The sequence below is a fragment of the Entelurus aequoreus genome, linkage group LG06 (genome assembly GCF_033978785.1).
Source record: "Entelurus aequoreus isolate RoL-2023_Sb linkage group LG06, RoL_Eaeq_v1.1, whole genome shotgun sequence".
In the NCBI taxonomy this organism is placed as follows: domain Eukaryota; kingdom Metazoa; phylum Chordata; class Actinopteri; order Syngnathiformes; family Syngnathidae; genus Entelurus; species Entelurus aequoreus.
The window spans coordinates 66,082,571-66,226,749 of NC_084736.1; the positions used below are offsets into that span (position 1 = coordinate 66,082,571).

General features: G+C 40.0%; 4 protein-coding genes across 14 annotated transcripts; 3 read left to right on the plus strand and 1 right to left on the minus strand.

Moving 5' to 3' along the window:
• Nucleotides 1-3,854: 3,854 nt before the first annotated feature.
• LOC133652464 (apoptosis-inducing factor 3) lies at nucleotides 3,855-70,226 on the plus strand. Of its 3 annotated transcripts, XM_062051237.1 has the most exons (21): nucleotides 3,856-4,148; nucleotides 34,741-34,903; nucleotides 47,612-47,825; nucleotides 48,399-48,508; nucleotides 48,592-48,701; nucleotides 48,769-48,813; nucleotides 48,880-48,976; nucleotides 53,192-53,304; nucleotides 53,496-53,582; nucleotides 55,614-55,705; nucleotides 55,774-55,904; nucleotides 55,989-56,104; nucleotides 56,187-56,258; nucleotides 56,766-56,828; nucleotides 62,894-62,957; nucleotides 63,037-63,113; nucleotides 64,996-65,113; nucleotides 65,202-65,300; nucleotides 65,390-65,465; nucleotides 65,607-65,711; nucleotides 68,544-70,226. In XM_062051237.1, the coding sequence occupies exons 2-21, from the start codon at nucleotides 34,873-34,875 to the stop codon at nucleotides 68,584-68,586; spliced, it is 1,863 nt and encodes a 620-aa protein (XP_061907221.1). In that variant the 5' UTR covers nucleotides 3,856-4,148; nucleotides 34,741-34,872; the 3' UTR covers nucleotides 68,587-70,226. The 3 variants fall into 3 exon arrangements, with proteins under 3 accessions (XP_061907222.1, XP_061907221.1, XP_061907223.1); XM_062051238.1 differs by lacking the exon at nucleotides 34,741-34,903 and having other exon boundaries at nucleotides 3,855-4,148; XM_062051239.1 differs by lacking the exon at nucleotides 56,766-56,828 and having other exon boundaries at nucleotides 3,859-4,148.
• On the minus strand, nucleotides 46,681-98,518 carry si:dkey-98f17.5 (uncharacterized protein LOC569123 homolog). 7 transcript variants are annotated; one of them, XR_009826580.1, is made up of 17 exons: nucleotides 98,328-98,518; nucleotides 93,110-93,221; nucleotides 92,837-92,930; nucleotides 87,577-87,631; nucleotides 83,746-83,886; nucleotides 83,505-83,665; nucleotides 83,321-83,419; nucleotides 79,012-79,157; nucleotides 78,753-78,924; nucleotides 73,495-73,607; nucleotides 73,286-73,373; nucleotides 56,460-56,574; nucleotides 55,951-56,071; nucleotides 53,168-53,295; nucleotides 50,693-50,788; nucleotides 47,672-47,811; nucleotides 46,690-47,520 (listed from the first exon to the last, which is right to left on the minus strand). XR_009826580.1 is itself a non-coding variant. In XM_062051244.1 (12 exons), exons 1-12 carry the CDS (start codon nucleotides 98,437-98,439, stop codon nucleotides 72,095-72,097), a joined length of 1,347 nt encoding a protein of 448 aa, XP_061907228.1. In that variant the 5' UTR covers nucleotides 98,440-98,515; the 3' UTR covers nucleotides 71,035-72,094. The 7 variants fall into 7 exon arrangements, 2 of the variants coding, with proteins under 2 accessions (XP_061907228.1, XP_061907229.1); XR_009826583.1 differs by lacking the exons at nucleotides 50,693-50,788; nucleotides 98,328-98,518 and adding an exon at nucleotides 89,493-89,552 and having other exon boundaries at nucleotides 46,681-47,520; nucleotides 93,110-93,163; XR_009826581.1 differs by lacking the exon at nucleotides 50,693-50,788 and having other exon boundaries at nucleotides 46,693-47,514.
• Nucleotides 98,519-110,380: 11,862 nt separating this feature from the next.
• LOC133652463 (uncharacterized) lies at nucleotides 110,381-117,437 on the plus strand. The gene is made up of 10 exons (XM_062051236.1): nucleotides 110,381-110,807; nucleotides 113,070-113,180; nucleotides 113,301-113,415; nucleotides 113,592-114,442; nucleotides 114,611-114,797; nucleotides 114,913-115,161; nucleotides 115,327-115,451; nucleotides 115,820-115,866; nucleotides 115,951-116,099; nucleotides 116,227-117,437. The coding sequence occupies exons 1-10, from the start codon at nucleotides 110,409-110,411 to the stop codon at nucleotides 116,412-116,414; spliced, it is 2,421 nt and encodes an 806-aa protein (XP_061907220.1). The 5' UTR covers nucleotides 110,381-110,408; the 3' UTR covers nucleotides 116,415-117,437.
• Nucleotides 117,438-119,049: 1,612 nt separating this feature from the next.
• Nucleotides 119,050-139,280, plus strand: LOC133652465 (solute carrier family 2, facilitated glucose transporter member 11-like). Of its 3 annotated transcripts, none has more exons than XM_062051241.1 (12): nucleotides 119,050-119,140; nucleotides 123,306-123,404; nucleotides 123,479-123,639; nucleotides 126,052-126,176; nucleotides 126,250-126,379; nucleotides 126,468-126,616; nucleotides 126,817-127,004; nucleotides 129,304-129,414; nucleotides 134,289-134,390; nucleotides 134,475-134,550; nucleotides 134,629-134,756; nucleotides 138,856-139,280. In XM_062051241.1, exons 1-12 carry the CDS (start codon nucleotides 119,099-119,101, stop codon nucleotides 139,048-139,050), a joined length of 1,506 nt encoding a protein of 501 aa, XP_061907225.1. In that variant the 5' UTR covers nucleotides 119,050-119,098; the 3' UTR covers nucleotides 139,051-139,280. The 3 variants fall into 3 exon arrangements, with proteins under 3 accessions (XP_061907225.1, XP_061907226.1, XP_061907224.1); XM_062051242.1 differs by lacking the exon at nucleotides 119,050-119,140 and adding an exon at nucleotides 119,632-119,720; XM_062051240.1 differs by lacking the exon at nucleotides 119,050-119,140 and adding an exon at nucleotides 123,117-123,228.
• Nucleotides 139,281-144,179: the final 4,899 nt, after the last annotated feature.

Here is a 144,179-nt window from a genome sequence, read left to right on the forward strand (position 1 = left end):
TAAAATCCCTGAAGTGAAGATGCTGAAAGCCAGAGGCTAACTACATAGCTATAATGCTAGCTCAGTGGTTGTCCAGCAATCTGAAGCTATACAGCAAGGCTGTATAGAGTTTGGACACATTTAAAGCATTCCTGATCACACAAAGTGATCTCTAACTCTGAATTTCCACTGAATGCGGAACGGCCGCGGACTGATATACGCGCGTCGGTGGACTCTTTCCGATTTTATTCAAGTCAATGTGTCAGTTTCCACTGCCCGCGGAACGTTACCGACATGCCGTTGCCGTACCGCGTTACAGAGCTTCTATTTTTGCCGGATGCTACAACAATACCGTTCAATTCAACTTATGTACAAACACGAAATAAGGTATCCGGTTTACTTTCAAAATAAAATACTCCGTCTTCAAGGCGGATCCTATTTTACCTGTTGAAAGGTCGTAATGGGCGGCGACGGACATGAAGTCAACTTGTCAAAGGTTTCCAGACTTAATTTCATCTTGTTGACACAAAGGGATGAGGACATGCTGATTCTGCAGGTTCGAAATGAGAGAATAATGTACAGGCATAACCCGGGCAGCCAAATGGGGATATGGAATCATGTTTCAAATATCAGCTGATAAAGAGAAGTGTGCACAAAATAATTTATCAAGGCAGGACGGACTTTATTTGCTTCTGCTTCTCTGGAAGGACAAAATAAATGTTGGGGATTGCCAGACGGCGGCGCCCACTCGCGGTGAAGCCGGTCCAAGGCCGTTTCGCATTCAGTGGAAAAATTGGTGTGACAGAGCTCTGACCGGCGCAAGGTACGATAATTGTGGAAACAAACTCGTCAAAAGTGCCACTCGCCTCGAAGCTCTTCGAGATGGCGTGTAGAGGAAGTGATGTCATCAAAATTGCAGCCCCCCATACGGCTTCCAGCAGCACACAAAATGAATGAATGAAGCGTTGGTACGCCAAGGTGTGGCCCGCACACACAGAGGTATATTAGGTGCGATGTAAACCGAACACGACGCAAATAGAGGCGTTGGTGAATGGAGGTTCCACTGTACACACGTGATGGTGTCTTCAAAGTGTGCATTCTTCTACTAAAATAGGGACTTTTGTCAGGACTAGAACCATGTTTACATCGTTTCTTACGGGGAACTTTTCTTCACTATACAAACTTTCCCATTTATGAACCGTGTTCAAGAAGCAATTACGTTTGTATATTAAGGTTCCATTGCTGCTTTACACACATGATAGTGTCTTCAAAATGTGCATTCTTCTACTTATATAGAGATTTTTGTCAGGGGTAGAACCAATGTTCACATAATTTCTTACGGGGAACTCTGCTTCACTATACAAACTTTCCCATTCGTGAACCATGTTCAAGAATCGAGGTTCCACTGTACACACATTATAGTGTCTTCAATGTGTGCATTCTTCTACTAAAATAGGGATTTTTGGCTGAGTAAAACCAATGTTTACATTGTTTCTTATGAGGAACTCTGCTTCACTATACACACTTTTCCATTTATGAACCACGCTCCAGAACCAATTAAGTTTGTAAATTGAAGTTCCACTGTACACACATGATGGTGTCTTCAAAGTGTGTATTCTTCTACTAAAATAGGGACATTTGTCAGGAGTAGAACCAATGTTTACATTGTTTCTTATGGGGAACTTTTATTCACTATACAAACTTTTCCATTTATGAACCATGTTCAAGAACCAATTAAGTTTGTAAATCAAGGTTCCACTGCTGCTGTACACACATGATCGTGTCTTCAAAGTGTGCACTCTTCTACTTATATAGGGACTTTAGTCAGGGCTAGAACCAATGTTTACATGGTTTCTTACGGGGACCTCTGCTTCACTATACAAATTTTTCCATTTATGAACCATGTTCAAGAACCAAACTAAGTTTGTAAATCGAGGTTCCACTGTACGAACATGATAGCGTCTTCAAAGTGGGCATTCTTCTACTAAAATATGGACTCTTGTCAGGGCTAGAACTAATGTTTACATTGTTTCTTATGGGGAACTCTGCTTCACTATACACACTTTTCCATTTATGAACCATGTTCAAGAACCAATTACGTTTGTAAATCAAGGTTCCACTGTACACACATTATAGTGTCTTCAAAGTGTGCATTCTTCTACTAAAATAGGGACTTTTGTCAGGGTAGAACCAATGTTCACATAATTTCTAACGGGGAACTTTTCTTCACTGTACAAACTTTTCCATTTATGAACCATGTTCAAGAACCAATTAAGTTTGTACATCGAGGTTCCACTGTACATACATTATAGTGTCTTCAAAGTGTGCATTCTTACACTAAAATAGGGACTTTTGTCAGGGCTAGGACCAATGTTTACATTGTTTCTTACGGGGAACTCTGCTTCACTATAAAAACGTTTCCATGTATGAACCATGTTCAAGAACCAATTAAGTTTGTAAATCGAGGTTCCACCGCTGCTGTACACACATGATAGTGTCTCCAAAGTGTGCATTTTTCTACTAAAATAGGGACTTTTGTCAGGGCTAGAACCGATGTTTACATAATTTCTTACTGGGAACCTTGCTTCACTATACAAACTTTTGCATGTATGAACCATGTTCAAGAACCAATTAAGTTGGTAATCGAGGTTCCACTGTATGCACATGATAGTGTCTTCAAAGTATGCATACTTGTACTACAATTGGGACTTTTGTCAGGGCTAGAACTAATGTTTACATCGTTTCTTACGGGGAACTCTGCTTCACTGTACAAACTTTCCCATTTATGAACCGCCTTCAAGAAACAAATTACGTTTATAAATCAAGGTTCCACTGCTGCTGTACACACATTATAGTGTCTTCAAAGTGTGCATTCTTCTACTTATATAGGGACTGGCCTATATAAGTAATAATAAGAAGTATTATTACTTGACATGCTAGAACATTGGTTCTAGCATGTCAGGGCTAGAACCAATGTTTACATTGTTTCTTATGGGGAACTCTGCTTCACTATACAAACTTTCCCATTTATGAACCATGTTCAAGAACCAATTAAGTTCTTAAATAGAGGTTCCACTGTACAAACATGATAGTGTCTTCAAAGTGTGCATTATTATACTAAAATTGGGACTTTTGCCAGGGCTGGAACTAATGTTTACATCGTTTCTTACGGGGAACTCTGCTTCACTATACAAACTTTCCCATTTATGAACCGTGCTCAAGAACCAATTAAGTTTGTAAATCGAGGTTCCACTGTACGTATATTGGCATTAAGCTGCTGTATAGAATATTTTTTGTGTGTTTTTTTGTTTCATTGTGTAACCAAAGTAGCGCTACTGGGGGCAGGGTCAGGTCTAGGGCTGTAGTGAGCAAAGTTTAGACCAAAAATTCTAAACTTGGTGTAACTCATGTGTTTGATTTATTTTGCACACACTCCAAGTAGAAGTAACCACACCATCCAAGCCATGATGTAGACTTGAAGTTCCTATGCTCGCTGCTGGTAATATTACACATTGATACAAATCTGTCTGAAACCGTGAGTAACAATAACACTTGCCTGGAGAACATGCGGTCGGGCCAGGCAGTGCAGCAAGGAGATCTTTGATCAGGATTAACTGGCAACTCCAGTCGTTAACATCTGAGGGCGAGGCTGAAAAGACCTGCACTGAAAAGCGACTGTGTGTGTGTGTGTGTGTGTGTGTGTGTGTGCGTGTGTGTTTGGGAGCGGAGGGAGGTGCAGAGAGGAGGGAAGGGTGAGAATACATGCTGTGTTAGCATCCCCTCAGCAACTCCATCAATACTGCATACAGCTAAGAAACTGGCAAAGGTCCTTTGTGCTGCATTTGCAGGCTCAGCCAGCGAAGGAGAGCAACTCCCACGACCGGTGGGCTCAGTCTGCCACTGCTGCTGGAGTGGGGGGGCGGGGGGGCCCTCACACACACACACACACACACACACACACACACACACACACACACACACACACACACACACACACACACACACACACACACACACACACGCACACACACTCCACAGCCTGTGCTGCATCAGGACGGACACACGGACTAGGGATACTCTAGTGGAGAAGAAGATAGTTGTGCCATTATGTTAAAATGTTGTGCATTGGACTTCTCCCTGCATCTGCTTCATGACCACGGCTCTTTTTGGTAAGCTCTTATTATTCTGATTATTATTATATTCTCATTGCATGTTTAACTGTTAGAAATGCTGGGTGAGAGAGTGACGTAATCTTCGAAACTTTACCAACTTCTGACAGCTGCTTAAGTGTGTAGAAGATGTGACATTAGCACTTTAAAAAAAAAAAGTCTTGCATGGAAATCTGAGGTTGTTTATCCCTCAAAGGTCAATTTTGCCAACTTTACAAATTAGGAAAACATTGACTATTTGTTATGTACACTACTACTACTACTTTAACCATTCATAGTTCCAAATATTGTAGTCTTTTACAAAGATACATTCATTACTAATGACTTATTTTTCCTACATTGCTCCCCCTTTCACTTATGAAGTGTAATTAATTGGTTTTGTGCAATTGTCCCTCTCAAATACAGTGGGACATGGAGGGGCGCGGGGAACATGCTTTATCAGTATCATGCTTCAAACCCCGCTTCTAAGGCTGTGCAATGGAAAACATGCTCATTGTAGCCAATAAACTTGTCTTCTTCATTTTGATGAAAAAAATGTTTTATATATATTGGTCTCTTGTGTTAATGTTACATACTGACCAATTTGAATGTATTATCATTTATTGATATTATTTAATTTAATTGTTTTTAGTATCACATAGTTCAAAATCTATTTTTTTTAATTGTTTATATAAGGATTAATTTTTTTTTAAAATTTCAGGCAAAATGGTGCGATTTAAATATTTTCAGCTGCGGACTAAAAACAATGTTAATAAAGTTATTCGTTGTTGTAAGTTTATCTATATTTCTTTCTTTTTGGTTTTCTTTAATGTTAATAAGGATACAATGTTATGCAGAGGTGTACTTATAACAATTTTATTAACAAATTATAGAGTGGGGGAGGCGCGTGAATAATTGGGAAGCACTGATCTAAAGAAATGTGATACAAATGTATCTTATTGGCTCCAGCACCCTCACGACCCCAAACCGGACAAGCGGTAGAAAATGGATGGATCGACTATTTGAATTGCCAATTATTTTATGTTTTAATTACTTTATTGAACTAATTTACACATGACGATATGTTAAAATATAGTTATTATATATAACTGCTGTCAAATATTTTAAAAAATCTGATTATTCATACTTTTGAATTTGATTAAAATGTAATTGTTTTACTGGTACGCATAGTATTTACTCAAAATTGGTAACATTTTTATCCATAGTAAAATTTGCCAGTGAGCACACCTGTTGGAAATTCTACCTCACCTTTGCACTAACTGATCACGGAGCATATAACAACCCGCACCACCTTTCAGATAACCATCTGCATGTGCGGTTAAAGCTTGTGCAGACAAAATTAATTACGTGAATAATCTGCACGTAAACATGATTAATGTGATTTTTTTTGTTTAATAATTGCATGCCTTAACTTTGACAGCCCTAATATAAAGTTAATGCGCGTGCAAAATGCCAACAAACTTGATCTGTACAGGTGTGAATCTTTGGGTACGTACTGATTTGGTCCTATTTCTATTCCTGGGGTGATGATTCGATTCAGAATCGATTCTTGATTTAACATGATTCTTTATTCAAACCGATTCTCGCAATGTATTATAATTGGTAGAATAATTATAATAAAGCTTTTTTCAAAACAGGTTACATATTAGAAAAGCTCCTTTCGGTTGCATGAAAATGGCCTCAAATCGTCTTTTTAAAAATTAATTGTTATAAAGAAAAAAAAATTATTTTTTTTGGTTTGATATATTTTTGAAAATTATGAATTGATTTAAAAATTGGAAGGGATAAGAATCGGGATTAGGATGTGAGTGGACTTTTTGTGCACCCCTAATGATCGATGTCTTTAAATACACACTGATTCTGCCACTAACGACTCATTTTCTGATGACTAATATTTGGATGACTAATTAAAAAAAAAGATTATGTTATTTTGTTCGTTCTGCCTAACAATGAATGGCGCAGAAAGAAGGCACGCAGTATTGTGTTAATGTTACTTACAATATGTTCTATATATTGTATATTGGCGGGGTTAAAAAGTCTATGTAGCCTGTCTGACATGCAAAGTGGGGACGGGCGATATGGCCTAAAAACACTTTGTGATATTTGGGGAGGGGGCGTGGCCTGCGGACCTGCAGCGAAGCGGGGTGTGCCAGGACCGGCTTCGAGATCAGCGACAGGTGTGTACATGGCCCAACTGGGCCTGCTTATCTAATCACCTGTCGCTGATCTCGAAGCCGGTTCTGGCACACCCCGCTTCGCTGCAGGTCCGCAGGCCACGCCCCCATCCACATATATATTTTGCAAAAACGGTATGTATCACAATATATTTATTTTATTTTATAGGGTACAAAATCTCCTTCTTTGGCTGCTGACGTACACAATATCACACAGTATTGGGTCATTTGGACATGTGCATTCACAGTGTAGATGTTACGTTTAGTAGTTTATCCCATTGGGTTGAGTTTTTTCTTGCTCTGATGTGAGATTGTTGTGGCTTGTGCAGCCCTTTGAGACACTTGTGATTTAGGGCTATATAAAGAAACTTTGATTGATTGATTGATATTATTCTCTCTACAGTACAGACTCTTATTCATCTGTTTGCTCATTTTCTGTCCATAGCGGCTTATTCTCTGTAGTGCCGTTCCAGCTACACTTTCGTTAAAGTGTACAAAGCACTTATTCTGCCATTGTTCTATTAGATTACATTCAAGCTATCTTAGCTGTTAGCATCGCTTATTGTCTTCAGCTTTCTCATGCTCGGTGTGTCGCATGCTATGTTAGGAAAAATAGTGTTAAATAATAACACCGTACTAGTAACAAGTAATCTAATTAGTTAGTTTTACGTACGTTACAATGCCGTTACCGATGCCTTTAATGTAACGTGGCACGCTACTTTTGATGTGATTGTGTGTCAACAAGACAGCGTCAGAAGCACAGCAAGTTCAATACAGGAATCAACTATTTACTAATGAAAGTAACAACCAGCACCACACTAAAAGAAACTTGATATTTAGTAGGAAGAGGCAACATCACACAGCAAACAACATGTCGGCAAAGTACACACACTATCACACACACAGGGCTCAAATTTAACTGCGGCACTTGCCGTCGTGCCCTAAAAAATTTACCGACATCGACGGCAAGAACATGCCGTGACCGCCCTTGACTTTTTACTTGCTAATGGACTACGGCTGTAACGGTAAACGGTATAATGATCATTCGCCATAAAAATTCCCGACGGTTAGTAATACCGTCTAATTTTTTATTTACAGAAAAAAACGTAATTTATTAATGTATTTTCGGCAACACAAAGTCAGGCGCATGCGCACTAGTGTCGTTTGGCTTGATAATCATGGCGGACAAGCTACACGGACTTTGCTCCGGAGATTTCCCCTCGGAGTAAACGGAGCCAAGCGCTTGGTTTAACGTAATTTTCCCTCGCTTCCCGCCGTGCGTATAAGAGCGCACTGCTGTGTTCAGATGGAGACAGGTGTGGACAATATTGGACACAGACGCAGTTGTCCCCACACTAAAAGTATACAGCGAAGGAGAAAACTATTTGATGTTGCTTTCATGTTGTCAATACAGCATCCTTTAGCTGCTGTGAGGTGAGGAAACTGTGAGGCGATGTGTCGTGAACGTTGTCACAACTGGTTTATAAAGTCAGTTAGTTTGTTTACTGGGATGATCACTCCTCCTTTATTTAACTGCAAACTGTATCAGTGTTCAAATAACATCAATACTAACTAAAATGTTTTGTCATCTCATCGAATTGAACGAAGGCTGTGAAGATTGTGTATTCGATGCGAGAGGTGTGGCTCCTCTTTATTTTTGTTGGCCAAACTGTTGTACCGAACCACAAGAAAGGCGTTGTTGGAGAAGAACAAAGTTTGTTTATTAGACTTTATTAGACCTTAAGGCACACACACTCACACAAACGTACGCACTCACACACACTGCTCTCATGAAACGTCTATACTGCATACGCCTGATATTAGATTTTTTTCTTTTTAAGTAAGGCATAAATTATTTCCACAGTAATTAATTACATTTATTAAACAGTAATTATGTTAATAATTTAATAACTTTTTTGGTAAAGTGACGTGTAACTATAATGAATTACTATTTCAAAGTAATACTCCGAACACCACATAGTTTTTTTTGCTGCCATGGAGGCCGGGGTGAAACTTAGAAGCGCCTCCCCACTGTTGCTGGACATACTTTAGCTGTGCCAGCTAGCCACCTACAGGCAACAATAAAACCAAAGCAAAAAAATCGGACTAATTCTCAGTTGATTACGTCAAATATTGAACAGTTTGTACAAACCCTGTCCACAACTCTGGTGAGTAATATTATGCTAGTGCTAACAGAACATCGGCTGATGTCCAGGGTGGTCCACCAGCATGTATAACGAGCATATGACAAAAATAGGATGGGTACCGTTCACGTTTAAACCGATACTATTCAAATTCCTGGAATCGATACCGGTTCCTAAAAGGTATCAATTTTCGGTACTTTTGTGTGTTAGTAAATCTAAATTTTCATTGCAACATTTTCCAATGAGCTGATTATGATAACTGCTGTCCTGTTATATCTTGTTTCATTAGCACATGTTTAAGTCTCATTTGCAGAAATAACATTACGTTTCAATTACAGTTGCAAATCCAAGACGTTAGATAGCAGTATTGTGTTGGTCGATTTAGTCTTTGTTGTCTGTTGCGCCCCACAAAGTGTTAATAGTGTAAGTATTGTACTTATAATGCACCAGCTGTTTGATTGCAACGTGCATTTTAGTTGTAGTTTTCATGAACAAATTTGATGGTGTAAAAATCGCCATGTAAAATCGCTAGTAGCATGTCAATAGCAAAGCCAATGTATATTAGCATCAAACGAGCACATTTTTGAAAAAGTGGAGCCTTACTTAACTTGCGTTGGAGCGTTTTTTTTTAGTCAATTGCTTTGTTGCTAGAGATGTGCGGTAATATCGGACTGCCGATATTATCGGCCGATAAATGCTTTAAAATGTAATATAGGAAATTATCGGTATCGGTTTCATAATTATCGGTATCGGTTTCAAAAAGTAAAATTCATGACTTCTTAAAACACCGCTGTGTACACGGACGTAGGGACAAGTACAGAGCGCCAATTAACCTTAAAGGCACTGCCTTTGCGTGCCGGCTCAATCACATAATATCTACGGCTTTTCACACACACAAGTGAATGCAAGGCATACTTGATCAACAGCCATACAGGTCACACTGAGGGTTGCCGTATAAACAACTTTAACACTGTTACAAATATGCGCCACACTGTGAACCCACACCAAACAAGAATGACAAACACATTTCGGGAGAACATCCGCACCGTAACACAACATAAACACAACAGAAAAAATACCCAGAACCCTTTGCAGCACTAACTCTTCCGGGACGCTACAATATACACCCCCGCTAACAACCCCCCACCTCAACCCCGGACACCCAACCCCGCCCACCTCAACCTCCTCATGCTCTCTCAGGGAGAGCATGTCCCAAATTCTAAGCTGCTGTTTTGAGGCATGGTAGAAAAAATAATGCACTTTGTGACTTCAATAATAAATATGGCAGTGCCATGTTGGCATTTTTTTCCATAACTTGAGTTGATTTATTTTGGAAAACCTTGTTACATTGTTTAATGCATCCAGCGGGGCATCACAACAAAATTAGGCATGATAATGTGTTAATTCCACGACTGCATATATCGGTATCGGTTGATATCGGAATTAGTAATTAAGAGTTGGACAATATCGGAATATTGGATATTGGCAAAACAAGCCATTATCGGACATCTCTATTTGTTACCATTGAAAATTGCAACATTATCTAGCGGTAGTTTGGCTGAGTCTGCTCTCAGTGCTGCCTGAGTGAGGGCCAATTGCCAAAGTGCGAAGAGCTGAGTCAACAACCGGACGTGACGTCCCACACAACCCAGGTGGACCAACGGGATTTGTTTGGTGCCAAAAAAGTACCGGATTTGGTAACCTAAACAGAAACCATTTTCTCCCTTTTTTTAACTTTATGCAGGGGTGCAATTTCTTTAAATTGTCATTTATTTTCCATTGAAATCGTTGTAAGCTGCAGGTAAACAAAGCAGGTGACCTCTGACAGCTTTTGCTCAACAGGCGAAGACTTATCTTGAATTCTATAAGCCAAAAGGAGATGCAAAGCGAGGGAAAGGGGGCGTGGTCAGCTATCAAGTGTGTGGTTAGATTGCAATGAGCTGTTGTCTTTTATCAGGCGAAGATCAGAGGGGACTAATGGCTAACTTGAGGGCCAACATTCCAGACAAGTGTTTAATTAAAGTGTGTGTCATTTGAACAGCATCTACTTCCCTGCACAGAATTTAGTTTGAACAAAACTAATGTTTTTTGGCATGTAGATGTCTATAAGTTAAAGTATAAGATTGTGGACCTGTAGTGGATGTGGGTGTTGGTGCTCAACATTCCTGCTTTTCTTGGTCTCAGTCAGGTTATGGATCGGTCGGTCGGTCGGTGGACCAACGGAGCAAGCTGCATTTGCTAATTCTCCCCGGACATTCCTGTGAGCGTTCTTACATTAGAAGAGAAATGAGTGAAAGTGACAGCTTGTTTGCAGGCTGGATTATTAGCACTGCAGCAAGCGACTGGCATCTGCGTCATATGTTGTGGCGACCAAATCTGCTTAACCTACTTTAGTTTGGAGCAAAATAACTTCTTGGAACACCAGCGTGGCACCTTTTTTTTTTATTTTTATTTTTTAAGTCAATTTGTTGTTTCTATAAAAACGTGTAATTACTAAAATAAGTGAAGGAAGCTCATTCCTAAATGTGTTGTTTTGGTTAATTTCCAAAGCTTGTTTATTGTACACACTGCACACTCCTCTCAGCACTAAAACACTATTAACTAAATAAACAATGCACATACAGTTGTGGTCAAAAGTTGACATACACTTGTAAAGAACATAATGTCATGGCTGTCTTGAGTTTCCAATCTTTTCTACAACTCTTATTTTTTTTGTGATAGAGTGATTGGAACACATACTTGTTGGTCACAAAAAACATTCATGAAGTTTGGTTCTTGTATGAATTTATTATGGGTCTACTGAAAATGTGACCAAATCTGCTGGGTCAAAGGTATACATACAGCAATGTTAATATGTGGTTACATGTCCCTTGGCAAGTTTCACTGCAATAAGGCGCTGTTGGTAGCCATCCACAAGCTTCTGCTTGAATTTTTGACCACTCCTCTTGACAAAATTGGTGTAGTTTAGCTAAATTTGTTGGTTTTCTGACATGGACTTGTTTCTTCAGCATTGTCCACACGTTTAAGTCAGGACTTTGGGAAGGCCATTCTAAAACCTTAAATTAAGCCTGATTTAGCCATTCCTTTACCACTTTTGATGTGTGTTTGGGGTCATAGTCCTGTTGGAACACTCAACTGTGCCCAAGACCCAACCTCCGGGCTGATGATTTTAGGATGTCCTGAAGAAATTGGAGGTAATCCTCCTTTTTCATTGTCCCATTTACTCTCTGTAAAGCACCAGTTGCATTGGCAGCAAAACAGGCCTAGAGCATAATACTACCACCACCATGCTTGACGGTAGGGACAGTGTTCCTGGGATTAAACATATTGCTGGGTATTGTGGCCAAACAGCTCAATTTTTGTTTCATCTGACCACAGAACTTTCCTAGAGAAGGTCTTATCTTTGTCCATGTGATGTACTTTTGACCCAACAGATTTGGTCACATTTTCAGTAGACCCATAATAAATTCATAAAAGAACCAACAAGTATGTGCTCCAATCACTCTATCACAAAAAAATAAGAGTTTTAGAAATTATTGGAAACTCAAGACAGCCATGACATTATGTTCTTTACAAGTGTATGTAAACTTTTGACCACGACTGTATGCAAATAAAAATATGCACAATACGGGTCCTGTTTTTACACGTTCATGTCAATATTCATTTTTGTCATTTTTATCCAGTCGTTTCTAGTAATAGGGAACGTAACCTGGTTTCAAAAGACTTGCGCTATACAGTACAAATATCCTGATATAACTTTTTAACTTCTAGTATAATACTGATATTGGTGCCTTGTGTATTGGTCGATACCGATATTAATCTGATATGATATCAGCAGGAATCATACAGACTTGTGATTATTTTGTAGTGCGGATAGTTAGAAAAGGTGAAATTAGTCAAAAAGAGAACATTGACCTATTTATTATTACCATCTGGAATGGACCCATGCTGTCTTTAAATTGAAGTGGAGTGTTTTTTTTTTTGGGGGGGGGGGTACACACACACATAGTGTACACAATAATTAATTAGGTCAAGTTCATGGTGCAGTCAGTTGAATGATGCGGACAGGTTTGTTACTGGATACTTTCTATTATGCTTCTGCCTTGTAGACTTTGTATGTGTAAGTAATATGTAACTACAACTATTTGATATATGTTTATATTGACAAATGTGCTGTTTCAGACTGCAATGTTGTTCAATGAAGGACACTTATTATGTACAGTATGTCTAGCTATTGTGTGCTTAATTGTTGCGTAACTGCTAGCTCCTTGTAGCCTACAGCCATCTTTACCTTTTGTAAATGATTTGACTAAAATATAAGAAGAGATAAATCTTGTGTGCTTATTGAAGGACATGTATATGTTTACTGGCTGTCCAGCTATGCGCAAGTACAGTAAACTTGCTGCAAGACTGCTTGTACAGAGATTTAAGAAGTCAGTATCAGCCGATACTTGTTTTTTTTGCTGCTATCGGAGCAATAGCCAACATCAAAATGGATCGGGACACCCCTATAATACGTTAGTATTAATAAAACATAACATTTTAACATAATGTCATATAACACCTGAAATTAAGCGTTTTTGGAAGGTAAGCTGAATGATGGGTTTGTTGTTTGTTTAATAACAATTAACATTTTGCTCTTCATAACATCTCTTTCCCTATTCTACACTCACACGCATGAGCAGTAGCAGGTGATGTGCAAATCCTGGGCAATGTATGGCTCGACAGAACACTAATTATACAATGGTATCGGTAATGATGCCCCATTCCTAGTCGTCTCCAAACTCGGTGAATATACAGTTAATAGATTTACAGTATATGATTTGTTTTTTAAGGTGATTTAACTGACAAATGTCCGTGCCAATCTACATGGAGTCATACCTCACATAAAAGGTCAGAGAGAGAGATGCCCAGCTATGTAATCTATTATGCACACTAGGGTTGTCTCGATGCCAATATTTTGGTACCGATACTTTTGTAAATAAAGGGGACCACAAAAAAATGGCATTTTTGGCTTTAACAAAAAATCTTAGGGTACATTAATCTTATTGCAATCGAAGAACAATTTTGTCCTTATATAAAATAGTGAACATACTAGACAACTTGTCTTTTAGTAGTAAGTAAACAAACAAAGGCTCCTAATTAGTCTGCTGACATATGCAGTAACAAATTGTGTAATTTTCCATTTTTATTATTTTGTCAAAATTATAAAGGACAAGCTGTAAAAAAATATTATTAATCTACTTGTTCATTTACTGTTAATATCTGGTTATTTTCTGTTTTAACATGTTCTATCTACACTTCTGTTAAAATCTAATAAACACTTATTCTTCTGTTGTTTGGATACTTTACATTAGTTTTGGATGATACCACAAATTTAGGTATCGATCCGATACCAAGTAGTTACAGGATCATACATTGGTCATAATTTAAGTTCTCATGTGTCCAAGGACATATTTCCTGAGTATATGAACATAATATGAATTTTTTTTAAAAAGAAAAAAGATTTTGTCACGATAAAAAATATTGATGTGATCATAGTAGTATCGACTAGATACGCTCTTGTATTTGGTAACATTACAGTGGATGTCAGGTGTAGATCCACCCATGGAATTTGTTTACATTGTGACGCCGGTGAGCTATTGTATCCTCCTACGGTGTGTAGTGAAGCATGTTTAGCTATTCCTCGTCCTGCAGGGATGATACTTGTAAGAAACGTACTTTATTTGTCGCCAGGGAGGCGAGGATTAGTGATTTAGAAGTAGCTAAAACACTGTCGATTGCGGATGGACGTTAGCCGCTAACTAGCTAGCCATGTTTTAAAGCACGTCTTCCAGAGGGCGTTTCAGTGTTATAGCTTCACCTTTATCGTCAGTTTTTATGCCAAAATGCGTCCGTTCTCCCCTTTCTGTCTACACACTGTGTCTGCTTGTAAGTACTCCGTGATTGTGCGCTCCCGAACATGCGCCTCTGCTCGTAAAACCAGCCATGTCAAAACGTGATGACGACGCGCCGTCATGCCTGTAAAAAAAATATATGGCGAACCTATACTTTTCAAACAGAGCATTGTACTATTTTTGATTCATTAGTACCGCGATACTATACTAGTACCGGTATACCGTACAAGCCTAATGCACACAGTGGACAACACAAAGACCAAAAAACTTGTTTTGTATGACCCAAATAAGGACAAGCGGTATAGACAATGACTACATTAATTATATAACAGTGTCATATTATACAGTCTATATACTGTAAGATGTCAAATCTAAATTTGTATGCATTTTTTTCAAATCATCTCCACACGTGGATAACATGAATCCATATAGTCGCTCATCTTGACTTGACTTTAAGGTCAAAGTAGTAACAAGTCAAAATCAATTTGCAAAAAAAGACATATTGTACAAGTATTGTCTAGTAAATAATGTCGCGTCCTGACAGAAGCACAAAGTCTGATGCTCTTTTTAGACTTTATTGCTGACTTAACGCGCCAACAGCAGCCCTCATAACACTGTTAGCACCGCAGTGCTAGACTAGCCTGTAGCCACAACCATAGGCACCATATTCGTAGACACCGCATTTGCTGCTGCGGTGCAGGAAATTCGTCAGCCATCAACAACAACAAAAAACACGATGCCAAGTCATTGTTCTGCATATTCTTGCTCAAATTGGCGGACCGTGGAAAACAGATCAAGGCGGATTACTTTTCACAAGTAAGAGTAAACGTAGCTATTGGTTGTATTTTGTGAATTGAAGATTATTGTACTGTATTTATGGGCGCCAGTGAAATTGTTGCCAGGTAGCTATAAACTAAGCTGAAAATCAGTTTAGTATTTAGAAAGTTATGATGGATTAAATACGCTGACACTTTATTACGCCTGTCAGCAGATGAGATGTTGCCCCTTTCAAGATGGCGGTCCCATATCTCGTCAGCTCCAATAGGCAGTAGCGGTCTATGCGCCGTCTATGTACATGATGTCTATGGCCACAATAACACATCACTTCCACACTATGCACCAATGACAGTTCCAGCAAGCAAGGTTGCATTCAGGAACACCCAAAATTAGGAGCATCAAACATTACAACTCAAGTAAGTCGTATTTTATCAAATTTTAGTCAATGTATTACTTGGTAATCTTTAGGACCCGAGCAGCAAAAGCTGCGAAGGCTCTATTAGAATTGCTTATTTTATCATTACTCTCCTACTTTGATCACATTTTAGAGGCACTTAATATATAAGAAAACTCACTAATTTTTGCAAGCACTGGCGAAAAAAGTTATATTTTTGGGGTCCCAAACACAAAATGTCAAAATTGAGCCCCCTTGAAAAGTAAAAAAAAAAAAGCTCCTGCCAACAGTTTCACATATCGTCACGAAAATCTCTAGACGTCTATCATGACAAGATGCATGTAAAATTCTCAAAAACCCATATTTGAAAACAAACAGGAAATTGGCCATCTTGGTATCCGTCGGTCATTTTTAGGCCAAAAACAGGGGTCATACTTTAACTTTGAACAAATGAACCATGGTAAAATGACAGATACAAGACAGATGGACGATAATAAATTGCGAAGGAATTTTGCCTACGCCATGAAATGTGGGCATGGCATGGCGCCAATATATGATTGTTCGCCACTAAATTTTAACATTTGTAACTCGGCTCCACAAATTCAGATATGGATAAGAATTGGTTCAAATGATGATGACGACATGTTCTAGATTTAGATGGGTCAGTACTAATCATACCCATTTGTGGTTAGGCGGAGCCTGGCAGAAAAAAATGCTCCTCAATTTTAACCGTCAAACTGTCATTGCTGGACTTTAAATGATCAGCTCTCCTTCCAGACTGATATGAGGCTTTATGTTCGGGAACTGATCATGACTAGACATCGATATTGACACCAATATCACCGCCTTGTGGAGGAAAATTATAACAGTCACAACTTCCTTACACATGCTTTGATGAGTCGTGGCATTGGGAAGCCGTGACTGCATTTGTCATGCTTTCCAGCTGACTCGTGTGAACTCCCCTCCTAATTAATTATTTTTTTAAATAAATAAAGTATCTTAATTACTAGTCCAGTCAGAATGTCACATAATTCCATAAAATCAAAAATACATTGTTTTGTTTATTCTTTTTTTTTTTTTTTTACAAATATATAATAAATGGGTTATACTTGTATAGCGCTTTTCTACCTTTAAGGTACTCAAAGCGCTTTGACAGTATTTCCACATTCACCCATTCACACACACATTCACACACTGATGGCGGGAGCTGCCATGCAAGGCGCTAACCAGCAGCCATCAGGAGCAAGGGTGAAGTGTCTTGCCCAAGGACACAACGGACGTGACTAGGATGGTAGAAGGTGGGGATTGAACCCCAGTAACCAGCAACCTTCCGATTGCTGGCACGGCCACTCTACCAACTTCGCCACGCCGTCCCACACATGTTCTTATCCATTCTTAAAGTAACGATCAGGGCACCGGCACCGTTTTTAAAGTACAGAATTGGTACTAGTATTGGTTAAAATGTAAACAATATCCATCCCTAAAACCAAGGCCCTTAATGAAGGCTTTCCAGATATACAGTCGTGGTCAAAAGTTGACATACACTTGTAAAGAACATAATGTCATGGCTGTCTTGAGTTTCCAATAATTTCTACAACTCTTATTTTTTAGTGACAGAGTGATTGGAGCACATACTTGTTGGTCACAAAAAACATTCATGAAGTTTGGTTCTTTTATGAATTTATTATGTGTCTACTGAAAATGTGACCAAATCTGCTGGGTCAAAAGTATACATACAGCAATGTTAATTTTTGGTTACATGTCCCTTGGCGAGTTTCATTGCAATTATGCACTTTTGGTAGCCGTCCACAAGCTTCTGGCAAGCTTCTGGTTGAATTTCTACTCCTCTTGACAAAATTGGTGCAGTTCAGCTAAATGTGTTGGTTTTCTGACATGTACTTGTTTCTTCAGCATTGTCCACACATTTAAGTCAGAACTTTGGGAAGGCCATTCTAAAACATAAATTTTAGCCTGATTTGGTGCCAATGGAACTGATGCTTTACAGAGAGTAAATGGGATAATGAAAAAGGAGGATTACCTCCAAATTCTTCAGTACAACCTAAAATCATTAGCCCCGGAGGTTGGGTCTTGGGCGCAGTTGGGTGTTCCAACAGGACAATGACCCCAAACACACGTCAAAAGTGGTAAAGGAATGGCTAAATCAGGCTAAAATTAAGGTTTTAGAATGGCCTTCTCGAAGTCCTGACTAAAATCAGTCAATCAATCAATGTTTATTTATATAGCCCTAAATCACGATAAATCATAAAGGGCTGCACAAGCCACAACGACATCAGATCCCACATCAGGGCAAGAAAAAACTCAACCCAATGGGATAACAATGAGAAACCTCGGAGGGGCAATGGACGTCGAGTGGATCTAGCATGATATTGTGAGAGTCTAGTTCATAGTGGATCTAACATAATAGTGAGAGTCCAGTCCATAGTGGGGCCAGCAGGAGACCATCCCGAGCGGAGACAGGTCAGCAGTGCAGAGATGTCCCCAACCGATGTACAGATGAGTGGTCCACCCTGGGTCCCGACCCTGGACAGCCAGCTCTTCATCCGTGGCCACTGAACCTGTGCCCCCACCCTCCATGAAGGAGATGGGGGCAGAGCAGAAAAGAAACGGCAGATCAACTGGTCTAAAAGGGGGGTCTATTTAAAGGCTGGAGTATGCAAATTAGTTTTAAGATAGGACTTAAATGCTTCTACTGAGGTAGCATCTCTAACTGTTACCGGAAGGGCATTCCAGAGTACTGGAGCCCGAATAGAAAACGCTCTATAGCCCGCAGACATTTTTTGGGCTCTGGGAATCACTAATAAGCCGGAGTTCATATGGTACAATACAATCGGCAAGATAGGCTGGAGCTAGACCGTGTATTATTTTATACGTAAGTAGTAAAACCTTAAAGTCACATCTTAAGTGCACAGGAAGCCAGTGCAGGTGAGCCAGTATAGGCGTAATATGATCAAACTTTCTTGTTTTTGTCAAAAGTCTAGCAGCCGCATTTTGTACCAACTGTAATCTTTTAATGCTAGACATAGAGAGGCCCAAAAATAATACGTCACAGTAATCGAGACGGGACGTAACGAACGCATGAATGATGATCTTAGCGTCGCTAGTGGACAAAATGGAATGAATTTTAGCGATATTACGGAGATGAAAGAATGCCGTTTTAGTAACACACTTAATGTGTGACTCAAACGAGAGAGTTGGGTCGAAGATAATAAATACCCAGATTATTTACCGAGTCGCCTTGTGTAATTGTTTGGTTGTCAAATGTTAAGGTGGTATTATTAAATAAATGTCGGTGTCTAGCAGGACCGATAATCAGCATTTCCGTTTTCTTAGCGTTGAGTTGCAAAAAGTTAGCGGACATCCGTTGTTTAATTTCATTAAGACATGTCTCCAGCTGACTAAAATCCGGCGTGTTGGTCAGCTTTAGGGGCATGTAGAGTTGAGTGTCATCAGCATAACAGTGAAAGCTAACACCGTATTTGCGTATGATGTCACCTAGCGGCAGCATGTAAATACTAAAGAGTGCAGGGCCAAGAACCGAACCCTGGGGAACTCCACACGTTACCTTAACATACTCAGAGGTCACATTGTTATGGGAGACGCACTGCATCCTGTCAGTAAAATAGGAATTAAACCAAGACAAGGCTAAGTCTGACATACCAATACGTGTTTTGATACGCTCCAATAAAATATTATGATTGACGGTATCGAAAGCAGTGCTAAGATCAAGAAGCAGCAACATAGATGACGCATCAGAATCCATCGTTAGCAATAGATCATTAGTCATTTTTGCGAGGGCTGTCTCCGTAGAGTGATTTGCCCTGAAACCGGATTGAAAAGGTTCACAGAGATTGTTAGACAGTAAGTGTTCATTTAGCTGCTGTGCAACAATTTTTTCGAGGATTTTCGAAATAAACGGAAGGTGGGACACTGGCCGGTAATTTACCATGAGCTCAGGATCGAGGTTAGGTCTTTTGAGCAGAGGATGAATAACCGCTTTTTTGAATGCTAGAGGAACAGTGCGAGAAGAAAGTGATAAGTTTATAATATTTAGCACTGATGGTCCTAATACTACAAACAGTTCCTTGATAAGTTTCCCCGGAAGTGGGTCAAGTATACATGTTGTTTGTTTTATCGCAAACAATCTTAGCCCAGCTAAGATTGTTTGCGGCTCGTTCACAAGAAATTGCATCCTTAAGGGTACTATCTACAAGAAAGGTCAATAATTATGCATTTAATTTTGATGTTTGAGTATAGCTATTAAGTAATTAGTAAGAACAAACAGCTCAGTTTAGTGCAACAAAACATAAAATGTTTGTTCACGGGACAGTTGTCATGTGGAAAAAGACTTTGCGAAGTTTATCTCCTGCTGCAAAGAGGCCAGTCACAGTGGGGATCTTTCCACTTCTCATTTGGAACTTTAAAAAGCACACATCTATTCAGCAAGGGACACTTTTTCCCTTCCTCCCTGAAGTTCAAGAACATTATATGTGCCCGGAATAGCAAGTAGCTCTTTCGTTTTTTTTACTTCACAAGGATAACTTGCTGGCTGATAGCTGCGTGTTGTGCGACACGACCTGCTCACATTCATAGCGGCCTGTGCTCTGTGGGGAGCAACTGTATGTATGTGAGGCTCAAATACCAGAGCTGCTAGAGATGTGAGCCTGATGTGGCAACAAAACAAGGGGGCCCTCGCTTCCCTTAAATGTGCTCTGTGACGAGGGAGTTAATAGGTATCGAAGTGCTGTTAATATTAAACTGTTCCCTTATGCAATATGCATTAACAAAGGTATCCATGCGTGACGAAATTTTCCCAATTAGCACGTTTGCTTCCTTATTACAAGCACAAGCATGGCACAAAGATAAAGCAAAACAATTGTCGAGGTAATATTGACAGATGACACAAAAGCACTAAATGATGACTGATTGTATGACGCAAGATTGGGGGAAAAAAACTATAGCATGCGAATGTTCTACTATATCATGGTTGTTAAATTAATTTTAAAGAAACTTACAAAATACTACTACGGCTACTTCTACTTCTATTACTTCTACTAACAAACAAGAAGAAAAAGAACAAGAAGAACAAGAAGTCGAAGTAAAATAAGAAGAAAAACAAGAAGTGGAAGTAGAAGAAGAACAATAGGAAGAACAAGAAGAAGAACAAAAAGAAGTAGAAGAACAACAAGTATAAGTAAAAGAAGAAGAACAAGAAGAACAAAAAGATATAGAAGAAAAACAAGAGGAACAAGAAGAAAAAAAGAAGAACAAGAAGTCGAAGAACAAGAAGTCGAAGAACAAGAAGCAAAACAAGAAGAACAACCAGAAGAAGAGGAACAAGAAGACAGAAAAGAACAAGAAGACAAAGAAGAAGAAAAAGACAAAGAAGAAGAAAAAGACAAAGAAGAACAAGAACAATAACAAGAAGAAGCACAATAAGATAAAGAAGAAAAAGAACAAGAAGACAAATAAGAACAAGAACAATAACAAGAAGAAGGGCAAGAAGATAAAGAAGACAAAGAAGAACAAGAACAAGAATAACAAGAAAAAGAAAAAGAAAAAGACAAAGAAGAAGAAGACAAAGAAGTAGAAGACGACGATGAAAAAGAAGACCAAAAGAAGAAAATGAAGGTGGAGAAGAAGAAGAAAAAAAAGATGAAGAATACAAAGAAGAATACGACGAAAGTGAATACGAAGGCAAAGAAGAAGAAGACGAAAAAAACAACAAAGAGAAAGAATAAAAAGAAGAAAAAAGAAGACGTAGATAAGACTAAGAAGAAGATGAAGAAGTATAAGTATATAGGTTCAAAAAAATGGACCTGCTCACATTTTTCCAGTATTACAGCAGATCCTTGCAATTGAGAGGATTACGTTCGGAGACCATAAAAATGCATACACACACACTAACTAAAGCATTTGACAGTTTTAATCACAATATTTTAATAAAAAAACTAGAACGATATGGCATCAGAGGGTTACTCTTAAACTGGATAAGAAGTTATCTAACGAACAGGAAACAATACGTGAAGCTATGAACACACGTCTACAACGCTAAGTATATCCTGTGGTGTACCTATCAAGATACAGGTGATGGAATTCCTGCTGGGCATTGCTGCCTGACGCACCTCCTCCAGTGCCTTTTGACAGGTGTGCTGTGACACCTCACCGAACACCTCTGTGGGCATAAACGGGTCATCAGCTGGTGACCACCATTCATCAACGTTTCGCTCCTTTAACCCCAGAACGTCTCATGGTGGCGGAGCGATGGCAGGGATGTCTCCCTGCCACCCCCTGCTGATGTCCTAGGTGTTTTCCCCCCAACTCTTATGCTTCCTCCTTAGCCACAGCCAGAAGCTGCCTTTGTCCGCCTCCTCGGCCAGCTCTTTCATGGCTTTCCGATGCCCCGCTCCTGTGCATCCAATGTCTCGGAGTAGGCGGGCAGTTGAGGAACCCACGAAGCCCCTACACCCCACTTCCACAGGGCAGATGACGGCTTTCCAGCCAGCCTCCCTGCACTCTGCTGCCAGGTCAGAGTACTTGGCTCGCTTCCGCTCATAAGCAGCCTCCAACCCCCCCTCCCATGGGACAGTGAGCTCGACCAGAAGAACCGTCCTGCAAGCCTCTGACCAGTAGACCAGGTCTGGCCGTAGCGATGTTTCGACGATCTCCCTGGGGAACTGGAGCTGCTTCCCCAGGTCGACCCTCATGCTCCACTCATTTCCTGGTGAGAGGAGTCTCACTGTAGCTCTCTGGTGGGGGTGTTTGGCACCATCCCCAGCCCTCGCGAATTGGATGAGATGTCTGGCTGGAGCGGAAGGTCTGCTATTTGCCTCCTTTCTGCAGGTCTCTGACATCTCTGCCAACTTTTTCAAGACTTGGTCGTGTCGCCATCTGTAGCGGCCTTGCGACAACGCTGTTGAGCAGCCCGACAGGATGTGCTGTAGGCTTGCGTTGATGGTGTTGCAGAGGGGACAGGTCTCCTCGGCACCAAACCATTGGTGGAGGTTTCGGGGACAAGGCAAGGTGTCGTACGTTGCTCTGATCAGGAAGCTGAGCCTGGCTTGGGGGATCTTCCACAGGTCAGACCATGACATCGTCCTGTCTGTGAGACCTTCCCACAATGTCCAACGACCTTGCTGGCCCTGGGACATCGCTTTGATGTTTAGGCGTTCCTGCTCATTTCTTGCCACTTCTGCCACCACCATGGCTCTCCGGTCTTCTTTGGAAGCCTTTGACCAGAACAAGGGAGCCTCGCCCCTCCCAAGGTCTGCTCGACCTTCCTGAACTCTGCCGACCACTTCACGGTGCTTCAGCCTGCAGATCGCCGTGTCGACCTCTTCTTGGGCTTTCCACTTTCTTCCTGTTCTTATCTGGGTGCCCGCTGCTCTCACCAACTGGTCAGTGGATTCCCTCAGCTCCAGCACCAGCCGAGCCTTCTCTTGCTTGTATCCCAGGCTGATGGATCGCAGTGGTAGTTGAAGAGCGTTCCTACCAAAGAGGCCTACGTCTGAGAGGCACCTTGGTAGTCCCAGCCACTTTCTGATGAACGAGTTTGCCCCCCCGTCCATCTTGCTTACCACTGAGGAGGGGATTTCGCTCATCTTCAGTGGCCACATCACCCTTTGGTACAGTATGAACTGGTAGCACCATACTTTGTACTTCCCAGGGAGTTGGCTTTGATTGGTGTACCTCAGGGATCAATACTAGGACCTAAATGATTCAATCTCTATATAAATGACATTTGTAAAGTTATAAAATATTTAAAGTTAGTATTATTTTCGGATGATACAACAGCATTTTGTTCAGGACAGAACACACAGAAGATAATACAAATAATAACAGAAGAAATGGTTTGACAAAAACAGACTTTCGTTGAATCTCAGTAAAACTAAAACACTGCTATTTGGTAACAGTAGAAGAGAAAGTCAAACACAAATATAAATAGACGGAATATAAATTGAAAGAGTAAATGAAACCAAATTTCTAGGTATAATGATTGATGATAAATTGAACTGGAAATCTCATGTAAAAAATATACAACATAAAGTAGCAAGAAACACATCAATAATGAATAAAGCAAAACATGTTCTTGACCAAAAATCACTTCATATTCTCTACTGCTCGCTAGTGTTACCATATCTGAGTTATTGTGTAGAAATATGGGGAAATAACTTCAAAAGTACACTTCATTCATTAACGGTGTTACAAAAAAGATCAGTTAGAATAATACATAATGTTGGATATAGAGAACATACAAGCCCTTTATTTATTGAATTAAAGATACTGAAATTACTAGCAAACAGCTAAAATTATACACAAAGCAAACTATAACCTGCTACCCAAGAATATACAACAATTCTTCTCAAAAAAAGAGGAGAAATATAATCTTAGAGAAAAATGTAATTTAAAACATTTGTATGCACGTACAACACTTAAGACCTTCAGTATATCTGTATGTGGAATTAAATTATGGAATGGATTAAGCAAAGCAATCAAACAATGTACTAATATGATCCACTTCAAGAAACTATTCAAACTTAAAGTGTTTACAAAGTACAAAGAAAAAGAACCATGATAAACATTCTGAATTTATTTCATCCATCCATTCATTCATTCTCAAAATAATCTTACTCGTCTCATCATATGACATGTAACTTACTTAACCGAGTATTATTTATTTATTTATTTATTTTTATTGAGATTACTTATGCAGTATATTGTGAATAAATTGAGAACAGGAAGTGAACAAAAGCTTTAGCAACTGTTATGTAAAAGAAAAGGGGTAGGATTAAATGAGCTCTGCTTCTTCCCACTCCTTTTCGAACATGTTGAAAAGAGAAACTGGAAATTGTGATGTATCATGTTGTATGCTTGCATGTTCAAAATAAACTCAAACTCAAACTCATTTATCCCTTTCCAAACCTTCCGAATAGCTTGATTTGGGAACAACATTTGCAATAAAACACAGGCAGAATTACCATTAGGCGAACACAGGCAGTTGCCTAGGGCCTCGAGAAAAATAAAAAGTTAAAGTTTTATTAAAGTTTTCTTCTATTTTAAAACAATTCTTTATTTTTTGTCTTCAAATGCTTAATCAATCATGATCGTTTTTGACAGCTCCCCTTCGCTTCTCACGCAATCGACTATTCTATGCTACTGACTTGATTCCGCAAGACAGATCAAAACAAACCAGTTACCCAAGTTGAGTGGAGAAAGCGAACAGTTTTTATTAAAACTACACAAGGTGTCACCTTTTTTCTCAGTGACAGAATGTATGTGATCAACACAGCAAGATCTGCTGTCAGTGCAGGATGCAAGTGGAGAGTGATGCTTTTCATCAAAGATGTGTGAGTATTAAAGTGCTCTAAATGGTAAAGTATTGTAACCGAGAGTCTGGCGAGATGAAGTACAAGTTTTGGAAGTACTGTAGGACATTCAAAACCAATTTTTAAAGCCAACAGTCTGGTCTCGATCAAACACGGCCACCGTCAAGAGCTCTCTTTTTCCCACCAGTCACATACTTCCAGCCTTCACAATAATCCTATCATCACACATCCGGTTCTAATGCGCTTACACTTTACTCTAAGTAAGTATCCTAACTTTCTATCAATTACAGTAAAATCGTTGGGATCAGTGATACTCATTGCGCGGCTCACCAAGTTTTAATAAGCAGCTCACATTGTAGTTTCACACAATAATTTACCTATGTTTTTTTTGTATGTGGTATGTGGAGGGCCTCGTTTGCTTTTGGCCCCCAAATGACTAAAAGTGAAGGTTATAGTCATTAGATTAGATTCAGCTCCAATATCCCCAGAGTCCATTCTACACTTTAGCCTGGTCATTAGGCTGGCGCTACAACCACGATCCCGTGTGGCTTCACACCATAATCCTCACTGCTTGCCTGATGCAATTCCAGTTATGATTTAAAACCATCTATTAACTTATTTTCACTGAGCTGCATGTTTTGAGGCCATATTGTAACAAAGTTGACTGGAGACCAGGGGTCTTCAACGTTTTCCATGCAGGGATCCCAAAAAGTTAGATTAAATCAAATGAAACTGTCCTAGAGTACCTTGTTAAACTGCAGTTTCTGAGGTGGAGGGTCGTGTTACAAAATTATAATATTTTCTGATCCAAACACTTAAACGAAAACTAAGAATAGGCTGTCGGCCAATCATAGGGATCCCGACAAAGCCTAGTAATTGGCATAGCAGTGTTAGGGGCAGGTCCTCCTTGTTGGACTGACAAGTGAATAAACCGGTGCCCTTCTTGAAAGAACTCCTGTGCGTCATTAAATGTGTGCATTGCTGACTAGTGTTACCATACCTGAGTTATTCTGCAGAAATATAGGGAAATACCTACAAATGTGCGCTACATTCGCTAACTGTGTTACAAAAAACATCAGTTAGAATAATACATAATGTTGGATATAGAGAACATACAAACCCTTTATTTATTAAGTCAAAAATATTAAAGTTCGGTGATTTGGTAAAATTGCAAACAGCTAAAATGATGTACAAAGCAATCTATAACCTGCTACCTGTCACGATTGGTAAAACTGGTGGACCCAAATGCAGAAAAGACAAACAGGATTAAAGTTCAAGGGTTATTATTAATAAAACCAGAGGGAAAGGAGGGAGCTTGTAGTCTTTGGCTTTGCAGTCCAGGAGAGCACACTGAGGCTAGCAGGCTGAGGCTAGCAGGCAGAGGCTAGCAGGTTGAGGCTAGCAGGTTGAGGCTAGCAGGTTGAGGCTAGCGGGCTGCGGCTGGCGGGCTGAGGCTAGCAGGCTGAGGCCAGCAGGCTGAGGCTAGCAGGTTGAGGCAGGCACACACGGCAGGTAGGGAACTGAAGGCAGAGGAAAAAACAGGGGTAGAATGAGGAGCCAAAAAATACAGAAATGGCAGATTCGCAAGATTATCAAAAGTGCTAGACTTCCAGAACAAACGGGCGTGAAGCGTTACCACATGTAGAAGGTGAAACGATCTGGCGATCACGCCGAGAGAAGTCCAAACATTTGAAGACTGCAGGTGATGAGTTGATGGCAGGCAGGTGAGTGATTAGAGTGCTGGGATCAGCTGTGCCAGGCTGAGAGCTGGAGCCAAGCCAACGCCCAAAACACGCCCACTCTCCCAAAGACACACACAGAGACAAACAGACAGAGACTGTGACAGTGCCCCCCCCTCAAGGAACGCCTCCAGGCGATCCACCAGGCTTGCCCGGGTGACTGCGGTGAAAGGCCAAGATAAGGGAAGGGTCCAGGATGAAGCTGCGAGGCACCCAGCAACGCTCCTCAGGTCCATACCCCTCCCAGTCCACCAGGTACTGCAGACCTCTACCCCGACGGCGCACATCCATCAGCCGCCGGACCGTGTAGGCTGGGTGGTCGTCGATGACACAGGGGGGTGGGGGGTGGGGGGTGGGGGGTGGGGGGGGTATCAGGGGGAGATAGTGGGCTGGTCGAAACAGGCTTCAGTTGGGAGACATGGAAAGTGGGATTGATCCTCCAGCGTGCAGGTAATTTGAGTTTAACTGCTGTTGGATTGATGATGGAAATGATTTCATAAGGGCCAACATACCGGGGTGCAAGTTTCTTTGAGTCCACTTTGAGGGGAAGGTCTCTAGAGGAAAGCCACACCTGCTGACCTGGCTGGTGCCGGCCTTCGGTGTAGGTCCGCATATCGACGATTTCGGTCCACAGAGCTGAGGAGGGCAGCACGAGCATCTTTCCACACCTTGCGGCAACGCCGCATCTGAGCCTGAACTGAAGGTACAGAGATATCATCCTCCTCAGCAGGAAACAACGGGGGTAGGTAACCTAAGGATACCTCAAATGGTGACACTCCCGTGGCTGCACAGGGTAATGAGTTGTGGGCATACTCAATCCATACCAGGTGGGTGCTCCAGGAGGAGGGGTTCTTGGCAACGACACATCGGAGGGCCGCTTCTAGGTCTTGATTTGCCCGTTCCGTTTGCCCATTAGACTGAGGGTGATAACCCGAAGTCAGACTCACAGTGGCTCCAATGGCCCGGAATTCCATGAAGACGGAACACATGCTGGACCATGAGGTTGGCTTTCCAGGAACGTGGGGAGTTTGGGTAGAGCCACGAAATGCACTGATTCGGAAAATCTGTCCACTATAGTGAGGATAACAGAATTTCCCTGAGAAGGCGGGAGGCCAGTGACAAAGTCCAGTGATATATGAGACCAGGGGCGGCTTGGGACTGGCAAGGGATGGAGTAGGCCAGCAGGTGGTCGATTGGAGGATTTTCCACGGGCACACACAGTACAGGCAGACACAAAGGCACGGGTATCAGCATCCATGGTAGGCCACCAAAAGTGTCGCTTGAGGAGAGTCATGGTGCGGCCAACTCCTGGGTGGCAGGCAAACAAGGAAGTGTGTGCCCACAGAAGAACCTGTGAACGTACAGAGTCAGGCACAAAAAGGCATTTATCAGGACCATTACCCGGGTCTGGTTGGTCTTGCTGAGCCCTTCGGACCACCGACTCAATCTCCCAAGTTACTGCGGCCACCACACAAGACGCCGGAAGGATAGGCTCAGGACTGGTGGGACCCTCCGAAATGAACTGACGTGACAGGGCATCCGGCTTGACATTGCGGGATCCTGGACGGTAGGTCAGTGTGAAGCGGAATCGACCAAAAAACAAAGCCCACTGGGCCTGGCGGGAATTGAGGCGCTTGGCAGACTGAATGTAGGTCAGGTTTTTATGGTCTGTCCAGATGATGAATGGGTGTTCTGCTCCCTCAAGCCAGTGCCTCCATTCCTCCAGAGCGAGTTTGACAGCCAGCAGCTCCCTGTTACCTACATCATAATTGCGCTCAGCAGGTTCTAGCCGATATGAGAAGAACGCGCAAGGATGGCGCTTCTGGTCCTTGGCAGAATGCTGGGATAGTACAGCCCCCACTCCAGACTCTGAGGCATCAACTTCCAAGATGAACTGGCGTGAGGAGTCAGGATGAATCAGGACAGGGGCTGTGGTAAAACGTCTCTTAAGCTCCTTGAAAGCAGCGTCAGCCTCTGCTGTCCAAGTGAATGGGACAGACGGAGATGTGAGTCTTGTGAGGGGTGCGACCACTTGACTGTAGTTCCGGATGAACCGGCGATAAAAGTTTGCAAAGCCAAGAAAGCCCTGGAGACGTTTAACTGAGGTTGGTTGAGGCCAGTCCACCACAGCTCGCACCTTTTCGGGGTCTGCCTTCACCTGACCACTCTCAATGATGAACCCGAGGAACCTTGTGGACTGAACATGGAACTCACATTTTTCTGCTTTAATGTAGAGCTTGTTCTCAAGAAGGCGCTGGAGCACTTGTCTGACATGAACCACATGTTCCTCTGGGTTGCGGGAGAAAATCAGGATATCATCCAGGTACACAAAGACGGAGCGGTTAATCAGGTCTCGGAGGACATCGTTCACAAGAGCTTGAAAAACTGCTGGGGCATTAGTCAAGCCAAAGGGCATAACCAAGTATTCGAAATGACCAAGGGGAGTCTTAAAGGCTGTTTTCCATTCGTCACCAGCTCGGATTCGAATCAAATGGTAGGCATTGCGAAGGTCTAACTTGGAAAACACAGTCGCTCCTTGGAGGGGTTCAAAGGCAGATGCCAGCAAAGGCAGTGGGTATTTGTTTTTAATGGTGATGTTATTCAACCCTCGAAAATCGATACAGGGACGTAGAGTGCCATCTTTCTTACCCACGAAGAAAAAACCTGCACCGAGTGGGGAAGATGAAGGTCGAATAATGCCTGCAGCCATAGAGTCATGGATGTACTTTTCCATCGCCTCTCTCTCAGGGCGGGACAGGTTGTATAACCGACTAGAAGGCAGGGGAGCTCCTGAAAGCAGGTCAATGGCACAGTCATAAGGGCGGTGCGGAGGGAGGGACAGTGCGTGTTGCTTGCTGAAGGCGTCTTCTAAGTTATGGTAGACAGAGGGAACCTTGGACAGATCTGGGGGCTCTATGACAACTGGAGAGACTGTGTCCTCAGCAGGGGAGCGGGCAGACCGCAGGCAGGTGGAGAGACAGTAGGAGCTCCAGCTCACCACTTTGGCTGCAGCCCAGTCAATGTGAGGATTGTGAAGTCTTAACCAGGGCTGACCAAGGACTACAGGAGCATGAGGAGAAGAGATTATATGGAATTGGATTTGTTCAAGATTATTACCGGAGACAAGGAGGTGCACAGGTTCTGATCGGTGAGTGACACGGGCAAGGAGTCGACCAGTCAGGGAATTGGCTTGCAAGGGTGAGGGAAGTGGCTCGATGGTAATGCCCACTTGGGAAGCAACGTCGGCGTCCAAAAAATTCTCATCCGCCCCCGAGTCCACCAGAGCAAGGAGAGACAAGGACTGGGATTGCCAACAGAGAGTAGCAGAAAACTGCATTCGGCATAGGGATTTAGGGGAGGAGACAGCTTGGCTCACCAGAACCCCCACTGTTACTGGTGAGCCTACTCTTTTGGCCGCATAGAACAGGTGGCAAGGAAATGGCCAGGTTGACCACAATAGAGACACACCCCTGCCCTCCTTCTGCGGAGGCGCTCTTCAGGTGTAAGGTGAGCCCGGCCCACCTGCATGGGCTCCTCAACAGGGGAACTGGAGGTTGAGGCTGTGCACATTGGCAAGTTGGGCCCGGCCGGCCTGGGTCTAAAGCTGGGGTGTTCCGATGACCTGCAAGGCACGGGTCAGCTTGCCACTGGGCCATCTGGTCAGAGATGTTGATAGCTGCAGTAATAGCTTCGTCTAGGGACAGCTGCTCATTCCTCAGAGCAATCTCCCTTCCAATGACCCGACTAAGCCCATTCTGGAAAGCAGTGAGAAGGGCCTTGTCATTCCAGCCAGACTCCACAGCTAGGGACCGGAATTCACAGGCAAATTCTCTTACTGAGCTTTTCCCTTGACGAAGTCGCAACAACTGCTGACCTGCTTGCTGCCCTCGTATGGGGTGGTCGTAGACCCGCTTCAGTTCTGCAGATAGTGCAGCAAAGGACTGGACTGCGGGGGATCCTTGCTCACGAAGGGCATTAAAATAACTCAAAGGGGGCCCCTGTAGCAGGTTGGCTACGTAAGCGATTTTGGCTGCCTCACGGCCAAAGCGAGAGGGCTGAGCATCAAAAGCAAGCTGGATCTGAGTTAAAAATTCACGACAAGTGCTCGGATTGCCAGAGTACTTATCAGGCGGGGGGATGTGTGGCTCTGCAGCAGGAACAGCAGGGGGTGCAGGTGGTGCAGGTGGTTCGGGTTGTGGTTGAGCTTGTTGATTGATGAGAGTGGTCAGCTGGGTGGAAACGCGTGACATCTGGTCAATAAGTGTCTGTAGTAGTTGGTCATGGTTTCCCAAACGCTGTCCTTGATTGGCAAGGGCCTCTCTCACACGGTCAAAATCTGCTGGGTCCATTGAAAAGGGCCAGATCGTTCTGTCACGATTGGTAAAACTGGTGGACCCAAATGCAGAAAAGACAAACAGGATTAAAGTTCAAGGGTTATTATTAATAAAACCAGAGGGAAAGGAGGGAGCTCGTAGTCTTTGGCTTTGCAGTCCAGGAGAGCACACTGAGGCTAGCAGGCTGAGGCTAGCAGGCCGAGGCTAGCAGGTTGAGGCTAGCAGGTTGAGGCTAGCAGGCTGAGGCTGGCGGGCTGAGGCTAGCAGGTTGAGGCTAGCAGGCTGAGGCTAGCAGGTTGAGGCAGGCACACACGGCAGGTAGGGAACTGAAGGCAGAGGAAAAAACAGGGGTAGAATGAGGAGCCAAAAAATACAGAAATGGCAGATTCGCAAGATTATCAAAAGTGCTAGACTTCTAGAACAAACGGGCGAGAAGCGTTACCACATGTAGAAGGTGAAACGATCTGGCGATCACGCCGAGAGAAGTCCAAACATTTGAAGACTGCAGGTGATGAGTTGATGGCAGGCAGGTGAGTGATTAGAGTGCTGGGATCAGCTGTGCCAGGCTGAGAGCTGGAGCCAAGCCAACGCCCAAAACACGCCCACTCTCCCAAAGACACACACAGAGACAAACAGACAGAGACTGTGACACTACCAAAGAATGTACAACAATTCTTCTCAACTAAAGAGGAGAAATATAACCTTAGAGGAAAAAATTATTTAAAACATTTATATGCACGTACAACACTTAAAACTGTGGAATCAAATTATGGAATGGATTAAGTAAAGAAGTTAAAAATTGTACTGATATGATCCAGTTTAAGAGGTTGTTTTAATAGTGCTTACAAAGTACAAAGAAGAAGAATTATGAGAAATACTTCCAACCTTATTGAAAATAAGATATTCTTCATCTCAGTATGTTAATAATGACTGAATTAATTAATTACATATTATGAAACTGTTGTATATACTAATTCATAGATGTTATTTTATTTTTTAAAAAGGTCAGTAAATGATTCTATATAATTGTAAACGCATTGAAGTGGGAAAGGGGTTGGATTAAATAAGCTTTGCTTCTTCCTACTCCTTTTCGGGCATGATGTAAAATGAAATTATATGAAATTGTGTGATGTATTATGATGTAAGTGTGTTCATATTCGAAATAAACTAAAGAAAGAAAAGAAAAAGAAAAAGACCATTTGTATCCATGTATGCTCCACGTATCTGTTCACTACATTGTGTTGGATCAATGTTGATGTGCATTTACATTTGTGGAAAATTTCAAGGTCAATATACATTTTTTTACGACCCCCTGCAGTACTTCCTAGAACAGGGTCCAAATCCTGCCTGGCAATGACGCCATACCGGTCCCGGAGTTCAGTTCAAAACTTGAGAGACAAACATTTTTGCAGTAAATGTCTAAAAACACCAGACTGCTCCTGTTGTATAGAGGAACTTGGACCAGTATAAACACATTGTCAGATCCTTGCACTGACATTTGAACCTTGCTAGCGAACATAGCACACTGGAGTCCAAACTTGTGATTTACATAACGAGGCGTTCCTCAAAGCATCCCTTTATGTCCTCTCCTTTTTGGCAGTTTGATTTGTTTATAATGTCATTTATGTAACTAAGGTGTTACTGTAGCTTGTTTGCCTCAGATGCAGTCAGTAGTCATTTGTTCAACTTCTTCAGTTGCACTAATGGGGTTTTCAAGGTTCCATTTTTTTGTCCTCTCTTTCTCATCATTTGGCCCACGATTTCAGTTAAAAAAACTTGTTAGAGACTCAAATTTTTTCTGCAGCTTCTCAAAACACTTTTGAGATGAGCACTAGAGATGATCTTTGACTAGCTTTTTTGCAGAAGGCCTTTAAAACAGCAGTGTAACTCAATTTTGTTGAATACCCATGCCTTAGGGCAGTGCTTCTCAAACATTTTCTGTTATGGCCGCCCTATTTCGCACCCCCCCCCCCCCCCCCCCCCCCAACATTAAAGGAAACAACACGCCAGACTTTCCTTGTCACCGTGGTTACAGTGAAGCTTCATTATACTTTTGTATGGCAAAATAAAGCATGTTTCCCGAGGTCACACGCGACCCCTCTGGCATTGCACTGTGCCCCCCCAGAGGGGCCTACTCCACTATTTGAGAACTGCCTTAGGGGGATGTGGACTTGCTGTTGAAAACCTCCACTATAGACGATAGCTGTATCAACACACTCAGGGCGCTGCCAGCTTAGACTGGTGTCACATAGTTACAATGCAATTTTTATTTTCATTAATATTGTCAAAGTTAACATGAGATTAATCACATAAAATATCTCATTATTCATGTACAAACGCAGATTATAAGCGCAGTTTATTTTGAGCTAAGGGTGCACAAAAAAATAGATTCACATTGGGATTGCGATTTTTATTCATCTCGATTCTAAATCGATTAAAAATGTTCAAAAATCCATTAAATATTTTCTTATTTTTTTTATTTAAGATTGTCAAAGTTAACACGTGTGATTAATCACAAAAAATATCTCATTATTCCTGTATAAACGCAGATTATTAGCGCAATTTATTTTGAGCAAGGGTGCACAAAAATATCGATTCACATTTGGATCGCGATTTGTATTCATCTCGATTAAAAATTTTCAAAAATCCATTACAAATTGTATTTTTTTTTTTCAATTAAGATTGTCAAAGCTAATATGTGATTAATCACAAAAAAATCTCATAAATCCTATCTGAACACAAATTATTAGTGCAGTTTATTTTTGAGCTAAGGGTGCACAAAAAATGTATTCACATTTGGATCGCCATTTTTATTCATCTCGATTCTATAACAATTAAAAATGTTAAAAAATTAACCTAAAACTTTTTTTTTATTCAAGATTGTCAAAGTTAACACCTGTGATTAATCACTCAAAATATCTCATTAATGTACACTGTACATTTCGTGATTTTTAATATTGCATATTTAGAAATGATTACCAGCTATGGGTAAGAGTTGTATTTTCTTTTGAAAAAAGTCTGCCTATTATTCTAGATATTTTAACAGCAATCTGTTAATTTGCTGGATCGCAAATGCTCACCCACAGATATGCAGATATTCACTATACAGTATAGCATAAATAATTCATTTTACAGTTAAAAGGACTATAAAAAACGACAGCAAATTAATTTAAACTATACGTAAACTGGCAGCAGATGACAGTGGCATTTACAAAAACACATGACTACAACAATATTCAATGAATAACCGTCTTAATAAATTAGATCTTTGAACCTCTGTTCATTTTCTTAATGGGTTAGTTAATCAACTTCAACCAGTTTTGATTTGAAAGACAATAAATAAAACATGCAAAAAAGACATTTGTCTGTCTATTATGACAGGCTGTCTCATTAGTTTAAAAACACACTGACACTAAATTGTTGTTGAACTTATTGTGGGAAATGTGGTACAATTTACAATGGTCTTCGAAACATTGTAAACAAAATAGTATTGTCTGTATGGTTGTACAGTAGACAACTACAATGTATATCACAGGACACTTGGATTTTCGCATGCAATAAAAGCATCAGGCCTGTGTTGATAATTGTGTAAAATGTTGGTCATTTATCTTTTGGAAAAAATGTATACATTTAAAATGGCACTCTCCGTGGAAAAGTGCATGTGCAGTAAAATGTAATGTATATTGATGGTAAACAATGTGCTTATTGTCTTTACTGTACAAGGTAGCATGTGAAAGGATGCAAAGATGTCGCGTGTTGTTGGTGTGATGCTCTCGTGTATCCATGCAGGCTATGAGGAAGTATTGATGTGTACGATGTCCAGCGTAGACCTGCAGGGTCACATACCTCCACTTCTGTGACATTACTACACCCGAGGAGTTAGAGTCCTCTTCCTCGTTGTCCTTCCATCCCAGGCCCACCATGGGAGGATGCTTCTCCAAACCCAAACCAGGTGACAAACTTTCCTTCGCAGAGCTGCACAATTAAAATGGATACAAAACACAAAGTGTCTTTACGAAGTAATAACTAAGTAAACATTATAACCATCAGAGAGGTTTTAACTTAAAACATGTTTTAATTGAGGTTGTAGTTTGCAGTGGTGAAGAATTGGACTGCATCATACCAACACTAACATTTTGATACATTGATGTAGAGTAGGTTGAAACTGTAAGACAGGGGTCGAAACTCAATTTACCCAGGGGCCACTGAAGATAGAATCATGGTAAGGCTGGGCCTCACAAAGTGTTTACTTCCAAATCCCGTTTTAACCTTGGGAATGTATTTGTTCACTACTTCTACCTCCAGCTATTGTGACGCTCAGCTATGGTAGGCATTATAAATGAAACATTTCATTTAAAATTGCTTATTTTGACAGCATTGAGTTCCCTGCTTGCTTACAGGAAGTTGCTCTTTGTGTTGCTCAATGTGTGTTTGTTGTGCAGCTGTCATTTTTGTGTCTGCATTGTTATTGTGTTTAGTATCTTGTAGGATTCAATACAATATATTTAACTATTAGCCACCTAAGGGTGCACGGGCCACAGTACACTAAACTCTAAAGTTAAGGAGAAGGTCAGAAAATATGGGCCAGCTAAGTTTGAGACCGCTGCTATAAGAGAATGGACAAACATTAATCATCACAATCGTTGCATTGGTTTAGCTTTTTGTTTTGTTTTTTGTTCTTTATATTAATTAAGCAGAACACTAAACACAAGCCGCATTAAATCCTGATCGTTCCCATGTGTGGACTAACATTTTAGCTGACAATGTTTTTTTTCTTTTATAACTTGTCCTTTGGTGCTGAGACAAGCGATAGTTTTTGACATTTTTAGATAAATAATGGATTTACTAATTTGGCGTGACACTGTGTACTGTCACATAACTCTTTTTCTACTTAGTCAAGTCAGGTAACAGCACAAAAATGGGTATGTGAACGTGTACATCTATCTTATAAATGAAGACTATATGTTCCAGGGGTAGTGAATCTATCTGCTGGTAGTCACTTCGGAAGCCATTTATTTCCATTTTGACTCATCTTCACACTGGGTTATGTGTTTGGGTTTATGTCCAGCCCACTCTTCTTGCTCTATATAGTGTTGTACGGGGGAGGAATTTTAATGCTATTGCGGCATCTTACGCAAGAGGATTACTACACGTATACTGAAACATGCATATTAAAATAGGACACTGGTGTTTAGCTATTGTTTATATTATAAATAATATATATAAATAATGTATACTGTATAAATAACATGTATATGTACAGTATATACAGTATATACATATATATATACACACACTATATATACATATGTGAGTATATATATGTATATATATATATGTATATACACACATATGTATATATACAGTATATATGCCTGTATGTATAGATACACACACATATATATATGTATATATATATATACATATGTAAATACACACACATATATGTCATATATATGTCATATACATATATCTATATATCCATCCATCCATCCATTTTCCTACCGCTTGTCCCTTTCGGGGTCGCGTGGGGTGCTGGAGCCTATCTCAGCCGCACACGGGCGGAAGGCGGGGAACAACCTGGACAAGTCGCCACCTCATCGCAGGGCCAACACAGACAGACAGACAGACAACATTCACACTCACATTCACACACTAGGGCATTATTTAGTGTTGCCAATCAACCTATCCCCAGGTGCATGTCTTTGGAGGTGGGAGGAAGCCGTAGTACCCGGAGGGAACCCACTCAGTCACGGGGAGAACATGCAAACTCCACACAGAAAGATCCAGAGCCTGGGATTGAACTCAGGACCTTCGTATTGGGAGGCACATGCACTAACCCCTGCTTATATATATATATATATATATATATATATATATATATATATATATATATATATATATATATATATATATATATATATATATATATATATATATATATATATATATATATATATATATATATATATTATAAGAGATAGGCTTTAATGCCTAACTATAATATGGAATTTCTGCAGAAATTGTATGTGAATGCTGAAACACTGAACCCAAACTGAAATGCTAACGGGCAGTGTGCCGTCTAAATAGCGTTGATTTACTAAATATAAAACTTCAAGGCGTGTAAACAAGCTAAAAAAATCTATTACGCTAATGTTAGCATGCTAACATTCAGCATGTTTCAATTACGAAGTTATATGACTATAAGGTGTACGGCTGCAAAATTAACCAATAAAGTCACATTACGAACATTAAAATGCTAGTATTAGCATGCTGGCACGTCACTGACATTATCTTTGATGGTGGAACGGTTTAAATTCGGCTGAAAAATGCGGGAAGTCGTCAAAAGAAAAAAGGGTGGACTTATTGCAATTTTAAATGCGGAAATTCCAAACAAACAGGGAATTTTTGGAACCGGTAACATTGTTGGTTTGTCCAGGATGAGTGGAGTGTGTTGATATTGGAATGGTGTGACTCGGTTAAGAAATGTGGGAATTGTGCAGGTTGCAAAATTGTCCAATCATTTTTATTGGAGAAAAAAACCCCGGAAAACGAGGAATTCTGGGAATTTTGTGTCATGAACTAGCTAAACATTTTGATAGTTGATGAAAACATGATAGTTGATGCTGCATTTTCATGAAACATGTGGCGAATGCATCACATGTTGGTGGTGAAGTGGAAAAAAGGGATTCATTATCTGTATAAACAAGACAACACAAAAGCACTCGATCTGTCTGACCTCCCAACTAACTGACACAAAAACTGATGTTTCTTTTAAGCAAACTGCCGCAGTGTCAGGAGAGTCTCTTCAACTCTAAAAATCGTTTACTTTCATTTCCCCGGCCATTGCCCACGCTGTTATGATTTTCCATTACTTTTAATTGAGACTTACTCAGTGGGACAACATTCCAGCCAGATTACTGTGTGTAAGACCTGGACAATCAGCACATTTTCAAATCCAAACAGATAGAGCCTGCTGGAGTTGCGCCCATAGTTTCATATGCAGTAATGAAAACTCAAACAACAGCGCAATATATGGCATCAAAGTGCAATAAATGTCAGCAAAACCACAAGTTACCAAGATCCAAAATATATTTTTAATGCTAACTGCCTATGTATATTTTCTATGTATATTGTTGTACCTGTACTATACTTTGTTAACACATCCATATTTTTAACAACTTTAATTCTATATTTATAGTATTTAGTATTTAAAGTATTTCTTTTAAAATCTCCTCATGCTGCTAGAAAGTGAAGTGGAACTCTAAACCAAGTTTCATTGTATTATGTGTGCAATGACAATAAAAGCATCTAATTTAATATAGGGCCTAAATTAAAATGTTTATGGCATTGTGCTGTTTCATTGTTAGAAAATGTGATCACATTTTTAATTGAAATATGTGTGGATATTGTCCTCAATCCTTGCATTAAGGAAAAAATCACATCGTTCATATTAGGCTTGTACGGTATACCGGTACTAGTACTAATGAATCAAAAACGGTACTATACTCTGTTTGAAGAGTACAGGTTTTTTTTTCCAGGCATAACGGCGCGTCGTCGTCACGTCATGACATTGCTGGTTTTACGAGCAGAGGAGCATGTTCGGCAGCGCACAATCACGAAGTACTTGCAAGCAGACACAGTGTGTAGACAGTAAAAGGGAGAACAGAGGCATTTTGGCTTAAAAACTAACGATAAAGGTGAAGCTATAATACTGAAACGCCCACAGGAAGAGGTGCTTTAAAACATGGCCAGCAAGTTAGCGGCTAATGTCCATCCGCATTCGGCAGTGTTGTAGTTACTTCTAAATCCCTAATCCTCGCCTATATGGCAACAAATAAAGTACGTTTCTTACAAGTATCATCCCTGCAGGACGAGGAATAGCTAAATATGCTTCACTACACACCGTAGGAGGATACAATAGCTCACCGGCGTCACAATGTAAACAAACGCCATGGGTGGATCTACACCTAACATCCACTGTAATGATACCAAGTACAAGAGCATATCTAGTCGATACTACTGTGATTACATTAGTATTTTTTATCGTCACAAAATATTTTTTCTTTTTAAATTCATATTATATTCATAAACTGTCCCTGGACACATGAGAACTTAAATTATGACCAATGTATGATCCTGTAACGACTTGGTATCGGATCGATACCTAAATTTATGGTATCATCCAAAACTAATGTAAAGTATCAAACAACAGAAGAATAAGTGATTATTACATTTTAACAGAAGCGTAGATAGAACATGTTGAAACGGAAAATAACTAGATATTAACAGTAAATGAACAAGTTGATTAATAATACATTTTTACAGCTTGTTCTTTATATCCATCCATTGTCTACCGCTTGTCCCGTTCGGGGTCGCAGGGGGTGCTGGAGCCTATCTTTATAATTTTGATAAAATAATAGAATGGTAAATGACACAATATGTTACGGCATATGTCAGCAGACAAATTAGGAGCCTTTGTTTGTTTACTTACTACTAAAAGACAAGTTGTCTTGTATGTTCAATATTTTATTTAAGGACAAAATTGTTCTTTGATTGCAATACGAAACAGATGATAAATGTACCCTAAGACTTTTTTTGTTAAAACAAAGCCGATAGTGCCATTTTTTTGTGGTCCCCTTTATTTAGAAAAGTATTGAAAAGTATCGAAATACATTTTGGTACCTGTACCAAAATATTGGTATCAAGACAACCCTAGTTAATATTTAGTTTACTAAATTGTACTATACTATCATTATAATGACATTTAGATAATACAATTTAAATTTAAATAGATTTAATTTAAATATATAAGTATTTTAGGGCTGTCAAAAATGAATGTAGCAATACGGATTAATCTGTTATTATTAACGTCATTAAAACATGTAATGCCATTAACGCATCTGCTGCGAATAATTCCTCAAAATCCCTAAACGTCTCTGGCAATGCACTTCAGGCAGTTTGTCCAAGCATACTTGCCAACCCTCCTGATTTTCCCGGGAGACTCCCGAATTAAACAATTAAACAAGGAGACTCGGTAAAGAATCTGGGTATTATCTTCGACCCAACTCTCTCGTTTGAGTCACACATTAAGAGTGTTACTAAAACGGCCTTCTTTCATCTCCGTAATATCGCTAAAATTCGTTCCATCTTGTCCACTAGCGACGCTGAGATCATTATTCATGCGTTCGTTACGTCTCGTCTCGATTACTGTAACGTATTATTTTCGGGCCTCCCTATGTCTAGCATTAAAAGATTACAGTTGGTACAAAATGCGGCTGCAAGGCTTTTGACAAAAACAAGAAAGTTTGATCATATTACGCCTATACTGGCTCACTTGCACTGGCTTCCTGTGCACTTAAGATGCGACTTTAAGGTTTTACTACTTACGTATAAAATATTACACGGTTTAGCTCCAGCCTATCTCGCCGATTGTATTGTACCATATGTCCCGACAATAAATCTGCGTTCAAAGAACTCCGGCTTATTAGTGATTCCCAGAGCCAAAAAAAAGTCTGCGGGCTATAGAGCGTTTTCTATTCGGGCTCCAGTACTCTGGAATGCCCTCCCGGTAACAGTTAGAGATGCTACCTCAGTAGAAGCATTTAAGTCCCATCTTAAAACTCATTTGTATAATCTAGCCTTTAAATAGACCCCCCCTTTTTTTAGACCAGTTGATCTGCCGTTTCTTTTCTTCTCTCCTCTTCTCCCCTGTCCCTTGCGAGGGGGAGTTGCATAGGTCCGGTGGCCATGGATGAAGTGCTGGCTGTCCAGAGCCGGGACCCCGGGTGGACCACTAGCCTGTGCATCGGTTGGGGACATCTCTGCGCTGCTGACCCGTCTCCGCTCGGGATGGTTTCCTGTTGGCCCCGCTGTGGACTGGACTCCCGCTGATGTGTTGGATCCACTGTGGACTGGACTTTCACAATGTTATGTCAGACCCACTCGACATCCGTTGCTTTCGGTCTCCCCTAGAGGGGGGGGGTTACCCACATATGCGGTCCTCTCCAAGGTTTCTCATAGTCATTCACCGACGTCCCACTGGGGTGAGTTTTTCCTTGCCCGTATGTGGGCTCTGTACCGAGGATGTCGTTGTGGCTTGTACAGCCCTTTGAGACACTTGTGATTTAGGGCTATATAAATAAACATTGATTGATTGATTGATTGAATTTCAGTGCCCCTCCCGAATATCTCCCGGGGCAACCATTCTCCCGAATTTCTCCCGATTTCCACCCAGACAGCAATATTGGGGGCGTGCCTTAAAGGCACTGCCTTTAGCGTCCTCTCTCACCTGAAAAGGAGACTATTATATAAGTCTCCGTTATCCATAGGTTTATCTATAACCCATAAAGTAGGCAGGCACGGAGCTATTTCTCAGCGTTTGTTTATTCCAGCCGGCACGTTAATACACTGACACACAACATCCGGATTCCCATCATGCATTGCTTCAAAACTACAGCAAGTAGCAATGTCCAAAAACATAACACAAACGAAGCAGAAGAACGAAGAAGAGACATGGCAACGACGACAAAGAAGAAGTACGTATGCAAGTTCCAAAATGATTGGAAAAAATAATTTCAGTTCATCCAGGACAGCTCGAAGGGGAAGGGGTATGCTGCCGGCACATTTTGTAAATCAGACTTTTATGTGTGTGTATATGCGTAAATAAATGAACACTGAAATTCAAGTATTTATTTTATTTATATATACACCAGTATATATATATATATATCCATCCATCCATCCATCTTCTTCCGCTTATCCGAGGTCGGGTCGCGGGGGCAGCAGCTTAAGCAGGGAAGCCCAGACTTCCCTCTCCCCAGCCACTTCGTCCAGCTCCTCCCGGGGGATCCCGAGGCGTTCCCAGGCCAGCCGGGAGACATAGTCTTCCCAAAGTGTCCTGGGTCTTCCCCGTGGCCTCCTACGGGTCGGACGTGCCCTAAACACCTCCCTAGGGAGGCGTTCGGGTGGCATCCTGACCAGATGCCCGAACCACCTCATCTGGCTCCTCTCGATGTGGAGGAGCAGCGGCTTTACTTTGAGCTCCCCCCGGATGGCAGAGCTTCTCACCCTATCTCTAAGGGAGAGCCCCGCCACCCGGCGGAGGAACCTCATTTCGGCCGCTTGTACCCGTGATCTTGTCCTTTCGGTCATAACCCAAAGCTCATGACCATAGGTGAGGATGGGAACGTAGATCGACCTGTAAATTGAGAGCTTTGCCTTCCGGCTCAGCTCCTTCTTCACCACAACGGATCGATACAGCGTCCGCATTACTGAAGACGCCGCACCGATCCGCCTGTCGATCTCACGATCCACTCTTCCCTCACTCGTGAACAAGACTCCGAGGTACTTGAACTCCTCCACTTGGGGCAGGGTCTCCTCCGCAACCCGGACATGGCACTCCACCCTTTTCCGGGCGAGAATCATGGATTCGGACTTGGAGGTGCTGATTTTCATCCCAGTCGCTTCCCACTCAGCTGCGAACCGACCAGCGAGAGCTGAAGATCCTGGCCAGATGAAGCCATCAGGACCACATCATCTGCAAAAAGCAGAGACCTAATCCTGCAGCCACCAAACCAGATCCCCTCAACGCCTTGACTGCGCCTAGAAATTCTGTCCATAAAAGTTATGAACAGAATCGGTGACAAAGGGCAGCCTTGGCAGAGTCCAACTCTCACTGGAAATGTGTCCGACTTACTGCCGGCAATGCGGATAAAACTCTGGCACTGATCATACAGGGAGCGGACCGCCACAATCAGACAGTCCGATACCCCATACTCTCTGAGCACTCCCCACAGGACTTCCCGAGGGACACCGTCGAATGCCTTCTCCAAGTCCAGAAAACACATGTAAACAGCGAGAGACGTTTGCACAGTGCCTGTGTTTTTAAAGATGTAAATCTCTGTTGTTTTACAGTTCTCTTATGTATTTTAAAATGTATGTCTTAATGTATTTATTTTGAAACTGCTCTGTGACATGTGCTGTTGACCTCTTGGCCAGGTCACCCTTGTGAAAGAGATCTTGATCTCAATGGGTTTTCTTATCTGGTTAAATAAAGGTTCTAGACTGGCTGGGCAAACTCCCATGCACCCTCAAGGACCCTACCGAGAGTATAGAGCTGGTCCACAGTTCCACAACCAGGACGAAAACCACACTGTTCTTCCTGAATCCGAGGTTCGACTATCCGGCGTAGCCTCCTCTCCAGCACACCTGAATAGACCTTACCGGGAAGTCTGAGGAGTGTGATCCCACGATAGTTAGAACACACCCTCCGGTTCCCCTTCTTAAAGAGAGGAACCACCACCCCGGTCTGCCAATCCAGAGGTACCGCCCCCGATGTCCACGCTATGCTGCAGAGTCTTGTCAACCAAGACAGCCCCACAGCATCCAGAGCCTTAAGGAACTCCGGGCGGATCTCACCGAGGAGCTTTTTAACTACCTCAGCAACCTCAGCCCCAGAAATAGGAGAGCCCACCACAGATTCCCCAGGCACTGCTTCCTCATAGGAAGACGTGTTGGTGGGATTGAGGAGGTCTTCGAAGTATTCCCTCCACCGATCCACAACATCCGCAGTCGAGGTCAGCAGAACACCATCCTCACCATACACGGTGTTGATAGTGCACTGCTTCCCCTTCCTGAGGCGGCGGATGGTGGTCCAGAATCGCTTCGAAGCCGTTCGGAAGTCGTTTTCCATGGCTTCCCCGAACTCCTCCCATGTCCGAGTTTTTGCCTCTGCGACCGCCGAAGCCGCACACCGCTTGGCCTGTCGGTACCTGTCCGCTGCCTCAGGAGTCCTATGAGCCAAAAGAACCCGATAGGACTCCTTCTTCAGCTTGACGGCATCCCTCACCGCCGGTGTCCACCAACGGGTTCTAGGATTACCACCACGACAGGCACCAACTACCTTGCGGCCACAGCTCCAATCAGCCGCCTCGACAATAGAGGTGCGGAACATGGTCCATTCAGACTCAATGTCCAGCACCTCCCTCGTGACATGTTCAAAGTTCTTCCGGAGGTGGGAATTGAAACTCTCTCTGACAGGAGACTCTGCCAGACGTTCCCAGCAAACTCTCACAATGCGTTTGGGCCTGCCAGGTCTGTCCGGCATCCTCCCCCACCATCGCAGCCAACTCACCACCAGGTGGTGATCGGTAGAAAGCTCAGCCCCTCTCTTCACCCGAGTGTCCAAAACATGAGGCCGCAAATCCGACGACACAACTACAAAGTCGATCATGGAACTGCGGCCTAGGGTGTCCTGGTGCCAAGTGCACATATGGACACCCTTATGTTTGAACATGGTGTTTGTTATGGACAATCTGTGACGGGCACAAAAGTCCAATAACAAAACACCGCTCGGGTTCAGATCCGGGCAGCCATTCTTCCCAATCACGCCTCTCCAGGTTTCACTCTCGCTGCCAACATGAGCGTTGAAGTCCCCCAGTAGAACGAGGGAATCACCCGGGGGAGCACTCTCAAGTACTCTCTCGAGTGAATCCAAAAAGGGTGGGTACTCTGAGCTGCGGTTTGGCGCGTAAGCGCAAACCACAGTCAGGACCCGTTCCCCCACCCAAAGGCGGAGGGAAGCTACCCTCTCGTCCACCGGGTTGAACTCCAACATGCAGGCTCTGAGCCAGGGGGCAACAAGAATTGCCACCCCAGCCCGTCGCCTCTCACTGCCGGCAACGCCAGAGTAGAAGAGAGTCCAGCCCCTCTCGAGAGAACTGGTTCCAGAGCCCTTGCTGTGCGTCGAAGTGAGTCCGAATATGTCTAGTCGGAACTTCTCCACCTTGCGCACTAGCTCAGGCTCCTTTCCCCCCAGCGAGGTGACGTTCCACGTCCCAAGAGCTAGCTTCTGTAGCCGAGGATCGGACCGCCAAGTGCCCTGCCTTCGGCTGCCGCCCAGCTCACATCGCACCTGACCTCTATGACCCCTGCTATGGGTGGTGAGCCCATTGGAGGGGGAACCCACGTTGCCTCTTCGGGCTGTGCCCGGCCGGGCCCCATGGGGACAGGCCCGGCCACCAGGCCATCGTGCCCCACCTCCGGGCCTGGCTCCAGAGGGGGGCCCCGGTGACCCGCGTCCGGGCGAGGGAAATCTGGGTCCATAGGTTTTATTTTTCATTGAGGTCTTCGAGCTGCTCTTTGTCTGATCCCTCACCTAGGACCAGTTTGTCTTGGGAGACCCTACCAGGGGGCATAAAGCCCCCGGACAACATAGCTCCTAGGATCATTGGGACACGCAAACTCCTCTACCACGGTAAGGTGGCAGCTCAGAGAGGAGATATATATATATATATATATATATATATAAAATAAAATAAATATATATATAGCTAGAATTCACTGAAAGTCAAGTATTTATTTTATGTATATATGTATATAAGAAATACTTGAATTTCAGTGAATTCTAGCTATAAATATACTCCTCCCCCCTTAACCCTGGCCCCGCCCACCTCAAAAGAAAACATGACTGACTAGTCATGAAAAGTACGATGTACATTCCGTAGAACAAGGGCCTCATGTCAGAGAGTTGCGTGGCTTTCCTACGAAATATGGACGTACGATCAAATCCAGGATATGGCGTACGTCAGTAAAACTTCAGATGTATGAAAGTGTACGCACGCAAAAATCCAAGCATATTCCTTTGTTACATCACAATCTACTTGGAATCGACCGCAGACGTCTGCTTGGCTTGGCACGCCCAGACCACGCTCCCTTATAAATATGCAAATCATATTGAAAGTAGCCATTTGACTGAGAACAGCTAGCGTTGCCAAATGAGGACTCAGTAGGAGGAGTTTCTTTCTCCAGCTACAGAAAACCGCAGATAGGCTAAAAATACATTTAAAAAAAAGGTCGGTCATCAGGAACAAAGTTAAGAAGAAAATGGATGTACATCGCCAAAAAAGACCAGCGTTTTAAAAGATAATTGCTACCACTGTCCCCTTCTTTCGCAGCAACGTCAGTTTTGATACATCTCACTTTTGCGTGAAAAAGGCCATTCGACAAATTTTTGTGCATACGCAAACTTTGTACACGAGGCCCCAGGGGTCTTAACCAGAAAATATAATGACCCTGAGCGATGGTAAGCCTTAAGTCATTATGAATTTGAAATTGTATGTAAAAACACTATATTTTGCAACACGCAAAGTGCATACACAGTAAAACCTTGATTTACAAATCCCTCTATTTGCGAACTTTTCGATTTACACATTTTTAAATCGAGCCAAATATGCCTCTTTGTACAACCAAGTCTCTGTGTACAAATGCTTCATTCATTCAATTTGTCCCGCTTGCAGCCATTTTGTGCAGCAAGGTGCAGCCTTTTTGGAAAGGCGCAGTACACACTCTGAAGCGCTGAGAAGTGACTAGTAGTAGTGCTACTAGTCACTTCTCAGCGCTTCAGAGTGTGTACCTTTTCTGTTTTTTTCGTTTTTTGACAAGTTTTGTCTATTTTCCTAACTAATAAGAGTCCCCAAAAGATAACAGACCAGCGTGGAAAGAAGGAAGAAATGACTGTGGAGTTTAAAAAGAAAGGCTATTTGCAAGGAGTTCATTAATGGCGCTCTTAAGTATGGAAAAATTGACGAAGCAGGCTTCGTAACACAGCGAGTTTTAATCATGATAAAACAGCCTTTTCTGGAAAATATGCCAAAGCAGACTTATTTCACAGTGTTAGAGAAGACTACCTCTCAATCAGCAGCGCCTCTTCCAAAAGCACACACACACCTGCCAACCCCTCCGTCCTCCCCCTCTGTCTGCTCTTTTCTCTTCAGCTTCTCCTTTGCCAACGTTAATGTAAGTGGATTTTAGTTTTGTAAATGTTCATTATTGTAGCTATATGGTTGTTGAAGTTAAGTATTTTTGTGATTTCTGATTGTTTGTGAGAGCACCCTGTGTGTGTGCGCGTGTTGGCAGTGCAGCGCATACAAAATACAGTAGCTTGTCATTGTTGTCGTTTTGGCCTGTTACTAAATCGAAAGTTGATCCATCACCCCCTTGTTATGTTTCTTTGATATACAGTCCTGTATAGCACTTTATGTGTTCAAAGTGTACAAACCACTTAAATATGGACTTCTGTTGAGGCTGGAACCCATTATTCATATTTGCATTGTTTCTTATGGAGCATTGTTGTTGAACTTTTCAATTTACGAACCCTGTTCAAGAACCAATTAAGTTTGTAAATCGTTCCACTGTATTTTACACTCTTTCTTGAGTCTCCTTGCGCATGCAAAATCACCATTAATATATATGAAAATTAATGATTTGTCTAATTGTGATTCATTGTAATTAATCTGATTACAAAGAAATTGTTTGACAGCACTAAAATATTCCCATGTTAAATGTTTTGCTGCTTAGAAGACAGTTTATGAGCTTTAAGACTGAGCATGAATGAATTCATGATGATAGCCAACAAAAAGAAAAAAAAGACAAGAAAGAAGGCAGGTTTGCCCTTTAAATTAGTCCAGACACCTTCTCCCTTCTTTCATTTGTTCCACTTGTGGAGTTGTCACACTTGATTTGTCCTCAATTTGAGTTAGGGTGGCCTCTTTTAGCTGAGATCTGTTCCTTTAAATGAGAGAAGACACAACAGATAGGACAATGCACAGTGACATGTCAAGAACAGATTTTCTAAGAGGATAATGTCTTTGTTGTACAGTTGAAGTCAAAGTGGAACTATCTCTGCTGGAAAAGGAAAAAGAGGTGGACGGCCTGTCACCTAATGGCAAGGCGAGTCCCTTTGCGGACTGCAGGCCAAACGGGGCCCTGGGGCACAGCTCGGACGACGACTCCACCCCTCTCCAAGCGTACCACAAATCACGGGACTACGTGGAGGCCTCCGTCTGCCATGTCAAAGATCTGGAAAATGGACAGTAAGCATATGAAACCTTGTTTTCAACACCAATGTGTTTATATGAGAATTTAGTATCGGAAATTAGGTATTAGGTTAATTAGGTTAATTTTGATCATTTTAAAAAATCTTTAATGAAACCAAATATGTTTCACAAAAATACTCAAGTAAAAGTAAAACGTATGTTGCATTAAAACTACTCAGACAAGTACAATTTATCCACAAAGTTACATATATAAATGTAACGGCGTAAATGTAGTGCATTACTACCCACCTCTTGTCTTAAATTGGGTGAATAAAAGGTACAAACAGGAAAAGATTTTGAATTAAAAGAAGAGGACACACTATTCTCTCTGATCCACTTCAGTTTAAAGGTCCCAGAGCCTCTTACGAACAGATCATTTGGCGTGTTCACTCATTTTCAATAAATTAATCACAGGGTTCATTTGCTGCAAGTTGTGAACACAAGCTAAAGACCCAACATATCAGTATACAACACCTTGAGCCTTGAACAGAACCAGACTATGTGAAAATACATCAGAAGTGATAACTGTAGTGCACTAAAATGGAACTGAATTAAATTAATATTTTCAAGGATGCGAGAAGTTGACTTGGGAAGCGGCAGAGCCTTGTTGATTAAACAACACGGCGAGTTCTCAGCATTGGGCCACAAGTGTCCACACTACGGCGCACCTCTGGTCAAAGGTAAGTATATAAAAACAAATTGTACATTCCTTTTTTTAAATAATTGTCATTGAAAATGTAAAGGAGGTGTTTTGTTGTGAAAGGTGTGCTGTCAAAGGGACACGTGCGTTGTCCCTGGCACGGCGCATGTTTTAACATCGCAACAGGCGATATAGAGGACTTCCCCGGTCTGGACTGCCTGCCCACCTTCCAGGTGATCTGTCTCTTAACACATTTAACTGAACAGTTGTGTACGCAAAGCTCATGTCTGTTTGCTCCAGGTCAGAGTTGAAAAGGACAAGGTCATCATCCGGGCAAACAAGCAGGTGACACTTTTTTTTAAGAGAAGAAATATTGCAGGTAAATAAACACAAGCTTTATATCTTTTACAGGCTCTTCAGTCACAGAAAAGGTCGAAGGCCATGGCCCGATGTTCAGCAGTCATTAACTCGAACACATGCTTCACTCATGTTCTAATTATTGGATCAGGTCAGTATCTTGTGGCTACACACATAAAAAAAACTCCTTGACTTTAACAGCCAGGTCACACAATTATTAAGAATAAAAAATAAATCCACTTTACCATTTCAGTTAATCTTGTTTGCATTCTGTTGAATGGAGGCAAGGCAGTGTAGACAACACTGTGGATACTTCCTAAATGTTTCAAACCACACATGGAGTGCACTCGGAATTTATTCACAGCACTTCACTTTAGGTAACAGCCTTATTCCAAAATGGAATAACCACACCCCATAATGACAATGTGAAAATTTAGTTTTTTTTATTTAGCAAATTTAATTAAAAAAAAATTTTTTTTAAATTAAAAAATCAAATGTACATAAGAATTCACAGCCTTTGCGCAATACTTTTTTTGATTCACCTTTGGCAGAAATTACAGCTTCAAATATTTTTGAATACAATGCCACAAGCTTTGCACACCTGTCTATATACTCTACCAATCAGCGTGGCTCGGTTGGTAGAGTGGCCGTTTCAACAACTTTTTAAATTTTTGTCTCATCACACCAGACAATTTAGTTTCTCATGGTCTGAGAGTCTTTCAGGTGCATTTTGGCAAACCTTTAACTAAGAAATGGCTTTTGTCTGGCCACTGTACCATACAGGCCTGATTGTTGGATTACTGCAGAGATGGTTGTCCTACTGTAAGGTTCTCCTCTCTCCACAAACGAATGCTGTAGCTCTGACAAAGTGACCATCTGGTTCTTGGTCACCTCCCTGACTAGACTGAGATGAATGCAGCAATGTACAGAGACATCCTGAATGAAAACCAAAGCTTCTTATCCAACCCGATGGAGCTTGAGAGGTGCTGCAAAGAGGAATGGGAGAAACTGCCCAAAGATAGGTGTGCCAAGCTTGTGGCATTGTATTCAAAAAGACTTGAAACTGTAATTGCTGCCAAAGGTGCATCAAAAAAGTATTGAGCAAAGGCTGTGAATACATGTGGACATGTGATTTTTATTTGTTTTAAATTTTATAATAAATTAGCAACTGTCATAATGGTGTATTGTGTGTAGAATTTTGAGGACAAAAATACATTTATTCAATTTGGGAATAAGACTGTAACATAACAAAATGTGGAAAAAGTGAAGCGCTGCGAATACTTTTCAAATGCACTGTAGTTTGTCCATTGCTTTCTTTGCTCTCATATTGAACTAACAAAACTAAAAAAATGGCTAAAAAGGCTAAAAAAAACATTTATAAGACACACAAATTAGCACAGTAGCTAACAGCAGCACTGACTGAATAGGAACCTGAGATGAATCAGCCCGCCCACAATGGCTGTGGATAGGTGGATAAAACTTTTGTACACACAGACAAGGTTCGTACACCAAAGCATATTTTTTATGGTTCGTAAATGGAGTCTCCAATGCATAGTCGTCCCTCGTCTATTGCTATTTCATGGTTCCAGAATTGACCGGGATAAATTAATTTCCACGAAGTAAGAATAATTCATCATAAATGTAATATTTTCATAACTAGAGCATAAAAAAATATTTTCAACCTTTATAAATATATTTTTCAACATTCTGAGATTCCCGTAGAAAAGAAATAACACATTTTAATCCAATATAGTAATGCTGCCTGCCAAAAGGTTCATTTGGTCTCTTCTAGTGGCTAATAGTACTGTAGTATAGATATTTTTTGTCCACTTAGCCACATGTACTCCTCTCTGAGCTGCCACCTTACCGTGGTAGAGGAGTTTGCGTGTCCCAATGATCCTAGGAGCTATGTTGTCCGGGGGCTTTCATGCCCCCTGGTAGGGTCTCCCAAGACAAACAGGTCCTAGGTGAGGGATCAGACAAAGAGCAGCTCAAAGAATTCTAAGGAAAGGAAACAACAAGGATTCAGATTTCCCTCGCCCGGACGCGGGTCACCGGGGCCCCCCTCCGGAGCCAGGCCCGGAGTTGGGGCACGATGGCGAGCGCCTGGTGGCCGGGCCTGTCCCCATGGGGGACAGGCCCGAAGAGGCATTGTGGGTCCCCCCTCCAATGGGCTCACCACTCATGGGAGGGGCCATAGAGGTCGGGTGCATTGTGAGCTGGGCGGCAGCCGAAGGCAGGGCACTTGGCGGTCCGATCCTCGGCTACATAAGATAGCTCTTGGGACGTGGAACGTCACCTCGCTGGGGGGGGGGAAGGAGCCTGAGCCTGTGCGCGAGGTAGAGAAGTTCCGGCTGGATATAGTCGGACTCACCTCGACGCACAGCAAGGGCTCTGGAACCAGTTCTCTCGAGAGGGGCTGGACTCTCTTCCACACTGGCGTTGCACGCAGTGAGAGGCGACGAGCTGGGGTGGAAATTCTTGTTGCCCCCAGTTCCATGATCTTGTTGCCCCCAGTTCCATGATCGACTTTGTAGTTGTGTCATCGGATTTGCGGCCTCATGTTTTGGACACTCGGGTGAAGAGAGGGGCGGAGCTTTCTACCGATCACCACCTGGTGGTGAGTTGGCTGCGATGGTGGGGGAGGATGCCGGACAGACCTGGCAGGCCCAAACGCATTGTGAGGGTCTGCTGGGAACGTCTGGCAGAGTCTCCTGTCAGAGAGAGTTTCAATTCCCACCTTCGGAAGAACTTTGAACATGTCACGAGGGAGGTGCTGGACATTGAGTCCGAGTGGACCATGTTCCGCACCTATATTGTCGAGGCGGCTGATTGGAGCTGTGGCCGCAAGGTAACTGGTGCCTGTCGTGGCGGTAATTCTAGAACCCGTTGGTGGACACCGGCGGTGAGGGATGCCGTCAAGCTGAAGAAGGAGTCCTATCGGGTTCTTTTGGCTCATGGGACTCCTGAGGCAGCGGACAGGTACCGACAGGCCAAGCGGTGTGCGGCTTCAGCGGTCGCGGAGGCAAAAACTCGGACATGGGAGGAGTTCGGCGAGGCCATGGAAAACGACTTCCGGACGGCTTCGAAGCGATTTTGGACCACCATCCGCCGCCTCAGGAAGGGGAAGCAGTGCACTGTCAACACCGTGTATGGTGCGGATGGTGTTCTGCTGACCTCGCAAGGCCCCGGGGGTGGATGAGATCCGCCCGGAGTTCCTTAAGGCTCTGGATGCTGTGGGGCTGTCTTGGTTGACAAGACTCTGCAGCATCGCGTGGACATCGGGGGCGGTACCTCTGGATTGGCAGACCGGGGTGGTGGTTCCTCTCTTTAAGAAGGGGAACCGGAGGATGTGTTCCAAGTATCGTGGGATCACACTCCTCAGCCTTCCCGGTAAGGTCTATTCGGGTGTACTGGAGAGGAGGCTACGCCGGATAGTCGAACCTCGGATTCAGGAGGAACAGTGTGGTTTTCGTTCTGGTCGTGGAACTGTGGACCAGCTCTATACTCTCGGCAGGGTCCTTGAGGGTGCATGGGAGTTTGCCCAACCAGTCTACATGTGCTTTGTGGACTTGGAGAAGGCATTCGACCGTGTCCCTCGGGAGGTCCTGTGGGGAGTGCTCAGAGAGTATGGGGTATCGGACTGTCTGATTGTGGCTGTCCGCTCCCTGTACGATCAGTGTCAGAACTTGGTCCGCATTTCCGGCAGTAAGTCGGACACGTTTCCAGTGAGGGTTGGACTCCGCCAAGGCTGCCCTTTGTCACCGATTCTGTTCATAACTTTTATGGACAGAATTTCTAGGCGCAGTCAAGGCGTTGAGGTCTCTGCTTTTTGCAGATGATGTGGTCCTGATGGCTTCATCTGGCCAGGATCTTCAGCTCTCACTGGATCGGTTTGCAGCCGAGTGTGAAGCGACTGGGATGAGAATCAGCACCTCCAAGTCCGAGTCCATGGTTCTTGCCCGGAAAAGGGTGGAGTGCCATCTCCGGGTTGGGGAGGAGACCCTGCCCCAAGTGGAGGAGTTCAAAACTAAATACACACACATCAGTTTTGAAATACAGTTTGGGGACACTATTATCAACCCTAATTTTTTTGTTTTTAAAAACAAAATTTCCCTTTAAAAATAATGGTAATATAAATCTTCTCTTCCGGGGTTTACTTCCAGATACAGAGTATACTCTTTACTTCTCTGGCCACAGAAAGCCAAAGAAAAAGAAAAAAAAAAGTCCCAAGTTAATCCTGAACTGAACTTTCATGAGATATGACGACAACTTGCTAGTTTTGTGCCGCTCACCCACTCGTTCATTCTGTCAAGAAGAATTATGGTTGAAAAGAATGTACCTGAGTGATGGTTGATGTGTGCAGGTCCAGCAGGTCTGGTGTGTGCGGAGACGCTGAGGCAAGAGGGCTTCACAGACCGCATCGTCATGTGCACCATGGACAGACATCCTCCTTATGACAGGCCTAAACTGAGTAAGGTTTGTACACAGAGCCCAATCAGAGTGGTATATGAGATGGTAAAAACTTACACCATCACACAATATACTCTAAACACGTAGGCCGTAATAACGTCCCAGGTGGTTTTTATGTTGGTCCTCAAACCTGTGGGAGTGATGACAATCTTGTTTCATTTTATGGATGCATTCAGCACTAATGTACTACCCCTCAGTCCCTAGATAGCACAGCGGAACAGCTGAGGTTACGTTCCATGGACTTTCTGCAGGACCATGACATTGAACTGCTCACAGAAAAGGAGGTAAGAGGTGGTGACCTCACAAAGAACCATATATGGTAGGAATGTCCAACATAAACGTCCCTGGGGAATTGGTATAAAATGGCGATACTGGATCATATTGGTATCGTTTTCTCTGTCAGTAGTGATATCGGATAAGGCAGAGGTGGCAAACTCGTTTTCATTGAGGGCCACATTGCAGTTACGGCTGCCCCTCAGAAGGCCGCTTGTAATCGTGAATATATATGAATATAAATGTATAATCGTCTTATGATATATTCATACAATTATTTAAATGAATTTAATCATTATACTTTTAATTACAAAATGATGGATAACTTGCTTTGAAATCAAAAGTCAAGGTGACGAGCAGATTTTTAGGTATTTTTGATAACACCGTGGGATAAGGCAGTGTTTTTTAACCATAGGGCCTATTGTTGGGCGGCGAGCGCCCCCTAGGGGACTACCAAAAAATATTGGTTTCTCAGCTGTGGCCTGTATTGAGTTGTAATACACCTTTTCACCACCTGTGGCAGTAATGACAATATCAAAAAGAAGTCTGGAGCTAAAGTCATTGGGAAGTTTCTGAAGCGCAAAAATTATGACTAAAGTGGTGAAGCTGTATTTTCAAATGCATCACTTCGAGTCACACGCAGCGTTTGTGCAGCAAAATAATAAGTGGTACTGAAACAAAAAATACAGAGCTAAACCCAGTTTATAGTTTCATTGATTGCATTAGTCCAGAGTTTCATACTTTGAGGTTTGTGCCACAGTTCTCCAAATTTTTTACTGTAGTTATACAGCCTTTTTTCATAGATTTTTATTTGTGAATTTACCCAAAAGACTAAGCTGTCTTACTTGTTGGTAGCAGGAATACATGTTAATTAAGTTGACAATTGGCAGGGATCTCTTTTAAAACCTTTTTTGTTTAGATACAATCAAATCAAATCAACTTTATTTATAAAGCACATTTAAAATTTACCACAGGGGTAGCCAAAGTGCTGTACAATGGGCAGGTTAAAAGATAATACGAGTACCGAGCAAACACAACACAACACAAACAGAACACGATAAAAAATAAATAAATAAAATAAATAAAAACATAAAAACAGGTTCACAGCAGGTGTATTATGGGGCACCATTGCAAGATGGATATCACTCAGTGTTAAAAGCCATGGAATAAAAGTATGTTTTTAAGAGAGATTTAAAAACAGGAAGAGAGGAGGCTTGTCTAACACTCAGAGGTAGGTCGTTACAGAGCTTGGGAGCAGCAGCGGCGAAAGCTCTGTCACCTCTAAGCTTCAGCCTTGTGTCAGGGACCGTCAGTAGCAGCTGATCGTTGAAAATAAATGTTACTTTTTTATTTTTGTATTTGATCTTGCAGTGTTCATTTGAGAAATGCGGTAAAGGAGGTATAATGTGCCCATTCATTAAATGACATGTGACCATTGCTCCATATATCGGTATCGTAAATGTAGTGCTACTGTAACCAGTATCGGCATATTTGATATCGGTAAGTAAAGAAAGCCAATATCATACATCTCTAGTATTTGGTACCTACTGTAGGTCTACATGTAGGTCTACATGGACAGCAAAAAGCTAATTATGAGGCAGTAGAACTATGTGATTTCTTCCAGCCAGCCAGTTAAGGAAAATGCCAATAACAAACTTAGTGGCATAAAATTAAATAATAACTATTACAATAAATGATCATGAATATGATGATGATGATAAAGAAATTACATCCATGCATTTTCTACCACTTGTCCCTTTCGGGATCGCGGGGGGGGGGGGGGGGGGGGGGTTGGGCTGGAACCTATCAATTACTTACTGAAATCCAAAATGTTTAATCTCCAATGGTATAATTTCCATCAATTTAAGTGCAAAATGAGTTATGTGCTTTACATCAATGGGGGGGGGGGGGGGGGGGCAACAACTCTGATTGTACAAGTCAAAAGTGCAAGTAACTTTATAGAAACTGCAAATAAACCAAAATGTTAGCGATTTGAAAAATTTGTTATCATTAAAACTGACTAATATATATTATCGTCATAGGTGGTGGCATTAGATGTGAAGATGCGCTGTGTGACCTTTGAGGACGGACTGAGGATGGAATACAGAAAACTCTTCATCGCCACAGGAAACAAGTCAGTTGAAATTACTACTTCAAACTTTGTTTCTGCTTGCAAAATAACTTCAAGTCTTTGTTTAAAAGGCCCAAAGCTCTGAACTACAATGGCAAAGATGTCAGGAATGTGTTTCATGTTCGGACACCTGAGGACGCTAACAGCATAGCCAGGCTGGCCAACAACAAAAACGCTGTGATTGTAGGAACTTCTTTCGTTGGTAAGAAAATAGATAAGTCAAAGCAACTTGTAATTTTCAAACTTACGTCTGAACATTTTAAGTGTTGATTGAGACTATTGGCAGGTATGGAGGTGGCTGCAGCTCTGACAGACAAGGCCCACTCCGTCTCCATCATTGGGGTCGAGACAGTCCCGTTTAAAAAAGCTCTAGGGGAGAAAGTAGGGAAAGCCATAATGAAGGTATGGATGCTGTAAATACCCTGCTTGTGGAAATGCAAACGAGGCAATCATATTCTTTGTGTTGTCTATATCAATTCTGCAGCTCTTTGAAGTTAACAGAGTGAAGTTCTACATGCTGAATGAGGTGTCAGAGATGATTGGCCATCATGGACAGGTATTCACAAAGTGAGAGACCCAGCATGACATGACGCTTAGTCAGCAACCAGACTCTCATACAGGTTTTTTTTAATCTCCATAATACATGACAGTTCGTTTGGTAGAAAGATCGCACAAAATATTTTCATTTCATGATTATTATTAGAACTACACTCAGCTGAAGGCAAATCTCTACCAAATCCTAAACATATCTGCTGACCTGTTCGATGGTTAAAAAAGTGACATAATGTAACGGGATATTCCACCAATGCAGGTGCAGTTCTATCTGCTGGATCTGGCCAAGTACTGCACCATTTGGCTCCAATGCAAGTGGACTGTAACAGAAGAATAATAAGAAAATATGTTAATCACATTACATGTGTACAAAAAAATCTGTTGCATATTTTTTGTACTATCTCGCAAACAAATTAACCCTTCAAGTAGTACAAGTACGGAAAGTAGGGTGAACGTATGTTTTGGTAATTGATATTTTTGTTGGGGAATTGAAAAACATGGTTTATTTCAGGGCTATTCAACTGCCGGCCCGGGGGCCAAATCCAGCCCAGAAACGACATCATTCCAGCCCCAGGTTCAGTTCAAAACTTGTGAAACAAACATTTTTGCAGCAAATTGCGAAAAATACGACAATGCTCTTGTTGTATAGAGGAACTTGGACCACTGTTAACACATTGGCAGATCCATGCATTGACATTTTAACCTTGCTAGCTAATATAGAACACTGGGGTCCAAACTTGTAACATACATAACTGATGTGTTCCTCAAGGCACCTCTGTAAAGGAGAACTGGACTTTTGGGGGAATTTTGCCTATAATTCACAATCTTTATGAGACACAAGAACACGGTTTTCTTTTTTTGATGCATTCAAACTCGTAAATAAACATAGCTAAAAATCCGCTTACAATGGAGTCAATAAGAAGTTCTGTATTCCGCTCATCCATCCATCCATCCATTTTCTACCGCTTTATTCCGCACATAACCCAATAAATAACCGTCCAAAAAATGCCAGGAATACTCCATTTACATTCCGTGACCTGAATATTAACCAATTATTAGCAATATTGTTATTATAAGCCCTATTGCCAACAAACTATTTTGCTGCTATATTGACATCACCAGCTGGTGAGCTGCTTCCTTGGCTCTGAGCTTGTGAACGTTTATTCTAGGTAAAAAAATAATGCTTCTCACCTGTTTAGTAGAAGGATAAGGTCATAATCCCAGAAGTTGGTCAAATTTGACATCCAATGTAAACCCTGGAATGGCAAAAAAGACCTAAAGAAACACTTGGTTCCAGCCCCCTTTTTTCTTCGCAAGGATTATATCCATCCATCCATCCATTTTCTACCGCTTATTCCCTTCGGGGTCACGGGGGGCGCTGGAGCCTATCTCAGCTACAATCGGGCGGAAGGCGGGGTACACCCTGGACAAGTCGCCACCTCATCGCGGGGCCAACACAGATAGACAGACAACATTCACACTCACATTCACACACTAGGGCCAATTTTTAGTGTTGCCAATCAACCTATCCCCAGGTGCATGTCTTTGGAGGTGGGAGGAAGCCGAAGTACCCTGAGGGAACCCACGCAGTCACGGGGAGAACATGCAAACTCCACACAGAAAGATCCCGAGGCCGGGATTGAACTCACGACTACTCAGGACCTTCGTTTTGTGAGGCAGACGCACTAACCCCTCTGCCACCGTGCTGCATTATTAATCTAAACGGGAATATATTAGTACAAATAATGTAATATTAGTAAGTGATGTTTTAATATGTTTGTTGGCTCCCATGAAATCTGCAGTGAGTAATATTCAGTGATGTTGTCCAAGGACAAGGCAAATGTCGTGATCCGTTTTTTTAAATTACCGTATTTTTCGGAATATAAATCGCACCGGATTATAAATCGCACCTGCCGAAAATGCATAATAAAGAAGGAAAAAAACATATATAAATCGCACTGGAGTATAAGTCGCATTTTTGGAGGAAATTTATTTGATAAAACCCAACACCAAGAATAGACATTTGCAAGGCAATTTAAAATAAATAAAGAGTAGTGAACAACAGGCTGAATAAGTGTACGTTATATGACGCATAAATAACCAACTGAGAACGTGCCTGGTATGTTAATGTAACATATTATGGTAAGAGTTATTCAAATAACTATAACATATAGAACATGCTATACGTTTACCAAACAATCTGTCACTCCTAATTGCTAAATCCGATGAAATCTTATACGTCTAGTCTCTTAAGTGAATGAGCTAAATAATATTATTTGATATTTTACGGTAATGTGTTAATAATTTCACACATAAGTCACTCCCAAGTATAAGTCGCACCCCCGGCCAAACTATGAAAAAAACTGCGACTTATAGTCCGAAAAATACGGTAATGCGCCGCCGTATGCTTAAAATGAGCAAAGTACGTAAATATTACACGTTATCATGAATATGCCTGTTAATACATACAGTATATATAAAACATTGATGGAGATGTTTGGATGTTTTTTTTAATTGCTTTAAAGGCAAAATAGAGCGACTACCATAGGCTCTATTGTAAGCAGACTTTTACTTGCATTTATTTACTATTTGAATGCAAAAAAAACAAAAAAAAAACCATACATGTTCTTTAAACCCTCTCGTTTTTGGCAGGTACACATTTTTTTCGTAATGTGTTTTATGTAACAGAGGTTTTGCTCTAGCTTTTTTACTTCAGATGCACTCAGTAGTCATTTGTTTAACTTCTTTACTAGTGGTGTTCCTCAAGGTTCCCTTTTAGGTCCTCTCTTTTTCATCATTTGGGATAGTCAACCGGTGGTCCTTAGCTTTCTGGAAATGTGGCCCCCAAAACAAATTAGTTGAATATCCCTGGTTTATTTGAATTCCATTTTAAAACACAAAAAATTAAGTGTTGAAGAGCAATAACTAGATCTAAAAAATCGGTTTTATTTTATTTTAATTTCATATAACTAAAATTCAAATCACTAGTCAGCCGAAACAAACAAACAAAAATTGGAAAAACAGATGTTTTCTCACACTGAAATCGGAAATATCTGCTTGTTACCTTGACTTGTGATTCCAAAACAGGTTTTCCATCAGTTTGTTTGTAAACGATAGTATGTGATAATAATCAAATTAAGTGACAATTGTATAATATTTCAACACAATTACATAACTAATAATTTATTATCGTTATATAATTTGCAGTTACAGATTTCAGATTTAAAAGTAATAATTAAAAGTAACTTACAACCTAACAGCTTTAAAAACAGAATGTAGACAATTTTACCTGTTGGCCAGCCTGACAAATATGACTTGCGACTATCCATCCATCCATCCATTTTCTACCGCTTGTTCCACTAGTGTTGTCCCAATACCAATATTTTGGTACCTGTACCAAAATGTATTTTGATTCTTTGATACATTTAAAAAAAATAATGGGGATCACAAAAAATGTCATGACTGGCTTTATTTTAACAGAACATCTTATTATACATTAAAAGTATGTTTCTTATTGTAATCAAATAACTATTTGGCATTAAATAACAGTGAACATAGTAGAAAACGTATCTTTTAGTATAAGTAGTAGTAGTATGCAAACAGGGTATATAAGGAAACTTTGATTGACTGATTGATTGATAACTTGACTGCTGAAGTATGCAGTATCATATTGTGTCATTTCCGATTATTATTAGTATTATTTCAGTATTATTTTGTCAAAATTATGAGGGTATAAAATGGACGGATGGAAGGATTACTACGGTAATCTACTTGTTCATTTACTGTTAATATCTGGTTACTTTTTGTTTTAACATGTTCCATTTACTGTTAAAATGTAATAAGCACTTATTCCCCTGTTGTTTGGATACTTTACATAGGTTTTTTAGGTGATACTACAAATTTGGGTGTCGATCCAATACCAAGTAGTTACAGGGTCATACATTGGTCATAATTAAAATTCTCCTGTGTCCAGGGATGTATTTCTTGAGTTTATAAACAATAAAAAAAGACAAAAGATTTTGTGATAGTAAAACACATCTACGTAACCATTGTAGTATCAACTATATACAGCTCTTGTACTTGGTAGCGTTACAGTCGATATTTGCATATATCAACCCGTTTGTTTACATTCAGGAGCGCTAGCTAGCTTGCTGTTAGCGGTTTACCATTGTACCATCCTATGGTGTGCAGTGAAGCATGTTTAGGTATTCCTTACCCTGCAGGGATGATACTTGTAAGAACAGTAGTTTATTTGTCACCACGGAGGCAAAGATGAATGTTTTAGAAGTTGCTAAAACACTGTTGACGGATGTTAGCCGCTAGCTAGCTATGTTTTAAAGCAGAGGCGCTTCAGTGTTTATAGCGCCACCTTTATTGTTCGTTTTTAAGCTAAAATACATCCCTCTTCTGTCTCCACACCGTTGACACTTGTAAGTGCCGTGTGCGTGTGATGACTTGCGACATGCGCCTCGGCTCATACAATGTCACGAAAAAAATAAATATCGGTATTTTTCAAAGGCAGTATAGTATATTTTTTAATTCATTCGTGGCACTATACAGCCATAGTACATTGTTGGACCTCTTTGCTGAATCCATTCCATCATTTTATTCCACAGACTAATATGATGATGGTTTTAGTCATACCAAAGACTATAAAAATGGGACCCATTGCCTCCCTGCTTGGCACTCAGCATCAAGGGTTGGAATTGGGGGTTACATCACCAAAATGATTCCGGAGCGCGGCCACCGCTGCTGCTCACTGCTCCCCTCACCTCCCAGGGGGTGAACATGGGGATGGGTCAAATGCAGAGGATAATTTCACCACACCTAGTGTGTGTGTGACTATTGTTGGGACTTTAACTTTAAGTCCTGTGCCATTGCTGTGCCTTAAGGCAAGACTAATATGATGAAGGTTTTAAGTGTTGTGCCATTGCTGTGACTTAAGGCAATTTTTAGGAAGGTTTTCTTTTTGTTAACAAATGGGGGCTGAATATTTTTTCATATTTTTCAATGAGAATCTAAACCTACAGTTGTGCTCATAAGTTTACATACACTGGGAGAATTTATGATTTCTTGGCCATTCTTCAGATAATATGAATGATAACACAAAAACCTTTCTTCCACTCATGCTTAATGGTTGTGTGAAGCTATTTATTGGCAAACAACTGAGTTTACTCTTTTTAAATCAAAATGACCAAAAAAAGTACCCAAATGACCTTGATCAAAAGTTGACATACCCCAGTGACTTTGATCTGATAACATGCACAAAAGTTGACACGAACAGGTTTGAATGGCTAATCAAGTTTCCAATCCTCACCTGTGACATGTTTGTTTGTAATTAATGTGTGTGTATAAAAGGTCAGTGAGTTTTTGGGCTTCTGACAGACCATTGCATCTTTCATCCAGTGCTGCACAGATGTTTCTGGATTCTGAGTCATGGGGAAGGCAAACGAATAGTCAAAGGATCTGCGAGAATAGGTAATTGAACTGCATAAAACAGGAAAGGGGTATAAAAAGATATCCAAGGAATTGAGAATGCCAATCAGCAGTGTTCAAACACTGATTAAGAAGTGGAAAATGAGGGATTCAGGTCGACCAGCAAAGATTTCAGCCACAGCTGCCAGGAAAATTGTTCGAGATGCAAAGAAAAATCCACAAATAACTTCGGCTGAAATACAGGACTCTCTGAAAAATTGTGGTGTGGCTGTTTCAAGATGCACAATAAGGAGGCACTTGAAGAAAAATGGGCTGCATGTTCGAGTCGCCAGAAGAAAGCCATCACTCCAAATTACTTTGTTCCAAAAGTTTTGAGGCTTGTCTCTGTGCTGTTTGCCGTAATGTAAGCGGGATACTTTGTAACATTTGTGCAGAAATGGCTTTCTTCTGGCGACTCGATCATGCAGCCCATTTTTCTTCAAGTGCCTCCTTATTGTGCATCTTGAAACAGCCACACCACGATTTTTCAGAGAGTCCTGTATTTCAGCTGAAGTTATTTGTGGATTTTTCTTTGCATCTCAAACAATTTTCTGGCAAATCTTTGCTGGTCTACCTGAATCCCTCATTTTCCACTTCTTAATCAGCGTTTGAACACTGGTGATTGGCATTCTCAATTCCTTGGATATCTTTTTATACCCTTTTCCTGTTTTAGGCAGTTCAATTACCTTTTCTCGCAGATCCTTTGACAATTCTTTTGCCTTCCCCATGACTCAGAATCCAGAAACATCTGTGCAGCACTGGACGAAAGATGCAATGGTCTGTCAGAAGCCCAGAAACTCAGACCTTTTATACACAAACATTAATTACAAACAAACCTGTCACAGGTGAGGATTGGAACCTTGATTAAGCATTCAAACTTGTTTGTGTCAACTTTTGTGCATGTTATCAGATCAAAGTCACTGGGGTATGTAAACTTTTGATCAGGGTCATTTGGGTACTTTTTTTTGTCATTTTGATTTAAAAAGAGTAAACACAGTTGTTTGCCAATAAATAGCTTTACACAACCATTAAGCATGAGTGGAAGAAAGGTTTTTGTGTTATCATTCATATTCTCTGAAGAATGGCCAAGAAATCATAAATTCTCCCAGGGTATGTAAACTTATGAGCACGACTGTAAATGTTGTGTATGTGGTGTTCCAACAGCTAAAGGAGGTGGTACTGAAGAGTGGCAAAGTCCTGCGAGCAGATGTGTGCGTAGTTGGAGCAGGTGATGTCCAACATTAAAACACAAAGCACATTCTTTCAAGTACGGTATTTGAAGAAAACGGCCGCAATCTGTCCTGCAGGATGTGTTCCTGCAACAAGTTTCTTGAAACAGAGCGGCGTTCACATGGACTCAAAGGGCTTCATCACTGTAAACAAGGTATTTTTCTACACAAGCCTGCTTTATGGGTTCCTGCTCGTCCTCTAGCTACAGGTGTACAATACAATATACTTTGAAGACAATACAAACCAACAGCAGTAAATTGCTGGCATGCTAAGTGATATATGTACAGCTATTTGACAAAAACAGTTCATTGTGACCTACTGGTTCAATCGCCACACTTCCTCAGTGACTAAGAGTTGAGCAGCGCTAATAAGTAGGCTGTCAAATCTACTGTTCACCGCAGTTCTTAAGGTGTCCGGTACTGAAGATTACTCAACGCGGCGTGGCGAAGTTGGTAGAGTGGCCGTGCCAGCAATCGGAGGGTTGCTGGTTACTGCGGTTCAATCCCCACCTTCTTCCATCCTAGTCACGTCCGTTGTGTCCTTGGGCAAGACACTTCACCCTTGCTCCTGATGGCTGCTGGTTAGCGCCTTGCATGGCAGCTCCCGCCATCAGTGTGTGAATGTGTGTGTGAATGGGTGAATGTGGAAATACTGTCAAAGCGCTTTGAGTACCTTTAAGGTAGAAAAGCGCTATACAAGTATAACCCATTTATCATTTATTATTATAACGTACTACAGCACAGTTAAGGTAGCTGGTATCAATTACATACTGTACAATCGTACCTCAACTTAAGAGTGCCCCAACTTGGGAGTGTTTTGAGATAAGAGCTAGCCCGCACTCGGCTAATTGTTATGCTTTGAGTTGCAAGCAAAAATTCAAATCGCAAGCATCCCCACAATTTCTTAAAGTCACAAATGTCACAGTGAACACTGTGAAGTCTGACCAAAACATCTGGTCTTACCCGCTAGCATTTTCTTATAGCTAGACATGGACATAAATGTGGAAGGCAATTTGAGCGTATCACTGCTAGTCTGCACTATACTGAAGCAGGATGAGTGTAACGCCGCACATATTTATCCATGAAAATATGGAGAAGCTGCGGATCCTCTCTGCTGTATTTACAATAAAAACTACTTTAGTTTTTAGTAGTACATTCTATTGTATTGTTTTTTTATATAACGTTTGTTATCTAAAAGTTTGTTTTTATTTCTAAAAGGCATGTTATAAGTTAAAATAAAATAAAAACCCAGTGATTTTCTTCTTCAGTATTGAAGAGCAATAACTATATTTGAAATAAAATTATTTTCATTTCATATAACACAAATTTAAATAACCAATAAAATGTTTCTGCTTTCATCTATAAAAAGATACATGACATACATTTAAATTAATTTCAATTGGAGACGATGATTTAAATACAAGTGTTTTGAGATAAGCGCTGTGTTGCAGAACCAATTAAGCTCGTAAATTGGGGTACCTGTGTATATACCTTATAGGGCATTTTATTGCGTAATCTGTTTAGTGTGTGCCTGTTTGCCTACCGGCTGTTCCTGTCCTTGGTTTCTCGTGTGGGGCAGTTGCCAAGTAAATAGCACTGACATTATGTAACAATTTTTCAAAACAGACGATGTTTATTATTTTTGTTTTTTTTCTTCATAAACTTTCAAATGGAATTTGAATTACAACCTATAAAAAACAATGACCAATTTTGCTGCATCTAGTGAGCAAAAAAATATCCCTTTGTGAAGTTTTATCATAGGTACGTTAGCATGTACCCTGCAGTGGTTAGCACCCCATCATGTTATCTGATAAAATGTTCCTGTTGAAGCTAAACACTAACAAAACATGTTTTTGTAATAGTAATAAACATTGTCAATTGTTTAGTATGTTAAATCTTCTAAAAGTACTGTACACAACTAGCAATGGTAACATTAGCATTGATGCTAGCTAGATGTGTCACCCATATTACCACCACTTTGAGAGGCTTATATTAAGGTCTTTATAATCCATATTGTTGCTTTCACCTGTCTCTGAGATGATGCAGACAAATGTGGACAGTGTCTTTGCTGGGGGAGATGTGGTGACCTTTCCTTTTCAACCACGCAACAACAAGAAGGTCAACATCCCTCACTGGCAAATGGCTCATGTGCACGGTGGGCGTGTTCAATATAACTCAATATTGTTGGGGCCAATGGTGATATTGATTTTTTTTTAATATATATACATTCACCTTATTGGCAGGAAGAGTAGCAGCTCTCAGCATGATGGGCAGAGTCACTGAGATGAAAACGGTGCCTTACTTCTGGTCAGCCATGTTTGGAAAGACCATACGATATGCTGGTATGGAGGAGGCACACTGCCCTCTAGCTGTAAAGTCATGTACTACTACAGTACGTTAAATAACTCACCGTTACATTACTTTTTTTAAGGTTATGGTGACGGATTTGATGATGTCATCATCCAAGGCGACCTGGATGAATTGAGATTTGTCGCATTTTACACCAGGTTGGTATAATTTCAGCCTATGCTGCCTCTCTGTTATGAATAATGCAATGTTCCCATGTATATATATCATTAATTATTTTTATGAATCGATGTCAGGCTATTTTCATGTGATTGCTGTTTCTTTGACCGGGTCTTCTACAGGGGAGAGGAGGTGGTTGCGGTCGCCAGCATGAACTATGATCCCATTGTGTCCCGAGTGGTTGAGGTCTTAGGATCCGGAAAGACGATTAAGAAACGAGATGTGGAGTAAGTCTCCATCCAAGACTTAAACCTGGTCAGATTACAATGGTCTTTAAGTCCTGTACTTTTTTGACAATTGGGGGGGGGGGGGGGGGGGGGGAATACTGCAGCATGTGACTTGAATCACATGACAAGTTAAATACCAGCTGAGGTAGTGACGTTGCCTTATTTGAGCCTTATTTTAACATTTTAGATCAGGGGTGTCCAAAGTGCGGCCCAGGGGCTATTGGTGGCCCAAAGCTAAATTTTGAATGGCCTGCGGCACAATCGTTAGCATTCCAATATTAGCATGTTAGATTTTTTGCTAATTTTACACTTCAGCATCTAATATTGTGTTACTTGACAAATGATAGTGTTTTAAAATTCAGTTCATATAAATGCAGTTACAATTACAATGTAATGCATCACATAGTTCCATTTGTTTCATTACGGCATGTCCAAAAAGGAGTAGGAAGAAGCAGAGTTTATTTAATCCTACCCTTTTTCGTATCATAGAAGTTTTATCCCATTTGTTTGTTCCCTATTTGTAACACAACGGTGAATAAATACATGACTAAACGAATGAATATATAATAAGAAAACAATTATTAAATGCATAATAAATTATAGACATATACACAGTAATTCAAGTTCTCATAAATAAATAGTTAGTAAATTATGGTTCACCTGGGAGAAAGAACTTTCTAAAAATGTTCAACATGTTTATCATAATTCCTCTTTGTATTTTGTGAACATTTGAAGTTTGAACAGTTTCTTGAACTGAATCATATTAGTACTTTGTATGACTTCCTTGATGAATCCATGCCATAATTTAATTGCACATACTGATATGCTAAATGTTTTTAAGTGTTGTACATGCATACAAATGTTTTAAATTAGACTTTCCTATATGGTTATATGTCTCCTCTTTTGTTGAGAATAATTGTTGTACATTCTTGGGTAGCAGGTTATAGTTTGCTTGGTGCGAAAAGAACTGTATGTAACTATATACTAATCATATTTGAATTGTGACTTGAAAACATTAAACATAACGGTTCATTTAGATAACCTAAAGTAGAAGAAATGACTGTAATAATCAAACAATACTTAACATTACATTTATGCTATGATGCACAATAGCAATTTTAGGTTCACTTTATAACCACTGTATTAATGTCGGTTATATAGAACATTCAAACCCTTCAATCAAAAATATAGAAATTTAATGATTTGATGCATTTGCAAACAACTAAAATTATATACCTGCTACACAAGAATGTACAGGAATTCTTCTTTAAAAATATTAGAAATATAAACTTAGGGGGCGGGGGGTATTTTAACAATGTACTGATATGATACAGTTTAAGAAACTGTTGAAACTATTTTTAAGTATTTACAAAGTACAAGGGAGAAGAATCCCGATGAACAGCTTTAACTACTTTAAAAAAATATATATAATAGCTAGATATGAATAAAATATAATAGAGATAACTTTATTTATCTCATTATGTGAATCAAAAAACAACTATTTATTTATGAGAACGTTATTAGCGGTACTTACTTGTTTGTTACAAATTGAGCACAGGAAGAAAACAAACTAATGTGTTAGAAATTGGTAGGATTAAATAAACTCTGCTTCTTACTACTCATTTTCAGACATGTAATGAGAAATTGGAATGATGTGATGTGCCATATTGTAACTGTATGCATGATGGAAAACAATTAAAACCACAACCATAAAGTATAAAATGACTTACCCTTTGGACATGCCAAGTGTATACGGAAGTAGAGAGGGAGGCTTGCTGGAGGCAGTCGACTTCATGTATTGTGATTTTTAGCATTCTTAACTGTCATACAAGTGTTGAAAGAAGTTAAAAAGCTGGATAGTAAAACTTAAACCAATGAGCTGTACAGTATATTTACCATAAAGTTGTGATCATGCCGAGCGAGGGTTACTTGACGTCTCTCTTCACATAAAGACGTCAGCTGGCTTTGCAGTACATTATGTGGGCTCTGTACCGAGGATGTCGTTGTGGCTTGTACAGCCCTTTGAGACACTTGTGATTTAGGGCTATATAAATAAACATTGATTGATTGATTGATACATTATACACTCTTTTTCTTTCATTATTAATGTAGCTTCAGCCATATTGTACTGAGCAGCCAAGACAGGTGTGTAAATTGATTTCTTAAGGTGCCATTATCACATTTCCTTTTTGCTATTACTGGTTATGGCTAAAAAATACAACATAGAACAAGCAATCCACAATTGTGGTGTTTATCTTTCAGCTTTTGAGTTGTTTTTTGTTCTGTTAATTGATATTTCCAAATTAACAGTAGTATCTACTCTATCATGTTTTGTATTTGTAATGATCGTCCCTCGACACAATGCGATTCAAATCGCAGTTTTTTTTAAAGCATATTCTACAAAATTTCGGTCCTAAATTAAGCATGTTCAAGCATGAACATGGCTAAATGAACTAAGAATATCAATACTACAGTAGTATTGGCCATTAGAGAAGACCAAACCAGTCAAAGCAGGCTGTTCAGTATCGTGGTCACCGATTGGCTCAGCTTGAGGCAGCATTACTATATTGCATGGAAAGTGCGTAAAGGTGACCTAAATGTGTTACTTAATGTCAAGAGGGCTCTCATAATGTTGAAAAAACATATGTAGAAGGTCCTAAAAAATTGTTTTACTCGATTTAAAAGTAGTGATTTCGACTCAGAATTTTGTTAATCCATGTGCAGAACCAACTCACAAAAATTGGTGGGCCTTCTTGGCAAGTAGGAACAATTAAAAGAGTTGTTCATAGTAATGTCTCACAACCTAAGGATTAATGTGTGTCTCTCTTGCAGGACTGGAGACATTTCCTGGTTGATTGACAAGGGCTCCCAATGACTTCACATGTGCAGAGACCAGACGTGCACTCGACGTTTGGACACTAAATGGTGCTGACACACAGGGCAGCTATCCCGGTCCGCGGACTTTGACTGTTCAAGACATTAAAACATGTCGCTGACTGACTCTCTGACGTGAGAGAGATTTTAGTCAGCAGGACGTCTTTGACCCAGGTTGTCATGTTTCATGACAATAGTGGATTCAGCTGCAAGATGCCATTTACATGTTGCCACGGATGGGCCTTGATTATTTTTTATTAATAATACTGTATATAGCTTTAATCCTGGATGCACTGTAACTTAATAGAAACATATTATTTGAGAAGATCCTTTTTTATATAGTAGAAAGATGGCGTTCTTGTATGGGGGTTAATTTGTCTCTTTATTACCAAAGCTTTTTTTTGACAATGAATTTATGTCACTGAATTTTTTGCGTTTGTGTGAACTGAATTTTTTTGTACATCAAATTATGCAGACAATTTCATTGAATAAAAGTGTGAGCAAAATGTGTATTTAAAAATTCAGTCTATATAAATTGAAAATTTAGTGCAAAAAGATTCAGTGCAGGAATATTTGTTGCTTCAAAATTCAAGACTCACTTCCGGTAAATTAAGACTGAAGCAATCGATGTTGTATCAGAACCAGCCAATGAGGTGCCCAGGTAGTTGTTCACATAGTGCGTAGAGCTGCATAAACTTCTTCTTTGCCTTCGCAAGACCCGTGTCACATGACTGCAAATTTGACACCCCATTGGCTGGTTCTAATACACGACCGATCGCTTCAATTTTAATTTATCGGAAGTGGGTTGTGAATTATGAATATTTCTGCACTGAAATTTTATAAACACTGTATTTCTACAAAATTGATTTTTAAACAATAATGCATTTTGCTCACATTTTTTCTTCAATTGAATACTCAGCAATATTTGAAGAGATGGATGTAAAAAAAAATCATTTCACAAAATTCGATCGCATAAAATTCAGTTACATACAGTACATTCAGTGTCAAAAAAAGCTTTGGTAATAAAGACACAAATTAACCTCCATATTTTTGTATGAAGGCCTTATATTTGCATGACACATCTTTGTTTTTGCCTAGAAATGCTCACAAGACACTTTATTAAGTACACATGCGTCCAATAAAAGATGTCAAAAATAGCAGTGAATCTCTATGCAGGTGTACCTAATGTTGTGGCTTATGAGTGTATGTCAAACACACACACACACACACACATGCAGCTTTAAAGTGTACTAAATAACCTTTAAAACATTTAAATATACCTCTTTTTATTGGCCGTCTTGCTAGTAGTTTGCACAAATCAAGTTTGATTCCTTTGATTCCATATTAATGCTTGCCTTCAACATCAACACAAAATGATGACATAATGAATGATGCCAATTGCTGGTAGCTGTCTCCTCCATGGGGATGTTTTTGTTACTAACTCAGGGAACTGAGGTTCGTAGCCTGCATGGTTACCCTGTACTTCTCAAAAAGAAAAGAATTTCTTGCTTTAATATATTTTTTATCAAATTACTACTTCTTGGGTTCTGTCTGTATAAACGAGAGGCATTGGTGATGTACGATAGTCAAGTGTTCTTTCTACAAAGTCGGAGGGCTTTTTTAACTACAACTTTGAAATAAAATTATTCTGCTTCACCAAACACTTCATTATTCTGTACTAATGATCACTGATAAGCAAAACACAGAAAAGAAAAGGTCGGTAGAAAATATTTAATGAATTTCACAGACGTAACAAAGTTCATGTTTGACATTTTTCATTTTGAGGCAGTAAAATATTCCTATACATATGAGTTTCATAAAATAAAAATATTGTTAAAAATATTTTCAAAACTCAGCCCAACCCAACTAAGACCACACACAATACAAATGATTATTATATTTTAATGTAAAAAAATATTGTTTAATGTATCATTTTTTAAAACCAGTGTTATCTGTGCCACTCAAATATTTTTACCTCTTTTATTTGTTTTTAGATTTTTTTTCCAAGTTTCCAAACACTGAAATAGCCACAGCTTTTGACTCGCATCTCATGTTCCAGTTAAAAAAATGGTGTCAGTTTGGAGCAAAAGTTTCTTTTTCCAGTAATAAATACCTTACCATAGAATAAGCTCATAAGATAAGATAATATTGCTGATTTTCACAACAAAACTGCATCGTTAACTTTGGGGCTGTTTCACTACTACATGATAAAAACTAACCACTGGGGACGAAATAAGATACACCCGCACAATGTAATGAGACCCAGCACATGAATCCACAGTCAATTAAAATTAGAAATATACATATACACACATTTTTTATATATATATATATATATATATATATATATATGTATATATATATATATATATATATATATATATATATATATATATATATATATATATATATATATATATATATATATATATATATATATATGTGTGTGTGTGTATATATACTGTGTATATATATATGCTGCTTCATCCCAAGTGCAGGACTAATAGACTAAAAAACTCCTTTGTCCCACACGCCATTAGACTGTACAACTCCTCTCTGGGTGGAGGGGGGGTACTAGGATTACAGGGGATGCAAACCAATAACAGTGCAATACTTTTTCATACCATGGTCACTACTGCTTAGTACATATACATATATATATATATATATATATATATATATATATATATATATATATATATATATATATATATATATATATATATATATATATATATATACACACACACACAGTACAGGCCAAAAGTTTGGACACACCTTCTCATTTCAATGCGTTTTCTTTATTTTCATGACCATTTACCTTGTATATATATATATATTTAAAATGATGTGTATTATTCTAGTTGTATATAACTGCAATGCAGCCTACTGAGAGATGTTTGTAATATTCTTCCCCAGTCCCACAATTTAATTAGATAACCAAAATACAGCCCTCAGCAGGTGCAATTTCAAGCTATAATCATTATCTTTGTAAAGGCATAATTTTTGTTGTAGGTTTAATTTTGGATCTCATTAAATTAAGCACGTGTACCTAATGCTGTGGCAAGGCAGTGTAAAAGGACAGAAGTGTTACTGGTATGACAATAAAAAACTAGAATGCCCAGTTACTATTGCAGCTTTGCCCATTAAAATATCACATTCTTGTGTCTCCAAAGACACAGAAAATCAGTGCAATGACGTTTCAGGGGATGGTATAATAAAGACATCATAGAAAAATGTGAATAAATTAAGTGTAAACAAATTTAGTAAAGCGGCCTACAAAATATTTTAACAACAAATTCACATTATAAATTCCACAATCAGTCTCTTGAGAATATTGAAAATCAAAGGCACTTTCTAATTAGTAAAACTGGTAATAGTGCCTTTGGCCGCCGCAATATTTGGTAGATGATTGTCAGTATAAGAACAAACTTCCCAGTGTTTCACCAAACACTACACAGCCACTTTTTCCAGCGCTGTTAACGTACATGCGTGACGCTTACCCGGGGTCAAAGGTCATATTCTGCAGCACATTGCTGGAGGTACCATTCATACAATTTACCCTGTGGAAAAAATGAATTATGAGAGGTACATTCACAAGAATTACACTTTGAGATAAATATGTACAGTGGTACCTAGTTTTTTTTTTTAAATTATTCCTTTTCAAAAGGGTCAGACGAAAACCGAATCATAGGAAAACAATCAATTGTTCCCATAAGAAATTATGTGAATTCACTTATCCATTTCATACACCCACAAATATTAAAACACATTTTATGAAAAACAAAGATGTATACGCAGGAAACAATGCAAAATGACAAATGACTAATGAAATGGATAAATAAATATGTTCTTTTATCGAAGACTCTTGATTTAAAAAATGTTTCTCACCTTCTTTATCAAAGTGGTGACACTTGCAACTCTCTTTAGCCCCATTACGGGTTATTTTGAAGTCATACTCAGTACGGTGGGCATGGTAGCAAACGGAGTCCCTCACAAGTTGTTTTTTTTAACTGAACGCTCAAGCTACCAGTTGAATAGCCCAACTGATGAAAAGTAGAGGACCTAAAATGGAACCTTAAAGAACACCACTAGTATAACTAAAGAAAATAAACAAATGACTACTGACTGCATCTTAAGTAAAAAAAGCTACAGCAACACCTTAGTTACATAAATCACATAACAAAAAAAGTGCCCCCAAAAAGGACTTAGAGGGGTGCTTTGAGGAATGCCTCAGTTAAGTAAATGACAAGTTTGGACCCCAGTGTTTTATGTTTGCTAGGCAATGTTAAATGTCAATGCAAGGATCTGCCAAAGTGTTACAGTGGTCCAAGTTCCTCTACACAACAGGAGCACTCTAATATTTTTAGGAATTTGCTGTAAAAATGTTTGTTTCACAAGTTTTGTACTGAGCCTGGGAGCCGGTATGGTGCCCTGCCCTAGACTTTCTACCGTGTCCCGGTTTTGATGCCATACATCCTGCATGCACTATTCCTTGTACAATCATGCATGCTAGAGCAGGACTACATTTGAACCCACAGACTACGGCCAGTTAAGTAGTTTTGGATGATGTCACTGTCGTAAATATTACAAAATGTCATCCATTGTAGCTAGCAAAAAAAAAAATCATATTTCTGTGGTTATCGAAGATGCTATGTTACGAAGCGGACATATACGAAATGTTAATGAGTCTGTCTAACCTTTTTGGCTTTGACGATATCCTGGATATAATCACTGTACTCTGTCATCACTCTCTTCTCCTTCTTTGTTAGAGTCTTGTTTCCTTGACTAGAAGTGGAACATCATGGCATTCACTTAGAATTAAGCATTGTACGTATAATCAAACCATTGTCCTTCAGTTTCTGATTACTAGATGAATGGTATTTATAAAATAGTTTGTGTTACTTACCCAGAGAAGTATTTAGAGAGGAAAAGTAGGAGGTAACAAAAGGCTCCAAAAAGGATCACAAAGACAACTTGCCCATCTTCCGGAATCCACTCCCATAAGTACATCACAATTCCCTATTAAGTGGATAAAGAAGAAAAAGGTGTTCCTAATGCAACTATACGCGCTCATACTGTAAGTCACAACATGGAATACATCAGCACAAGCCATTAATTAAAATGTGAGAGACATTCTTCATTAAAAAAACAAAAAAAACAATGCTCAGGTTTGACGCAAAAATAAATAAAAGCCCTGATCTAAGATCCAAATAACACATGCTTAATAGCGTGTGCAAACTATAAAATTGTGTGTACTCTTAGTGGGTGTGTTGCAGGTGATCTACTAAGACTGTGTGTACAATTGATAAGTGCAAAAGTGGTGCAGACTTCGCTATCTAAATGAGATGTTTGTGTGTATGGCGGCTGTCACCATGGAGACACTCATTTCCATTCACATTTATGGCATCATATGGTCCAACCTGAAGCTTTTTCGTTGTGTTGTTGAACATGCAGCACATAACTATAATGTACCAGCGATTCTAGACAACAGAACCTATTTTTCAATAAGCTGAAAGTGCGCTCTGGGTGTTGTAATGGTGCATCTGGAATGATCCAGACTTTATATTACATCTATTACATATTGCCAGGCTTATTTTAAATATAGGATATGTAATATATTTCCTATGTGAAAAAACCAACACCATTTAAAAAAAATTAGACAGCAGTAGGGATGATGTTTGAAACCTGTTCTCCCGGTTGTTCGATAAGAAAAGAACCGATTCCATTGACTCAAATCCCTTTTTGAGAACCGATACCCGTTATCGAGCCCACTATAGTAAAGAAAAAGAGTTGGTTCTTTATTCGAATCCCTGGGAACGAATCCCGTCCCACAATAAATGCCCTGTGGGACATCACAAGAAATGACGTCACGTAGCTCAGTCATTAGGCGCAGATAGGGAAAGCAGGAAAAACAATGGACCGGAAAAAGCGCTCCAAGGTGTAATAAAGTTAAAAACAAAAGGTATAATCCAATGAATACCTTTACTGAGAGATTTGAGCAGGGTACAAACACATGACGAACACTTTTACGACCAACCGGAAACATAGCAACCAGGCTAGCAACGCACCTCCTTTACGGCAGCTGTCGCAATGTTCTTAAAGCAACCGCAGCACATACATATATATACAACATATATGACATCTCCCTTTTTTAACTTTTGTTTTTCTTTCCTTGTAAACAAAACAAAATCACACTGTATATGCATTCACAGCTTTTCTTTTCAAGTCTTCGAAAACAAGATCCTGCCACCACATTGGATTATACCTTTTGTTCTGAACTTTATTACATGGTGTCAGAAAAGACGGAAAGTCACGTCGCGGCAAGAAAATGGCCAAGTTTAATCCTCCGGATAATTTTGCGTTCGACCGACCAAATGAATGGGGAGATTGGAAACAACGTTTCCAACGGTATCGCATAGCAACAAAACTAGCAAAGGAGGACGGCGAAGTACAGGTCAGTTGCCTGATATATGCTATGGGTCCAGAGGCTGAAAACATTTTCAAGACGTTCATGTTGTCAGAGGATGATCAGAAAAAGTTTGACGTTGTGTTAGGAAAATACGACGAGTACTTTTATCCCAAACGGAACGTGATCCACGAGCACGCATGTTTTTACCAGAGAGGACAGCGGCCCGGTGAGAAAGTTGAAATGTTTATCAGAGCTCTATATGATTTATCCGAACACTGTGACTTTGGAGCAGCGAGGGACGACCACATTCGTGACCGCATAGTTGTGGGTATCGTGGACAAAGACCTGTCGCGCAAACTGCAGCTGGAGGCTGGTTTGACGCTAACCCAAAGCATACAGACTGTTCGCCAGTCCGAAGAGGTGAATGCACAAGTGCACCAGCAACAAGGAGAGGCGCGCACGGCGGTGCAGGAGATCGCCCGCAGATGTGGGAAATTTGCATACAGAGGAAAACAAAAGTAATAAAAGTGAGCTTTTGTTAAACCAAATATTGTGTTTTTTTCCATATACAACAACCTATCTGGATTCGACAAGAGAATCGATAAGGAATCGGTTGGATAAGAGGATTCGATAATGGGCTCAAACTCAATAATTTCTTATCAAACATCATCCCTAGACAGCAGCCACCAAAACGAATCAACTTTGTTTTAATCAGCCCTTTAAAAGGGAATTGCACTTTAAAAATATTTTGCCTATCACTCACAATCTTTATGTAAAAGAATAACACATATTTGTACTATTCATTTTATGCATTCTAAATTGTAAATGTGATAAAGCCCTAAAAAAACATCCAAACACCTATTATAAAGTTTTATATACATGCTGTAAGTATATATGCAATGTAGTAACGGGTACATTTATAATAACATTTAATATTTACGTATTTTGATCATTTTTAGAATACCAGGCACATTAATTTAAAAAACACATCACGTTTGCTTTTTTTCCAACATCACTGATTACCACTCACTGCAGACTTCATGAGAGCCAACAAACATAATAAAACATCACTTACTGTACGAGGTCTGCTGTCATTAAGATGTCGATCGACAGAATCTTGTTATATTCCGGTTTAAGAATGGGGGAAACAAGCTTCTTTCCGTGTTGTTCTTGCCATTGCCCGGTCTAAATTGGCTGTCAAAGTGTACCAACTTGTCGGAATACGTCCTCATCCTTCTACTATCCAGGTGAGAGGAATGATTTATGTTCTAGAATAATCTTTCACGAGCAAGGAAGCAGCTTACCACTCGGAGCCGTTATGGTTTGTCTGCGTTAGCGCTTATATTAAAATCATAACTAGTTGGTTAATATTTAAGACACAAAATGTAAAGGGAGTATTGTTGGCAGTTTCTGGATGGTTATTTATTGGGTTCTATGGGCGGAGTGGAGGCCCTCCCATTGGTTCTGCTGTAAGTGGACTTTTATTTACGTTTATTTACACTGAACAAAAAAATAGATGCAACACTTTTGTTTTTGCTTCCATTTTTCATGACTTGAACTCAAAGATCTAAAATTTTAACTATATACACAAAATACATATTCCTCTCAAATATTGTTCACAAATCTGTCTAAATCTGTTTTAGTGAGCATTTCTTCTTTGCCAAGATACTCCATCCCACCTCACTGGTGTGGCATATAAAGATGCTGATTAAACAGCATGTTTATTGCACAGGCGTGCCTTAGGCTGCCCACAACAAAAGGCCACTGTGTTTTATCACACAGCACAATGCCACAGATGTCGCAAGTTTTGAGGGAGTGTTCAGTTGGCTGACTGCAGTAATGTCCACCAGAGCTGTTGACCGTGAATTGAATGTTCATTTCTCTACCATAAACCGTTTCCAAAAGCGTTTCAGACAATTTGGCAGTACATCCAACCGGCCTCACAACTGCAGACCACGTGTAACCACACCAGCCCAGGAGCTCCACATCCAGCATGTGCACCTCCATGATTGTCTGAGACCAGCCGCTCGGAAAGCTGCTACAACGATTGGTTTGCATAACCAAATAATTTCTGCACAAACTGTGAGGAACCGTCTCAGGGAAGCTCATCTGCATGCTCGTCGTCCTCATCGGGGTCTCGACCTATCTGTTTGACATCTTAACAGACTTGAGTGGGCAAATGCTCATGAAGTCTGGCGCGTTGGAGAGGTGTTCTCTTCACAGATGAATCCCTGCTTTCACTGTTCAGAGCAAATGACAGAACGCGTGTGTGGCGACGAGTGGGAGAGCGGTTGTCTGATGTCAATGTTGGGATTCGAGTGGCCCATGGTGGGGGTAGGGTTACGGTATGGTCAGGCGTATGTCATGGACAACGAACGCAAGTGCATTTTATTTATGGCATTTTGGATGCACAGAGATACTGTGATGAAATCCTCAGGCCTATTGTTGTGCCATTCACCCGAGACATCACCTCATTTTGCAGCATGACAATGCACGGCCCCATGTTGCAATGATCTGTACACAATTCCTGGAAGCTGAAAACATCCCAGTTCTTGCATGGTCAGCATACAACAGTGTGTTCCAGTTCCTGCCAATATCCAACAACTTCACACAGCCATTGAAGAGGAGTGGACCAACATTCCACAGGCCACAATCAACAACTATATGCAAAGGAGATGTGTTGCACTGCGTGACGCAAAAAGTGGTCACACCAGATACTGACTGCTTTTCTGACCCCCAGGAAAGCAAAACTGCACATTTCAGAGGGGCCTTTTATTGTGGGCAGCCTAAAGCACACCTGTGCAATAACCATGCTGTTTAATCAGCATCTTGATATGCCACACCTGTGAGGTGGGATGGATTATCTTGGCAAAGAAGAAATGCTCACCAACACACATTTAGACAGATTTGTGAACAATATTTGAGAGGAATAGGTCTTTTGTGTATGTAGTAAAAGTTCAACTCATGAAAAATGGGAGCAAAAACAAGTTTTGCGTTTATATTTTTGTTCAGTATAGTTAGTTTGACGGATGTATTTTTTTAATACATTCTGTCTTCCATGATTGTGAACGATAGACAACATTTAAAAAAAGTGCAGTTCACTTTTAAGTTATCCAGCAGCTATGAAATTATAAAATGATATTGCTGAATAGATGATATGTCTAATATTTTTATTTTTGACAGTCCAAATATGTAGACACCCACAAAGATGGGATTTTCTCTCTATCTCTCGTGTCTAGTATTTTTATTTCTGACAGTCCAAATATGTAGACACCCACAAAGATGGGATTTTCTCTCTATATCTCAATCATCTGTCTTCATAGCCTGATTTCCTACTTCTCACAGCCATGTGTGTGTAATTGTTTGCAGAAGCGTACTAAATATAGATGCAAAACAGCAACAGCAGAACAGTTTTAGTCTTGATAAATCACATTGAGAGGGCTAAATGATAATATTTGCATCTTCTCCTAGTATTGTGGGCGTTCTGATAATCAGCATATATTCTGCATATACATGAAGGCAGACACGGTAAATGGATTGCGTTTGCTATTTTGCTCATTTAAGAAACACAACCCTCTGTACACAAGCTTAGTAGATTAGCTTTGCGGCAATTAAGTTTTCACGTGTTTTATACATGCAAACCTTTAGTAGATTGGGCCCAAAATGTTTAAGACTGCATCATATTGGGAGATACAAATGATTGCAGCCCCTTTTAATTATAAGAGACCCTAATGAGTATGAGCTAAGAGACTCACTGTACAGACAGAGAGGGTGTGTGCCAACCCCTCTCCCATCAGATCACTCAGCTGCTCCTTCGGGAAGGTGCTCAGAATGAAACTGAGAACGAAGAGCAAAGGAAGGACAACTCCCATAGCACCACACACGAACGAGTGCAGTCGAACGCTTTTGTTGTATGAGGCATCAGTCCTGCAGGTTACACAAGAGGGGATAAATACAATATCATACTCTCACAAATAACCTGCTTTGTGTTATGTTGTAGTTGAGGCGCCTCACCTGTCCTGTTGTAGTCTGCTGCTGATGGTAAAGCAAATTAGATCACAGTCTTTTTCTAACTGGTCCAAAGTTCTCTGCACAGTCTGGTTGATGGTCTTTTCGATGGTCTGACAAACTCCGTCGATTTGGTTCACACAGCGGCTTGGCTGAGCGAGACAAATAAGTTTCAGTTTCGGTGTGGGTGGCACATGCACTTTAGTGTGGCAGAAGCTGAACTTAGTTCAGGTGGTCTGGACACAAGATGGAACCACAAATAGAGGATGCTGATTGGGTCTTTGCAGCTTTAAATCAGCATGGTATGATTCAGGGCCACTGTCAAAGGTGGATGATCAACGACCTGGTTTACTACCGCCTGTGCTCTCATCTTATTGCATTAAAATGAATGTTCTTCTTCTGGCCATCAGCAGCACACAGGAAATAGATTGCATTCTTAATCAATAGATGTTGGACCTCAAGGACATCTAATGCTTAAATTCCGACCTCTAGCTAGAACAGGATATGGTATTTAATAAAAAACAACAACAGTACTGGAAAAAACATGGTGCACACAGTCCTAAAAAATGAACTAATGTGATTTTCAAGACGGCTGTATTATTGTTTAATTATTTGATTTTATACACACAGATGACCATTACAAGAGCTGTATCAAACATTTTGCCTTTTACCCTCTGGGGCATACATACTTGAATAGCAGTTAAAGAGGCTTTTGGCAACTTTTACACTGATGCCTAAAGGCCGCTAACTTTCCAATGTTTTTTCAGCGTTACACTACCGTTCAAAAGTTTGGGGTCACATTGAAATGTCCTTATTTTTGAAGGAAAAGCACTGTACTTTTCAATGAAGATAACTTTCAACCAGTCTTAACTTTAAAGAAATACACTCTATACATTGCTAATGTGGTAAATGACTATTTTAGCTGCAAATGTCTGGTTTTTGGTGCAATATCTACATAGGTGTATAGAGTCCCATTTCCAGCAACTATCACTCCACTGTTCTAATGGTACAATGTGTTTGCTCATTGGCTCAGAAGGCTAATTGATGATTAGAAAACCCTTGTGCAATCATGTTCACACATCTGAAAACAGTTTAGCTCGTTACAGAAGCTACAAAACTGACCTTCCTTTGAGCAGATTGAGTTTCTGGAGCATCACATTTGTGGGGTCAATTAAACGCTCAAAATGGCCAGAAAAAGAGAACGTTCATCTGAAACTCCACAGTCTATTCTTGTTCTTAGAAATGAAGGCTATTCCACAAAATTGTTTGGGTGACCCCAAACTTTTGAACGGTAGTGTATATTCAGCCGTCTTACAGCTTCTATGACAAAACTACATACGTGCGTAACACATGCACGCACATTAGCTTTGGGTGTTGTTAGCTAATAGTAGCAATTTGGACGATAAGCATTAGCTTTCATTGAATGTATATTCTATCATAACAACAACATGACTGCAAATTGTTCATTACTTCTCTCAGAATGCTTTTGTATGTGTGCACGGCTTTGATGCGCGGTTGGCTTTGCTGCCCTCAGATGTTTGCCATTTGTATTTAGGACTAAAGTTTATTAAAATAATTGAGCAGAAAAATAAAACAAATATGAATCAAAAAAGTTTTTTATACACGTTTAACTCCTTGGGGACTTTTTCGTCCTGGCAGGACTTAACTGGACAAAAATTATTTCCCAGTGTATCGTTGATATTTTAAAGAATTGTAAATAAATATATTAAACTTGAGCATGAAAAACCTTATGAAGCAAAAAATTATTCTAAACAGACTAACACAACTAAACTTATGGCCAAAAATAGAGCAAAAATGTACCTAAAAGAACAAAACATTTCCCTAAGGGTTAAAAATATATTCATGCTCAATTTTGATTGAATCACAGTATTATTGAATAACATCTTCCGTGTAGTGGTTGTTGTGACCGTTCCTAATATTTTGGTTTCACATTTCGCCATACTAAGCTTGAAATATTGCGGCTTCACCAAATCGCATATTTTTTATTTTTTTTAAGGATATCCTACAACATTTTTGCCCTAAATTAAGCATTTTCAAGCAAAAACTAGCAAAAAAGTGGCTAAATGGACTAAAAATATCAATATTAAAGTAGTATGGGTCACTTGATGAGACCAAACCAGATCAAGCCTCAGGCAGCATTACAATATTGGATTAAAAGAGAGTAAGGGTGACTAAAGGGTGTAATTCAGGACTATTCAACTGGCGGCCCATGGGCCAAATCCTGCCCAGGAATGATACCATACCGGCCCCCGAGTTCAATTCAAAACTTGGGAACAAACATTTTTGCAGCAAATTTCTAAAAACACTAGAGTGCTCCTGTTGTATAGAAGAACTTTGACGACTAAACACGTCAACTGGTTGGGAAAACTCCCATGCACCTTCACGGATCCTGCCGAGAGTATAGAGTTGGTCCACAGTTCCATGACCAAAACAAAAACCACACTGCTCCTCCTGAATCTGAGGTCGACTATCCGACATAGCCTCCTCTCCAGTACACCTGAATAGACCTTACCAGGAAGTCTGAGGAGTGTGATCTCACGATAATTGGACCACACAACTCCGGTTCCCCTTTAAATAGAGGAATCACCACCTCATTCTGTCAATCCAGAGGCAGCGCCCCCACGATGTCCACACAATGCTGCAGAGTCTTGTCAATCATGACAGCCCCACAGCATCCAGACCCTTAAGGAACCCCGGGCGGATCTCATCCACCGAGGAGCTTCTTAACTATCTCGGCAACCTCAGCTCCAGAAATAGGAAATAGGCCCACCGCGGAGTCCCCAGGCACTGCTTCCTCATTGGAAGATGTGCAGGTGGGATTGAGGAGGTCTTCAAAGTATTCCTTCCACCGATCCACAACATCCACAGTCGACGTCAGCAGCACATCGTCTACACCAGTGGTCCCCAACCACCGGGCCGCGGCCCGGTACCGGTCCGTGGATCGATTGGTACCGGACCGCACAAGAATTTAAAAAATATATATATATTTTTTTTTTATTAAATCAACATAAAAAACACAAGATACACTTACAATTAGTGCACCAACCCAAAAAACCTCCCTCCCCCATTCACACTCATTCGCACAAAAGGGTTGTTTCTTTCTGTTATTAATATTTCTGGTTCCTACATTATGTATCAATATAGATCAATACAGTCTGCAGGGATACAGTCCGTAAGCCCACATGATTGTATTTTTTTATGACAAAAAAACCAAAACAAAAAAAACAAAAAACAAGCTCAGCTCACAATGCACCCGACTTCTATGCCCTCTCCTATGGGTGGTGAGCCCATTGGAGGGAGGACCCATGTTGCCTCTTCGGACTGTGCCCGGCCGGGACCCATGGCGGCAGGCCAGGCCACCAGGCGCTCGCCATCGAGTCTCACCTCCAGGCCTGGCTCCAGAGGGGAGCCCCAGTCACCTTGGTCCTCGATTGGCCCCAGGCAAACCTTGGTCCTCGATTTTTTTGTATTCAAAGAAGTCTTTGAGCTGCTTTTTGTCTGGTTCCTCACCTAGGACCTGTTTGTCATGGAACACCCTCCCAGGGGCATAGAATCCCCGGAAACATAGGATCAGTGGGACACGCAAACTCCTCCACTACGGTAAGGTAGCACTCAGGGAGGAGTATTTATTTAGAAGGTTGCAAACAGGGTTTTTTTGTTGCTAGAGCTATGAAAATATTTTGTTTATAATTGATGATTCCTACTATGCTGCAAATTCATTTATCGCGGTCATGTGTGTAACCAATTAACAGCGATAAAGGAGCGATTACTGTACATTAAAAAAAGACCAAATATTAGAAAAAGCGCCCATTGTGATACAGTGCAATTGTACACAATTGCAAGTTACATTTTATTAAATTAAAATATGTTTAAATGAGCAACATATTTGTCAAAGTAACATTTACGATAGAGTTCTTGTATTTCAGGACTGTACGATATTTTTTTTTACCAAGGGCCACATACTGAAAAATAAAAGAACTTGGGGGGCCACTTAGATACATTTTGTAAATTTTATCTAAAAAAAAATCTACATTATTTATGTACGCTTTTGTGTTATACAGTATGTGACCAAGCAAATAGTTGGTAGTGTTATATATAAAGTATGCCTTTAATTAATTATTAGATTTTGCAGAACATGTCGAGGGCCAATAAAAAACTAGCTGCGAAGCGAAAATGGCCTCTGGGCCGCATTTTGAACACCAATGTTGTATTTGATGATTAGATTGTAAAGGTAGTCAAAATGTTGTAGCTGGTTTGGGTACATGCATTGTAAAGAATGTGAGCGAACATTTACCTTCTGCGGGTTAGGGATATATATTGTTGGCATTTCAAAACCACATTTGTTGAGACCTGGGCGGCGGCACAATTCCTGGACAATCTGCATCATCACTCTCTGCACATAAAAATTGTTTTGGGATCAATTAGTTAACTTTTTTTTTTAAATGACCAAAGTTAAAACACGCTGTCAGCTTACGCACTTGTCGATCGGTTTCCTTTCCAGCATCGTCAGCTTTGCTGAGGTAGAACAAGAGCTTGTCCCCACACTTCTCACTCAGCTTTTCCACAATGTTCAGCGTGCGCTTGCACAGCGCCTGACCCATTGGGTCAAAGAACACAAATATCAGGTCTGACTGCTCTCCTGCACAACAAAGAAACAGTGTAACCTTACAAAATATATACAGTATATAGTGCCTGTGTGGCGCTATACAGAGGACTTACCTAACCATGTGATGGCGCTGTTAACATTAAAAGGGTAGATCATGTCCCCATCCACTAAGCCCGGTGTGTCCACGAAGGTCACAAGGCTGAACTTCTTCTGCTTGGAGGTGGATATCTCAGCAGATAGATAGTCCATAACACCTGTAATATAAAATACACAATTTGTGAGGCATGCAGAAGTAGGAAAATATCACATAAATTACATGCAACAGAAGTATTCTTCAGAGTTAATCAACAAGAAACAGGTGTGTGCCAAATTCTGAATTAAATTGAGAATGTCACTCGAATTCCAATCTATTCTATGAATTTGAATTGAGGTGGCAAACAGAAAGTATAACTGCAATTTGAATTGAAAGAAGCAAAATCAAAATTCAAGGAAGTCCCAATTAATATTGTCGGTGTATTCCAGAATAGTATATTCCATACATGACTGGTTCATATATTTTATAGAAATATTATTAATACTTGTACACATTACATTTTAATTACAGCAAATGGAAAAAAAACTTCTATGAATCAGATCATTTACTTTTATGTATTATAACTTTCAAATTGTGGAAAATAGTAGAAAAATACTTAATTTGCTATAATGTTTTACTTCATCCAAGAACTCAAAATGGTTGCCAAACCCTTTCAGGGCATTTGTTTGAAAGCCTCTCAATTGACAAATTTGATTGAATAAATTATTGCATTGACCAACATTTTGTGTCATTTCTTGTTCATTTTGAAGTGAAAAGAATATTGCAAATGGGTACTCAAAATGGAGGGAACATGAGGTTAACTTTAGTGTTTGTAAACTAATTTAAGTAATTAAACCAAAATATTCCTGACACATGACAAATTATTGCTAGTACTTGGATAAAGGGAATTTCTCTAAATGGCAATGACATTCATTCCACTTCCTCCAATTACAGTTGAAAATCCTCTGGAATGGAGAGAATTCCATTCAATTCAAATGATTGAAATACATTTTTCACAAGTCAGATAGGAAAAACTAAAGTAGTGTACATAAAAAAATAAGACAACTTCTTTGTATTTTTAAATGCATGCCATCTAGTTAAAAACAAGTATGGACAAAATCGGACAAAGCAAAACAAAACAACTACTCTAGTAATGAATTCATAGAGGAACATGGGTGACAATTTTAACACATACTGTACTCGAATTTGCCAAGTCACAGTTCCCCCCTGCCCCATCCCCTGGTGTGGAGAGGTCTGTTGTCATGGTTACACACAACAGCTCTTCAACTGGCAGCTTTAGCTTAGGACATAAAGCTAGCCAGTGAAGAACGACTGTGAGGCAACGCACTTTGAGATTTCAACACTTCCACTAGAACAGGACAACTATTGAGACCTACCCGCCGCATTCCCGCACGCCACTACTGACAAACCCACTCTCTTTCTTCAAACACAGACACACACACACGCACACACATACACACATGATGACACTGAGGGGTATTTCACAGAGCGTAGCAGGTGTCAGAAGGCAACACAAATCACATCCTTGTGCTGCACACAGTGGAGATGCTCAATGTGGAACATTAGCATTCCCTTATGTTGCTCTCACATCAACATGGCCAACATCAATGCAGCTATCAGACAGCACATAGCAAAGAGGTGTATTCTGCTAGGGATGCAACAATTATAGATTTTTGACTGTACGATTATAGTCGGAGTAATAACCACAGTTACACAATTATTAGGTATAGATTAATTTCACAACACAAAAATTATAAAATCCCAGACACTAGCGATTTTGATGTTATTTATTACTGTCAGAAATAACAGTAATCCATTAATAACATTATAATAACAGTACAAAATAATAAATATAAACAAGTATTATTATTGTATTATCTATTTATTATTGTATTATCTATAAAACTAAGATGAACTTTATTGATCCCGTGGAAAAATGTTTACTCATAAACTCAAGTGTTATTGTCATCAACTGTCATTCATGCCTTTTTGTAAATTTTAATAATCTATGTAATACTGTGTTAATAATAACTGGAATGCACATAATTCAATGCAATGGCATAGTGTGGTTATCCTACAAGCTATTGATGTTGTGTTAGTGTTTTACACTTGCTATATAAATTTACAATGCCTATAGTTTATTCAACACAGAGGGGAAAAATTCATCTAACGTTAAATGTCACTGGATGAAGCCACTGACAGGAGAACCTGTTGCTGTTTGTTTACACTGAACTGACTCAACACTGAGGTACTGGTTGTAAGTGACACTTCTATATTTAACTCTTTACCAACTAAATTCTTCAATAAGTAACTTGCCACTAACATAATTTAACTCAGTTATTATTTCTTACCTTTGCTTTGCCGGGTAAAGCTGGGTGGTGATGCCACAAATGCTGCACCATATTGGATGTATTAGACACTTTAGCCGGTAATTTATTTCGGCATGTTTTGCAAATGAGCGAGCCACTGTCCTTTATTGTAATTTTGTAAGTACCCGAAATGTTATCACACTGCTGACTTTAGCTAATGTAGCATACTTGCGTCTCTCTCGATAAGTGCAAATAAGCGTGTGCACCGCTGGTGTAACTTTGTCTAGTTTAGTACATGTTGTGTTGAAAATAACATATCAACATAATTTCCGCTTATAGTGAAGAGGACTGAAACACACGGTGTAGTGGGGCTTTTGCGATTAAATAACTGACTTTTATACTCACTGTTAATAGCAAAACCGGTTAATCGTTGCATCCCTATATTCTGCACGAAGCTGTTCCTTTGACATATAAGACACTCGTGTCAAGGTAAGTCCAGAAGCCTAAAATATGGTTGACACTAATATAAAATATTAAAGTGATTCCCACAGCAACACCTTAGAGAGCTGAAGCTCGCCAATTGGTGCTAAGTTTCCATGAAGTAGATCCTGCGTACGATCCTGTAATGACGAAGGGAAGATCACTTCTTAGAACAAGACGCATTTAGAGAAAACCTTAAAAATCTGCTATTAAAACTCCTGAGATGACGACTAGTGATAAGACTTTAAAGGATATCCCACAACTGAATAATCAGCTGCCTTTTATGTAAGGATCTATACAGCATTTCTGATGAGTCATCTTCAGTTTTTCTGCAAGGCGAACAAATGCCTCTTATAGAGCGTTTCCAAGCGGCGGCACCATGTTTAAAGTAAAAAAAAAAAACACAAAAAAAAGCATTCTTGTATTCCAGAGCCGATCCGGCGAGGTTCCGGGTCCACAGAAGCAGAGCTGTGCTGTCTCTAATGGCTCGGACATTTCTCGGCAGCTCCTCCTGCCTCCACCGCCCTGCTGTGACTCACACCATACTGCCAGCACCCAGTGAACCTTCATTCCCCCTGCACAGGCATACATCAATGCACAGACTCCCCCTACCGCACCCCACCCCCCGGACATCTCTGCATCCCTGCCACTGCCTCCCCACAGCAGACACACCCAGACACGAGCAGCTTGTCATCCCCAGCCTCAAGACCACTGCCGATGCAGGAATAACAATTGTCTTAGAAGACTGATGCTAATCAGAGCGATTCCGTCATAATCATGTCAGGGACAAATAGTACTGATGTGCATTTGATGTCATTGGATGACTCAGGCATGATTGCGGTTTATACACGATTTACGAGGAAGCGTTGTGTGACAAAAGACATACGCACTGATGAACTAATGTGATAAAAGTCTTTACTTTGCACAGTAAAATCAATTGTCTTTTTGTGTCTGTGACAATAAGTAATCACATATATTATCTTTAACAATGGACAATGTCAGAGCATGGTGCTAATGTGGGGATCCAAAATGAGCGGTTATCTTTATGGAAAAACGCTTACCTTTGAACTCAAGGAGTGGTCGAAAATGGGGGTAGAGATGTAGTGTTGCATTCCCCTGTGAAAAAAGGAAGAGGAGGAGAGAATTAATACTTAGTAGTTTCCTCAGCAGCAAGTCTGCTCTCTTTAGAGTGCTTGCAATATAATTTTCCCATCTTTCTCTCTGAAATCAGAGCAGGAGAATATCTGCAGAGAATGTAGGTTCCTGCTGAGTCTGTTTATTCTAGGGATTCGTTCAGCCGCCGTCAGTATCGGGAGATTTTTCTGAAAAACTATGTGATCGCCGTTGCCGATTAATGCATTTTATTGCCCAGCACAACTGCCGATCTCCTCTGGCTGACACTGTATTTATTTTTGGTCCGCCGGCTGACAAAGTAGCTAGCAATTAGGTATCTCCGCACACAGTGTGAAGCTGCTCCTCTAAGCTATTAATAATCACCTGTGTTACTGCATTTCTTTGTATCTTAAGTATCATTATCAAGTACCATTAACACTGGAGGACGAGGATGAACATGTTACGTACAGAGGAAGAGAATAAGGAACTAGTTTAAACATTGTGTTGATAGTTTAACTGTCAATACTTCTCAACAAAAAATACATTGAAACATTTACAGTTAATACATGTTATTGGTATTGGTATCGGCCATCTCACTCATTGATTATCAGTTTCGGAATCGGCAGCATAAAACCCTAATCAGAACGTCCCTATTCCATGTAAAGAGACTGTTTGTGTGAATTAGGTATTTCTCAATGGGGATAGCAAACTGTTTAAACTAGCAACATTGTGGCGTCTGTCTCCTTTTATGGCCAAAATTTCCTATGATGTAGAACATCACGCAGAGAAGCACTAAGTAAATTTAAAGAAGTCTCACTTAAAATGAAAAGTAGACTGGACAATCGTGTCTCTCGGATACCCATGGCAATGGCAGATTGATACATGGATTTATATTGAAGACGTAAAAGTCTGGTCAAATGTAAAAATTTAAAAATAAATGTGTGAGGAGCATGTCATTAAATGCAGCAGTTAACATCATGTTAAGGCTTGTCGTTGCTGGAATGACCTCAGGATGCATAGACGGCAGGCTAAGAGCTGGTAAAAGGTCCTCTTATTAGTGATAACTGAAGTAGCACCAGCTTGAACCACAGGTGATTAATAAAACTTCCAGCTCGGAATGAGATAAATCCAAAAACGTAAGTGACGTACGGAAGATAATGAACCAGTGTATGGGTGCTATAAACCAAACTCAATCTGGAGCCTGATTGCCTAAGAGACAGGTGTGGAGAGTAGTGCCCGAAGCCAGGGGTGTTCAAAGAGAGGCCTGGGGCCTTTTTTGGCCAGCAACTATTTTTATGGGCCCTTGACATGTTCTGAAATTTAAATGAATTCATTATGAATGAGGTGTATTATATATAACTATGGTTGGGCATCGAACATCGATGGGAACCAGCACTAACATTCCAATTCTCATGGAACTGTTAACATTTTTTTCATTTAAATTCCTAGTTTCGATGCCCGACTTAAACAAATAGCCACCACCAACGAAGAAGAAATAGTCTCAATAAACAAAGAAAAAATAGCCGCCACCAACAAAGAAGAAATAGCTACTGCCAACAAACAAGAAATAGCCGTCACTAACGAAGAAGATATAGCCGCCACCAACAAAGAAGAAATAGCCGCTGCGAACAAAAAAAATAGCCGACGCCAACAAAGAACAAAAAGCGCCACCAACGAAGAAAAAAATAGCCACCAACTACAAAGAAGAAATAGCTGTGACCAATGAAGAAGAAATAGCTGCCACCTACAAAAAAATAGCTGCCGCCAACAAATCAGAAAAAGCACCACCAACAAATATTAAATAGCCATCACCAACAAAGAAGAAATAGCCCGCACCAACAAAGAAGAAGTAGTCGGCACTTACGAAAAAGAAGTAGCAGCCACCTTCAAAGAAGTAGCCGCCAACTATAGGCATTTAAGCACCCTTTGAGGAAAAAAAAAAAAGAGGAAAAATTACAAAAAAAAGAACATCATTTCTATCGGCACAAAGCGCTGCCACGCATGTCCCGAAAGAACATTTTGAAAATCAAGACAACATTTCCTGCAACTGGGTGCATTCATACACTATATTTGACTTTTAGATTCATTCTCATCTACCAACCCCTTTTGGCTCTTTTTGACACTTGGTTGTCCCATGTAATTTAGTACAGAATTTTAATTTTTTAAATAAATAATTTCCTAACATTACTATAATTGAAAATGTCATGTAAAATTCTATAACATGCATGCAAAGACTCTATTCTGTAGCCGCTTTCGGTGTTGTGATCTCTGTTTACACCCGTCACGTCAAAAGTATACCTTCTCGCTGGCAACTAATAAATAACCTAGAACTACAACTGGTTCGGAACTAACAGTGTTCGGATTGTAATCATCCAAATATGATTAAGAGCAAAGTAGAAAGCCGTCACCGTTGTGGCTCGGAGAGTGAACACCGGCGGCGACAAGTAAGCTAGCTCAATGATGCAACAAGCAAGCTTGTTTCGGTGCCCCTGATCATCTCCCTGTTCTGCAACTTAGTTCGGCGTTTAGGCAAGAGGAACAGCGAGTACCTGCACCTAGTGCCCCGTTCGTCTTTGACGCACGGCACCGACCTTGCTCTTGTCCAACCAGTCAGAATCAGGTTAAGTAAAACAACATTCTATCAAATATGCCAACATTGAGGAATTTGAGGCAGCAAACAAATGATAAAAAATAAACACTTAACACAATATTGCAATAACATAAACACCAAAACGCCCCAAGAAAAGAAAAAGTAAGTAAGTATATGAATAAATGAGATAATATTGTTCTACAGTCTCTTTTTAATTATAGTTTGAGCTATTTCCATCAATCAGACCAGTCTATGTGAATATTTTTCCTACCTAGGTTAGCAGGTAATTAATTTTTATATTATTATTTAATTTATTATTTTACAAAGGGACATTTTTATCTACAGTAGTTAATAAAGCGGCCATTTCATCCAAAAAGAACAGTGGTTAGCACTGTATTTTAAAGGAGAAATGCACAATATGTTATGATCCGCTGCCGGGATCATAGTCTGTTTACGTTGTCTAGTCACTTGTGTTTTCAACACCTTTTGATTTTGTTTGTTTCAGTTGCCTTGACGGCAGATTGCACTCACCTGCCTCTGGTTAGTGTTCGAGACGCTCACCTGTTGTCCGGGCACTAATCAGAGGGCTATTTAGTCTATGCCCTGGCCTCACTCGGTCTGGCTTCCTAATTTGCTTTTTGCAACAGATAACGACTTTTGTTTCCTGCTCTGTACCTGCTAGCTTCCACGCTAGGCTTTTTTACTTGCTAGCTCCCACGCTAGCCCCTTTAGTTTTTGCCTTAAGTGCTATGAGCACGTTTTTCTTTGTTCCCGTCTGATTTGTTTCTATAATAAATCATTTTTCTACCTGCAAGCTGTGTCCGAAGTCCGTTGCATCCTGGGAGAACAAAACCCCGCATCACCATGCGACCCAGTCGTCACACAATAGTTGGAATTTTGCCTATCATTCACAATCCTTATGTAAGACAAGAACACAGGTTTTTGGGAGGGGTTTTTTGCATTCTAAGTCGTAAATAAACGTTGGCAAAGGTCAGCTAACAATGGAGCCAATGGGAGTCGCTCTATTACGCCTATAAAGCGCTTTAAAAAACATCCAAACACCTCCATCAAGACTTTATATACACGCTCTAAGTATATATGTAATGTAGTAACAGGCACATTCATAATAACGCAATATTTACGTATTTTATTCCATTTAAGCAAACGGCGGCGCATTCATTTCATAGACTCATAACGTTTGCTTTTTCCTTCAACAACAACACTGACTACTAGTCATGCAGACTTCATGAGAAAACAACTATAATCAAACAATCACTTACTGTACAATATCTGTTCTCACTGGGATGCTGACTGATGGGATGTTTATATCTTCCCGTTTAGATGAAGAATAAATTCTAGTCCCCGTGAAGGGTTTAAAAAAAAAGGTGGTTGTAAATTGATCGTCTTTTCGTGTCTTTTTCGCCAACTCCGATACTGTGTTGGCTGTCAAAGTTTACCAACTTCTCCGTTTATGGCTACAGCCTTCTGCTATCCAAGCGAGAGGCATTATTTACAATCTAAAATTAACTTTAACCAGCTAACAGGTGATGCATCAGCACACCGGCTGATGATGTCAATAGAGCAGCATAAGCTAGTAATCGATCTGTGATCAATGTACCGCTAAAAATAGATCCTTAATGTTAGCTCTTATAAAAACAATATTGCTAATACTTGGTTAATATTCAGGTCTATGGGTCAATAGTGGAGCTTCCTTTAACTCCATTGTTAGAGGACATTTATTCATAAGTTAGAATGCATTAAAAAAGACGTGTTCTTGTCTCTCATAAGGACTGTGATTGATAGGCAAAATTCCCAAAAAAGTACAGTTCCCATCAGAATCGATAATGGTTAAGAACCCGAACGAGAAATCGGTATTGGAATTGTTTAAATAAAAACGATGCCAAACCCTACCAACAACGCCAACAACTATATTATACGTAGTTACTTACCTATAACACAAAAGCTAAGATAACAATTTTTTTTAAGAGACCGTATTCTTTCATGTTTCTGTATGTAGACCATGATAGAAAAAGTTTAGAGTTCCTGCTCTAGAGTAATTGAGGAAAGTTGCAACAACAGAGAACTAGGAAAAACAGAAGGGAATCTAGTAAAATAAAAGCTCTTAATCGGAAATCAACACAAAATACAAGGAAAATGCAGGAAACAATGATATAATGTAGAAACTACAGAAAAGGTCATGATAGGGTGAAACCAATTACAGGTTATGTACTATTACACATGTACAGGTAAGAATGTTAAAAATTTACTTTAACCAGTCAGTTAATCAACATCTTATGGTGGCAATGGTTTGACAGTGGAACAAATTTGAGCTATTGTTATTATTTACTATGGGAAAAAAACAATTTCAAATTGAAATGTAGATTGTTTCGACAAATGTTCACTGTGTTTTTGTTGTATATACTCCTTGTATTTTGAGTGCGTGTATGTCTGTCTGTAGGTGGCCACTGTTCGGCCCTAACGTGCCAAAGGAGATGTGCTTGCAAACAAGCCAATAATGAATTGATCAACCTTCACAAGGGACATCCGAATTTCACACAAACACCAAACTGCATGGTAGCATTCCTTCCTACTTGAAAGTAGCATGCACTTCTTCTTACCGTCAATGATTCTCTTTTACGCCCACTTGTGATGAATGTGAAGCCCTGCGTTTCAATGGCAACACCAGTTTTTTGGATATGCTCCTCAACATACCTAAAATGAGAGTGAATGCATCCGATATTCTCAATGCTAGTGTAGCATTTTTTGAAGATACACAATGTTTTATACAGTCTATTGAATGTTATTCATGAAAAACAGAAGAAAACTAATTATTGTATTGGAGAAATCAGACTAATATAGGGCATGTAAACATTTTGACTGGATTATCGTACCAGTTGATGAAAGAGCTTTTTCCTGCAGAATGGTTTCCCATGATCATCACAATAATCTTCTTTCTGGGGGGAAGAAGGCGTACTCCTAGGCTGCTGGCAATCTTTACCAGGCCTAGATAATACACATCATACACATGTAGTAAACAGGTCATGTACAACTTAGGGGTTTTGAATGCAAGCTGATTGATAAAACAGGTAATGAGAGAACATCTTGAAAATGTTATTAACATATACAAAAACTTTCACAGTCGTGAGCTGGGACATTATTAAGCCCTGTACTGTATATGCAATGATTCACCCTAAACTTGAATGATGACATGAATCCATTTCTTGCTGCTTCTGATAATGTAACAACCTTGGGGGGGGAATGATCGATTCTCTGATGCATCACGATTAGACCATGGACAATGCTGAATTGATGGACAAGTGTCCAAATATCGATTTACAAATGTTAAGTAATACAGACAGTTCTAAAATGCAGATTCAGCGCGGACACACGGGAGAGGCAGGAGAAGAGGAGAACATGCTAACCAAGGCGCGCTAAGCTATTTTGAATGTGAAGTAGCGAAACAAGAAAAGAAGAAATGCTTTGTACACTTCAACAGAAAGCTAACATGAACCGCGTTTCAGCACAGAGTAACCAGCGAAGAAGAGGAAACATGTAAATACTATAGATTAACAAGCCAGGAAGGACAATAATATTCACACAGTGCGGCCGCGGGCCAGCAACACGTTCAGCCATAGATATAAATGGGTAAATAGATGACACGCTTCTTTCAGCCGCAGGTTTATGGCAACTATGGCTAGGTGTGTGAATATTCTGTGGTTTTAGAAGGCAAATAAAATTAAATCAAGGATGCCTGCTTGCCAAGAAGGAACGTTTTGTTTATTCTATCACTTAGCAGACGTCCACAGTTCTCAGAAGTTTAGTCTTCCATATATATCTATGCTGTTTGCACTAACATCCAAAAACTGGGAATGATTTTGTAGCCAAAGGAGTCCTTTATACATATGATTACAACACATTTATAACATATAATAATAATATACAATATAATATCAATATGCAATATATTAAACATTTATAAATATTGGATTTATAATAAAATCGTAGCCACTGAATCATAATCGTAATTAAATTGTGAGATGCCCAAAGTAAAACAGTGTTTTGATGCAGAATTAACACTGATTAGGTCACTGTTTCATTTGAATTGTTTAAACTTTACAACAAATGTAAGAAATGATTTAATTTTTTCAACTTGAGTCCAAATAAAAACATAACATTTTCATTGTTTTACCATTTAAATACCCACGTAATAAAACAAATACAAATATATATTTAGAGAAAACACACAAAAACAATTTTTTTTTTATATGATAAATGTTAGTTGGCTGTTTTAAAAGATCAGGCATAAATATCCATCCATTTTCTACCGCTTGTCCCTTAAAGGGTTGCGGGGGGTGCTGTAGCCTACCTCAGCTGGACACGGGCGGAAGGCAGTTATGGCTGCCATCAGAGGGCCGCTTGTAACAGCGAATAATGTATTAATTTGCCTCTGGATTTCATTATTAATTATATAAATTGTTTTAAGTAGACTGTCGATTTTAGAGTACCGTAAAAACTTTACATTTACAAAATTTTACTGTAAAATATAGTGTTTTTTTTTTGTTTGTTTTACAATATTTTACAGTAAATGGAAAAACAGTACCACTGTTTTTTGAGGGGGGGTTTTACGGACAAAGCTGGCAGCTTAGTTGCCAGAATTGTTGTGTTAAATTTACATTTACAATGGAAAAACAGTACAAGTTATTTTTTTATTCTGGCACCTTAACTGCCAGTTTTTCTACAGTGAAAACAAATGTATCGTTTTTCCATTTACAGTATTACACCGTTAAAAACAAGATTTTACAGTAAAAATATGGCAGCTCAGTCAACAGAATTTTAACGCCAAAAACTGGTAGTTTTTTCAATTTACAGTAATATGCTGTGAAGAACACGGTAAAATATATTGTCATTTTTATTAATTTGATGGGTAGTTTGCTGTAAAATCATAAGTCAAGCAGATATTTAAGTATTTATTTTTATTTAGACAAAAAATGTTTGGAAAGTATTATGATATACTGTAATATTTGTTGCAACAATGGATACTATTAAAGTTTAAAAGGCATGCTATTTCAAGCAGTACATATCTTTTTTCTATCAAAATTTTAAAAAATCAATTACATTTAGAGAAAAAATATTAAGTACTTTGTTGACACATCATTTCCAGGTGTTTGCGGGACGGATAAAATTATGTCGCGGGCCAGATCTTGAGTTTGACACCTGTGGGCTAACAGGTCAGAAACTGAACTAAAAGCACTAATTATTAGTCACAGCAGCGCGTACAGTAAGAAAACCAGCTATCATTTAGCACATGACACCTTCAATATTGAGCACTCTTAATGCACAGCATAAGAATGGTAAATGGTAAATGGGTTATACTTGTATAGCGCTTTTCTACCTTCAAGGTACTCAAAGCGCTTTGACACTATTTCCACATACACCCATTCACACACCCATTCACACACTGATGGCGGGAGCTGCCATGCAAGGCCCTAACCACAACCCATCAGGAGCAAGGGTGAAGTGTCTTGCTCAAGGACACAACGGACGTGACGAGGTTGGTAGAAGGTGGGGATCGAACCAGGAACCCTCAGGTTGCTGGAACGGCCACTCTCCCAACTGCGCCACGCCATCCCTAGCTAAGCACCACCTGAACATCTGAACGATGCACAGCAGTAATTTATTGCAGTGATGTCATCTTGGGGGAAAATTGTCTTTTCTTGTCAGGAGAACAACTTGCCATGGCTTGGAACCTGATATTTCCATAATGTACCTTTTTCTTTCTCCATTTATGCTCGCTATTACCCCCGCTTGGGTCTTTCACTAAGCAGTGAACTGCAGCCAAGTTTCCCCCGTTACGGCACGGCCCCAGGGTCAAAAATGACGTGTGTGCGTTAATCGCCCTTTAAAAAAAATGTGTGTCTTTATTGAAATGTATAGTTAACGCATTATTTGACACCCCTATAAATAATACATGAGCGTGGACTGGGAATTGAGTTGTCAAACAAGTTGGTGACCTAAGCTGTTCCACCGTAAACATTTTTCTGGACAGAGATGAGATAGCTTGTTACTTCCTTAATTACTTACTTAATCAAACATATTATTTTGTTTATACAGTATAGTACACAACAATGAACAGCTTTGTGTATAGCTCTTTTCTTCCTGTCTGCACTGCAGTGTGCATCACCGCGCTGTGTGTGATCTGCGCCACTGTTCACAAGATGAGGCGTTTAAGTGCACTGCGTACTATTAGTGTTCAAATTCACGTACCCCCTGTGTCAATTGTACACGATCCCCACGTTGGAAACCAAGACCTACAAAGACGTTATCAAATTGAAATTTTATCGTGGAAAAAATATAATTATCTAAAAATTATTCCATAAGGAGTAACACAGGGGTGTCAAACTCATTTTAGATCGCGGGCCACGTGGAGAAAAATCTACTCCCAAGTGGGCTGAACTAGTAAAATCACGGCACGATAACTTAAAAATAAAGACAACTTCAGGAAGAAAAGAAAGAAAAATAGTGCAAAAGGAGGTAAGGTGCACAGTCCAGTCCAGAGAACAAATGTTCAGAATGTGTTGTTTACAGGAATAAATATTATACTATATACATATTTACAGCATTCAGATTGTGGGTTTCCCTAAAGCCATAACCACAGTGAACTCTCATAGGCACTGATTTTATAGTTTAGCACCTCCCTGTGTGCAATTTTTACTTTCCACCCACAATCTGAATGCTTCTGTATATATGTACATAGTATAATATGTATTCTTGTAAACAACACATTCTGAACATTTGTTCTCAGGACTGAACTGTGCACCTTACCTCATTTTGCACTATTTTTCTTTCTTTTCTTCCTATGTATGCATATTTGCAGAATGTCGCACTGATACTGGAGTTGCTTTTAATCTCATTGTACCTGTGTATAGTGACAATAAAAGGCATTATATTCTATGTGTTTAAAAATAGAACAAGCACATTCTGAAAATGTACAAATCATAATGTTGTTGGGTTTTTTTACACCTACATTTTGCGGTTAATAGTATTGTATCTTTATTTGTCGTTATTTATATTTTCATCAGTCAACTCATTGGTGTTAATTTTCAATCTATTAAGATATAAAAAATTATCTCAAAATCAAATTACAGTATGTGGTTTATGTAGTTTGATCATTTTCCTCGACTGATGTACTAATATCATGGTTTATTTTGTACATATGTAGCATCATCTACAAAGAATTGCTATTGCGACATCCAGTGGACACATTTAGAACAGCTGTTTCTTTCATTCAACAATTTCAGCTTGAATTTTTATACTTAGCAAACTCATCCCGCGGGCCGGAAAACCTGTTCGCGGGCCTAATCTGGCCCTTGGGCCGTACGTTTGACACCCCTGGAGTAACAGAACCAGAATGATGGCCAAAACAAAAAAGGACAGAAAAGTCCAGAATGCAGTCGAAGAGCAGTTGCTGGAGGGAAGAACACATGTCCGCCCTGAGATCGGTAGGTTGTGAGTTCAAACCCCAGCCGAGTCATACCAAAGACTATAAAAATGGGACCCATTACCTCCCTGCTTGACACTCAGCATCAAGGGTTGGAATTGGGGGTTAAGTCACCAAAATGATTCCCGGGCACGGCCACCGCTGCTGCTGCTCACTGCTCTCCTCACCTCCCAGGGGGTGATCAAGGGTGATGGGTCAAATGCAGAGGATCATTTTACCACACTTACTATGTGTGTGACAATCATTGGTACTTAAAAAGGTAATGTTTCATTGCTTAATGCAGAAAAGTGACACGTTTTCCATCCTGACTAACACAAGTGTGTGATACAATTTAGGATTCCCACCAAAGTGCAACTTGTGACAGCCACTGAAGAGGACCAGTGAGTGTCCAATGTCAAATGCCATATATACTGACAGACAGCTGCAGTGACATAACACTACAGATTTTCACGAACATTTAGGAGACATTTTGATTATACACAGCACATTTAAGCACCCGCGGGGCATATTTGTAACCGAGCCTAAAGTTATTATGGTCCTCCCTACCACCGTTAGTTCCTTGTATGGCAAAACTCACACTAGGCGACTTAGTTTTTGTCGTTATTATTTACCGTTTTCGCTGTCGACATACAAACTGTGACATTCTTTTAGTATCCTCTCACTCGGTGAAGTGATGGCAGACTCCAAAGGGTTCGCCACCGAGCGAGGCTTTCTGGCAGACATGACGAACCCGCTCACCGGAAACACCTGTTGTGTGTTACTGTTTCCAGTTTATCCGGGGAAGACTTTCAGTGTTACACAGGGACGTTTTCAGGCGGGATAGTTCGCCCTCTTCCGTCGCTTATACTTATTACATCCTGGCTTCGACACCAAGTTGTTTCTTTGTTTTTTCAAATGATTGCTGGTAAAGTTTAAACATTTTTTTAAACTTTATTTCAATGAAGTGCATGTTTACAGAAGTGGGGAGGATCCTAAAATACAAAGCACACAGACAAGAAACAATCATGCGCAAGAGTAGGATTGTGCATTGTCAGATGTACCACTAAATCAAAAGTTGGGCGTAGACTGAACAACAAAATACATTAAAAAAAGAAGAAAATATACAGATTAGTGATTAGTTGTAATATTCATAATGATTTTTTTCAGGGATGTCCGATAATATCGGCCGATAAATGCTTTAAAAATGTAATATCGGAAATTATCTGTATTGGTTTCTTATGATCAGTATCGTTTTTTTATTTTCTTATTTTATTTTTTATTAAATCAACATAAAAAACCCAAGATACACTTTCAATTAGGTGCACCAACCCAAAAAAAAACTTCCCTCCCCCATTTACACTCATTCACACAAAAGGGTTGTTTCTTTCTGTTATTAATATTCTGGTTCCTACATTATATATCAATATATATCAATACAGTCTGCAAGGGATATTCAAATGCACATGATTGTGCATGCTGCTGGTCCACTAATAGTACTAACCTTTACTAGTTTCTATGTAAATGTTTTTATATTGTTTTACTTTCTTTTTTATTCAAGAAAATGTATTATTATTTATCTTATTTTATTTAATTTATTTTTTTTAAAAGGACCTTATCTTCACCATACCTGGTTGTCCAAATTAGGCATAATAATGTGTTAATTCCACGACTGTATATATCGGTATCGATATCGGTATCGGTAATTAAGAGTTGGACAATATCGGAATATCGGATATCGGCAAAAAAGCCATTATCGGACATCCCTAATTTTTTTTGTAGTTTTTCTATAGTACAGACAAATGGAGAAAGGGCACATTCACATACATACATACACACACACACACACACATATACAGTGTATACAGTCGTCCCTTGTTTATCGCTGTTAATTGGTTCTGGGCATGACCGCGATAGATGATTTATTGCAAAGTAGAAACTATTCCTTATAAATCAAATATTTTGTCTCCAGCTAATTTAATACATACAGTCGTGGTCAAAAGTTTACATACACTTGTAAAGAACATAATGTCATGGCTGTCTTGAGTTTCCAATAATTTCTACAACTCTTATTTTTTTGTGATAGAGTGATTGGAGCACGTACTTGTTGGTCACAAAAAACATTCATGAAGTTTGGTTCTTTTATGAATTTATTATGGGTCTACTGAAAATGTGACCAAATCTGCTGGGTCAAAAGTATACATACAGCAATGTTAATATTTGGTTAAATGTCCCTTGGCAAGTTTCACTGCAATAAGGCGCTTTTGGTAGCCATCCACAAGCTTCTGATTGAATTTTTGACCACTCCTCTTGACAAAATTGGTGCAGATCAGCTAAATTTGTTGGTTTTCTGACATGGACTTGTTTCTTTAGCATTGTCCACACGTTTAAGTCAGGACTTTGGGAAGGCCATTCTAAAACCTTAATTCTAGCCTGATTTAGCCATTCCTTTACCACTTTTGACGTGTGTTTGGGGTCATTGTCCTGTTGGAACACCCAACTGCGCCCAAGACCCAACCTCTGGGCTGATAATTTTAGGTTGTCCTGAAGAATTTGGAGGTAATCATCCTTTTTCATTGTCCCATTTACTCTCTGTAAAGCACCAGTTCCATTGGGAGCAAAACAGGCCCAGAGCATAATACTATCACCACCATTCTTGACGGTAGGGATGGTGTTCCTGGGATTAAAGGTCTCATCTTTTCTCCTCCAAACATATTGCTGGGTATTGTGGCCAAACAGCTACATTTTTGTTTCATCTGACCACAGAACTTTCCTCCAGAAGGTCTTATCTTTGTCCATGTGATGTCAGATGAAACAAAAATTTAGCTGTTTGGCCACAATACCCAGTAATATGTTTGGAGGAGAAAAAGTGAGGCCTTTAATCCCAGGAACACCAAAATAAGAGTTGTAGAAATGATTGGAAACTCAAGACAACCATAACATTATGTTCTTTATAGGTGTATGTAAACTTTTGACCACGACTGTATGTTTAGGCTCTGCCCGTCCCTGAACAGCTATTGGACGGAAATTATTAACACTTTGTCTGTGGTCAGAGGTGACATGATTGAAACGAATCCTTTAAGTGGACCATGTAGCACTATTATTTATTTTTTTGTTCTACTCAGTTATACTTAGATCTTTCCTGTATTGTCTTTTTTTCCCTCTTTTTTTCTGTATGTAAGTATGTACAGAGTATATATATATATATATATATATATATATATATATATATATATATATATATATATATATATATATATATATATATATATATATATATATATATATATATATATATATACGGTATATATACGGTATATATACGGTATGTGTATATGTGTGCACACACAGATGTTTTTTGGATATTTAGAAAATGTTTTTAAAGCATATTCTACAATTTTTTTCTCCTAAATTGAGCATTTTCTAGCGTAAAAATGGCTAAATAAACCAAAACATATTGATACTACTGTAGTGTTGGCCACAAGATGAGACCAAACCAATTTAGAGCGCACTGTTCAGTATCGTGACCACTGATTGGCCCAGCCTCATTTAGCATTACTTTATCAATTAAGAGTGTAAAGTTGACTAAATTGTGTTATTTCATTTCGAGAGGGCTTTCATATAGTGGAAAAACATATTTAAAAGGCAGTAAACTGTTTTTTTATGCTCTGGCTATGAAAATATTTTATTTATTTGTTTTTATTGGGTTTTTACAAACATATAGTTGACAAAAGTAAACACAAATGCATCAAATGCTGTTTCCCCCACCACAAGTAAAATGAAATAAGAAAAGCACACACACACACACACACATACACACACACACACGCACACACACACACACACACACACACACACACACACACACACACACACACACTATATATATGTATATATATATATATATATATATATATATATATATATATATATATATATATATATATATTTTTTTTTTTTAAATTGGGTTTTTACAGACATATAGTTGACAAAAGTAAACACAAATGGTGTGGTGGGGGAAAACAGCATTTGATGCATTTGTGTTTACTTTTGTCAACTATATGTCTGTAAAAACCCAATAAAAAATGTTTAAAAAAACCTAAATAAATAAAATATTTTCATATCCAGAGCATAAAAAAACAGTTTACTGCCTTTTAAATGTTTTTCAACTATATGAAAGCCCTCTCGAAATGAAATAACACAATTTAGTCAACTTTACAATGTTAATTGATATAGTAATGCTAAATGAGGCTGGACCAATCAATGGCCACGATACTGAACAGCGCGCTCGAAATTAGTTTGGTCTCATCTCGAGGCCAACACTACAGTAGTATGGATATATTTTGGTTTATTTAGCCATTTTTATGCTAGAAAATGCTCAATTTAGGACAAAAAAATTGTAGAATATGCTTTAAAAACATTTTCTAAATATCCAAAAAACATCTGTGTGTGCACACATATACACATACCGTATATATACCGTATATATATATATACTTACATACAGAAAAAAGGAGTTAAAAAAAGACAATACAGGAAAGATCTAAGTATAACTGAGTCGAACAAAAAAATAAAAATAATAATAGTGCCAGAACTTTATTATCCCAGTAAAAATACTATTAATACCATATTTGCTGCATTTCTTGTATTGTATTGAATGTGGGGAGTCACAATCCTAATTTTATCATGGTTTGTTTTAAACGTAATTGTATTTATGAATCCTAATAATCCAGCAATATCCTTGTATAACTGATTAGGAATAAAATAAATTGTAACCAAAATGAACTGAATTGTGTTGAACAAAACAAAATAAGCAACATCACAGCCTGAGGAGAAAACAAACACACACAAAGGAACACACATTCCTTTTGAGCCACCAGTGTCTTCTGATACTTTATTCTCTGAGTTATAAAGTTCAACGTGAGACATTTGCAGATATCATTCTTACATTTGTTAACAATTACAGGCCTTCTTTCTTTGTTTTGCTTCCCCATGAGCGTTTCTTTCATTTGCTTATAGTCTGCTGACTGGCTGCAGGCAGGTTCTGTCTGCAGACAAAATCCTCATTCATCACATTTCTAACCGTGTGACCTACTCAGTGGCTTAGTGGTTAGAGTGTCCGCCCTGAGATCGGTAGGTTGTGAGTTCAAAACCAGGCAGAGTCATACCAAAGACTATAAAAATGGGACCCATTATCTCCCTGCTTGGCACTCAGCATCAAGGGTTGGAATTGGGGGTTAAATCACCAAAAATGATTCCCAGGCACGGCACCGCTGCTGCCCACTGCTCCCCTCACCTCCCAGGGGGTGAACAAGGGGATGGGTCAAATGCAGAGGACAAATTTCACCACATCTAGTGTGTGACAATCATTGGTACTTTAACTTAACTTTAAGTAAATCTAAAACAAACAAAATGCTTTGCAAACTACACTGAAAATAACAACATGGGTAATGATGATTTTAGTTTGGATTTGAATGAAAACGATCAAACTTCATACACTGTAAAAAAAAAAAAAAAAAAATGTAAACAGATTTCATGGTAAAATACTGGCCGCTCAGTCGCCAGAATTTTACTGTAAAAAATAACAGTGGTATGTACGCGCCTCTTTTTAGTTTACAGTAATGCACTGTGAAAACAACAAGATACGGTTAAAAAAAGGAAACTCTTTCGCCATAATTTTAACGTAAAAGTATCAGTAGTTTTTTAACATGTAGAATAATGGACTTTGAAAACAACAACCACAGATTTTAAGGCAGAAAACTGGCAGCTCTTTTGCCAGAATTTTACTGTAAAAATAACAGTGGTACTGTTTTTCCATTGACAGTAACGCACTGTAAAAACGACCGTAAATTTTACAGTAAAAAAAACTGCCAGCTCAGTCACCAGAATTTACCTTAAAAATAGAAGTGGTACTGTTTTTCCATTTACAGTGACACTGTAAAAATGACCGTATGTAGGTTTTACGGTAAAAAAAAAAACCAGCAACTGGCAGCTCAGTCACCAGAATTTTAAATGGTAAACAAACATACTTGCAGAGCCCTTTTCTACCTTCATGGAACTCAAAGCGCTTTGACACTATTTCCACATTCACACACGCATTCACACACTGATTGTGGGAGCTGCCATGCAATTCCCTAACCACAGCTAATCAGGAGCAAGGGTGAAGTGTCTTGCTCAAGGACACAACAGACGTGACTATGATGGCAGAAGGTGGGTATCAAACCAGGAACCCTCAAGTTGCTGAGACGACCGCTCTACCAACTATGCCAAGCTGGATGGTAACAATGAAACTGGTACCATTTTTCTATTTACTGTACCATGTTTCTATTTAATCTAAGACACTGTAAAAAAGACAATAGATTTTCCTGTAAAAACTGTCAGCTCATTCGCCAATATTTTTCAGAAAAAATAAGAGTCGTACCGTTTTTTCATATACGGTAACGCACCGTAAAAACGAGTGTAGATTTTTCCTTTAAAAAATGCCAGCTCAGTCACCAGAATTTTACCATCAAAATGTTAGTGGTACCATTTTTATATTTGCGATAACGCACTGTAAAAACGACTGTAGATTTTATGGTAAAAAAAAATAAAAATACTGGCAGCTCAATCACCAGAATTTTACTGTAAAAATAACAGTGGTGTCGGTTTTACAGTCACAGTAACACACTGTAAAAAACGACCGCAGATTTCACGGTCAAAAAAAATGTCAGCACAGTCGCCAGAATTTTGCATTAAAAATAACAGTGGTACTGTTTCTTTTTACAGGACCACACAACTGTTAAAATAACTGTATATTTTATGGTAAAAAAAACCAACAACTGGCAGCTCAGTCGCCAGAATTTTACTGTAAAATAATATTTTTTTTCTAGTCACAGTAATGCAGTATGAAAACAACAATTGCATATTTTACAGTAAAAAAACTGGTAGCTGAGTCGCCAGAATTTTACCGTAAAAACAACAGCGGTACCGTTTTCCCATTTACAGTAACACAATGTAAAAACGACAGTAGGTGTTTTAATTTCAGTTTTTTTAAATCCTATTTCCTTTTCGGATGGTGTTCTATTATTCCATATGATCGTAGATTGGATGGATTATTACTATGGAAATCCCCAAAGAATGTCTGGCAATTAAAAGCCGTCCAACAAAGTCTCACAGAGTTTTTGGGCCGGGCAGTGTATGTAACATATTAAACATAGCAAAGCATCTATTCCTCCACAACAGACATACAGTATATTGTATTGTTCTTCTTGTTGATTACTCTCTAAAGGATTCATGTATGAAACTCCCAGGTGAGAGGTGACCAACATTTTTCCGTCGAAAGCTGCATACTGAAAAATCTAAAGATGTGTTTACAGTTTGTTACACAGTAGTACTCCAACTTACGAGCTTAATTGTTTCTTTGACGGAGCTCTTAACTCAAAACACTTGTATCTCAAATCAGTCACTGGTGCTTGCCCCCTCCCTAAACAGCACCATCTTAACACTTAACATGCATTTTAAAAAGAAAAACAAACTCTTAGATAATAAATATTGTATAAAAACAATACAAAGGAATGTACTACTAACAACTATAGCAGTTTTATGAAGTAATGTAATAATAATGTACAGCATTTACCTTGTTGAATTGACTCTCCTTCCAGCTGCTTCACCCTCAAACACACCATCAGCATCTTATCCATATTTTATGGCTAAATATCTGCCGTTTATATATTATTTTAACTTTCTTAGCTGTTGAGAGACTCATTCTGCTTCAGTATGGTGCAGATGAGCAGTGATACGTTCAAATTGCATCACCAAGTTGACGACACTCAGTCATGTTTTTGATGATTTCTTTCTCCAATTCAATGAATATCGTCCACTTCTTCTTCTCAGCACTGTCCTTCAGACTCACTTAAAAGGTACAAAACAAAGTTATGTCCATCTCTAGCTATAAGCTGATGATAGTGAGTAAGACCAGATGTTTTGGTCGGATATAATGAGGTGACATTTGCTACGCCAATCAAAGGCGGGGATGCTTGTAATTCAAATTTTTGCTTCCTGCTTAAAGCATGACTATTAGCAAAGAAACAGCTATTTTCTCAAAACACTCTTAAGGGGCACTCTTACTACTCATACTAAGGCATGCCGATTTTCCCTGGTCAGTAATAACATTCTGATAATGGAACGCTGCTTTGCTCAGCCCTTTCCTGTACTTGATATCTTCCAGATGACTGTCATTCATAAGATAATAAGGAGATCATCGTTGACTTCAGGAAGCACCAGTCCAGCCACGCTCCACTCTTCATCAACGGCACAGCGGTGGAGATGGTAAGCAGCACCAAGTTTCTGGGGGTGTAGATAACTGACAATATAACCTGGTCCCTACACACCGAAGCTCTTGTAAAAAGAGCTCAGCAGCGCATGCACTTTTTGCGTCTGATGAAAAGAGCACAGCTCCCTCCCCCCATTCTCACCAAATTCTACAGAGGCACTATAGAGAGCCTACTGACCAATTGCATCTCTGTCTGGACTGGAGCCTGCAGTGCCTCAGGCTGGAAGTCTCTCCAGAGAGTGGTGAGGAAGGCGGAAAATATAATCAGGACTCCTCTTCCTCCTATCCAGGAGATCGCTAAAAGCCGCTGCCTGACCAGGGCTCAGAAAATCTGCAGAGACTCCTCCCACCCCCACCAAGGACTGTTTTCACTGCTGGACTCTAGAAAGAGGTTCCGCAGCCTCCGAAGCAGAACCTCCAGGTTCTGTAACAGCTTCTTCCCTCAGGCCGTAAGACTCTTGAACGCATCATAATAATCCCCTCAATTCCCCCCAAAAATGGATGAACTTGCTGGAATATAAAGACAATATAACATACATCCATAAACGTGGATGCATATGCAAAAGTGCAATATATTTATCTGAACAGTAATCTATTTATTTATATCGGCACCTTATTGCTTTTTTATCCTGCACTACCATGAGCTAATGCAACAAAATTTTGTTCTTATCTGTACTGTAAAGTTCAAATTTGAATGACAATAAAAAGGAAGTCTAAGTCTAAGTCTAAATCTAATTTCATGAATTTATTTCCTGTGTGCATTCAATGGCGCGTCCAGGTTCAGTAAAACAAAAAAAAAACACACGCAGAATTGGGTGTAAACTCCCAAAAGGATTATGAGGATTGTGGATTGCCTTGCTGGAGTTTTGCTAATGACATTCAGATGATTTTTTTATTCGTAGGACTGTTTAAATGCCTTTTCCTGCAGTTGTTGCTACATGTGCCCGTTTAACTGAGTACAATTTCGTACCATATGTATTTTTATTCCATTAGAATAAATGCATGTGTTGCACTGTTCTTTCGGATTTTTTATTACTTTGTTGTTTGAGAAACGAAAAATCCAGTTTTCCATTGACCTTCCTTGCACTTTTTTTTTTACTCTGGCTTCCTCCCACCTCCAAAAACATTCACCTGGGGATAGGTTAATTGGCAAACTAAATTGGCCCTTGTGTGTGAATGTGAGTGTGAATGTTGTCTGTCTATCTGCGTCATGCTTGCCAACCCTCCCGATTTTTCCGGAAGACTCCCGAATTACAGTGCCCCTCCCGAAAATCTCCCGGGGCAACCATTCTCCCGAATTTCTCTCGAGTTTCACCCGGACAACAATGTTAAGGGCGTGCCGTAATGGCACTGCCTTTAGCGTCCTCTACAACCTGTCGACGCGTACGCTTTTTCACCATACAAACAGCGTGCCGTTCCAGTCACATGTTGTATGCGGCTTCTGCATACACACGAAAGTGACTGCAAGACATACTTGATCAACAGCCATACAGGTCACACTGAGAGTGGACGTATAAACAACTTTAACACTGTTACAAATATGCGCCACACTGTGAACCCACACCAAAGAAAACACATTTCGGGAGAACATCAGCACCGTAACACAACATAAACACAACAGAACAAATACCCAGAATCCCTTGCATCCCTAACTCTTCCGGGCTACAATATACCCCCCCCACCACACACACACACACACACACCTCAACACCCCCCCCCCTCCCATCTCCCGAATTTGAATGTCTCAAGGTTGGCAAGTATGCCCCAAACCCCGCGCACCTCAACCCCTCCCCCCCACACCTCAAACCCCACCCCCCAACCCCCAATCTCCCGAATTCGAAGGTCTCAAGGTTGGCAAGTATGATCTGCGTTGGCCTTGCGATGAGGTGGCGATTTATCCAGGGTGTACCCCGCCTTCCGCCCACCTCAACCCCGCCCCCCCACACCTCAAACCCCATCCCCCATTCCCCAATCTCCCGAATTCGAAGGTCTCAAGGTTGGCAAGTATGATCTGCGTTGGCCTTGCGATGAGGTGGCGATTTATCCAGGGTGTACCCCGCCTTCCGCCCGAGTGCAGCTGGAATATGCTCCAGCACCTCCCTAGACTCCGAAAGTGGATGGATGGATGGATGGATGGATGGACGGATGTATTACATTATGCAACAGACTGATCAATGTATCCTGGCATAAAACAATAGATGCAGTTATAATTTTACGCATTTTATATTTTGCACACAAAATGGTAAAAAGCCGCACAAAGTTGAGAAAACAATACTGTTACAATATGATTGTTACGTTGATACTCCTGCATATTAATACATGTTGCAGGGGGGAACGTTTAGAGTGAGACACACTGTACAGGAAGTAAGTGGTCTAGTGTGAGTGAGTCACCTGGAATTGTACCTGCACTGTAATTCAGTCAATCTCCCACCTAGTATACTTGTTGATGGTGTCAGAGTAAGTGACAGAAGAGAAATGGGTAGTCATTTTAATAATCATTTTATTTCCTCTGGTTTTCTCTACAATTCTGACAACTCTACTGAAGTTCCGCTAACTCCGGAAAGAACCGTTGAAAATACCCAGGTTTTTAACTTTATGCTCTTTACCACAACAGAGGTCATGAGGGCTCTAAAGCAACTTAAACCTAGAAAGCCAGCTGGCTCAGATAAGTTGGAGCCGATCTTTTTAAAGTTGGCAGCTGAAATTATAGCTGAACCACTGACTCACATTTTTAACCTTACTCTAATTTCAAATGAAATCCCTTTGGATTGGAAATCTGCCCTTGTAATCCCCCTATTAAAAGGAGGTGACCCTAGTAATCTATATAATTACAGACCGATCTCTAAACTCTCTGTTCTGGCAAAAGTGCTTGAATCCCTTATCAGTGAACAGATAAAAGACTTTTTGGACACCAACTTTATCCTGTCACCATTTCAGTCAGGTTTTCGCAGAAATCACAGTACTGTTACTGCTGCTATGAAGTTTATAAATGATGTAACTGAAGCTCTTGACAAGAAGCAGTGCTGTCTGTCCCTCTTTATTGACTTTTCAAAGGCATTTGATACTGTTGTTCATGTCATTTTAATCAAACGTCTTTCAGCTATTGGTTTTTCTCAGCAAGCAGTTGGATGGTTTGCAATTTACCTCACAAGTAGAACTCAGGCTGTTCAGATAGAAGGTTCCTCCTCGGACGTACTGCAAGTGAAAAAGGGTGTCCCTCAAGGTTCTGTGTTGGGCCCATTATTATTCACTATTTACATAAATAATCTTGGACAGAATATTCCGAACTCAACTTTCCATTTCTATGCTGATGATACTGTCATATACTGTACAGCACCCACTCCTGCTGAGGCCTTTAAATATCTACAACATGCATTTGACAGAGTACAAGAACAACTTTGTTATCTTCAACTGGTTTTAAATGCAGAGAAAACAAAGTGTATGTTCTTTACCACATCAAAAACTGTAAGATCAGCACTGTGTGAGAACATTTTAACAAGAAATGGGCAACAAATTATGTTAGTATGTGCTTTTAAATATTTACGATTTTTAATTGATGACCACTTGAGTTTTAAGGAGCACATTCAGTATGTTGTAAAAAAACTGAAACTTTTACTGGGATTTTATTATAGAAACAAGTCTTGCTTTTCTTTTACTGTGAAACAGAAATTGGTGGAAACAACCTTCTTACCTGTTATTGACTATGGAGATGTGTTGTACATGAATGCTACTGCTGGTTGTCTCCACAAGCTGGATAGTGTGTACCACGGTGCACTGAGATTTATCACCAACTGCGCTCCCCTTACTCACCATTGCGTATTATACTCAATGGTTAACTGGACATCTTTATGTGCTGGACGCCTCAATCATTGGTATGTTTTCATCTACAAAACCATTCTGGGTATCACTCCATGTCTTGTCTTTTAACAAAGAAACAAGGAAGTCACAATCTTCGTTCAATGAATGTTCTGCAATTTGTCGTCCCCAAAGTAAGAACTGAACTGGGCAAGAAAGCATTTAGGTTTTCAGCAGCGAAGGCTTGGAATAACCTACAATCGAATATTAAACTTCAAACCCTTGTTACGTTGAATGAGTTTAAAGGCCTACTGAAACCCACTACTACCGACCACGCAGTCTGATAATTTATATATCAATGATGAAATCTTAACATTGCAACACATGCCAATACGGCCGGGTTAACTTATAAAGTGACATTTAAAATTTCCCGGGAAATATCCGGCTGAAACGTCGCGGTATGATGACGTATGCGCGTGACGAAGGCAGTTGAACGCGTCATCTTGGAATAGGTCCCTCCCAATTTAAACAGCTCTGTTTTAATCGCTAATTTCCACAGTATTCAGGACATCTGTGTTGGTGAATCTTTTGGAAATGTGTTCAATTAACAATGGAGACTGCAAAAAAGAGAGTTGTAGGGAAGCGGTGTGTTGCTGCTGGATGTAGCAACACAAACCAAAACACAACCGGTGTTTCATTGTTTCTTTTCCCAAAAGATGGCGGCCAAGCTTTACTATGGAACAAAGAAGTCAAGCGAACACGGTTGGATTGGACGACACATACAAAGTACAGTGTATTATGCAGCGAACATTTCGAAAGATCATGTTTCGAAGAGGGTCCCTTGCGAATGGCAGAAATGGGAATCAGCACTCGTCGACTCGTGCTGAAGAAAGGTGCGAAGCCAACTATTTTCGATAGACCACGGACAAGTCCGGAGCACCCGACCCCCTCCACAAGCGGACAGACTGTGCACATGAGGTCTGCATTTGCCAAAAGGGAAAGGAAGAGGGTAAGAATCTTGATTTCCAGTTTTCATAGTCAGACTACACTGTTCCAATATCCATTTCTTTGTTCTCAATTGTTGAAACCCCCCCCCACCTCCACACCCCGGATTGTAAATAATGTAAATAATTCAATGTGATTATCTTGTGTGATGACTGTATTATGATGATAGTATATATATGATAGTATATATCTGTATCATGAATCAATTTAAGTGGACCCCGACTTAAACAAGTTGAAAAACTTATTGGGGTGTTACCATTTAGTGGTCAATTGTACGGAATATGTACTTCACTATGCAACCTACTAATAAAAGTCTCAATCAATCAACCAAAACTAACACACACAGTCATAGACTACTCCAGTGGTTCTCAACCTTTTTTCAGTGATTTTCCCCTGTGAACATTTTTTTAATTCAAGTACCCCCTAATCCAGACCTGGGCATTCTGCGGCCCGCGGGCCGCATCCGGCCCTTTGTGCGTCCCTGTCCGGCCCGCGTGAGGCCAATTATAAATTACAAAATAAATTTTAAAAAGTATCTATGTCGAGTGTGCAATACAATGGTGCTGCTTTTGTTTTGAAAATCGTTATTTGTATTACTTCCGTGTGGACGTGTGCGTGATTGTGAGTGAATGTGAACAACTGCAATTACAAAATAAAGTTGAAAAAACATCTATGTCCTGCGCGCAATACAACTGTGCTGCTTTTATTTTGAAAAGTATTATTTATGGGCGTGTGTCGGTGTGTAACCTGCGAGTGAAGGTGCACATGCAGCGACAAGTGATGCACGGTTTACACCCGAGACGCCAAAAAGAGAAAAGTTGATGAGGAATGCCGTGTTTTCAACAACACATGAACTGCAAAGCAACGTCCCCTCACCTAAGGTGCGTGCCTGCGCAATTGCGCACTGCTCAAGCGTCCGATGCGCGCAGCAAGTATATGCCGCGCACCAAATCAAATCCCATCTGAATTATAAACAAAATAAACATATTTATTCTATGGAATTTTGCAATGCAACTTTGAGTGACAGTGACAACAAGCGGCCCTAACGGTGTTCGTCAACACCGTTCAATTGAACACCGTTCAATTATTGTAACGTCTATCGAGATGCTTCGAGGACAGGAATTATATCGATCACTTTATTGAACAAAACTGTTTATATTCGGACATAACCACACCAAAAACATGAGTAAAACAATTCTATCTGGAAAAACTAGTCATTTTCTGCCGTACAAACCAGGCCAAAACCAACTTGTCATCTGTCACCAACACGCATAGCACTAAACCACTGGTGCGTTTAAGGCCACACAAAAAGTCGGACAACTCAAACACCACACAAAGTTACACTATGACTCCTCAGTCATACGTGTGCTTATTTTACTGTCATTTATTATTAATGTTAATTTATATATATTAGTCATGGAATGCTGTTACACACACTATGTTGAAGTATTACTATTATTATTATTATTATTATTATTATTATTATTATTATTATTATTATTAATCTTACGGTATATATCAAAAATAATATTGAGCAAAATTTAATTGAAATATTGTCGATGTGGCCCTCCAGCAGTGCTCGGGTAGCTCATGCGGCCCCCGGTAAAAATTAATTGCCCACCCCTGCCCTAATCAGAGCAAAGCATTTTTGGTTGAAAAAAAGAAAAAAAATACAGCACTATGTCATCAGTTTCTGATTTATTAAATTGTATAACAGTGCAAGATATTGCTCATTTGTAGTGGTCTTTCTTGAACTATTTGGAAAAAAAGATATAAAAATAACTAAAAACTTGTTGAAAAATAAACAAGTGATTCAATTATAAATAAAGTTTTCTACACATAGAAGTAATCATCAACTTAAAGTGCCCTCTTTGGGGATTGTAATAGAGATCCATCTGGATTCATGAACTTAATTCTAAACATTTATTTTGTTGAAGTATTATTCAATAAATATATTTATAAAGGATTTTTGAATTGTTGCTATTTTTATAATATTTAAAAAAAATCTCTCGTACCCCTTGGCATACCTTCAAGTATCCCCAAGGGTACGCGTACCCCCATTTGAGAACCACTGGACTACTCCATGAACAATGAAATAAATTAACAATAAAATAGTCTACATATAATTATTGCTTCAAGTTCTAGTCAAGTTCTTCTGCAGTATAATGTATCGTACATTTACTGACATTACTGTCAATAGTGTCAATACTGTCAATAGATTACAATAGACAATAATATAAAGTATTGTACATTTGTACATTTACAGACAATAGATCAGATCATGGACAGTACGACTACGGCATCAGTGGCGGATGCGGTGGATGAACCAATGGCAATGGCACTAGATTTGCCTGATGAGGAGGGCGATCAAGATCAGGTTCGATTTGTTTTCCTAATCAATGTTCAAATGGATTACAGTTCAAGCCCAATCCAAAAGTATTCATAATTAATGTAAATGAGGTATCCATATTACATGTAGCTGTTTCTCCATTTCCAGGGAAATACAAGAGAACAAGGATGCCAGACGGACTGGGTACCGATTGGGACAGCACCAACAGCAATGACCAGTAGCAAGAGCACCCAAACAGGGAAAATACATCATAGATCAAAGGGTATGTCTATTTCGGTGACGAACATGATTCTGCACATCACAGTACACATTGCACGCTGCCTGTGCAGAGTAGAGTAGACAGATAAATTAGGTGATTCAAAGACAATAATTATTATGTGATTCTAGTTTAATTTTAACAGATTATATAAAACAACTTGTGCTTGATTTTATTGCTAGGACACCAGGTGACCCCAGATATCCTTAAGAGGGTTAGAGCTCGGCCGGCCAGGGTTAGTGAAGTCCCATTGTCAAGTGTAGCAGCTCCATCTGACAGCCCCGAGATGCAGACTAACATAGCAGCTCCAGGTGCGTCTGGAATGCAAGCCAAGCTACGACCACCTCCTGCATTGTTTGATGAAGGACCAGCATCAAGTCCCACTGCGCCTTTTGTTAGTGGTTCTTCCGATGACAGCTATGTGCCGAGTGAGTCAACGACATCGGATCCGTGTCAATCGGACGGGTCGCCAGATCGCCCATGTACTCACCAGATGCGTGAAGAGGGCTGCCACAAGGAACCGAAGTACATCATCTTTGAGTCGTGCCTCCAGAGTCTCGTCAAGTGGTGTCACTGTCCAGTCTGTGGCAGCCAGGACATAAGCCCTTCTTGGGATTCGAACGGTACACAGCTGACCATGACTCTTCAATGTGCATCATGTGACCAGAGGAGTAGTTGGAGCAGCCAGCCAAACATTGGCCCTTATGCCGCGGGCAACATCCTGCTGTCTGCTGGCATCCTCTTCGCTGGGGCATCTTCTGGCAAGGTGTTGCAAGTGCTGAACAGCATCGGAGTGGTCACGTATGTGAAGAGGACATTTTTCAACCACCAGGAGCCCATCCTGCAGCCAGCCATCAAAAAGGTGTGGGAGGAACAGCAACGGACGCACCTCACCATGCTGCAGGTGGAAGTCCGACCCCTCGTCCTTGGTGGTGATGGGCGAGCAGACAGTCCGGGACACAGCGCCAAGTTCGGTACCTACACCACAATGGAGCTTGTGGCCAATGTGGTTCTCGACCTTCAGGTTGTAAAGGTACGACCATATAATCTCACTAAAACACTAGTAACACAAAAAGCAGATAAGGGATTTTCCAGAATTATCCTAGTAAATTTGTCTAATAACATTAACCATTTCAATGTATACTAAGCCCCTTTTTCATTTTTTTCTTTGCTCATTCCTTTTCTGTTATATATATTTCAGAGCAACGAATGTCTTGGCAGCTACCATATGGAGATGGAAGGACTGAAGAGGATGGTGGAACTGCTGATCAGCTGGGACCTGGATGTCGGGGTGCTGGTGACAGACCGACACAGACAGATCGCTAAATGGATTCGTGAAAACATGCCCAATACACGGCACTGCTATGACATCTGGCATGTTGCAAAATGTTAGTTGGATTATTTGTATGCATGACAAGTTGTGAAGTAGTGTGTACATATCAGTGATCAGATGAATGCGATATTGTATTTAATCCACAAATTTCTGTTTTTTTCTGTTTGTAGCCATCGGAAAGAAACTGAAGGCCATCGTCAAGCATAAGGACTGTGAAGACCTGAAGCCCTGGGTGCAAAGTATAATCAACCACCTCTACTGGGCAGCAGTGTCTACACCGCCTGGAGAGGGGGAACTTCTGGTTGCCAAGTGGAAGTCTGTGGAGCGACACATTCAGAACATCCACAAGGACCATGGCGACCTCTTCCCAATTTGTACTCATGGACAACTGCAACGGCAAAAGAAATGGCTCAAACAAAGTGAGTAGGCAAATAAGTTGCCCGAAAGCAGTGAGGGACTAGCAGTATTTTCCTGCACATCTTTTGAAAGTCAAAAAATTCAGATAAACTTGTAAGTAAATAACCAGTTTAAGTTGACTGGAACATTTTTGTAGAAACGTTGTTCTATTTTAAATTTATGTTTAGGTTCACGCTCAGCAGTGAAACTGGAGGAGGTGGTCAACAACAAGTCCCTGCTAAAAGATATCGCCATGCTGTCGGGTGAACACCAGACTTCCAAGGTGGAGGCGTTCCATAGCCTTATCATACAGGTGAGAATTAGACTGATCGCCTGTAGGTGGTGTCGGTGGTTACCACCTGCCACTAGGACTTTGGTGGCCAGGGAGCAAAATACTAGAGCATACTAAATGAAGCCTTGATACAGTCAGTGTAAGCAAGAGAATGTTGGAGGTCCAACATAGTGGCTAGGCATCTTGGTGAGAAAGATTGCAAACAATTCTGGCGTGGTGTTAACATTGAAAACAAAACAGCTTCATTACTGCAGGAGATCAAGCTTTAATAGCTGACTATTAACAGTTTAATACACAAACATTTGTATTCAAATTTACAAACAATTTATAAATTTACACACACATTGTATGGACGCATGACTGAATAAAGTGTCTTTTATCATATACAGTTCGCACCGAAAATGTATGTCTTCTCATACATCGGAATGCTGTGCAGGTATGTTTCCACACTAATCTAAGTGACACTAGTGTGTGCCATACTTTAGTACTAATTATTACATTATTCTGTTACCACACCTAGGAACCTGCTTGCTGGGCTGCACTGGAACGAAAATTCGAGCCGCCCTATAGCCACTACACAAGCGGGTGCTGAGCGCTATGCAGTACGCTACCCGAAGTATAAAGCAGGGGGCCATGTGGTCAAGAAAATCGCGACAGAGCCAACATACCGTAAGTGTAGAGGACACAAAACATGTAAACACTTGACACTTTGTATCATGATAATAATACTGTCAAGTTTCACTCTCCATGAGTATATTATGTTGTGAGCAGGAACATGTACAATTGTATTTTGCAGGCTACGTAGATGACTTGATCAGGGAGGTTGTTGCTGGCTGCAGACAGACCCCTGACGAGAGAACACCACTCAGCGTCACTGTGGATGTGCCTCCCTTCCTCTGCGATGAACTGGAGAAGCCAGACAAGGAGGAAGCCATCGCCAAGCACAGGAGTCGCTTCGGTAAGTGTGAAATGCCCTCCCGGTAACAGTTAGAGATGCTACCTCAGTAGAAGCATTTAAGTCCCATCTTAAAACTCATTTGTATACTCTAGCCTTTAAATAGACCCCCTTTTTAGACCAGTTGATCTGCCGTTTCTTTTCTTTTCTCCTCTGCCCCCCCCCCACGTGGAGGGGTTATTCCGGTGACCATGGATGAAGTGCTGGCTGTCCAGAGTTGGGACCCGGGGTATACCGCTCGCCTGTGCATCGGTTGGGGACATCTGCGCTGCTGACCCGTCTCCGCTCGGGGTGGCCTCCTGCTGGCCCCACTATGGACTGGACCCTCACTAATATGTTAGACCCACTCGACATCCATTGCTTTCGGTCTCCCCTAGAGGGGGGGGGGGGGTTACCCACATATGCGGTCCTCTCCAAGGTTTCTCATAGTCATTCACATCGACGTCCTACTGGGGTGAGTTTTCCTTGCCCGTGTGTGGGCTCTGTACCGAGGATGTCGTTGTGGCTTGTGCGGCCCTTTGAGACATTTGTGATTTAGTGCTATATAAATAAACATTGATTGATTGACTGATTGATTGATTGATTGATTTTATTGATTAAGTACAGTGGCCATGTAGATTCTGTTGCAGTCACTGCACGTCTTGGAACCCCGTGTAGTCCATCGATGGGAATGTTGTCCTAATCTTATGTACTACACAAGCTGGTAGTACCACCCTTATGTCCTTTCCCAGATATCCCCAGCAGAAGCGGACAAACTGTCGATAGGCTGTGTGTCGTCTCCGCCTGCAAGTAGCAAATGATGGCAGCTGTTATTATCCGGACATGGATACACAGTGACTCACTGTTCTCTGAGATTCAAAAGACATTGTCATGCATTCTATTCATTTGTCATTTACTGTTGCAGTAAATTGTAAATATTGTTGACATCTACGGTCCATCTATGTAATACTTCTATGATATATAATGTCATGTGCATTGTAGCACAGTACATTTCACAGAATAAGAATAAGATAAGAAAGTGCTCATTCTGACTTATCTTCCAAAGGTTGATAGAATAAAGAATTATTTAAACTTATTAGTGCCTCACTCATTTTGCTGTTGCTGCAGCACGCCATATTGCTGTTTGTAAGCGTTATACGCTGTCTGCAGCACCCATTCATCCAGACACACAGATGGAAAGCCATGGTGGTCTATGATGCACGTCTTCACCCCCTCCTCCTCCATCGTTCTGGTCACTGCCTCTATTTCACTACAGCAGACACACTCAGCCACTGTCTCCATGTTCACACAGTTTTGACATGTACACCTGGAAATAGAAATGTTCATAATATTTGTAAATCAATTCATATTATTGACACCTGCAATCTGCAAACATGTGGAATAATTAATATTATCATTGTCTTGTTGTGGATCTTATTAATCTGCATGCATATTTTTAGTATTGCCGGTATATGGAGCTGTGGCCCATAGAAATAATGGGTAATTAATTAGGTTTGACATTGTGTCAATGATAGATACTTAGTGTATAGATAGGCCTGGGGTGTAAGTTGTAACACTAACAGTAACACATTGTGTCAATGATAGATACTTAGTGTATAGATAGGCCTGGGGTGTAAGTTGTAACACTAACAGTAACAGTGCAAGACTAGGCCACAAACTAAAACTAGTCTATAAATAAATAACATATTACCATTCTGTATTCTCAAGGCGATCTATGTCGTGTGCTCCTCCAGCATCAATAGCAGCAGCGTCCTCCTGACCGTCTTCATCAGCGTCGGGTTCAAAGCGGTATGGCTCTATCCCTCTCACAGCTTCTTCTCTATCTGAATCGCTTCCACTCCCCACTAGTCCTTCACTTGCACTTTCCCCATCCACAAATCTTCCATCCTCGCTCAAATTAATGGAGAAATCGTCGCTATCTCGGTCAGAATCGCTCTCAGATCTGGCGGCCATCATTGCAAACAATAGGGAGCTTTGCGGATATGTTCAATTGTCTACGTCACGCTACTTCCGGTAGGGGCAAGGCTTTTTTTTGTCAGATACCAAAAGTTGCGATCTTTATCGTCGTTTTTCTATTCTAAATCCTTTCAGCAAAAATATGGCAATATCGCGAAATGATCAAGTATGACACATAGAATAGATCTGCTATCCCCGTTTAAATAAAAAAAATTCATTTCAGTAGGCCTTTAAAGCTTCTGTGAAAGGACTGCAGTCTACCTTGTCTGTATGCACATGTGTTATGTGAGCAAGTTTTAATGTTGTAAATGTGATGTTTTATGTATTTGTTTACTGTTTTTAATGTAACCTTGCTGCTGCCCTCTTGGCCAGGTCTCCCTTGGAAAAGAGATCTTTGATCTCAATGGGATTTTACCTGGTTAAATAAAGGCTAATAATAATAATAACTGAAGTTGCCAATAAAGTACAAGTGAGCAACTATGCTGCTCTAACCGTCCACTCTTTATGATTGGGAATATAACGGACTAGAGTGAAACAAATACAACTGTATAATTGTTTTCACTATATGGGCCAGTAATCACAAGCCTCAGCCGCAAGAATGCAGTACACACACACACACACACACCACCACCACCGCTCCACCCGAACCCCCCTCATGGAGCACAGATCATATGCTGCACCTTGCAGCAACATTCGGCTAAACAAGTCCTTCACTTATTTATCTACGCTTGATTTGAAAAATAATAGCAGTTTTATAATGGAGCCCATTGAGGAACAACCTGTGCTACCACGTGAAAAGGTAGGCTTCTTATGTTTCTCACATTTTAGTCATAGCATATAATATTTTTTCTTAACTAAATTAACTATAATGAGCAGTATTAGAAAGAAGAATGATTCTAGATGAGATGTTATTGCTTCTTATGATCAACAACAAATACCAAAAGCTTTAACTTTCCACTGGTTAGGTCTGTGAGCAATGCATAAAGCGTGTTTGTCAGTGAACAAACTTTTATGCAATGTGCAATATACCCCCATTATTGATTTGCACAATAAGAGAATATCTACATGAGTGCATTGCAATAAATATTGGAAATTAACTCTAAGGTGTAATCTTTCCTATTTACTTTCAACGCTTACGAAAGTACAACTTGAGATGATGTTGTAACTAAAGAGTTAAGTTTTCTGCCATCAAGCCAGTTTTGCTTTCATTTGCAGAAGTGTTTTTAAGACCATGCAAGAGAAAACTAATATTTTGTTATTTAATGAAAATGCAGACTACACTGACAATCAAGAGACGAAACATTTGAATGACAATGTGACAGACTCTCGCTGTCGTCCGGGTTCCATGGACCACCTAGGATAGACATTACATTGAGCAGGTTTTGACTTTGTTTTATTATTTCAATAAACCTTCAGTCCACGTCGGGTCGCTTTTCAGCTTCTCTTCGCTGCTCCTTCTTCGGTACGCTTTTCAGTCTGCCGCGTCGTCGCCTTCGTCTGCCTCTCGCTCTCTGTCTCTTCCGCGCTGCATCCACTGCTGGTTCTCCTTCTGCCCCGTTGTTCTCGGCTGCCGCCCTTTTACACACTCGGAGGAGATTATATAATTGTGCCCAGGTGGGCGATCCACGCACCTGACATCCATCTCGGCGTCGATCCCGTCTCGCCCCGCCTCCTGAAATTGTACTCAAGTAAGAGTACTGTTACTTTAGAGATTTATTACCCAAGTAAAAGTAAAGAGTAGTCACCCAAATATTTACTTGAGTAAAAGTAAAAAGTATGTTGTAACTGAGTAACTGATGAGTAGCCTGTTCGTTTAATGATGACGGCAACAAATATAAAATCCATAATTATTATTATTATTAAATAATGCACAAAAACATAAAAATAGCAATGAGCAAATTCAGAGCCAGGAATATCTCTTAAGCCACTAAAACAATAATATATATTAAATAATAATACATTAACATAAAAAAAATTAAGGCAAATTGAGCCACAATAACTTAACAGCACCACAGGCTCATTATAGTTAGAGATTACAAAGGAAAATTACAAGTTAGCCTTTACGCAAACCATAAACTGATAGGTTTTACAATTACTGTAATTTTTAATAGATCTACACTTTGGTTTTTAGAACTAAAATGTGATCTCTATGCTATCAATATTCTATCTGATCATCAAAAGTGATATAATGACAGTTTGACTGGTGATGGCGAGGAGCAGTTTTTGCCGCAGGGCTCCGCCCACCATGAATGAGTATGGATAAGTACGTATGTATATTTAATTTTAATTGATGGATGGATGGTCAAAATCTCTAAGAGGAGTTCGTTAAATCACGACCCCTGTTTTTAGCCTAAAACTGACTGACGGAAACCAAGATGGCCGACTTCCTGTTTATTTTCCAATATGGCTTCTTGAGACTTGTATGTGTGTCCTCTATTGATAGACGTCTCCATCGATTTTCATGATGATATGTGAATCTGGTAACACGGGGTACTTTTTCACATTTTTATTGAGTCAAATTTTAAATTTCGTGCTTGGGCCCCCAAAACTATCATATCTTTCGCCGGAACCGATGTGCCTACAAAAACTGGTGAGTTTTCATGCATGTTAAGGGACTCATGAATGCCAAGTGGGAGGATAATAATAATCAAAACAATTTCAAATTAACCTTTGCAGCTTTTTCCTGCTCTGGCCCTAATTTGCAGCTTTGAAAGGGCCCTTGCCCCCACACCTCCACACCTCAAGATTCACGCGAGTCTGCAGGAATGCATTATGCATGCAGTCACGTCCTTCCCAATGCCTGACCCAGCATCAAAAATTTCAGGAAGATCGGAGAATGTGGAAGGAAGTTATGACTGTTATGATTTTCCACCACAAGAGGGCGATATTTGTGTTGATATCAATGTGTAGTCATGATTAGACCCCAACCTAAAAGCCTCAACTCCGTTTGTAAGGAGATCTGATCATTTAAAGTGCAGTAATGACAGTTTGACGGTTGATTGAGCAGTTTTCGCCTTTAGGCTCCGCCCACTATGAATGGGTACGAATAGGTACTGACAGATCCAGCACTTCAGGGTGTCATTATCATCATTTCTACCAATTAGGATCAAGATCGGCTTTTGTAGAGCAGTCTTTATTAACATTTCGTGTATTGTGGCGAACCATTGGATCAAACTTTGTAGCCATACCACGCCCACATCTTACGACGTAGGAAAAGTTCCTTTGCAATTATTTTATCGCCTATACGTCTAGTATCTATCATTTAAACCGCAACTCATTTGGTCAAAGTCCCCAGGAGGAGTTTTTTTAAAGTACGACCCCTGTTTTTTGCCTAAAAATGGCCGACGAAACCAAGATGGCCAACTTCCTGTTGGTTTTCATATATGGGTTTTTGAGACTTTTATGTGTGTCCTGTCATGATCGATGTCTCCAGCAATTTTCGTGAAGATACGTGAATCTGATGGCAGGGGCAAATTTTAAAAAAATTTCAAGGGGGCACTAGAGAATCAATTTTGATATGTCATCTTCGGTAACGACAAAATATCCAACTTATCGCCGGACTAGACGCGCTTGCAAAAATTGCTGAGTTTTGGAAACATTAAAGGCCTTAAAAATGATCGAAGTGGGTGAAAAATAGTGAATGGGGCAATTACAACAGGGCCTACGCAGCCATTGCTGCCGGGCCTAATTAAGATGAATGTTATAATCAATAATATAAAAAGCACAATACTTGCAGTGTAAACACTTTGTAGGGCGCAACATAACACATTCAGCTTCACGGAAAAAGCTACTTCCTAGTTAAACAACATACCATAGATAGCCTGTACACTACTGCCATTTAATATCTTGGAAGTGAAACTGCATTGCAAATGAGACTCAAACTTCATAAGAAAACTAGATATGACTACTGGTCAGCACAGTTAACGTAATTAGCTCATTTTTAAATGTTGCGTTAAAAAAAAACTATCATCAAACAATTAACATTCATCAACACATACAAAAGTACCAAAACTTGGTACCGTTGAGTTCAAAGGTACCGGGGAATTGATACCGATATCGGTTCAAATGCGAACGGTACCCATTCCTACTCTTACTTGCACTTCACCTGCCGTCTCTGCATCCTGGGGTCAAGACAAACACCAGACAGTAACACATACTGAAAACAGTACAAAATAGACTGTCAGGAAAAAAATGATATTTGATTTCATAGGACAAATACTAGAATTTAGGTAAACGGCAGGGAAGGCTTTGCAGGCCCTGATAGCCTAACATTGTTTCAATATATAGTAAAAAAACACCACATTAAAGGGCTGGTCTTAGTTTGGAAATGTTAGTCATCCACACCAAAATGGGCTTGTTTCACCGTAATAATTTGTTAAAATGATTTACTACAAATTAAAGTCGCAACCTTTGTTCTTGACACATGAATCAAGGTAATTTACTCAATTCTTCATACTGTACGTCCTGTAGCTGTAACACAAATGCATAAAACGTGCTGGCCAGTTTTGACACCAAAAAGAAAATAAATTGTTGTCACTATTTTGTAAGCTGTATAATTACATTTGTGGACTTCATGAATTACTCCAGTTTATTTTTTCTGGGAAAACTTCTTGCAACATCCACATTTTACGGCCCCATGTGTGAAATTGTTTCAAAGTGGAAATGTGTCGATTCTTCACAGGCCACGGTCATATTGTTATGACTCAAGAACAGTGTTTTGCTGCAGTATAAAACCGTTTTCTCATCAGATTTGGTTTTCTTTTCGAGAGCGAGCTTAAGAAGGACGCTCTGTGGGGAACAGACAAAATGCCGAAAGATAATAGGGACGATTATGAATACACGCCTTTGTTGATTAAACAGCCGGAAGAAACAAGACGGGGTATAAAGGTATGTTGTGTTCAGTTGTTTTGCAGTGGGGTGAAATTAAATGTTTTCTTCTTTGTGCTTGCCTGTCTTTCCTGGAGTTTCCAAACAAATCCCTTCTTCTGGCAACCTTTGCTGCTTGTATAGGAGGAAGCTTCCAGTATGGATATAACGTCTCCGTCATTAATGCACCCACTAAGGTAATAATGCTCTATTTTTGGGACATTTTCTCATTTTGATCAATGTGGTATATCTATATTTTCCATGTTTGTAGCATGTGCAAGAGTTCATCAACCAAACGTGGACAGTGCGTTATCAGACCGGAATGGCAGAGGACGCTCTCACCTTTTTGTGGTCCATCATTGTGTCAATATTTACCTTTGGAGGACTAGTAGGAGTGACAGTTGGAGGAACATTGTCAATAAAGCTGGGGAGGTATGGATTTACATTTTTTAATGAATCACAGTGAATTATGATCCAAGACAAGAGCAATGTGAACAATCCGGCAGCTACTTTTTTATGTCGTATTTTGGTTACCTCATTTCATCAGAAATGTTATTTCCCTTTCAGTAAATTCAGTAATTTCAGTTTTAGTTTGCGTTTTTTAATGTTACATTTAAAAATGTCAATGTCCAATGATTTCACATGTTTATGATACACTCGCACTTAATTGTTATTTCACAATACTCCAAAGCCTAAAAGTACATATGAGTAGGCCTGCAGCTATCGATTATGTCAATCGGATAAAACGTACTTCATAGCTGCAAAGCTTGTTTTAGGGAAAATTGTTGAAATAAACATCCATTTTTTTGCATGCCAAGACCTTCTTTCTTTTTTTCTAATAAATGCAAATCATCATTATTGAAATTGCACTTTTAACATGTGTGTATTAAGGAAAAAATACATTTAAAAAATATTCGCTGTTCGCTGCCACACAGCTCACAACCCCCCCACAAAACCGCTGTCATGTGCTATGTTCACGCATTTTAATATTTCACGCATTCCCTGCACTCCATGCGGTACGAATTGTGTCAATATTAATTAGTTACACTCATTAAACAGTTAATCAAGAATATAAATCAAAGCTTTTTTCTAGTCTAATTAATAGTAACCTAATAATTAGTAATTATTTGATTAATCATTGCAGCCTTACATAAAAGTCCTTAATTTTTCAAAAGGCGTAAAAACATTTGGGATTTTTTTCTTTCTTTCTTTGCTCAGATCTTTTAATCAATTTCAGCCCTAAACAAAAATACCAAACATGTAATTTAAAAAATGTTTTTTAATTAGAGCTGTCAAATGATTATTTAATTTGTATCACTTTTTTTAGTTGGATTAATCATGATTAATCACAAGTTATTACTCGCTTGCATGGTTTAAATCAACTTTAAAAAGACCCCGATGTTTGGACACAAGTACAATTTTATTGTCAGAATGTCATCCAGTGACATTTAAAAAATGTTTTACTCGTCATTTGTTTGCTCAAAACTTGGTAGCAGTTTAATATAAAATATTATATAATATAAAGTCCCGTCCATCTGGATGTATTTTTGAAGTGAAATTTGGAAGCGAGCACACCAGATAACCATGCGCAACTAAGGTAAAGGAGCATATGCTGTCAAAATAAACTTGCTTGATTAATCTGTGGTGATAAATGATTCATGCGATCATTTTTTTTGTGATTAATCACATGAGTTAACGAGTTGTTTTTGGCAGCCCTGATTTTAACCTATTGAAGGCCTTTTGATCAAATGATGCCACAGTTGTCAATTAGTATACATGTGTGTAATATTAGTATTTAGTCATTTTAACCTGTCAAAAAAAGGTCTATTAACAAATTTGAGGCAATATTTTTTTTTAATACAAAATATTTTTAAGAACTTTTATGTCCTGTTTGGCTTTGAATATAATAAAAATTGAAAGTCTCCAGAGCAGGGGTGCCCATAACATCAGTCGAGAGCTACCGGTCGATCGTGGAGGCTGTGTCAGTCGATCGCCAGCCAGGCATTAAAAAAATACACCTAAAAATTTGCGATCTTCACCAAGACGTCACTTTTGTCACAGATGACGCTGGTTGCTGTGAGCTCATTATTAAGAATAAATGACAAACAGGAAGGCGAGAAACACTTTTTATTTCAACAGACTCTCGCGCCGTACCTGCTGTCAAAACTCTAAAGACCGACTGCACAGTTCCTGTATTCACAATAAAAGCGCTGCTTCATCCTGCCTGCGCTAACAAAATAAAAGTCTCAGAAAGCTGGCGTGCACAAGCTAGCAAGCTACGGAGTTTGCCGCCAATGTATTTCTTGTAAAGTGTATAAAAATGAATATGGAAGCTGGACAAATAAGATGTCAAAAAACAACCACTTTTATATGGTATTGGACAGAAAGGAGGACTTTTTTTCTCCTCCATTTGAAAATGCGGACGTTATCAGCACTACTGTCTGATTCCAATCAATGCAAGTCATCAGAATCAGGTAATGCACCAACTTATATTCTTGTCTTCATGAAAGAAAGGAATCTATTTGTGTTAAACATGCTTGTATTATCATTAAACACCTTTAACTTGTTCACAAAAATAAATTAATTAATTAATATAAATTATATATATAAATGAGGTAGATCCCCTCGACTTGGTTAGTTGAAAATTAGCTCGACTGCAGAAAAAGTGTGGCCACCCTTGTTCCAAAGAGTTCACAGAAGACAGTCCACCTCAGACAACCGCAAACCACACACTTTGTTCAATGGATAAACTGAGTTGACAACTTTCTCATTAGATGTGTGGTGTACCTAATGTTGTGGCTAAAGTGTCATGTCATATAAGGTCATACGTCTATGTTGCTGCAGGAAAGGGACGTTGTTGACTAACAACATTCTGGCAATAACTGCTGCACTGATGATGGGTCTGAGCTATGGAACAGGATCGTTTGAACTCCTCATCATCGGCCGTCTTATCATTGGAGTAAATGCAGGTGACACATAATGAAATATGCTTAGAATGTTCAACAAATATTTGCTTACCATATGTTACTTACATATACGTAGGCATTGGCATTTGTGTTCAACCTTTGTACTTGACCGAAATCGCTCCGACTGCCATCCGTGGCCTCATGGGAATGGGGACCTCTGTTTTTCTCACTGGGGGGATCCTGACTGGACAAGTGATGGGGCTCAAGTAAACATATTTTATTGTTATGACTGGTGTAACATGTCAATATTTGGAAGTGTGTGTATAGTACGAGACGAGCTGTGTGGTTCAACAGAGAGCTGCTGGGTAGAGAAGGGTATTGGCCCATTCTGCTGTCCACCACGGCTATCCCAGCGATCATGCAGCTCCTGACCCTCCCCTGGTTCCCGGAGAGTCCTTGCTTTCTCCTCATTGACAGAGGAGATGATGAGGGATGCAAAAAAGGTAAAATGACTGTCTGATTCTGTTCAGTGAACATGATTTTAGCAGAAATCGCCACAGGCAGAAACATATGCTTTCACCACCAGAGGATCAAGCATGTGATCATATTTGATGCAGTCAACCTTTTTGTTTTTTCACCAAAAAAGGACCTCGTGTCTTTCCGGATATGTGAGGACGTAATTGTTGTCTCTTCTCCCACGCAGCCATAAAGCAACTCCACGGTGCTGCAAATTGTGAAAAACAAATGGAGGAAATTGAGAACGAGAGGAACAACCTGGTTGGAATCACGGCCAAAAAGCCGTGGGAACTGTTTGCGGACCGCAACATGCGCTGGCAGCTTATCACCATCATGCTTCTCAATGCAGCTCAGCAGCTCAATGGAATCAACGCCGTATGTGACCACTGTAAACTCATTGGCAGACCTTGGTAGCAAACACAGAACACTGGGGTCCAAACTTGTATTTTACATAACTGAGGCATTCCTCAGGGCACCTCTCTAAGTACTCTCCTTTTTGGTAATTACAATGTGATTTATGTAACTAAGGTGTTGCTGTATCTTGTTTACTTCAGATGCAGTCAGCAGTTATTTGTTCAACGTCTTTAGTTATACTAGTGGTGTTCCTCAAGGTTCCATTTTAGATGCTCTCTTTTTCACCATTTGGCTATTCAACTGGTGGCCCGCAAGTTCAGTTAAAAAAAACTTGTGAGACATATTTTTGCAGCAGATTCTTAAAAACACTTGAGTGCTGTCATAGAGATGATCTTTAAAGCTGCAGCCAACGATTATTTTTCTATCGATTAATCTATAGATTATTTTTTCGATTGATCGGTTAATCTATAGATTTTTTTCGATTAATCTATAGATTATTTGTCCTTTTACCGATTATTTTTTTATTCAAAATGAAGATGAAAAAAAAATGTAGGCCAGTTTTTTCAAAAGGCTTGGCTTTTATTTACAAAAAAAAAGAAGTATGGCCACTCAGTCAACATTGACAACAACATGACTAAATATTCTGTAACAATGTAAACATTTAAAACTTTTAACCTTTAACAAAATTAAAAGTAGCTTATTTGCTTTTTAATGTGCAAATATAAAAGTCAACATCCAGTGCAAATCTTAATATTCTGCAATAGCATAAGCATTTGAAAAGTAAAAGTATTGCTTGTTTTGCTTTAAAATGTGCAAAAATAAAGATAAACATCCAATACAAAAAAGTGTAAAACGAAATATTCTGTAACAACAGTGTAAACATTTCAACAAAAGTGAAAGTATTGCTTATTTGCTAAAATGTGCAAAAATAAAGATAAACATCCAACACAAAAAAGTGCCAATCTAAATATTCTGGAGCACTGTAAACATTAAGTATTGCTTTTAAAATGTGCAAAATAAACATCCAGTCCAACACAGTACACAATAACCAATTCTACTCATTCCAGTGAGTGACTAACAGTTGTAATGAAGAAAGGTTAGCATGTCTACATGCTCTGCTTCTTTTCATGTTTACAATATTCCCAGCAGCTGAAAATAGGCGCTCAGAAGGGGTCGATGTGGCTGGAACTGAGAGGTAATTAGCCTTCACCTCAAGCCAGGACTGCGAGTGAGCTGAGCTGCAGTTGAAGTTTCTAGACCATAGTGATGTTACTAGTAGTTGACTGGGAGGTGTTTATTATCATTTGGGGAGAGTCCGCTGCCTGATGCTCACCTGCTAAACACATATCTGCTCGACGCTGAAGCGCTGACTACATGCGCTCTGAATACGCACTGCTGATTGGCTGGTAACGCTCTGAATACGCACTGCTGATTGGCTGATAATGCTTCGTGTGTACCAATCAGATGGTTGTGTGGGTGGGACAATGCTGCGTGCTGAGACAGAGGCAGAATGAGCAAAGCAGCTTGTTAAGACTTTAGCAGCTAAAGTTAGCTTTAGCTTAGAAACTCGTTCGGTACACCCCCGTACGGAACCGATAGCCCCGTACCGAAACGGTTCAATACAAAACACGTACCGTTACACCCCTAGCAGATACAAATGACACATTCATGTTTTTGTGTAATGATGACAACGTATGCTCACGCGGACGATTGACTAGTTGATGGTTTTCTTTTCAAATGTTCGTTCATAGCCGTTGTGCTGCTATTATAGGCCATTTACGCTCGACACAGTGTGCATACAGCAACATTATTAGGCCGTTTATTGAAATACTTTCACACTTTTGACGACTTTTGGCATTTTTCCCCCTCGCTCGCACCGCTCGCATCGTCTGCTTTGATCGTCTGCTTTGCGCTTCGCCATGACGGTAGCGTGACGTAAATATGCGACGCGTCGACGCACAAAAACGGCGTCGACGTATTTACGTAACCGATGACGTCGACTACGTCGACGCGTCGTTTCAGCCTTAATGATCTTTGACTAGCTTTTTTACAGAAATATCTCCTGTAACTCTGACAAGTAGACCAAAATCAAATGTCTACCATAGAGGATGCTGTTTCTCAAAAATATACAAAAAAGGGAAGATCCTTTGCCTATTGGATAAAATGGCCCCTAAAACAATTTAGTTGAATACCCCTGCTATAAATGTCTTCTTCATACTGCAAATCGCAATGTGGATCGTAAAAAAAAGCCTCAATTTGGTTACTTTGTACATAAATGAACAATTAATTTTAAACATATTCTCTTCTGTTTTTTCTGCAGATCTATTTTTACGCAGATTATGTGTTCAGAGAAGCAGGAATTTCTGATGACAAAATACCGTATGCAACCGTGGGTACTGGTGCCTGTGAATGCCTCACTGCTTTGACATGTGTGAGTATTTTACATTTCATTTGCTGCAAAGACTATTGGGCATGTGATGTTTTACACTGTAGTAGTGCAGAAAAGGGCTTAAGCAACAATAAGTTGTACGTTTACCATAAAATACAAATCATTTTTGAAGGTACACTCGCTTGTCGTCATTGCCAGACCTCAGATTACTTTCTTTAGCGACCCTTTTTTTTGTAAATCTAAGGCTGGCTTAATTGTTTATTTTAGACACAACATATTAACTTGAAAGTATTTGAAACCATGACATTTGAACTCAATACACTGAAAATAATGCAAATTGGAGTATAAAGTATAAAAAATAAGCTAACTATTCCTAAAAGCAAACATCAGAACTATAAAGTCAGTCTTTAATTTAGGGGTGCCCACACTTTTCACTTTACACTTTTCAATTGACCAAGTCGGGGGGATCTACCTCATTCATATATATAATTTATATTTATTTATTTATGAAAGATACATTTTTGTTAACAAGTTAAAGGGGTTTAATGATACTACAAGCATGTTTAACACATATAGATTCCTTTCTTTCATGAAGACAAGAATATAAGTTGGTGTATTACCTGATTTTGATGACTTGCATTGATTGGAATCAGACAGTAGTGCTGATAACATCCTTTTTGTCCAATACCACATGAAAGTGGTTGGTTTTTGGCATCTTATTTGTCCAGCTTTAATACTCCTTTTTATACACTTTACAAGAACTACATTGGCGGCAAACTCCGTAGCTTGCTAGCTTGTGCACGCCAGCTTTCTGGGACTCTTATTTTGTTAGCGCAGGCAGGATGAAGCTGCGCTTTTATTGTGAAAACAAGAACTGTGCAGTCGGTCTTTAGAGTTTTGACGGCAGGTACGGCGCAAGAGTCTGTTGAAATAAAAAGTGTTTCTCGCCTTCCTGTGGGTCGTTTTTTCTTAATAATGATCTTGCAGCAGCCAGCGTCATCTCACAAGACCCTCGGGTGCCGCTAATGTCAATCAAGTGACAAAAGTGACGTCTTGGTGAAGATTGATGATCGCTAATTTTTAGGTCTATTTTTTTAATGCCTGGCTGGCGATCGACTGACACATCCTCCGCGATCGACCGGTAGCTCGCGATTGACGTAATGGGCACCCCTGGTCTTGACAAAAAAATCACACACTTATAATCGATACTTAAAGAAGAACATGCAGCTGGTCACACTTCCTCTTACTTTCTGTAAGATTAAGTCAGAAATGTAGGCCAGCTTGAAGAATTCCCAACCATAAGCGCCATAAAGGAGCCCATAACTGTGTTTTTATTTTAATCTATGCAATATATCAGGTTTTCTCACTTGGAAGCCTTATACCCAATGTTTCATGTCATATTATTATATGATATCACAAACATTAACAACCTCCCATTCGTCAGAGTGGGTGGTGCGGTGGCTAGTGACACTATGATGTCATTCCGTTGACATGAGTCCTGTCAAGAGTCCTTTTTATTAATGTATTTTATTGATTTAATGGTGACTGTGATGAAAATGAAAATCTCTCATTTTCACCCATTCCCCCAGAAATTCTGTTTATTGTTGAAATGCAAAAGTTGACAAGTTTATAGATGGCAGCAGTGCCCAAACTAATCAGCAGGCTTCCTGTTCTACCACGTAGAACAGAGGTGTCAAAGTCGTTTTCACTGAGGGCCACATCGCAGTTATGTTTGGCCACTTCTAACAGTGAATACTATTACTACACAATTTTTTAATGCATTTTATTAATAGATTTTTTAAAAAGTAAAATGTAAAAAAATATGGTAAATTGCAATAATTTCACCTCAAAATGTAGTGTATATTACTGTAAATGGAAAAACAGTACTGCTGTTTTTATGGTTAAAAAAATGCAGCTCAGTTGCCAGAATTTTCTGTAAAATTTACATTTGTTTTTTTTACTGTAAATAAAAAAAACTGCAATTTTACAGTAAAATCAACAACTGTAGATTTTTCGGTGTATTACTGTAAATGCCAAAACGGCACCACAGTTTATTACAGTAAAAAAGTACTGGTTTTTTCATTTAAAGAAAAATGCTGTAAAAACCACAGTAAATTTCACAATTTTACAATGAAATCTATTGCTACTTTTACATTGCACAATTTGATGGATAACTTGCTTTGAAATCATTATTATTAGTATTTATTTATATTTAAAAAAAATGGTTTGAAAACATATTTTTGCATAATCAAACAAAATTTAAGTTAACATAATTTGCGATTACATGAAGTACATATATTTTTTTTCTCCCAAAATAGAAAGAAAGAATACATTTAGTAAGAAAAGTTACAGTACTTTATTGATACTTTAATGAAGTGGCGGGCCACGTCTGGCCCCCGGGCCTTGAGTTTGACACCTGTGCTGTAGAAGGAGTAAGTACACTGGAACACGTGTACAGAGCGAATGGAGGTGAAGAGAAGTTTGCGAGCGGAATGAGAAGAAAAAACAGTCGTCGTCAGTGGCATATGTAAAGAATGTAACTCACACAGTGCTTTGTAGAGATAGATAAATAATTGTACAGATAAATATATGAATATCATCAATATTATGAATATTATCAAGTTCTCAGTAGTTAAATTCAATGGGTCAAGGGAATTTATGTCCCCAGGTGAAGTCATGACAAAAAATAACTGAGAAGCACCACCATAGTGCAGCACGCAGCTTGCTTTTTATTTTCTTACTGTGTAAAAACAAGTTAAGCACTGTTAAAAGTAAAATAGTAAGAACGTGTATGGTATGCAGTCTTCTTCTAGGCTTTTAGGCTAGTAGTAAATAAAAATGTAATAAGCACCTGCCCAAAATGCATCTTTCGATGCTCGCTGACGAGCTCTTGTGCAATGTACTGATGTCACTGAGCTGTTAAGCTTTATTGGTGGTTTAACCCTGGTTTTGTGTGACTCACCGGCACACCATAAATGCAGAACACTTGCTGTGCGTAGGGCCCATGATCCATGGGGGGCCCCTTTTTGCATGACGATGCGCATGGAAAATGTCAATCAACGAATGGCAGGGTGGTTCATATTTCATTTTTACCGCAAACTTATTCATACTTGCCAACCCTCCCGATTTTCCCGGGAGACTTCCGAAATTCAGCGCCTCTCCCGAAAACCTCCTTTGGACAAATTTTCTCCCGATTTTCTCCCGATTTCCAGCCGGAGCTGGAGGCCACGCCCCCTCCAGCTCCATGCGGACGAGGAAGATACAGCAATGGCGATGCCGACGACGAGTAAGATGAAGAAATACGCTTGTAAGTTCCAAAACAAATGGAAACAAGAATTTCAGTTTATCCAGGGCAGTTCGAAGGGGAAGGGGTATGCTGCCTGTAAATTTTGTAGAACATACTTCTCCATTGAACACGGTGGCCGAACGGATATACTCAGTCATGAACGGACAGCGAAGCACAAAGCGTCGGCAGCGCAGCACCGGTGTCCCAGCCCAGTATTATGGGCCACCTCGCTAAATGGAGATCCGATTGTGTAACATATGCTGAGACAAAGATGGCTATGCTGATAGCTGGAAGCAACATCCCGTTCTCATTTGCGGATGTCTTCAACAAATCCGTGAAGGATATGTTCACAGATTCAGAGATCGCTCGCCAGTACGCAAATGGCAGAACAAAGGCTACTCAAATAGTGAAAGGTAAGTGTTGTTGTTTTTTTTTAGTAAGTAAGCAGCAAGCACAGTACAGTCAGTAGAACAACTGTGTTTTCATTACTGTGTATTCAGTATGTATGTAGTATATAAGGCTGTGCTTCTGGCTGCAAAGCATTGCACTTTCAAGTACAACAATGAGTAGATGAGTGTTATGTGTGTGTGTATATGTATAAATAAATTAACACTGAAATTCAAGTATTTTATTTTTATATATATATATATATATATATATATATATATATATATATATATATATATATATATATATATATATATATATATAAATATAATAAAATAAATATATATATATATATAGCTAGAATTAACTGAAAGTCAAGTATTTCTTATATATATATATATATGAAATAATTGACTTTTGGTGAAATTATTATTATCATTATTCTAGCTGTAAATATACTCCTCCCCTCTTAAACACGCCCCCACCACGCCCCCGCCCCACCCCCGACCACGTCTCAAGGTTGGCAAGTATGAACTTATTCCCACTCGCTTCCTGCTCTGCCAGATGAAACGGGGTTCAAAACCTGATTCAGACTGACGTAATTATTTTTAGATGTGGGAATTTTTGGACATTTTACGATTCAATTCCAATTTTTAGGGTGACGGCTCGATTCAGAATCGATTTTTGATTCAACATGACTCCCGTGATATGTACAGTACAGGCCAAAAGTTTGGACACACCTTCTCATTCAATGCGTGTTCTTTATTTTCATGACTATTTACATTGTAGATTGTCACTGAACGCATCAAAACTATGAATGAACACATGTGGAGTTATGTACTTAACAAAAAAAGGTGTAGAGTCATGTTATTCTAATTAACTTTGGTCAAATTCCTAATTATGTTAGGCTCCAGGTCACCCATCAGCCTTGTGAGGACAAGCAGGATAAAACAAATGGATGAATGGGTGTTTAAGAACAGAGTTTGTACTGTAAATGCCTTATCTTAACTGTAAAAAACATAAATACCTTGAGTCTGAAACACATTAAAAAATATCAATACGATGTGAAATAGCTGGGCTCATATGCTCTTTGTAAGAATGTTTTCTGAAAACAATGCACATTACTGCCATGCAGTGTGATGGAACAAAATGGGCACAAGTAGCATGAAAGGTCAGCGCCAGATGGAGAGGAAGTGCTTCCATGCAATGTTTTCAGTCTTGTCATGTGCTGCATGTCTCACAGGGTTTGCTCATTGAGAGGCTGGGAAGGAGAGTGCTGATTATTGGGGGATACACGCTGATGAGTATCTGCTGCATTTTGTTCACTCTGACCATCACCTTACAGGTATTAAAGTTCACACGCAAACATAATATATGTACTAGTATATGTTGCATTAAGCACATCTTTGTGTTTTTGCTTGATACTCAGGAAACCAGTTCAGTTTTTCCTTACCTGAGCATGACATGTATTTTTGCCTTCATTCTGAGTTTTGGATTAGGACCAGGTAAACATTTTTTTTTTTACATTTGTTTCACTTCAAAAGCTCCATGTGACAGTGGCATCTTCTTTGTTCTCTCCCAAGGCGGTGTGACTAACATCTTGACCGTGGAGCTGTTCACACAAAACTCACGGCCTGCAGCCTACATTATTGCAGGTTCCATAAACTGGACCAGCTTCTTTTTAATCAGCATGATCTTCCCTTTTATTGTGGTGAGTACAGTATAGGCAACATGTTTTTGAGGAAACTCTTATGTCCAACTCTTATGAATATAAACATTCTATTGTGTGAAGGCTGCAAAGTAACATAACATTCATCTCACACATTGTTTTATTCTCCAAAAATTTCAATTTCCAGGAATTTTTCTCTGACATTTGTTCCTATTCGAAATGATTGGGCAACTTTTTATTTTATTGTATTTTTTATTTATTTATTTATTTTTTGTCCTGTCCAGCTACTCAGGCAAATCATATTGTTGATGTAGATGCCCATATTTCTGTACAGATTTACTTTACAAAAGAGAAGTGTAGCATAGTGGTGCATATATAAATAAATAAATATATACAAATAATATATAAATATATATATATAAAATAAATAAATATATATAAATATATATATATATAAATAAATAGATTACTGTACAGATAAATATATTGCACTTTTTCACATGCGTCCACGTTTATGGATGTATGTTATATTGTGTCACAACGAGGGTTGTCTTAAAGAGGTTCGTTCTCCCGGAATGCAAGACTGACCGCTCCAGACGAAGGTGTGACGGTAGGATTAGGTTTATTAAACATAAATCACCCATCTACCTAAATACAGGCAAATAACAAAAAAAAAGGCAAGCGTGCCTAAAACACATGAAGCTAGGACTTAGCATAGGCTATGGCATGAACGAACACTTGACATAAACTTTGCATCAGACATGAACAAAACAAAACTTACTTGGCATAAAGGGTGTGACGCAAACAATGAAGCCAGGACGAGTGAACAGAAAGGCAGGCTTAAAAAGTCATGTGGTGATTGAAAACAGGTGCGTGAGTTCAAATGAATCAGGTGCGTGAGTCGTGAGGACAGGTGAACTGATTGGTAGTCATGGTGACAAAACAAACAAGAGTGCACAAAGACAGGAACTTATGGAGTCTTAAACCGAAAATAACATAAAACATGATCCAAACCACAGATCATGACATATTGTCTTTTTTATTCCAGCGAGTTATTCCATTTTGGGGGGAGTTGAGGGGATAATTTAATTATGATGCGTTCAAGAGTCTTACGGCCTGAGGGAAGAAGCTGTTACAGAACCTGGAGGTTCTGCTTCGGAGGCTGCGGAACCTCTAGAGTCCAGCTTGTTGCCGTATTTGTATTTGACTTTATTAAATGGATTTATATTATTATTTGGTGCAGCCGGGCCGGAGTAGGAGGGGATAGAAAGAGAAAAAAAGGGAGACAGAGGGGGTAAATTGCAGGGACAACAGGGGGATAAGACAAAGAGACAACAACAACAAACACAACAATAACAACAACAGAACAGCATAAGCGAATAGGATATGTACAAATATGATGGTAAAAGTGATTGCAAAGAAGCAGTTAGTGAAGTAAATATTAATAACACAGAAATGACAATGAACATTACTACAGTACAAATGGAGTAATACAAATACCAATAGAAATAGCACTATTGATAATGAATAATAACAATAATTATCTCTATTATCAACAATACAATTGTTTTAAATTCAACAATACATACATGTAATGATAACTTGAAATACAAAAGAAAGCAAATAAATGGAGGGGAAGAAAAAGAAGCAAACTGTATTAACCTTGTAGATTGTTATAGTAACAATAGGTTAAGCTTTGTCAGTGTGCCATGTGTTACCCAGTTTCCCCTACGGGAACAGCATTAATATATGTTTGATGAAAATGGGCAACTTTTTAAACTCCCACATTTCCTACATTTCTCAACCGATTTAAACCATTTCACCATAAACACACATGCTGGACATTCAAATCAAGAATTTTCAAAGTTACAAAAATTCCCGTTTTCCCATAATTCTCAATTTTCGTAACATTTGTTCTCGTTTTCTTTTCTTTTTTTGTCATGTCTTGTCCAGCCCCATGAGCAAATAACATTGTTGATTTATATGCCCGTATCTTCTGTAGAGAAGGACTTTTCAAAAGAAGAGCGTGGGATACTTCTCTTGTTGTATTATTTTTGTTTAACTTTAATGAATGCTTTGATAGATTTAGTGTTTGGCGCAACCAGACTGGTCGTGTAACATTTATTCTTTGTTAAAAAAGTGTTAGTAGGAAAGTAATTCAAATAGCCCCATTTTATCTGACACATGAAACCTGACGATTTTGGGGGGGGTGTACTATCCACTTTTGCCGCCAAATGGCAGTCGAGTGTTGAATATCTTAAAATGTGTTAAGTGGCAATTCTAACTTTGACCACAGCGTCAGTTGCTATGTAGAGTGGCACTTTCCATCATGTTCAGCAGACTCCATCATGTTCAGCAGACTGCTTTGCAAAATTATTAATGCCGCTCTTCCTCTCATGCGAGATCCACCCAGGAGTGGGGCCATATGAATCCCCTCCTTACTGTACGTCCACATTTCTCAACCAATTTAAACCTTTATGAAGTCCAAATGCTCCCTGCTAATATTAGTCAATTGCTAGCATGCTAACATTACCATATTAGCATGCTAACGCTATATCATACAAGCTTTTTTCACTTTTTTTGCAGGTACAGTGGAACCTCACTTTATTTAATTGGAGAGGGGCAAGCGGTAGAAATGGTTCGTGAACAGGGTTCATAAATAAAACAGTTTGTACTGTATATTGAAGCAAATGTATTCTTAAGAAACAATGTAAACATGAATATTGGGTCCAGCCCTCAACAAAAGTCCTTATTTTAGTTAAGGTTTGTACACTTTGAACAGAAAATAAAGTGCTCTACAGTACTGTTTTTCAAACTAACATAACAAGGAAGTGATGGATCAACTTTCTATTTAATAACAAAGTCTACAAACCTACTCAGTGGCCTAGTGGTTAGAGTGTCCGCCCTGAGATCGGTAGGTTGTGAGTTCAAACCCTGACCGAGTCATACCAAAGACTATTAAAATGGGACCCATTACCTCCCTGCTTGGCACTCAGCATCCCCAGGGGGTGAACAAGGGGATGGGTCAATTGCAGAGGACAAATTTCAACACACCTAGTGTGTGAGTGACAATCTTTGGTACTTTAACTTTAACTTAAGTCAAAACAACAACTTGCTGAACTGCGCACACACACATTGTCACTAGCCCTGTGGTGCACTCACAGTTTAAAATCACATCACTCCTTAACGTTAACAGCCAGGTGGCTACAATAATTAGGAGTAAAAAAGTAAAATCCACTTTACCTTGTTGGTTAATCTTCTTTGTGGGCAGCGGAGAGGAGGACGAGATAATGTCGACAACGCTGTGGATACTTCCTGACTGTCTGAAACCACACATTACTTGTCCATTGCTTTCTTTGGACTAATATTGAGCTAGCGACACTAGAAGAATGTTGTAAATGGTCTTAAAAAACACTTAAAAAGTACACAAAGTAGCACCTTAGCTAACAGCAGCACTTTATTGACTGAATAAGCGGTGAGGACCGGAGATCGATTAGCCCGCTCACAATGGATGTGCTGCCGGGCACAAAATGGCTCCTCTGCATTGATTGATTGATTGATTGAAACTTTTATTAGTAGATTGCACAGTTCAGTACATATTCCGTACAATTGACCACTAAATGGTAACACCCGAATAAGTTTTCCAACTTGTTTAAGTCGGGTTCCACGTAATCAATTCATGCAGGCACTCAATGGGTGGATGAAACGATGATTTGTACACCTTAGCATATTTTCATTTGGCCTGCAGTACGTAAAACGAAAAGGGGTTTGTAAATCGAGTTTCCACTGAATACAATATACAGTGTGGTACTTGACGTATGCTAACTGTTGGCATGCTAACATTAGCATGTTATCTTGCTAATGTTTCATGCTAGCTTTTGTAGCTCATTTTGCAGGTATACTGTACATCTATAATCATATTTTGTTACTTGACTGATCTGGCTAGCGTGCTAACTTTTAGCATTTCCGTTCACATTGCAGTTCACATGCACATTCTATTGAAATTGCTTACACAATACTTTTTGGAGTTATTTTTTTGTACAAAGAAGCTAACCACTGATGAAAGCGCAACATAAAACCAACACACAACAATTTGTGTCAGCGGGAAAAAAAAAAAGTGTGTTGTACTTTGTTTCCACAGATCCATCTGCAGCAGTACTGCTTCCTGGTGTTTATGGGAATATGCACTATGGTGGCGATTTACATCTTCTTTTGTATCCCTGAGACTAAGAACAAAACTTTCCTGGAAATCCAGAATGAGTTTAAGTCCAGAAACATAAAGAAGGGCAGCAGCACTGAAGCCTCTGGAATGACACTGTTGGCATCTTCAGGATAAATCTCAAGATTGTAGTTTTCCATCCACCCATCCATCTTCTTCCGCTTATTTTATTTTATTATTTTTGTTTTCCTTTTTTCTGCTTTGTTTGAATGCTGATGGATAGCTCCACATTCATGCACTGTATGATGTTGTGACATTTCAAGTTTTTGTCATTGTTGTAATCTTTTGTCAATTTTACTGAATGGTCACTAAACTTTTCATGGTCAAAAGCTCTGTGAATTGTTCTAGGTGGCAGTAGAGCCCTATTTTTGAGTGAAACAAAAACCAAAAAAAAGTGTTATTTGAGGATTGAAATTAAATGGGGAGAATGACTGAGCCAGAACCTGCAGAAAAGTGGAGAAAGAGGAGCATACAGTGTTAAAAAATGAGAGAAAAAGAACGTAATCCGCTAGTATTCGATTTTGCATCCTCTGCTACTGATTTTTTCCTCAAGATGCCTGAGGAAATGTTGAAAGAACATGAGTTTTAAACACAGGCTATGATGTCTATGGAAGAGCATGAAAGTCCGGAAATGGCGATTCTTTTATATTTCTTATTTGCCTGTAATGTTAATCATATCATCCATCCATCCATCCATTTTCTACCCCTAGTCCCTCTCGGGGTGCGTTGAAGTAATCATGGACCAGGGGTACAAAAACATGCAATTAAGTGATCAAAAAAATCGTTTTATATGCCTTTATTTACACTGTCTATGATGGAGAATGTGCTCCTGTCACCGCCTGCTGCCACCTTGTGGTTTGTATGTTCAGTATTCCTTTGTTGGTGCAGCAGACCTGGCTCTTACTTTTTGTCTTCCTCATAGAGTTCCTGTGTTTCCCTGTGGGCGGAGTTGTTTTTTTTTGTTTTTTTTTTTTGTTTTTTTTTTATAATGTCCTGCCCAGCTTCTCAGGCAAATCATATAGTAGATCTAGATGCCCATATCGGCTGTTCAGATTTACTTTACAAAAGAGAAGTGTAGGATACTTCTCTTGTTGCCTTATTTGTATTTTGACTTTATTAAATGTATTTATATTATCATTTGGTGCAGCCGGGCCGGAGCAGGAGGGGATAGAAAGAGAAAAAAAGGAAGACAGAGGGGGGAATTGTGGGGACAAGAGGGGGATTAGACAGAGAGACAAAAACAACAACAGCAAACACAACAACAACAACAACAGAGCAACATCAGCAAATACGACATGTACAAATATGATGGTAAAAGTAATAGCAAATAAGCAGTTAGCGAAAATAAAAAATAATACAGAAATGACAATGAGCATTATTACACTAAAAATGGAGCAATATGAATACCAATAGAAATAGTGCTATTGATAATAAACAATACCAATACTTTACCTTTATTATCAACAATACAATTGTTCAAATGCAACAATACATATACGTAATGATAACTTGAGATACGAAAGAATGCAGAAAAATGGAGGGGAAGAAAGAGAAGCAACCTACATTAACCTTGTAGATTGTTATAGTAACAATAGGTTAAGCTTTGTCAGTGTGCCATGTGTTATACCCAGTTTACCCTAGGGCAACAACGTTAATATATGTTTGATGAAACGTGATTATGTGCATGAGTGTATGTGTGCATATGTACTTGTATATGTACAGTATGTGTATATGTGTGCTTGTACAGTGAATGTATATGTACAGTATGTGTATATGTGTGTTTTTACAGTGAATGTATATGTATAGAATGTGTATGTGTGTGTTTGTACAGTGAATGTATATGTACAGTATGTGTATACAGTATGTGTATTTGTACAGTGAAGGTATATGTACAGTATGTGTATATGTGTGTTTGTACAGTGAATGTATATGTACAGTATATGTATGTGTGTGTTTGTACAGTGAATGCATATGTACAGTAAGTGTATGTGTGTGTTTGTACAGTGAGTGTATATGTACAGTATGTGTATATGTATGATTTTACAGTGAATGTATATGTACAGTATGTGTATACAGTATGTTTGTATAATGAGCGTGCGTGTGGATGTACGAACTTTGATTATGTAAATATGTACTGTATTTGTATATGTATGTGTGAGCGTAGGTACCTATGTATGTGTGTATGTATGTATGTGAGTATATGTGAATTTGCATGTACAATACATTTGACTCCCAGTGTGTGCGGGAGCCAGGGTACGGCTCCAGCTTCCCCGAGAGCCCATCCCACAAACAGTAGGTGTGGTGCCCAGGGAACCAGGGACCACCGCCCCCACGCAGCCAAGCCGGACAGCGACAGGAACCCCAGAGCCTGGCCCACTGCGCCGCCCACAAGGGCCAGCAGCAGGCTGCAGACAGACGCACCCGGCAGAGGACAAGGCATGAGAAAAGCAGGGGGCAGCCAGACCCCAAGCCAGCGAGAGACCACACCCCACACGGACAGAAAGGCGGGACGCCCCGCCCGAGGGGCCCGGAGACCCCCCGCAACCGGACGGGAAGACCGCCCCCGCCCCACCGGCAACCGGGCCCCCACGAGCCCCCCACCCCCCAACCCCGGAGAGCGCGGCGAGGCCAGCCCACGGCCACCCCACCCAAGCCGGCCGCCACAGGACCACACAGCATCCAGACCAGACACGGGCGCCGCGCCGCCACCACATCAAGTCGCCAACAGAGACCCCACAGCCCAAGGTTGGGCCACACGGGCACGGACCCCACCCAACAGGAAGCGAGACCCGCGCGACGCCACACACAAATAAATAATAAGATTAAACAAAAATAATAATAATAATTTAAAAAAAAAATAATAATAATAACAATAATAATAAAATAAAATAAAATAAAATAAAATACAAATTAAATTAAATTAAATTAAAAATAACAAATAAAAAAAAATTAAAAAATTAAAAATAAAATAAAGTAAGTAAATAATAAAAATTATTAAAAAAATAAATAAATAATAATAATAATAATAATAATAATAATTAATTAATAAAAGCCTGGCAGGCCACCAGAACGCAGTCCCCGGAATCCGCGCCGGCCGACGAGGCAATGAGGGGTGCGCCGAACCCAAACCCCCCCACATGCATGTGTACAAGGCCCCCAGAGTGTCTACTGTGTAGTTAAAATTAGGAGGTCAGCCATTGCAGCCGACCTCCAGTCCCTATTGATGCGTGTACTGTAGCGTGAGTGATATATGTATGCTTGTGGGAACTAATAATGCGATTAAAATTGGGGGACATTAAGGTCTTGGTGGGTCCCAACCAAGCCGAGCCCTCCAAATCCTAAGTGTCTAATATGCAGCTAAGATTGAGGGTTGGACGAGCAGGGGACAAGACAGCAGGACTGGAGCCCCATAGGAGGCATCCTCAACCCCCCGCCATGCCTCCCCGCAGGACAATCCCCCAAAGTCCTATATTTGTGTGACTGTGTGTGCTATAAGTAGGAGGAGTAGAGGGCCCGGACACCAACCCCTCCCCCCCCAGTCCATGCGGCCGACAACCAGGAACTACGGCCAGGAAGCCGCCGCCCCCCCACCCCACGGCCCGTGACCCACACCAGACCACTTTAGCGTGACGCCACGCGAGCCCACCCCCCGCCAAACAAAGCCAGCCCCTGCCCGCCCCAACCCAACCCCGCAGAGCCCATACAAGCAACCAAACGCAGAAAAACTGCACAGCCCCCATGCCCAATGCAAACACCGCATCCCAGCCATCCACACAGCAACGTACCCATACGAGTCCCGGCCAGGGGACGCCGCCCCCCAACGGGGGAAGAAGTCAATGCACCCCATCCGCACGCCAGCCCCCAAACCAGCCGGCAAGCCAACGCCAGCCAGCCCCCACAACCCCACAAGCGCACAGATACCAGCCACAGTCCCCCAACCACTCCAACCCAACACAGCGACGCCAACCGCCGGCAGTACGACAGCAAACATCACCACTACCGCCCGTCCGCCGTACAAACACCCGCGGCCGCCGAAACCGAAACAAACAAAAAAAGCGACCTACCCCGTAAACCACAACAACGCACACCCCCAGCTACCACAGAGGCCACCAACCCACCTACCCCAACTCATCCACATACAGGCCAATCGATCCACCGGACATCCACACCCATACACACACCTACACATACATACACACATACATACACACATACACATATACATACATATATGTATATACACATACATACACATACACACATGCATGCATATACATATACACATACACACACACACACACACACACATATATACACCTACATACATATATATATGCACACATATACACATACACATACATACACCAAAAAAAAAAAAAAAAAAGTTGAGTTGTGAGCACAATTGCCAACCCTCCCGATTTTCCCGGGAGACTCCTGAATTTCAGTGCCCCTCCCGAAAATCTCCCGGGGCAACCATTCTCCCGAATTTCTCCCAAATTTCTCCCGATTTCCACCCGGACAACAATATTGGGGGCGTGCCTTAAATGCACTGCCTTTAGCATCCTCTACAACCTGTCGTCACGTCCGCCTTTACTCCAGACAAACAGCGTGCCGGCCCAGTCACATAATATATGCGGCTTTAACACACACATAAGTGAATGCAAGGCATACTTGATCAACAGCCATACAGGTCACACTGAGGGTGGGCGTATAAACAACTTTAACACCGTTACAAATATGCGCCACACTGTGAACCCACACCAAACAAGAATGACAAACATTTCGGGAGAACATCCGCACCGTAACACAACATAAACACAACATACCCAAAACCCCTTGCAACACTAACTCTTCCGGGACGCTACAATATACACCCCCGCGACCACCAAACCCCGCCCCCCCAATCCCCCACCTCAACCTCGCCGCCGCCCCCCCAAAATCTCCAGATTCGGAGGTCTCAAGGTTGGCAAGTATGGTTGTGAGACGTGCACAGCTGTGTCCAATCTCACCAGCACTACTTAAACAGCACCTTGTCAGCTGGATGGCACTCGGCAATTCCACTCCTCGACTCTCCATGTCAGAGGACCCCTATGCTTCTTGAATTTTTGCTACTTACCTTCTTGGCTATTTCCAGTGCCATCCAGCTTGGTGTACTATGGTAGTTTGCACGTCTTGCAACTCCGACCCAAGTTTAGGCAGAGGTACTTGAATGAGTCCACGGTCTGTACCTCGACTCCCTCGATCAC

Excerpts from the sequence above, each read along its gene's own strand:
- LOC133652464 (XM_062051237.1), top strand. The coding sequence starts at position 34,873 with ATGGGAGGATGCTTCTCCAAACCCAAACCAG. Across the intron at positions 56,259-56,765 it reads TGATTGGCCATCATGGACAG|GGCTATTCAACTGCCGGCCC; the intron begins GTATTCACAAAG and ends GGTTTATTTCAG. Across the intron at positions 65,466-65,606 it reads TTTGTCGCATTTTACACCAG|GGGAGAGGAGGTGGTTGCGG; the intron begins GTTGGTATAATT and ends GGTCTTCTACAG.
- si:dkey-98f17.5 (XM_062051244.1), bottom strand. The coding sequence starts at position 98,439 with ATGTCTGCCAGAAAGCCTCGCTCGGTGGCGAACCCTTTGGAGTCTGCC. Across the intron at positions 87,632-92,836 it reads GTAAAAGAGAATCATTGACG|GGGAATGCAACACTACATCT; the intron begins GTAAGAAGAAGT and ends CTTTTTTCACAG. Across the intron at positions 73,608-78,752 it reads ACACCCTCTCTGTCTGTACA|GGAATTGTGATGTACTTATG; the intron begins GTGAGTCTCTTA and ends TCCACTTAATAG.
- LOC133652463 (XM_062051236.1), top strand. The coding sequence starts at position 110,409 with ATGGAGACTGCAAAAAAGAGAGTTGTAGGGAAGCGGTGTGTTGCTGCT. Across the intron at positions 110,808-113,069 it reads CCAAAAGGGAAAGGAAGAGG|ACAATAGATCAGATCATGGA; the intron begins GTAAGAATCTTG and ends GTACATTTACAG. Across the intron at positions 115,867-115,950 it reads TACATCGGAATGCTGTGCAG|GAACCTGCTTGCTGGGCTGC; the intron begins GTATGTTTCCAC and ends TACCACACCTAG.
- LOC133652465 (XM_062051240.1), top strand. The coding sequence starts at position 123,148 with ATGCCGAAAGATAATAGGGACGATTATGAATACACGCCTTTGTTGATT. Across the intron at positions 123,640-126,051 it reads TTGTCAATAAAGCTGGGGAG|GAAAGGGACGTTGTTGACTA; the intron begins GTATGGATTTAC and ends ATGTTGCTGCAG. Across the intron at positions 134,551-134,628 it reads GAGTTTTGGATTAGGACCAG|GCGGTGTGACTAACATCTTG; the intron begins GTAAACATTTTT and ends TTCTCTCCCAAG.